Source organism: Lampetra fluviatilis, chromosome 7 (genome assembly GCF_964198595.1).
Source record: "Lampetra fluviatilis chromosome 7, kcLamFluv1.1, whole genome shotgun sequence".
Taxonomy (NCBI): Eukaryota; Metazoa; Chordata; class Hyperoartia; order Petromyzontiformes; family Petromyzontidae; genus Lampetra; species Lampetra fluviatilis.
The window spans coordinates 3274464-3376686 of NC_136281.1; the positions used below are offsets into that span (position 1 = coordinate 3274464).

Sequence of the window (102223 nt, forward strand, 5' to 3'; positions counted from 1 at the left end):
TCTCCATAATCTGTTCAACTTCTACGAATTCGCCCCCAGCTAGTCCACCAGTTGGTGATGACGTTCAATAGTGTAATGTACAGTATAGCATTATTTAATGATAACATTTTAAGACTAACAGAAAAGGAGCAATGCTAAAACACTATATACACATTGCATTATATTACTTGTTGATAAACAGTTGTGTTTTTATTGTTTTCATCACTCCAGTGTATCTTGTAGTACGTACCAGACTTGGGTTTATTTGAGTTGTTACCGACAATCCCGATCAGCCAAGTTGCCCGACTATTTTACAAGGGAGGTCCCGTGGTGCTGGAGCACAACAAACACAAAGACGGCATCGAAATTGCAGACGAGCACAGGATCTTTAATGGCTAACGTCTTGCACAATTAACAAAACTGAGATTGGAACAACAGTCGTAAACCAAGGTAAATACAAGCCCGCTGATACGTGCTTAAAATCAGATAAATGCCCTCTACAGCTGATAGGAGCGAACTTTAACAAGTTTCTATCTGATCTCTTTTACCAGTGGCAAAATATGATAGTAGGTTTTTACCCTTTTAACTGGTACAAAACTGACACCTTTATTCAAGGCATCATGTTTGCAATGACCACAACACAAGTAGTCAAAAAAGCAAACAAAAAGAAGCAACTGATAAGGATGATAATATGCACTGTGTGGGCCAATCAACTTCAAGGACAGTGCATATTATCATCCTTATCAGAGTTGCTTCTTTTTTTTGACTACTTGTGTTGTGGTCATTGCAAACATGATGCCTTGAATAAAGGTGTCAGTTTTGTACCAGTTAAAAGGGTAAAAACCTACTATCAAGTTTCTATCTGGGAATTCACGTGGCAGCGGTCACAATGGGAAGGGGGTTGGGGCATCGGAGTGAGATGCCCTCCGCAATGACGCAAGGCTACTCGGTTGCCCGGGAACGACCGTGTCAACAAGAGTCGGATATATATATATTTTTTAGTTATATACATTCGACGCTCACGGTTGTGTTTTATTGTTGTTCGTTGTTGCTATTGTTGAGTGGACAACACGGGATTGTTGGCTGTCGAGGCTTCGTGGGATGCGAGAGAGATAGGCAGAGATGTTTCGCCCGCAAATGTGAGCGAACGGATTAAAGGGATTGCAGTCGGAGCGAGTTTGGTTGGGATCGAGGCAGCGTGATGGAGCAGGTGAAGAAGGTGAGTAACAGCCCCAACTTTTGTTGCTTCCTGGAAGGGTCATTCACCCGAAACGTCGCCTCTTATATACTCGTTCTTTCTAAAATGCAGAGTTATTTACAAACGTGTCGGAGTTGTTATTGGTGCAGGATCTGGTCCGGTGACCTTTTTTTACATCTATTATGAAAGCCCAGCGTTTCGTTTGTCACCTAAATTATGAGATCCTTTCAGGAGGCCTGAATGAAAAGGTTATAGAAAGTGCTCTCCCCAGTTGTGGTATGTAAAAAGTTGATTCAACAGGCTTCCAAAAATTGCTGACCTCCCAAAAAACAAATGTCTTTTGAAGGCATATGCCTACATACAATAGAGTCAGTAGATACTACACACCCTACATACAATAGTCAGTAGTATCTACTACACACCCTACATACAATAGAGTCAGTAGTATCTAGTACACACCCTACATACAATAGAGTCAGTAGTATCTACTACACACCCTACATACAATAGTCAGTAGTATCTACTACACACCCTACATACAATAGAGTCAGTAGTATCTACTACACACCCTACATACAATAGTCAGTAGTATCTACTACACACCCTACACACAGTAGAGTCAGTAGTATCTACTACACACCCTACATACAATAGTCAGTAGTATCTACTACACACCCTACATACAATAGAGTCAGTAGTATCTACTACACACCCTACATACAATAGAGTCAGTAGTATCTACTACACACCCTACATACAATAGTCAGTAGTATCTACTACACACCCTACATACAATAGAGTCAGTAGTATCTACTACACACCCTACACACAATAGAGTCAGTAGTATCTACTACACACCCTACATACAATAGTCAGTAGTATCTACTACACACCCTACACACAGTAGAGTCAGTAGTATCTACTACACACCCTACATACAATAGAGTCAGTAGTATCTACTACACACCCTACATACAATAGTCAGTAGTATCTACTACACACCCTACATACAATAGAGTCAGTAGTATCTACTACACACCCTACATACAATAGAGTCAGTAGTATCTACTACACACCCTACACACAATAGAGTCAGTAGTATCTACTACACACCCTACATACAATAGTCAGTAGTATCTACTACACACCCTACATACAATAGAGTCAGTAGTATCTAGTACACACCCTACATACAATAGAGTCAGTAGTATCTACTACACACCCTACACACAATAGAGTTAGTAGTGTAATGGGTTCGAATTAGGTGCACACACACGCAGCTTGGAGGCAACACTATTTATTAAACGGTAAGTAATATAACACACCCTACATACAATAGTCAGTAGTATCTTCTACACACACCTACATACAAGAGTCAGTAGTATCTACTACACACCCTACACACAATATAGTTAGTAGTATCTACTACACACCCCACACACAATATAGTTAGTAGTATCTACTACACACCCTACACACAATAGAGTCAGTAGTATCTACTACACACCCCACACACAATATAGTTAGTAGTATCTACTACACACCCCACACACAATATAGTTAGTAGTATCTACTACACACCCTACATACAATAGAGTCAGTAGTATCTACTACACACCCTACATACAATAGTCAGTAGTATCTACTACACACCCTACATACTATAGAGTCAGTAGTATCTACTACACACCCTACACACAATAGAGTAAGTAGTATCTACTACACACCCTACACACAATAAAGTCAGTAGTATCTACTACACACCCTACACACAATAGAGTCAGTAGTATCTACTACACACCCTACACACAATAGAGTCAGTAGTATCTACTACACACCCTACATACAATAGAGTCAGTAGTATCTACTACACACCCTACACACAATAGAGTCGGTAGTATCTACTACACACCCTACATACACTAGAGTCAGTAGTATCTACTACACACCCTACATACACTAGAGTCAGTAGTATCTACTACACACCCTACATACACTAGAGTCAGTAGTATCTACTACACACCCTACATACACTAGAGTCAGTAGTATCTACTACACACCCTACATACAATAGAGTCAGTAGTATCTACTACACACCCTACATACACTAGAGTCAGTAGTATCTACTACACACCCTACAAACAATAGAGTCAGTTGTATCTACTACACACCCTACATACACTAGAGTCAGTAGTATCTACTACACACCCTACATACAATAGAGTCAGTAGTGTCTACTACACACCCTACACACAATAGAGTCAGTAGTGTCTACTACACACCCTACATACACTAGAGTCAGTAGTGTCTACTACACACCCTACATACTATAGAGTCAGTAGTGTCTACTACACACCCTACATACTATAGAGTCAGTAGTGTCTATTACACACCCTACATACTATAGAGTCAGTAGTGTCTATTACACACCCTACACACAATAGAGTCAGTAGTGTCTACTACACACCCTACACACAATAGAGTCAGTAGTGTCTACTACACACCCTACACACAATAGAGTCAGTAGTGTCTACTACACACCTTACACACAATAGTCATTAGTATCTACTACACACCCTACACACAATAGAGTCAGTAGTATCTACTACACACCCTACACACAATAGAGTCAGTAGTGTCTACTACACACCCTACACACAATAGAGTCAGTAGTATCTACTACACACCCTACACACAATAGAGTCAGTAGTGTCTACTACACACCCTACATACTATAGAGTCAGTAGTGTCTACTACACACCCTACATACTATAGAGTCAGTAGTGTCTACTACACACCCTACATACTATAGAGTCAGTAGTGTCTACTACACACCCTACACACAATAGAGTCAGTAGTGTCTACTACACACCCTACACACAATAGAGTCAGTAGTATCTACTACACACCCTACACACAATAGAGTCAGTAGTATCTACTACACACCCTACACACAATAGAGTCAGTAGTATCTACTACACACCCTACACACAATAGAGTCAGTAGTATCTACTACACACCCTACACACAATAGAGTCAGTAGTATCTACTACACACCCTACATACAATAGTCAGTAGTATCTACCAGAGGTGTGGACTCGAGTCATGTGACTTGGACTCGAGTCAGACTCGAGTCATGAATTTGATGACTTGCGACTCGACTTGGACTTGCATAACAATGACTTTGTCCCACCTATGAGATGTGGACTCGAGTCATGTGACTTGGACTCGAGTCAGACTCGAGTCATGAATTTGATGACTTGCGACTCGACTTGGACTTGCATAACAATGACTTTGTCCCACCTCTGGTATCTACTACACACCCTACACACAATAGAGTCAGTAGTGTCTACTACACACCAGTGGCGGCTCCTGCAAAATCTCTCAGGGGGGGGCAAATGTCTGGATGATTGATAAGGATAAGGTCCACCCATGCAATGAATAAATTAACAGCTTAAGCATGTAAAGGCAACTTCACTTCTTTAATATTAATGAAAAATAAAGTGACTCTAACAATACATCTTGTTTGTTTCTATACTCACTATTAAAACAAACCACTCACGTTTATTTTATTAAAGATTCCACTAGGTGGCGATAAATTATATTGTTGGATGAAACGTGCTTACGTATGATGACGTTAACACGTATGATGACGTAAGCACGTTAGGGCGAGCCCTCCCGGAAGCCATAGAGAATGCATTGCAGCGCCCCCGTTCGAAAAAAAACATCTTTGAATGTAAGTCTATGGGGCCACTCGGGGCGATTCTCAGCCGTAGTGAAATCGCCCAAAAAGAGGCGGTACTCCACAGAACGTGACATGACGCTGATTTGACTATATCCAGAGGCTGACAGTGACGGCTAGCGTGACTCTGTGGTTGAATGACATTGGTGGTGCGTCGCCCAATCGCCCTAATGAAGAAACCGCCCCTGCTACACACCCTACACACAATAGAGTCAGTAGTGTCTACTACACACCCTACACACAATAGAGTCAGTAGTATCTACTACACATGGGGGGTTGGGGAAGAGGACATTAGTGGGGGCGACTGTAGAGGTGCGAAAGCGCTGAGAAGCCCTCTGCACGAGCTAGAACAAGGTGGCCATAGGCCACCGAAATTCTAGTTTTTTTTAAACTGTTGCTGAGCACAGGCCCAAAACATTCAGCAGTGGATTGACAACGAGATGGTACACGTACATTCCATGTGTGGCCCAATAGTGTGAGTGTAGATGTGTAAATGTGTTGATTCATGGATTTATTGGACTGTGTTTCCAGCCCCCAATGTGTGCTCCTGGACGCTGGTGCTGGAGGGATGAGACAAAGTCTCTGGAGTTCGTGAGGTATCTGGCAGCGTGGTCTTACCTGTAATCGTGTCTTCTCTGTACCCTGTGTCACTTATGGCCAACTTCTCTTCACTTTAAATGTTTATAAGGACCAATACCTCAGCCCTGGCTGATCATTGTTTTAATGCTGTGGGCACACACGAAATTGATTTTTCCAAGACGAAGATACTTTGTAAACCCACTGGCTATCAAAGATTCGTTCATGAAGCTATCCAGATATCTAAACACAGGCACGTTTTCAACCGAGAAGATGGGTACAAACTGAACAATCATTGGAAGGACGTTATTATTTAACCAGTTTAAGTCATAACTGGCTGTGATGTTCCAGCCTACCACCTTCCAATGTTAGTTGTTATTTTCGGCCCTCTGATTTTTTACATTAACAGATTAAAGTTCTCACTAACACAGCTACCTCGCGCGCCATCCTCGAGGCGGCTGCTTCACGATCCCGCATGCTATTCTCTTACATTAATATAGTCACTTTGGCACGCTCGCTATGGAGGATGCTCGGCGATCTCCCATTAACATGCTAATCTCTCACATTAACATAGGCACCTTGGTGCACTCACCGTGTAGAAGGCTCGGCGATCTTGCATTGACATGCTAATTTTTGCCTGGCAGCCCTCTGATTGGTGGAAAGCCCACCACCGCCGCGGATGCTGCCCACCACTTTCATTGGCATTGGCTGCTGGCATTTGGGCTATGTCCATTTCAAACCATTATAAGCAGTTGTCTTTAGAAGATAATCCCCCTTTTCCTGAAGACGACCGCTTGTGTTGCGATCGAAACATCGATATATTTTTTAATTTTTTTCTGTCTACGTGGCTTTACCGAAAGACCCAAGAATATGAATTCCTGCAGTCACGAAAGCTTTAAGTCAAGTTTGAGATGTTCCCATTGCTTACTTGAGGTTTGTGCTGGCAGTGCTTTCGCATCACCAGACGGGAAAGAGAGGAAAAAGAGGCACAAGGGGCTTCTGCTGCGAGAGGTTGGGGTGAGGCACAGCGACAGGTGAGAAGGGTCACTTCTTATTATTTGGTTTATGTCTTCTATAGCTCTAAAGAATAGTAATTCCTGCAGTCACGAAAGCTTTAAGTCAAGATTTAAGGGTCACTTCTGTCCATGTTAGAGACGCATATCCATAGAGAGGATTAAAGCAGCTGCCTAGTGTTTAGTGCATTGAACTATTAATATCATGGGGAGGCCCTCATCCAGCAGTGGAATTATATCAGGATGTATGTTTTAATTGTTTTAATTTAAATCCATAGAAGATGCTCAGGGTCAAGGGGCAGATCTGTAGCAGAGCTCTCAAGAGAAGAAGTTTATGTCTTCTATAGAAGAATACTGAGAAGTTCACATCCGCACCTCCGATTAGCACGGTTGGCTATGTACGGTGCGAAAGAAGTTAAACATACATCTTCATTGGCAATGGCGGAGCCAGGATTTTCAGGTAGGGGGGGCATCCCCTCCAGCAATGAAAAATTATAGGAGTTGTTAGTAAGTAAGGACTTGTCCCTTGCTTTTTATTCGACGTGTGTGCGGCGATGGCGCAGCCATCGATCGAGGGTCGAATTCGAACCGCGTTGTGTGATCGGCATCGCGCTCGCTGAAGGTGTTTGCCTTCAGGGAAGTCGTGTACTGTATACGCAACTACACACAATTCTGGGAGTCACTTATAACTGCTTTTCCGTTACTTATTGCCAATTATGAACTCAGACTATTGTCCTATCATCTCATAGAGTCCCTGGCACATAATAATATGCTACACAGTGGCAGTGGGGGTCGCAAAATGCCGATTTATTACTAATAAACCCCAATGATCCGATCGAAATTAGGGATTTCGATCGGATCATTGGGGGGAGGGGCACGTCCCTCCCCCCCCACTGGCTCCGCCAGTGTCCATTGGCAACCCTGAGCTGATGATGTTAATTCAACATTCCTCTGGCAAGCACCAGTCTTTGTATAGGACAACCTATTTTCATAATGCTATTTTTTTTAAAGTTATAAACGATTGTGGGTGGATTAACTTATAAAGATTCTTGGTGAAACATGATGTCACTGTCATGTTGTCATGTCTCCACAGAGCATCGACGGATGAAGGAAGTGTGAGCAGCTCGACTGGGTGGCACCCTGGTGGTGGCTCCCTGCAGCCTGCGTCCCAGCAGGAGTCTGACACTGTTACAGTGCACCATGTGAAATGTGGGGATTACACGCCAGCTTAGATTATTTGATTTGTTGCACCATGGTTCTTGACGATGTGCACCGCGATACTCTACATTACTTTTGAGGGATTTGTAAATTATCTATAAATCAATTCTCTGCTCCTAGATGTTGCACTCAGCACTTTGGAAGAAACTATTGAAGCCCAGTTGTCACCTTCGTTTGTGGATATGATAATGTAAGTATGAATACCATTGTAAGTGTTAAAAGTATTATTTTATACATTTGTAATGACGACTTGACACACTTATCTTGAGATGGCACTTTATTGAAGACACGTTCACTTGACATCAGGCGGAGACCCCCACTGCAATAGCCGGAAGTCTCCCGCGCATCTCCCTTTTAAATCAACACGAGGCCACGCCCCCCTTCTCGATCATTCTCGCTGACTCTGGATGCTCGCTCCACCGGCAGACTCGACCGTCCTTGTCTCGGCCTCGCTGTGCACTGTGTTGCACCGCTAGCTGAGTAGTTAACCTCGCATCCAATAAACCCTCGGAGCCAGGGTGAACATCCAACTCCAAACGTCATTTATTGATTTTAACGAGGTAAAACTGGTAAGAAAACAGCACAGATACAGCATCTGTTAATACCCGGAAACACCAACAATGAATGAACACCACAGCAATATAACATTGTCTTAGATAACATGTTTCTAAACAATAGATCCTGGATGGACCAGGCCCCTACATTACCACTGAATAACTATACAAGAGCATTAGCTGCTGTTACATAAAGGCACATCGTGTATTCATCACACTGCACCCCAAATGTACAGTATTACACATAACACTAAATTGTGGATGAGATATTTCGTGATCCTTGCTCTCAGGATCGCAATATAGTTACTTGGGTACAAGTTTGACTCGACTTATTACATTACAAGTAGCATTCACAATAAGGAAAGTAGCAGGCTTCGTTATTAACTAGGCCTCGTATTTTTCATAACAATTTAACAGCATTATAAAGGCATTTGCATCATTATAACGGTCATTCTAACATTATAACAGCATTGCCAATAAAAAAACATCAACGAACTTACAGACAATGTTTCTTAAAGTCCCACAATGGACAATTGTGGCTGGCTTCATTGGGACTCGATGTGTGCCGCCATCTTGAATTATGTGTGTAATGGCCGACGCCCGCGTGGTTGAAGGGGAATCTTAAATCGCAACTTCCTGGTCACGTGACCAAAATTAGCATCAAAAACAGGAAATTCCTGTGTACATACGCCCCCCCCATCTGCCGTGAGGCAAAACCCCTGCCGTGAGGCAGAACAGTCCTCTTCCGTCACGTGACCACGCTCCCTTCTCGAACATTCCCATAGCCACCAGTCCCTTCGAATTCCCAACTGACTCCCCTGTCATTACCTCCTGTGGCCACTAGTGCAATCGTACTGTAAGCTGTCATTACCTCCCGTGGCCACTAATCCCTCACACCGCATGCAGGCTCTATAGTCATTACATATTTATGAAAAACTAGATAACTTTAAAATTTTTATATTCAATAAATTATACAGCACAGTTTTTTTAAATATATAATTTGTTGATTTTTTGTTGTTGTTGTTGCAGGACCCAGCAGTTTGATGATTTTTTGAAATCTCTTCTAAGCTACATGTCATGTTTCTTTGTCAAAATTGCACTTGAAAAACGACCAAAACCCCTGATGGCGTACGTAGCTCATTACATTACACTGAATCTCGATAAACACTCAGATAAATTACATTTCATTCGTTGAGTGGCATATAATGTGTATTAGCATGCATAAGTCACGTATAATTCAAACATAACGAATTTCAGGAATGCTAACTGCATGAGACAGAACATGTACATTGGGCTGTCCGCTCGTATTTATTCCAGACCCATTCAATAAACTGCTCAGTGTATTTGCAATGTCATCAATGGTGCCGTAAATATAATGTACTATCAACCCACATACGTACATTAGATATCTGACTAATGATTTTCACTTTCACAATACATAATTATATATGTGTAAATCTGCATTGTTGTGTGCGTGTGTGTGTACACTATGTCTGAACTCCACGTGTAAATGACATTTCACTGTGTCTGGTGTCTTTGTTTACGCTGTTGGTGTGTGCCACAGAGAGCCAAGTGCGTCGGAGCAGCGAGAGCTGGCGGAGGTGCTGGAGGCTGTGGCGTGTGCTCACCAACACGTGGCGTGCACCTACTGCGTGCTGCTGCTGGGCATCGGCCTCCAGCGGCACCACCACATGGCCTGTGGCTCGTGAGCCTCGCACCAAGCCTGTGGTTGTATCTATGTAGAAGCTTGATATTCTGAATGAGTCCGCTTAATTATAAAACAAGACTTATTTTTCATAATTGACTCAAATTGTAAAAAAAATAAGACATTGTGCTCTGCTCCTTGTGAAAGAAAATCATCGGGGCATTCTAAAAAATATGTTCTTCTTATCAGTGCCATTGAGCAGTGATTCAAGTATGGGGGAATTAGTTCCCCTATGACCCTTCATGGTACAAAGGGGGAATGCTGGGGAAATGTTTCTGCCATAAGCATGACTGCCCTTCCGCGCCCTGCCATCTTGGCGCCCGCTTTCTATCTGCTTTTAACCAATGATATTGAATCTTGATTTGAAGCTTTCGTGACTGCAGGAATCCATACCCTTTGGTTCTTTCAGGAAAAGTCACGTAGAAAAATAATAATAGATCACGACGTTTCGATGGCCACACAAGCGATCCAACCTGAGGATGAGACATGATATAGAGTTATATATTGATTTCAAAGGGAAGGATAAAACATCATTTGGATCTATTTGTATGAGCTTCACATGCACTTTTTAAACTACCTCATAGGATGCGTGCCACATTCATACTGTAAATTTAATCATTGAATATAGCACTTAAGCAATATTACTTTTGATATTACCCTAAGATAATAAACCTGAAGAGTTGCCAGCTGAAAATTATGGAGTGGCAAAATTAAATCAGACTGAATGTAAATGTTCGAGATATACAATAGTTGAAGCAATCGTTGCATGAATGTATATATATCAAAAAAACTTCCTTTGTCTATTAAATATTTTGCAGGAAAAAGACTTCTTCAACACATAGTGACAGAAACATGTATGAGGTCAGGATTACCATTTTTTTATTACACTGCCAGTGGCACGTTGCTGTAACTTCAAAATAACTACCTGTGAAGTTAGCATGTAATGTAAAACAAGTAGCAATGTAAAGAAATATCTACAGAAGTTGCCTATAAGCACTGCACACTTATGATAAGCACTGAACATTTATGAATTATTTTTATTTGCTGGGTTTAGGCTTGTCTAACATATACATTATATGTCAGGCAGCTAAAAAAAACTGTGTTTATAATGACAATATTTAAAGCTGGATTTCCTAAAATGTGTGCATGCTTGTGACCACCACACAGTACCTGTACGAGTTGTGCATCTTGGCATCCTGGGTGACCTTTCGACGGCAAGACCTAGAACTCATTGAGCAGGAGCTGAGCCGGCTGCTTCGCTCAGATGCCTTCAACTTAGCCCCGAGGGCACGTGAGGATGACCTGGAGGAGGAAGAGGAAGTTTGCAATGCAGGGCCTGAGGGCAGGAGAAGAATTACACAGGCAGAATTCAGGTGCACATCTTCTGGCTTCCAACCAATCAGCTTTGATGTAATAATATGGGTAGCTATTATATATGAAAAGTGGTCCCCTGATTGTTCAAGAAAAGACAGTTTACATTATTTATAATCTGTACGTATATTTTAAGTTGTCTTAATTGATTCCTGTTTTAAGATTAAGTATTATGCATACAGTATATGATATCACAGTAACCACAGAATATTACAGGTGAATATTTTTTACTTTGTATACAGTACGTGCAGCATTAGAATGAATGTATTAAAAATAGGTTAAGCATATGCGAACATAATTGACCTTTTACCATTGTTCGTCTTGTTCTTTCAGAAAAATGTACCCAAAACGTCCGGCCATAATGAGCGTTGTAACCCAGCGATCTCCCGCATTGGTTTCTCTCCTACCGACACCCAAAGAGGAGTCCCTCTACCTATTCAAGCCACTCCGCTTGCCTGTCCATACCTCTACATTCCCTGCAACAGCTCCAGGGATCAGCACAATACCCACTGCAGAGGAATGCCCAGAAATTAAGTATGTTATTATTTCACAATGCTTATATCATAGTTCATAGTATTATAGTTGGACCATTTCCTATATTTACATCCCTCATAATGAGTCTCAACTGCATGGATGTCAGTAAGCTCTAGTGCTAAACCTTTTAAGCGATAAACCCTATGCATGAGTCTTCTCTGGTTAAGTGTGATGACATTCTTTTTCATTATCTTTTTCCCAAATTTATTCCAAGTGGCATAAATTATGCAGTTGGAGCTCTTGCAGAGCAGTGCACACCCCATGTGTTAAGAGAATTGCCCGCAAAAGAAGAGTTAATCAAACTACAGTACTTTTGAGATCCTTTTAAATTACATTTTTATTGTCACGCGAGCAGCACACTTTCTCACATGCCCTACTAGAGAGTATGGTTTATATGTTTATATGTATATATAATCTCAGAGTAGGAGTTTTGTAAGATTAAGTGAATAAGCACCTCTATTGTGAATGTATTTTTTTATGTAGAGCTATTAGTGACACTTGAGATCCTGCTTTTATCACAGGTGAAGTGCCAGCTCAGGACTCAGACTTGAGTCACTCATTATCATTTTTTAGGGTAAACACAAATAGACTCGTGTAATGCACGGTTTCTCTGTCATGTTTATTCAGCTACTTATCCATGATGCAATATTTTGGTTCCTTTCATCTTCTGTGCCTGCAGGGTGGGCATCATTGGGGAACCACTAAGCCTGTTTGTTGTGAGCACGCTGATGCCACTGGAGCCAGAGCAGGAGTGGGGAAAGGAGGAGGAGCTGGAGATGGTGCCTAAGGAAACTGCAGGACCCAGTGGAGGGGATTCAGATCTAGCCTGAACTGTCAGCATCATAATTCAGGCATTTGGGCATCATCCTTGTCACAAACATATTTCGTATAAAGTTGGACAATTTGACTCCTACACCACCAAGTGATGCCTGTGGGTTTAAGAAGGCACAATGACAGGCTGAAAACTTTGCATTAAAATGACCTGTGATTTAATTATTTACAAATGTATTTTAGGCAATAGGTTATATAACAAATTCCAGATTTTTTCTAATTATTGCCCAGAGGTTGTTATTGCATAATACATGTTCTCAAAGGTCACTCCCCTAATACTCTTATATAAGCGCACAACTTTATCTGTGATGAACGCTGCACTTTCCGTCGTTTTCATGCAGGGGGCGCTGCAAACCTACGCGCCCCCTGCATGAACGACGGAGGCGCAGGGACAGACGTTTGATTATGTTGGAATCGATCTGCAGACGGCGGTCTTCTCGCACAGCCAGCTCTGTGTCGCCTTATCTCGATCCCGCAATCCCAAACAGGTGAAAGTTCGCATCGAACCGAACCCCCAGCAAGGCCATCTACTTAAACACGAAAGAAAATCCACACGAAATGTCCTTTTCAATGAAGTCTTCCAGATGTAAAATGATATAAGCTTTTAATTAAGAAATACAATTATAGAATTCAAAACATAATACAATTCTTAGATGTTTCATTTGAAAACATCAAAACGGAGCATCGGGTACTTGCATGAATGCGTCGTTCGTGTGAATTTTTTTTGTGACTTTCCTGGCCGAAGGCCGTAAATGTTTGTGAGGGGTGCCAATCAATTGGTTATTTTGGATAAAAACAACAGCACTTCCCCCTGTGTATCTCAAACAGTAAGCATTCTAATTATGAAGCTAAACATGTAACTGTTGGCTTCCCCACAAAGCGGAAGTCATTTATCATCAGAGATATGATGTGTTAATGTAACACTCAACCAGGATTTGAACTCACAGTCTTGTGGTTAGTAAGCTTGTGTTAGTAAGCTTGTGTTAGTAAGCTTGTTAATCTACCGCTGAGCCACCAGGCCAGATTACCAGTGTACATTGCGCATTAATAATGCTACATAATTTTACTCATTACAGTAATTGGCATAGCTTACACATCTTTTTAATGCCATTGTGTTATATACCAAATAATAATCGTACGATATGGTATTCTTCCACCATTCTCGTATTTCGATGTGATGTTGCACCTTGGTAAAATTGCGAAATACATTTTATGGTGTTAAATTATGAAAGTGCACCGCATCCTGTATGCAACTTCTCATAAGCCTGCCCCATCTCTAAGGCTACACTCCAGATACGAAGTGTCACCTCTTTCTAATGGATTGATGAATTAGTTAAAGGGTGCCATTCACTGGGATTAGGCCGAATGAAAACCAATTTCTGTCATGGAGAAAAAAATTGAAAATGTCAAAGAATAAATTACCAATAACGGTAATATGCATACAAATCACATTTTATTAGTTTTTTAATGGGCAGGTGTATTGGGGATGTTTCACACACTGCAGGGAGAAATCTCCAAATCACCACGACTATACTCGATCTCCAATATTGGAAGCTTAGGGTTGAACGAGGTAAGTACTTGAATGGAAGACTGTCTGGAAATACCAGACGGTGTCGAATCTTAACCCAAAAAAAAACCCATGTACTGTATTATGAATATTGGTCGCGAAAGCCTACGTGTTAAAGGACATCAATGTTATGAATATCACGAGTGTTTCCACTAGGGGGCAGTGCAGGCCCCTTATAACACTTCGGGGCGCCGGATATCCCTGCATTTCACACTCGGAGCACTGGGGTGCAGTAGCAGCTCTCGTTTCAAGAGGAAATGGTGGAAGAGCAAGAGACGAGGCGAAATAAATCCCCGTACCGTTTGTTGAGCGGAGGACATTCGGTCCTCTTTTTAAGTACTGTACCTGCGGAAACACCCTCAAGACACTCTCCCTGTGTCACTAACCCTTCCAGCAGGTAAGCGCCCTGCAGAAGTGGCAGGGGTGGTGTGATGTGGGGATTCTGACGACGCTGGCTGTAGACGTTTTGTTTGTGTTGTCATCCCGAGCCCGGCCTCAACTAGGCCACGAAACCATCTCTCCCTTGGTTTGACCATAAGCGTGCAACGAGACGTCACTACAGAAGTTCTGACTGACCACTTTTATTTGTCACAATAATTACCACCACCGTCATCATCATCACAGTTAATTCACGGTGAACCAGAGCCATGCCCCCCTCCCCAACGACTGCGAAGAGGCAGTTTAACCGTGGGCAGCTTTGGGCCACGACGTGGCACCCATCCCCGTGGCTTGTTTTGCCTCGACGAATGTTGTGGTGGCCACCACGTGTGGCCACCTACTCCGCCCATTGTGGCCCCCACGGTGGGCACCCACTCGGGCCCGTTGTGGCCACCACGGTGGCCACCCACTCGGGCCCGTTGTGGCCACCACGGTGGCCACCCACTCGGGCCCTTTGTGGCCACCACGGTCGGTACCCACTCCGCCCGTTGTGGCTCCCACGGTGGGCACCCACTCGGGCCCGTTGTGGCCACCACGGTGGCCACCCACTCGGGCCCGTTGTGGCCACCACGGTGGCCACCCACTCGGGCCCGTTGTGGCCACCACGGTCGGCACCCACTCCGGCCCGTTGTGGCCAACACGGTGGGCACCCATTCCGCCCGTTGTGGCCATGTGTGGCCACCCACTCCGCCCGTTGTGGCCACCACGGTGGCCACCCACTCGGGCCCGTTGTGGCCACCACGGTCGGCACCCACTCCGGCCCGTTGTGGCCAACACGGTGGGCACCCACTCTGCCCGTTGTGGCCCCCACGGTGGCCACCCACTCCACCCGTTGTGGCCACGTGTGGCCTGAAATAGCCTCCTCAGCTGCCCGTGCGTGCCCAGTTGTTGTGCCCACCGGGCGGAGGGGAGGCGTGGACAAGCGACAGCTGTGCCAGACCCCAGAGCCACGTTAGAAGACACCTATTGCTGGTGCAGCTGTTGGGATATTTTAGGGGGCATTATTGTGATAATGCATCATCATTGATGCCTGTGCTCTGCCCCCCCTCCCCCCAACGCTTTTCCCACTTGTGCCACTCTTGCTAATGTGACGGGGTTTCTTCTGTCTATATACCACGGGTCGGCTGGTACAAGAGAACGAGTGGCGTGTGTGTTTCGTGACCTCGAGTGATTGTTGGCTTGGCTCTGGGGTGATGGCTGTCACTTCCAAAGGTTGCTACCCGGGTTGCTCAATCAAAGTTGGGGGGGCGAATGTTGGTTTTGTTGAGCGGTCAGCAGCTTGAGCCCTCTTCCAGGGTGGAGGGCATGTGAAATCCGCTGTTTGGACATTAAAGATATTCCAACAGCACACCCTTTGAAATAGCAGACAGCGTGCGTGTTAATCATGCATATGAACGAAATTACATTCGGAAACCCGCTGGGAGCCCTGCAGAATGCGATTGTTTTGGCATTTCCACATTTTTAAACACAGCACGGTACCTATACATTACATGTGTGGTACATATTTCATGCTATGTCTGGTTGTGGACCGGTGACCTGCCAAATCCGCAGATGGCCACTGTGGTTCAAGTGTGATTCAATATCTGCGTGGGGAGGCCTTCATCCAGCAGTGGATTGACAAGCGGCTGCAAATTGTTACTGCACGGTAGTTAGAATTGCATTGTGTAGTGCTGTACTCGATTCAGCATTGTGAAAATAAACGAAAACATTGTTTGGGTGATGGTGCTGCGAGTGACAGTGGTGCACACGCACACAATATCCAATAAAACATCAACACATTCGTAAATAACACAGCCGTAAACGGTAACATATATAACAGACGACATTTTGGGCAATTGCTATGAAGAAGGGGCATTGCCTGAAACGTTGACTGGTTATATTTTCATTGAAGGCGGTGCTATTTACGAAATGCTTCGAGTTTTTAGTGAAACTTAAATACGGTGTTTGCATCCTTCACAGCTTCGCTTGGTAAATACATTGCAACGACCACGTGCCACCCTTTTCCTAAGGCATGCCTCGCTGAGTTCAACAAACATCAACAACTCACACACACACAAGGTAGCTTCTCACGTGGGTTTTTCTTTTGCCAGAGTTTTTAAATGGCTTTTAATCCCTTTAAAAACAAGCTCGTACAAACACTCTTTTGAAGCCACCGTGGTTGGTCCCTGGCTTAAAGCCATGTACCAAAGTCACCCAAACTTGTAGTGTTAATAATTTAGGAAAACACTCTTAACTTTCAACAGAGCAATTGCTTGTTTATGTGATGATTTCACGCCAAGCCTGTTGAGGATTAATATGCAGCATTTACAGCACTTGGCTTCATACTGCCTAATCCTGTTAAATTATGCTGATGAGGATACATGTGCCTGGATTATGATATTAACTCCAGCACACTACTGCAGCGGCAACACGCATAACGATGCTGCCTAGAGGCAACGTGATTTTTGTGCCTTTCTACATTGCAGAAATGCGGTACAGCACAGCACTCTTGATGCTCTAAGTATAGACATTAATATGTGACGACTGTATTTGCACAGTTGAATGGGATTTTTCCTATGGAGACCTCGGTAAACATGGAACGTTGGGGTCAAGGGTTCCAACAATATGCCAGCGTTGGCTTAGCGTTGCATGTTTATTGGGGACACGGATCCAATTGAAATATCAACATGTCGTGAAGTTGGTTACTACATACAGTACTGTATTGCAAACCTGTATCTAGAGCAATGAGGCATCGTTTGTCACTTTGGGTTCTTATGAATACAAATTCAAACGAGAACTTGATCTCCACTTTCAAGCCCGTTGCAGCTTAAGTTCACAAATTCTTCAAGCACACCTCCCGTGTGATAAAATTGCATATTATTTAAACATCAAAGGGTGATGTTGCATACAAAAATTATATTTCATAGGATGTTCAAAGGAAACCCCAACAAAACAATCTCAATTTGTACGTGCACATGAATTTACTTAATTTTTTTTTCCATTTAGTGACAATTACCTGCCCAAGAGAGAGGGCAGCTCCTGCAGATTGAGAATGTTTTCCATAAGAGGTCTTTTGGGTTGGATCGCGTAAATATAAATGTGTCGTTAAACCTGTCACCACCCGACACAGCCAATTAGCATACATGTCAACCCCTTATCAGTGCCTAGCTTATTACATACCAATTAAGACCTTATTGGTCACCCTGTGCCCTTATAAAGCTCAACGTTCATCCTACAACGTCCCATCACAAAGGAGAAACACAAACAAATCGGCAAAAATTAGTTTTTTGCCCGTATTGAAACGGCTGTGCACCGTATGGACCTGAAAACTAAAATTCCCGGTACAAGAATACGGGTAACAGGTATTAATTAGTAAGGTTTGTCACGTGAACCAAACATGCCAATTCGTTACTAGTACAGCACACCGGTGTGTTGGAGAGTAAACTCACAACATTTACAATTCGACGATGTTTCGCCAGTAATTACAACTCGCATCATCAGGCTAGCAAAGAATTGGCTGCGTCAGGTTTAATGATACATTCATATTTACGTGATCTAACCCAAAAAACCCTTATGGTGAATATTGGTTGCGAAAGCCTACGTGTTAAACTGAGAATGCTTTCTAGATTTGAAGCTTTAGTGACTGCAAGGGTTCATACTCTTTGGTTTTTTCGGTAAGTCACGTGGGTAAAAAAATAAAGGACGTGATTTAATTTAGTTGTTTTCATTAATTTTATTTTTTACCTACGTGACTTTACCGCAAATAGAGTATGAGAATGCTTTGCCGGTTATAGTATTTCTTTGCTGTGAAGTCAACAACAAGGGTTGTGTTAACCAAAGCAGGCTGCCTTAGATCGAGGGAGTAAATTTGGTGGGCATCCACGCATCCATCCACGTGTCCACGTCACACACAGAATTGGCTGGTTGGGTCCTGAAATAGACAGCAGGTATCGGTTGAACCCAAGGTGATTTTACCTTGATGAATGGAACGAGGCGAGCACTGCTGTTACACCTGAAACTACTACGTCACAACAAAACAATGACGTGTGCATTTACGGGGTGATGCTTCCCACATTTGTGTTTCCTTATGGAGAGTGCAACACAGTTCACATGCAGCTTGAACCCAATGCTAGTTCATCCTGCTGCTGCTGCACTGAAATCCATAACTCTCAGCCTTATAAGCAGCACATTCATTATCCCCATAGCAATGGACAAGTACTTTTTTAATGGAGTAATAATTTAACGCTGTCTAGTTTGTTTTTCTATAACTGCCCACTGAATCTACACCGTTTGCTCCGAGAGAGATTCTGATGCCGGAGACCTTGAAATGTAGAACTGTATCTCATCTCTCGTACAGTCAGTTTTAATTACAAACTCCATTTACCCCTTTGCATTTGGTAGTGGATAGCAATCTACGTATACGTACCATGGAGATGCAATCATAACGTGGTGTTAAACTACAAAGTACATTACTATACTGCACTACGATATGCAAAGATGGCACTGCATATGAAGAAAAATATCTAAAAAAATATCTAAATGCAACATGCAGCATTCAATTAAACCTTAGCCCCCAAAAGTATAGCCCATAATAACCACGCTTACTCAAACCACCATCACTGGAACTGCTGCATCGGTATGGCACATTACATTTGGTTTGTGCTATTGTAAAGGATTGCATACTCTACTCCTGTAAATTATACTCGTGCAAATTATTTGTCTATATATGCTATGTGTTGTTGCTTAGACCAAAACACAGTAAAATGCTTCTTTCTCAAGCAGATATGAGCTGCATTACGACACTTTGGGAGTCCAGTTCACACAATTGCAGTCTCTTGTTTCAGATTTCTATGACCTTGAAAGTTCTTAGTTTTCGTAACAATCTGAATGGCCTAAACAGTGAACATCTCACCATTTGCGTAATGCTATGTTGGTAATGAAATAAAAAATTCTGCATCCGGTTTGCCCTATATCTTTGTACGACTACCCACTTTGCACGTGTATCTCTACACGAAAAGCTTGTGCCATTAAAACAAAAAAAACTGGACCTTGTGACCTTAATCACGTAATGCAGTCTCAGATTGACCTCCAGTGAACTGCCTGATTTTTTTTAACGTGAAATGCATGGGCGAGTGGTGGGGACACTACCCTGGTTCCCCCTGTCATGCACCTCGGCAGTTCTTGCCCTTTATCTGAGAAAAGGGTAACTTTGATTGGAGGAGAGTACACAACTATATGAATGAATGAATCCCTAATGCTGCAGAAATAGTGGAAATAATTGTTTAGTACTGTCACTACAGTATTAAACATACTATGCTACTCTATTAATACATAAGCCCAATACCTCTAGTTGTACTGCTAAGTATCACTTTTACTGGTAGTAACCTCCTGGTTACACCAGCCCACAAGGGATTATTGTGTCCGTCCGTCGTGCATCCAAAAATGGGAGGGGTGGGGCTGGGTGGAGAGGGGAGGGTTGGGAGGGTTGGGAGGGGCTGGGAGGGAGGGGAGGGTGGGGAGGGGCTGGGTGGGGCTGGGTGGTGGGTGGGGCTGGGTGGGGAGGGGCTGGTCACCCCGTGGTGCCCTTATAAAACTCAACGTTTAACCTACTCACGCCGGCTTGTGCCCGCCCTTACAGTTGGCCATATTTGCGGATTACGCCACGCCGCCGTTGACCCTTGCTGTTGACCCTGGCCATTGACCCAGGCCGTTAACCTTGGCCGTGGACCCTGGCCATTGACCGAGCAACCCAACGTTCCTACCAGCTCCCTCCGCAGGAATGTGTTTCTCCTTTGTTTGATTGGGTGATGAGATATTATTTCTCGTTGCCTGAGAGGGAAGCACAGTTGTACTTCTTCGGCTTCCAGTGTCGGTGTGTGTGCCTCTGGAGCATTCCGTCAAGCGTACTGAGAGAGAACACGCTCACGGTGCAGTTTGTGAGCTCAATATGTAGGGGGCTCTAGGTGCAAGAATTGGACAACCTTCAGAATGTGTAGGTATGACAGCCCAGAGCCCACACGTCACTTTTTTCCCCGTCTAGAAGATGCCTTTTGGAGTCACGTGGACACCAATGAGGTGGAATTCTGGCAAGTCACTTTCGGGGAGGTAATTGCTAATCTTGAGATTCCATCCTGTGCCCGCCCTGCACGATCTTGTGTTGGTGAGCAATAACACTTAGCTGCACTGATGAAATGGCTCGCTCCTTCTTTTCATTGGAATGATGCGGATTATTTGATTTCATTGCATTTTTGGAAGTGGGTTAAGCGTGGATGGCGTTGGTAAGCCACTACCAATTTGATACGATACTTAATACCAGTGGTTCTTTACCTGGGGTGCACACATCCCCTGGGGGTGCGAGACATGCCACATTTTTTTAGAAGCTAAATCAACGAAACACAAATTTAGCACGGGCACGTAAATACAACTTAATTGTTTCATAAAACCTACATATCTATTAACATCATACTTGTTTAACGATTGATAACCAAAGGGGATGCAAGGCTGCAGTAAAGGTTAAGAACAACTGCTTCATCCGGTTTAGTATTATCATGGATACATCATTCAATCCAGTCACGCTTATCAACGGTGACTGCTGCAGAGAGTTGGTGTAATTGAGCATCACGAGTCTTTGAGAATGACCTGGCCACATGGTGGCTGGCACTGGGTCAAAGCTCCCCTGTAAACATTTTGTACAACACTTGTTTACCATGACTACACATCCACGATTGCAGTACCGTATCACATTAAACAATTAACGTGTCGATTCATGTGTGGTAGCAGCACTGGAAAAAACAATTGCCTTCGCTAATTTAATGTCTGTTTGATGTACTGATGATGAAAGAGATAATCATAATGTGTTTTTTTTCAATTGAATCTTTCAGCGCCATTTGCATTCCTTTATATGTTAGCAATCAAGATTAAGAAATATAAATCAATAAATGAAATGCAGCCAATGGTGCCCCTGGTGCCAATTTAATTACTTGCTGGTTATTACAGCATTGTGTTAAAATACAGCACTATAGAGTGCTGTATTGTACCTCAGGTGTGCTTTTACACCAGCATATCTTGGGGGAAAACTACAAAGTAAAATTGCAGTGTAATTGCAGTGTTCAAATCCTTATAATTTCCTGCTTTCAAAGCATTGATTTTCTAAATTGTAATTTCGTGATGTGGTAATGTACAACTGTAAATCTGTATAATTCGGGATTGCTCTTCTGAACATGCATTTGCTCATTCCGAAAGGATTCATGGTGTGATGAATACAGCACATAATCCATTGCAGATTTTGATTATTACAATTCTATAAATGGACGTACCGTGTACATTTACAAGAAAATAATTACACAGCTAATAGTTTATAGTGCGCATGACATTAAACCATTTCAAAGGGCAGAACTTCAGCTGTCCAGGACACTGAACTCATGTGATGTGGCAGTAATTTTAGAGCTCGCTCCAAGTTCCAGAAATTCAATTAAATATAAAACTCAACTCTAATGAGCAACAGGTCGTTCTTATCCACGTCACCTTTTTTTGGCTCTGTAAATGTGCGTGCTTTCTTAGGAAGCAGGGTAACCCAACAATTTCACAGCCGCATGCAAGAAATAAAGCTTCAGTATTTCAGCACAATGTGGATTGATGTGTTTATGGACTGTTGTGTGTTTTCTTCTGTTTGACGGCGACCTGCTGTGAGAATGTGATGAATAATTCACATTGGAGAAAATGCTGCACTGCAGGCTTTGCCTTGGCCTCTTTCCAATTAAAGCAATGAACGGTAGTACTTCAACAGCTGCCTGCAAACTCTTACAGAAGGGTGGGAGAATATGCAGAGGCTTGGAATAAAAACCATGGACGTGTTTCTATGAAGAATACGCTATCTAGATTTTGTAACCAAATACTGCATAGCAAACAACAGGGTTTTATGATTTTGCGTTATGTTATATTTTTTTCTAGGCTGGCATTCAGAATCGGTACGTATATTGTGTGTTGATCTTAGCCTTCAAGAATTGCAGCAAACCACAGGACTGTACCCTATGCTTATTAACGTCTGGGTTCCTTTGCACCGTGTTTTAATTGTCCAAGCCAGCTGACTGTTTTCGACTCACTAGGTTTCGACTAAGGGGCACTCATGATGTATATTTACTTTTAAAGATAAACTGCTTTTTGTCTGCTTTGATCACAAAAACATTTAGACCTAAATTCCAAATTTCATATTACACAGGGAGCCAGAAATAGACCAGTTCGCATTTTGTTGAAGTCATTATTGTGGCTTTGCTCCAAAATAACTAATTTCAGACGTCTGGAATTATATTTCAGATTGGTGAAATGTAATGTTGTTATTGATGCATTTATCAATCCGTGGTGGAGTAGTGGTGCAGTGGTTACTATGCTTTTATGAAACTGTCTTTGATTCCAGGCTATCAATAACGTCAGTGGCAGATGATATTTGAACCGTATCCTGGAACCCTCATTCACCCATCGGTACTGACCACCGTTGTAAAGTATGGCCAAAAACACCCCCCATGAACGACACAGCATGGGGAGGCCTTCATCCAGCCGTAGACTGACAAAGGTCTGTAAATGATTAGTATTTATACTGAAGCATTCATTGTTCTTGCTCATGACATCTTTCTAAGAAACGGCTTCTCTTCACAGTCATTTGCGCACTCTAAATATGAAACAATAGTCAAGGCTCTATCTATTTGTTAGATTACCGCGATTTGATTTAGGGGTTTTCTGTTGTCTCGTTCTCAAAGTGTTGTGACTACTTCCCATTGTGCCATCTTTTGTCGCGCGCAAAAGTGTTGATGGATATCTAGTAGAATTGGGATGTGCCTTGGTTGGAGACCTCTTTTTGTTTGCTACCACCCACTGCAAAATCATCGCCATCCTCCCAACTGGCACAGCGCTCCTGTGTCACAGTGAAACGAAGAACCACGGGGGGCCAGCCGCTGATGGGCTGGCCAAAGCCAAGTTTAGTTGTGCCAAGATTTAAATGCAGGTTGTGATTGCAAGGGCAATTACTGATGGCTCCTTATCCTGCCTGCATGCCCTCTTGCTTTAAGAAATATATCATTAAGGTAAATCACGATCATAATTACCAATTCTTAATATATATTGTATGATATGTCTTCATTGCAGTGGAGGCATTATCATGGACTCAATCAATTCATATTATTGTAAAGTACATACATAGTTTATGTACTTTCCAGTGTTTGTTTATAATCACGGATTGAGAATTCTATCTCGCAAAGAAAATTACTTTGAATTATTTAATATTTGCATTCATTTACACATTTTTAGTGCGTGGTGTGTGGTGTCAAATCATTTGTAGGCCACTATTTGATAAGAACAACTGAGGAAAGGAATGAATGGAAAAAAATGTGATAGTCCTTAGCCCAACAGTGGAAGTTAGAGGCTGACAACAGCAACATTAGAGTTGTAGTAAAACGCTGTGTGAAGAATACAGTTACATTATATTTCGATTTAAAGCTTTCGTGACTGCAGGGATTCATCTTCTTGGTTCTTTCGGTAAAGTCACGTAGAAGGGAAGTAATAAAATAATAAAAATAAAACATAATAAAATAAAATAATTCTCACGACGTTTCGGCTACAACGCAAGCAGCCGGCTGCTTGCGTTGTAGCCGAAACGTTACATTATGTTTCATAATGCAGAGCTGCAAGCAATTTGGAGATGAAGTGATAAGATTGGCTCAGCTCATCACAGGACCATGAGGAATGGTGATGACATGAGGAGCAATGGCTAGAACATGGCTGATGTTGATGGCGATGGATGAAGGTTTATCCAGAAGTACAACCACTTCTCACAAAGTGGTATTAATGTATATTCTTGGTTCTTTCGGTAAAGTCACGTAGAAGGGAAATAATAAAATAATTAAAATATAAAACAATCAAATTCTCACGACGTTTCGACTGCAACACAAGCAATCATCACCAGGTGTGAAATCCACAGCAAGAAAATTTTAAAAATATATATTAATGTATTTACACAGCAGGGATGATGGGCTGAGTTAACCCCAGATCGACATTTTTACTTCAGACCTTTTTATTCTGGACCATGTCTGCTGCTGCAGTATGACCTGGCTGTACTCTTGTATAACAAGGACATGTGATAATTGGTTCTTTACCCTTCTATCTGGCAACAAAACTGACACCTTTTTACAAGGAGTCATGTTTGCATAGACCGCAATACCTGCAGTCATAATACAAACAAAAGAACATAACTCTGATAATGTGCACTGTCCTTAAAGTTGATTGATCCACACCCGAGACAGCTTTCCTTAGAGCCTAGTCTCATATGGGTTGGACCAGATGACGCCAAAAGGCGCACAACTCAAAGACAATGCACCATCAGAGTATGAGAGCTCGGGGCAAGCATCTACACTATGGGAACCTCATTTGCCAGTAAAAATATGATAATTGGTTCTTTACCCTTCTATCTGGCAACAAAACTGACACCTTTTTACAAGGAGTCATGTTTGCATAGACCGCAATACCTGCAGTCATAATACAAACAAAAGAACATAACTCTGATAATGTGCACTGTCCTTAAAGTTGATTGATCCACACCCGAGACAGCTTTCCTTAGAGCCTAGTCTCATATGGGTTGGACCAGATGACGCCAAAAGGCGCACAACTCAAAGACAATAGAATGGTAAAGAACCAATTATCATATTTTTACTGGCAAATGAGGTTCCCATAGTGTAGATGCTTGCCCCGAGCTCTCATACTCTGATGGTGCATTGTCTTTGAGTTGTGCGCCTTTCGGCGTCATCTGGTCCAACCCATATGAGACTAGGCTCTAAGGAAAGCTGTCTCGGGTGTGGATCAATCAACTTTAAGGACAGTGCACATTATCAGAGTTATGTTCTTTTGTTTGTATTATGACTGCAGGTATTGCGGTCTATGCAAACATGACTCCTTGTAAAAAGGTGTCAGTTTTGTTGCCAGATAGAAGGGTAAAGAACCAATTATCATATTTTTACTGGCAAATGAGGTTCCCATAGTAAGGACATGTGAGTTGCACATTGCCTCCCTAAAGAACACTACAAAATATTCCAATGTTCTTCACACATTTCTGTTTCAAACGCTATTTCTAACCCTATTTCTAAAACTGAACTAAACTTTTAATTTTACCAAGTAAGGCCCACTGAGCTATTTAGCTCTTTTTCTCAGAAGCAACCTGGCCATAAATGATATCTCAACGAAGTGGCTTATAATGTGGACATTTATGGCAGCCAAATGCTCAAAACGCATGTTGATTTTAAATTTTGAGGGATAAACCGAAGGACCCGGAGAAAAATCCACGCAGCCACTCAGAGAATGTACAAACTCCAAATATACAGGCGTCATGTTTGGGATCGAACCCACAATCTCCTGTATACCAGGCGAGGTAGTTAACATTTTGCCACCGTAGCGAGATGTTCAAGTGCCTCAGTTTAACGCAGAACCAGAGGCGTTTGTGCTTAATCCTAAGAGACCTTCGAATGTGTTTTCATGTTGTGCTGTTTAGAGAATCCTATGAGCTATAAAGCTGTTTTTCACAGATGCCCAGTAGGGGCATGTCAGAACGTTACAACAAACAATACAAAAACCATGATATGAATGATAAGTATTAGAAAGATAAACAAATCACTGAAAATATATATACTCATAAAAAAACATTCTTACCAGGTAAGGTCCACTGAGCCATTAGCTTATTTTTCAGAAGCGACCTGACCACAAATGATAGCTCAACGAAGTGGCTTATCACGTGGAAATCCACAGCAGCAAATAGTATGTGTATGTGCTCAAGAAGGTTTCTATACATACTCTGCCTGGGTATGCTATGTATGTATGCGATGGCATTCGAGGTGCTGCATTTGCTTCAAATTTGGTTAAATGTCCACCAGACCACGAAGCCTCAATTACTGATGCCTTTGAGCTTACATTCCACCGGAATGTTTTCTCAACTGAAATGACCTAGACAAAAGAGAAAGGCGTTAATGGAATATATTGCATTTTGAACTGCATCTGCAATTCCACAAGGGGTAGGAAAAAATGTCAGGATTAATTATTGAAGGCTCTAGGCAAGCCATTACATTAAGTGTTGTGCTTTTGTCTATTAAAAATACACCACAAACATCAGGCATGTGACATGCATGGCATGAAATTGATTCTTAGGCTCACCTATGCGTGCATCAAATGCTGTATTGCACATACACATTGATTACCTACAATATATGCAAATTGCTAATACAAATTAAGTAACATTTATATATTATTTATTTGAGTAAAACTGTACAAACGAAATCAATAAGAGAAACTGCAAATCGGACAGTAAAAACAAGACGGAAAAACACGAATGATTAAATTGAATAGTAAATCTGAATTTTGAAAATTCATCGGATCACTCTGGAGGTGAATTGTCACATGCACATTGAACAGCAGATTAATGATCCAATCGAAATGTATATCACCTTGGGAGGTAATGCCATGTTGGGAGGTAAATATGGTGATGTAAACTGGAACTGTGTCGGTTTGCTCTTAGGCAGTAAAAAAAAGAGAATGATTTTTTAACAAATGCGAGCCACTTTTGGCATGTGCCAAGCCAATTTTCTATGAGTTAACCACAATGAGCTTATCCCCCTATTTAGATGCAAGTTGCAGTACTATAATTAAGTGTTGTTTGAACATGAATTATACTCTATGTGTACCATATTTAAAACGGAATTAGTACCGTAACTTCCTTGTATTAATTAAAGTGCACACAAAACAAACAGCACCGTACTTGGAGTGTTGAATTGAATAACTGCTCTTATAATATATACAGCACTGTACTGTATATAAGTGTTATTCAAATGATAAATGTAAGTCTTGAGTGCATGCACTTTTAGGTTTGGAATTTTATTGTAACTTTTTTTTACAGGTCACTAAATGTAATTGTCATCCGTCACCTATTTTAGGAAATTCGACGTGACATTGAGATATTTTATTCTGAAGATTCTGTAATTTGTTTCTTTGCACCAACGCTAACCTGATCAATGTGATGGATTGCCAACGCCTGTTCCTTTTTTAGTTCACGTGAGGCTTCGGTAGGGGTGAAATTGACAGAGGACAGAGAAGGGATTTTTAAAACATTCAATTACCACGTGATTTTGTGCACGATATATTCTGCCACATCAATTAACTATGTCAATTTTAACACGTGTATTGTGATTATATATGTGTGAATTGTTAGTTAAGATTTTATTTTTACGTTTCAGTTTGCCAATTTCTGTTCAAACTTGCATGCCGTTATTGCCGAGTGCTTTCCCAGGCAAAACACGCATTCCTGTGACTTTCCCTCCTGGGATAAACACTGATTGAGAATGGCAGGTCTTGTAATGAGCACCGATGCATACGTTATGCATTCTAGAATATTAATTGTGTTATTTCGGCGATCAAGGTTGGTAATGAAATCAGAAAATATTACATGCTGACAATTAATTGCATCATCATGTACTGTATAAAATGTTAACATTTTATTTAAAAGTCATGAGATATGAAAATCATGGGCAAAAAATTTAGATATATGCAAATTTAAAAACATGATGCTGTAATTTGTGAGAGGTTCATTTGTCCAAACCCAGAAAGGTCAATTGTATTTGCTTTGATGTCGCCTCGTGTGTCACATTTACAATGTGCTGTTTGTGCTATGGCAATTGATTGCAGACACATTGCGATAAAACGCGGATATGAGTGCTGCAGGTGCCCGGAAAAATCGGCGTGGCCCAGAAAATATTGCCGAAAACTTCTGTAGTGTTTATGAATTTCCTCGCAATGGCCTCTGATGATAAATGACCTATTTCCTTCTCCTCTTTCTGCTGTGATTGGGGTTGTATAGAAAAGGCTGAGCAAGAAAACCACCCACCTTTGTGGGTGCTCGTGTGTGCGCGCACCACTCACTCTCTAACTGTGGCTGCAATTGCACGGGTGGCCTCATCCTCGCCCGTTCAGCCCAACTGCACGGCCACCCTGCAAGGCACCGAGGTTGCTCTTCAAGCCTCAACTTACAATTCACGTGATGGTGGGGGCGGCAGGTCCTGCTGGGATAGAATTCCCACACAATTTTAGATAAACGACCCTCTGTTTTTTGCGCTTTAGTCAAAACCTGCAAGCCGAGCGCTTTTCTTAATGGGGGGAAAAAAAGATCTAACTTTCTTGTAAGTGCGGTCGCATTAATCACACAGCACGAGGCAGTGTGCGCCTATAGGAACTGCCCCCGCCGAGTGTGGCAAACCCAAGAAGAAGATCCGCACTGGAGAATTAAATGTAATTAACGTTGCGTTTGGGGAATTACAGGAATGCTTGTGCTGTTAAATGAGTGAACATAAGTGGCCTGATTTATATCGCTTGTAGTAAATTAAGTTTGTGATGTATTGTAAAGGTGACACACAGTACTGTCGTATTTTTTTATTTCTTAATAAAAATACTAACAGCGCATGTCACACCCAGCTTATATATCATGTCGTCATTGGAGCAGCACCGTGTACAGTTATGTCACTGGCAGGGTAGTCTATCAAATCTGCGGTGATCGAGGTGAACTGTTTGGCAGACCAGTTACATAGCAGCATGCAGCCCTGGCAGAATATGACATCTAACATCGTCGCTACCACAACGTTGGTTGTCACAGCTGTGTGCAGTGGAAATTACCATGGGTCTCGAGCAGGCTTACAGGTGTACACTAAATAGAATTTTTAAACAGCAACAATGTTGTTTTTTATCATCCTGTCCTTACAGACCACCTTCATCTCTTCGAGAATCACATTGGCCCAGCTCTCTTTAAATATTTACCAGAAGCTGTGGTTTACAGAAAGTAATTTGTGTACAGTATTTTTGTTGGTAGACTTTTTTTGGACTGTGAATTTCTGCCCAGATAATGCAGATCACGACTCGTGGATGTGCTCACAAAGTCTAGAATGTATTATTATTATTGTTCTACCCACCTGTATAAAGGTATTTTGGTGTGTGTCCGTAGCATATTAAGAGTCGAGTGAAAATAATAGGACTATAATAGACCAACCATGAAAGAAAAAACTAAATGCTGTATAGTTATATACAGTGTCATTCCAGTATTCAAATACTCTGCAGCAATGTAGTTTGATTTACAGTTATTAACTGTAACAGTACGTGATCTAAGCTATAATGAAAACTAAAGAAATAGCTTACTTGTGTCCTCTGGATGATAATTTTTATATCTAAAATAATATAACAAACTATGGTTATTCCGAAGATGTGTGATACAAAAATAAGTCTTTATATCCCTTCAGTGAGAGATGGAGAAGATAACTGTATTCTCTTTGTCAAATGGTAATCAATCAGTGTGTGTGTGTCTCTCGGAGTGGAGTGATTATCGTGCTGCATGACGAACCCTGCGGCCCCCGCTCATGGCCAACACAGTGACGATTATTACCTGAACCAGTCCTGGGCCTCCCCTTTGTCGACTCGGCCTCAAATGAGTACCTGGTGTGCAAACATCGCTACTGGGGAGACAAAGGCGGTCAGCAGTGGTGCTCACCACCCCAACCCCCCTGTGTAACGTTCTGGCCTTCACAGGTGCTCGCTAACAGCACTTGCCCCAAATGTCTGTTAAGGTTACACGGGCGATCTTTGTCTCTAGGAGGAGGGCTCTACACCAGGATGGACGGTTTATAAACGCATTCCTGCGGAGGGAGCTGGTAGGAACGTTGGGTTGCTCGGTCAATGGCCAGGGTCAACGGCGGCGTGGTGTATTCCGCAAATATGCCCGACTGTGAGAGCGGGCACAAGCCATCGTGAGTAGGTTAAACGTTGAGTGTTCGTAAGGGCACCACGGGGTGACCAGCCCCTCCCCACCCAGCCCCACCCCTCCCACCCTCCACCCAGCCCCACCCTCCCCACCCAGCACCCAGCCCCTCCCCACCCAGCCCCTCCCCACCCAGCCTCTCCCCACCCTCCCCACCCAGCCTCTCCCCACCCTCCCCACCCAGCCCCTCCCCACCCTCCCCTCTCCACCCAGCCCCACCCCTCCCACCCCCAACCCAGCCCCACTCTCCTCACCCAGCCCTTCCCCACCCAGCCCCTCCCCAGACTCCCTACCCAGCCCCTCCCCACCCTCCCCTCCCCACCCAGCCCCACCCTCCCCACCCAGCCCCTCCCTGCATGACGGACGGACACAATAATCCCCTATGGGCTGGTGTAATCAGGAGGTTCCTACCAGTATAAGACTTCTTGCCAGATCTCCGTCCCTGTCTTTTAACAGTTTGCGTAATACCTGTGTAGGCCACTGCATGCCAAGCATGAACATCAGGCGTAAAAAGAGTGGCAGCTTTTCCCCCTCAGCGTGAGCTCCCCTTTGAACAGTGATTCATTGACAGATGAGTCCTGTACACGGGCAACGTTGTCTATTTTATTTCTTCAACAGACAATTTAAATTGAAATATTTTAATGACAGCTGCGGCCCCGCTTTGTGATGGCACGTGATGTCGCGTAAAGTTACCGATTTAAGTCTGGGCTGTTTATTTTTTTATTATTATTTTATTTAGGAGGCGGGCTCAAAGTTTTGCACTATTGATATATATTGTGGAGGCTGTGTTGATATAGTAAGAACAAAATCTCAAATACAATTTCAGCAGTCTTGATAAAACGTAAAATATTGATTGTATTCCTTGAATAAAGAAAGTTAGATATAATACAGTACATTACGAATATTTTAACAAAATTTACACCGATGAATTTGTGGCATATAACAATATTCACAGCTCTAAGTAGACCATTCTAACAAAGAATAACTTGAGATTGGAAGAGCACGTGTCATTGCTCTTGACAATCTCCTGCAACAACTTTTTTTCCAATGATGCAGCAACGATTTCACGAGGAGCTACTTCATAAACAAATGTTAGGTACCACAATGTGGGCAAATAAACACAAATGGTAATTTTGTAGCATTATTACATGGGCAGAATTGCTGTTTATTTAGGTATAGCAAAGCTAATCTCTCTGGAGCCCTGATTTAGGTTTCCCTTTCTGTGCCACGGGTCCACGTTCCTCCCGAGTGCCCAACCCACGCTCGCATTGCTTATTCCGGGCACGCGCCAGAGTTCTCAGCAAGCGTGCAATTACTGCTGTAATGTAATCGCATTTTTCCGCAGCTTTAGTTCCAATCAGTGGGCGCTGCACAAGATGATGCTGCTGATGCGGCTCGAGCGTTGCTGGATACCCCCGCTAATTTGTAAGCGGTACCTGTGCAGAGTAGCAATTTTATTATAAGGAGATGAGCAGTCTGCCTCCTTATATGACCTCAAATAGCAATTTTATCAAGTGTATGCGAAATGTAAATAACTTAATAGCCGACTAGAAGTCGAAAGCTTTTTTTTTCGTCTATTGGCAGTGCATTTTAAACCAGGTTAGAACTGTTAGTTTTAATTGGTGCAGCAGGAGAGAACAGCACAGCTTGCATCCTAGGGTTCACCGAGCTAATTAATGCAGCTTGGATGCACGCCGTCACCCACAGCCAGACCCAGGGCTGGAGCATCGACCGTGCCGCTTCATCCTCACACACACCGCAGGAGGGGCTTTCAAGCTGGCATGCCACATGTACTGTACACCACTTTGTAGCCGAACACAGAACAGAAGCCATTTGTTTAGCCTCTAAAGGGCCCGCCAGGCAATGAGGTGCACCTGACTTAAAAACAAGCGTAGCATGTGCAGGTCTTCCACGGCACAGAGCGCTGCACTAGAGAAGCACAACGTACCCACTCTCAAATCGCTCGTGGCAGACTCATGCAAATACTCATTCTGCCTAGATTGACTTTTTCGTATTCCGTGTCTTCTCGTGCTCAAATATGCACGGATGAAGTCAGCAGCATATTACATGTGAAGGAAAATTCGTGTAGTGCCGTTTTCGTGTTACGTGGCTGTTAGAGAAGTTCTAACAGCGATGTTGTGAGCCGAGAAATGAATCGCTGTTGGCAAAGTAATCACAGGCGAACGTTGAAACAGTCAGCGCAGAGGGCAGAGATAACGTCCATAATCTGGGGTTTAGAGGAGTAATAAGTGAGTGTTAGTTGAGGCAGTCTACTTCATGTGAAAATCAAACTATGGCAGGTGACATTTCGCTCTACCCACGGGCGGTCGTGCGCTTGCACGAGCACAGCTGTCCCGGTTTGAGTAGAGATTTAGCAGTTCGTAAAAACCCCGACGGCACGATGCTTCCCGCATAACGCTACATCTGCCAGTGCCGCAGCACCACACCAATCCTGCTGGGCTCTTCAACCTTCAGCCATTAGGATGCAAAATACTGGGTGCGCATTTCACAAGCAGTTGTTATAGGATTATAATTTTCAAAACTAGTCACAATTTAAGAGTAAAGCTGTCTGCGACGTTTGATAGAACTTTAATATTCGAGCAAAAACTAAAATTGCGTAGTTGAAATAGGTAATACAATACTGTATTGATGAAGCTTGCTTTTCCTTAAAATATATTCGTTTTAGAAGCAACATTTTCTGAAATTATTTAGGGGTGTAGCGTTAGTGTGGCGTTAAGCGCACTGCACTTTGAAAAAAAATTCCCGAGTTCGATTCCTGGCCATAGCAGATGTCAATGGCGAGTGACCTCCGACCCAGTCCTTGACTCTCCTAAACCTAATCATTCAATAACCTGCATTGACCAGCACGGTGAAGTATGATCAACCCCCCCCCCCCCACAACTGACATGGCACTAGGGAGGCCGTTATTCAGCCATGGAATAACAACGGTAAATTATTCTTGAAGTTATTAACATATTTTACTTGAAGGCAAATCTGTTTTATATTCATGTCGTAGTCATAGCATAGCGCGAAACCCCTAGCATTGTCTTCTGTGGCATTGCTGTGGCCCCAAATTGAATTCTGGTTTGAAGGATCAATGATTGCAACACATTACTACTTCTGTATGTGGCTGTTGGCTTTTTACGATTGTTCTGCAGATGGGACAGGAAATTTATTACATTCTCACGTTATTAAATTTGTTGATTTTCCTCATGGTATTGTAGAGGGATTAAATGTTTAAATAAATGAATCTATTGGGAATGAACTACATTTCATTAAATTTCTCTTTCATCGCTATCATGACATCCCTCAATATTTCAAAAGATAATTGCAATATCATATTGCGGATGCATACTAGGCCCCACAGTGCTTAAATTGGCTGTGAAAAAGACTACCATGTACATCTTAATGTGTACATATTCCGATGATGCAAAAGAAAATGTATTACCTTTTTCTGGAGCATTGAACATATATACAATAATGGACTGCCAACCCTTGCTGACCAGTGTAGTGAAATAACCCACAGGACTGACGTTTCTGGGGAGGCCTTAAGCAGTGCTTTGATAAAGCACTATAAGTTATTGATAATTTTTCATTAAAATGCTGTCCTGTATTTTTTGTTGCAGTGCATTGGACGATGGTTTGAAGAGAGTTCTGATCAGACAGAATATATTATGATGGATGTATCCTATTGCTAGTGTATGTGGTCTTATTGGTCATTGTGTTTTTTTATCCGGTTGAAAGAGAATTATATAAATGGGGTTCAGATTCTTGAGTTTAAAGCAGATAGAAAATCAACCTCTGAGACACACATGTGATGGTGTTAGGCTAAAGCTCAGTTCGCTTTTTTCAGATTATAAAAAAAACCCAAGCCAAGCAGCCCTTTGTGTTTCGGGAGCCATGTGTATAGAACGTAATATTGTAGATGTGCTTTTTTTGCGCATGCCTGCCTGGAGGCTCTCCTGGGGTTCAAAGAGTTCCAAAACAATGTGCTTGATGAAGCACATTGTGCTGTCAGCACCTTACCACACTCAGGGGTCATGTCGGTCATGTGGACAAAACGCTGGGTGACATGTCTTTGCAAATATCATCAGCAGCCATGATCGATTCACTGCTGGATGAAAGCCTTCCCAAGCCATTACCCTATCTCACTGCTGCGTGATGTAACAATTTACCAGCACACGAGCTGATTTCAGCGCTCCATCTCCACGGTGGATGTTCTCTCGGACGCTTTACATTCATTGGCTGTGACTATTCTTGACCAGTGGCTAACATCCCTTCTCGTGACCTGTCCTGCCCAAGCCACTTAATTTTCTAAAGAGTTTGAATTGTACCTTTGAGTTATGTCTCGGAAAATATCCTGTGCCAATCCAGATACATGTGCCGTTACATGTAATAACAAAATACCTGACGCGTTGAAAGCTGGCCAGAGCAAACATCCCTTTTCTTGTCGGTGCATAACACTCTGTAAGAGGTAAGGAAAACTTATAATGTCACCATGAATAGTATGGATGAGAGTGTATCTTATTTCCTGACTCCTTTTTGGATTTGCAAACTTAAAAATTATTAAGTGCTTTTGGAGTACCGCCTTGAATTTGATCATGAGCAACATACCTATAGGCCTCAAAAAAAGTTTTCAACCAGGGCATATTGTTATAGCAGCACATAATGGATCGGATATATGGACACAAATAAAATTTAACAAAAGCTGACAAGTACAAAAATAAGTGCGTTGAGGTGCATGCTGGGAATTACACCAAGGGACCGAAATATTAACACATAGATTCGAGAAAAATGCAAATTAGAGACATGCTGTAATATTGACTGCAAAGAAAAATTATTTTGCTGGGGAAGGATGGCTGATGTACTTAACTGGTCACAGAATGGCAGCCAAATGAGGAAATGGCCAAGAGGATGACCACCAGTCACATATTCACCTTAAGATGTTTTTTGTTCATGTTTTTGTTTGTTGCGGTTGCACCTGATTCAAGAGCCGAATGGCTCACAGGGCTATACCTAATAAATGAACTTGAACCATGGAGATTGGGCAATGAGTTTACGTAGCTTATGTGCAACGGCGAGATAGATTATGGCATCCACGACCACGAGAGATGGTGACGATATGGACCTTCATCGAGGTGTGGCTAGATCATATCTATTTATGATGATGATGTGGATTAGGACTGGGGTAGACATCTGAGACCTACCCACAAGACTGTCTTCCAATAAAGTACAAAGATCTTATGCATCAATCGCTGTAATAGTCATTCGGACCCATTAGCGTGCTGCACATATCAAACAGCTGATGAGTTAAATAAGGATTTAACTACAATTACTGTGGCTGCACTGATGTTAGTTTCGTTAAAAAAATTGTGTCCTTAGAATAAAAAATCTTGATAATTTTCACTTATAAGGGAAAATTCCAGCTTGAATAACAAACGGCATCATTCTGTGGGTTTAATTTGCAACTTTAACAAATTACTGTAATTTAAAAAATGCTCTATCAAGCATTGTATAGAAATTTAAATACACACTGCATTGTAATAACACAAGTTATTGTATTGTCATGAAAGAGGAAATTATTACACTTAAGTGATAAAAATAAAATGCCACTTGTAATTGCTGCTGCTGGATTTCCAGGGAGGCTCGTTTCTATAAAAAAAAAGTCAGCCTATTGTGTTTTAGCGTGCACGAGTGCGTTGGGTAACAGTATCTATTGAAATTCCGCGGTTGTTTTGAAATTTGTTAGGGATTAATAATGGAAGCGGCCAGTGAGTTTGCGGCTTTAACAAAATCCTTGCTTGGCACACGACACCCGTGTCCCGGCTCGACGAGAAAGCTGTGCGCTGTGCTGAGTGCGGGCGGGCGGGCGAGCGGGCGGGCGAGCGAGCGGGCGAGCGCCTGCTGGCCCAAAGTTCCACCACGGCGGTCGTGACGGCGAGAGCCCCGCGCCGGTCCCTGCTGCGTACCCCCTGTCAGCCCTGACAGATGCCTCTCGGCCACCAGGGAGGGGATGCTGTCACAGCGCTGCCAGATCCCTTTTGTCCAATGTCTCTACCCTCACCTTCTGCAATCTGTTTCCAATTTCTACTTTTAATATTTAAATGAAGCACAGGCTGCACTTGCTGATTAGATTCTCCGTCTATTAACAGCAGCGTGAATTAATGAGAAGTGATGGCAATGTGGTGTTTTAATTAGTCAAAGTGAAATTATGCATATTTGTGCTTGTTTCTTTCAAATAATGCAAATGTTATCGACGCGTTCTTTTGCTAGCTTATTAACGATGTATTGACTTTTTTTTTCTTTAAAAACCCGGCACCATTAAAATTATGTTCGCTTAGAAGGTATCCTGCAGACTGCTGCCCTTTGGCTTGTGACAGGCTAGGGTTTAATTGAAGCACACAGCTGTGATCTGGTCACAACGGTGACATTTAAAGATTTAATAGGAAGCCTTCCGTGTGCCTCTTGCAAACGATATCTCTGGCGGTGGTGGACTGACTGATGTCTTGTTGCTGCAAGTGCTTCACTGACAACAGCGTGCAGCACAGTTGATGATAATTAATTGATCTTGAAGCAGTTTATACATCTGTGTCGTCTGTCTTAGGATGAAAATCAATCAGTGTAGCATGGCTGTGGCTATGCAGGACGAACTGCTGTTGGCAAATGGCCTTGCTCAGCTGCTTTTCTGTGAGAGACATTTCAAGCTCGGTGTGAAGATCGTGCACACACGCCAGTGGAATAACTCTTTTTGTACGGTGGGAAATTTGCACATGCCGTGTCTGATACTACAACTCAAGTATTCGTATTCCACACATAGAGAGCTTGGCAATACTGTGTGCCGTTCTCATTCATGTCCGATTCAGCTTGTCACTTGAATAATTATTTTGAAATCTATAAATTACCCATGTGCCTCAGTGATGCATGCTTAAGAATTGTGTGTTTAGTCATGGACTGTATTTATGAAGTAATAACTGACTTGGTACATTGGTAATGTTGGGCTGTCATTTTTGAAAAGCTGAAGTCAAGGTGTCTTCATTCTAAAATCAGTAATGGGCGGTGCTCAACGCTATTGGTGGGCAGCCTTTCCATAGCACAGACGCTGTTGATTTCCCACACACAGTAGCCTTGATATTATCGAGCCAGGAAGGATTACAGGCTGAGTCAACCAACGATTTGGATTTGACCTTGGGACCTTCTGATTATGAGTGGAGCACACTACCACAGTGCTGCCTGGTAGAACATGCTTTTGGAAAAGGTCAACAAAAGCAAACTGAGGTCAGACATAGTGCAATGCAACACATTTAGAGTGACAGCAAAGATGAATAATGAGAGCAGAAAAATTAGGAATCATATCACGTATCAATACCAAAAACAAGTTTGGTTCCCTAAGGAGTTAACGCCACATAATTTTCTCTTGAGCCATACTTTTTATCCTTAGAATTAAAACTTTAAGAACATCTATTTTGTGAGTTTTAAAATGTCACCAAATTAAAAATTGCAGCAACACAATTACGTATCTGCGGGCTATTAGAGTAATTGCTTTCCATGGATAAAATGCTACATCATTAAGCATGGGGGGGGGGGTTCATTGAAAGGTTGTGTGAATTTTTATGAAGTTCAACCGCATGAATGCAAAATTACATTTTCGGAAATGCAGTCATGAGCCTACCGAGTTGTGAAACCAGGTGGGCCTTGTGAGTGTTTTGTTGTTACTGCTGCTGTTTTCCAGAGAGGAGAAAATCGAAAGTTTGAGAAAGCAAATTTCGTAAAATGAAGAAGAGTAATGTAATGCAACACAGAGGGTCGGTTAACACACATTTAACGCATAGCCTGGTTGATTAACGTTCTTCCAAAGATTGCTAAATTAGAAGTTAAGTGTGGAACAGACAAGGAGAAATTTAGGGAGACAAGTAGGGAGTTTGACAACAAATTTTGTCAAATTAGAGAGTGTAATGTAATGAAACGCAGAGAGTCGGCTAACACACAGTGTGTGAATGTTTCTAACAGCCTGAATGTTTCTAACCGGCGTAGATGTTCCATTAGGGGAGTCCACGTTTCGCAAGCATAGAGAAGGGAGAGGGTATGACCGTGGCCGAGAAGACTCGAAGTTTCGTGTGGAGTGACATACCAAAAGCTTCCACGCAGCGTTATGCACCCGATGAAAATACACTGCTGAGTCGACCTAGGGGAGGCCCAGGACCCATTGGTCATGAGTGGGAATCGAACTCAGGTAGCCGGGTTGGTAGGGCAGTGCGCTAAACATTGTATGACCCCTCCCCGCACACACACACACAGGGGCAGACGCGCACATATGCACACAACAACAACAACCACTATTCGCCACTAAGTGGCGCTTGTGCCAGGCTATGTGCTGCACCTTGAGGCCACGTGAAGTCTCGAACGTCCGCTGGCAGGAGGTCACGGGGCAGACCCAGGTGCCACGGGTCGATTGACAGAGATGACTGGCTGATGTACCACCTGTGCCCCCTACTGTGCCAACTTGCTGTGCTTTAGCCACCCGGCGCTCCACTCGTTGTTGTGAGCGTCGCTCCTCCGCCCTCCGTTGTTGTCGGAGGTGTGACTGCCTCCAACTGCCCAGTAGCGTCCTTCACGAGCCTCCTCCACAGAGGCCGATCTTGACACCGCTGGTTCCAGTCATCGGCAAGTCCACTCAGCTCCACATCCTCCTGTACCACATCACTCCATCTCTTCTCTAGCCCGTGCCACGCCCGTTTAGCCCCCTCGATCCGGCCGAACAAAAGCTGTTTAGGCATGTGGTGACTAGGCATGCGGGCTACATGGCCCAGCCAACGCAGCCTTGCCTGCTGGAGGAGCTCACCGATGGGACTTTGTCCAGATCTTTCAAGGATTTGTGAGCTCACACAATCCAGCCTGGTTAAACCCAGGATGGATCGTAGGCAGGCCAGCCTAAATGTTTTTAACCGGCGAAGATATTCCATTAGGGGGGTCCACGTTTCGCAAGCGTAGAGAAGGGAGGGAATGACTGTGGCCGAGAAGACCTGAAGCTTCGTGCGGAGCGACAGACCAGGTAGCTGCCACACAGCGTTACGCAACCGATGAAAAGATAATGCCACTCGACTGATTCGGAGTGACACCTCCGCTGTTAAGCCGGAGCCTGTCATATGCACACTGCCCAGATATAGGAAACTGTCCACTCTCTCCACAACCGCCCCGTCACCAATTGGGAGTTGTGGGGGTGGAGTGTCCGATGGTACAAAATACCCAGGCAGGTGCTTCGTTTTGGTGGGGCTGATGGTACGGCCCCACCTCTTAGTGGCACGCTCCAAGTTCAGCAGCAGCGTCTCCAACTCATCCTCTGAATGAGCAGCGATTACCAGATCATCGGCATACATAACATGGTTGAGCAATAGGGAGCCATCCCTTGATCGCACCCGGGCATCGATCAGCCTCCCATTGTATCTGTACCAGATGCAAATTCCTCCGGTACAGCTATTGAAGGTCTCACGAACTACGTGGTCAAAATAGATGTTAAATAATGTGGGAGCTAGAGGACATCCCTGTCGCACCCCAAGGTGGACAGCGAATAGCTCCGACTCCCGGCCACGTAGTTTTACCCGGGCCCGCTCACCATCATGAAGGTCCTTAATGATCGTGAGCAGAGGGTCAGGGACTCCGAAAGCACAAAGAACAATCCAGAGCCCAGGCCTACTGATAGTATCATAGGCCTTGACCAGGTCAATAAAGCAGAGATGTAGGTCTTGTTGGAATTCTCTACACGTCTGCTGTAGCAGATGGACATAAAATATGGCATCCATGCAGCCCGCCCTTTCCTGAAACCGCATTGGGGCTCCGTAAGCCTCTCCTCAGCGTGCCTAGCAAGGCGATGTTGAATAATCCTTGCCAGGACCTTTCCCGGCACACTGAGGAGTGAGATGCCTCTGTAGTTGTTACAGTCTGTGCGGTCCCCCTTCTTAGAGAGGGGGACCACTAGGACATCCTTCCAGTCCTGCGGAACCCGTCCAGTGGTCTAGACTGTTGTTATGTCATGTAGGGCAGTCTGTGCACAAACGCCACCCTCCCTCAGAATTTTGCTTGGGAGATCATCTTTGCCCGGTGCCTTTCCTGGTCTCAGACTCTGGATCGCCTTCAATACTTCCTCAACAGATGGCACCTCAGCCAGCCACTCACAGGGGGTGACTTCTTCCAATATTTGAGGCACCGCAGCCTCGGCAGGGTCGTCCCCACTCTGTCCCACGTTGTGTTATCCAGGCTGAGGGATGTCCCCTCCCCCAGGACCTCACAGAAATGCTCAGCAAATCTGCAAACCTGTTCCTGGGGGTCGGAGATTGGATCACCGTTCCTTCCCCTAATGATGGTAATAGGTGTGGCGCTGCAGGTTACTTTTTTGATGGAATTAAAGAGCAATTTGTGATCGCGGGCCACTGAGGCAGACTCCATCTCCCCAGCAACCCGCGACCACCACCCATCCCTGCAGCGCCTCACGGCTCTCCGAATCTCCGAGCGAAGGCTGCGGTAAGCCTCCTCATTCTCCGACGTGGGATGCTGTAGCCAATGAGAGTGGGCCTGTCGCTTTTTCTCAATCAGCTTGAACGCCTCCTCTGATAGCCAGGGTCTCTGGGGAGGTCTGGACGTTGTACCCAAAGCAGCCATTGCATGAGCCATAGTCCTAAACCTCGCCCATTTCCCTCGACATCAGGAGGAGTGGGGGACGATGCCAACCCCAGCCGCAAGCGATGATGAAATTCTCGCTTGAAACTTTTCAACAGCTAGCTGAGACCATGCCACTAAGGGTTTGAATGGGGTCCTGGGTGTACACCCACCACCGGAGTGGAAGAATGGCAGGCGCATCTTACAGATGACAAGTCGATGGTCAGTGGGCAGATCAGCTCCACAGTAGGTCCTGGTGTCAAGGACATGGGCACGCATCCGCTTTTCCGTCATGATGTAATCCAGCAGATGTTCTTGCTTGGACCCGGCATGCATCCATGATGTTGTTTGGATGCGCCGATGCCGGAACAGTGTGTTGGTAATTGCAAGCCCATGGGCTGCACAAAAATCTAGCAGCCTCCTGCCGTTGTTATTGAGCTGATTTGGCCCATGCCTTCCAATCACTCCAGACCAGGTGCCAGCATCATGACAGGAGGTCATAGAAGGCATCTGACTCATCGGCCTTGCCTGCATCCCTCCACGGATGTTCGTCTTCAGTGGGGGCATAAGTAACCACGGCCACCACTTTTCACCTCTGGTTGATAGGAAGGCGAGCCCAAAGTAGCCTGGGGCTTACAGCTTTCCACACCTCACCGCCACGCTCCCACACCCCCTTCATTCTTCTGTTAAGAAGAAGAGCCACTCCCTGTTGTTTGGCAGTCTCCTGCCCCGAGAAGAGGACTGTCCACCCCTCATGGTCGCAGGAGCCAGAGCCGGTCCACCGGACCTCCTGAATACCACAGAGATCCAGGCGGTACCGGTCCAGCTCCCGACAAAGGAGTGGCAGCCTCTCCTCTGCAGTGAGCATTCGAACATTCCACGTGGCCACACGTAGTGGTTTTTTGTTGATTATGGAGGAGCCCCGAGGATAAGGATTCAGTTTCCTGGCTCCACCAAATGGGGTTTGGCCAGGAGACGTCATAGACGCCTGTCCCCCCGGGGCCTCCGGCACAAGCTTATTAATTAAATGTAGTCGCACCCGTCCAGAGCCCCCATTCATCAGCGGGAATCGAACTCCGGGTTCGTAGCGCAGTGCACTAACCACCACGCTACTGCTCCCCACTCACTTGCACGCATGCACAAACACTCACTGCCAGCGCAAGGCCGATTCGTTACATCTTGCAGATGATTACTCTGCTGAACAAATAGTTCTGCGGTTCAGGTTGCAAGTGCGAGTTCGCGTTTTAATTCAATGTACGTAGTTTTTTTTATATTTCATGGAAGCTGGTTCATAAGTCAAGAGTTCGTAAGTCGAGGACTGTCGGTATTGCTATTTGCTCAAGTATGTTTCCAACCATAGCATTGCCGTACATTTTGATACAGGTTTCTTTTAAAAAAAATGTATATTCATTCCTTACATGGTTATACATAGTCAATTAAAGATGATTATGATAATTGATGAGTCGTTATTGTTCTAGTTGGTGAAAGCAACTGGCTAACAATGCCTCAACAGTGATTTTGAACGCGTGTAGTAATGGTTTTTTTGGAATTGCCTCCAGCCATCTGTGTGCATCCAGCACTTTCCCCTTCCGTAGTGCGAGTTTTAAACAACCAGCTGCGGCACATCATCATTAAACGAAGGACAGCAGCCCGGTGGACGTGGCTAGAGACCAGCTTTAGCCACATGCAGTCCACTTCACAAAATGACCGTCTTTAAAGCCCCCAAAGAATGAGTAGGAAGACCACAGGAGGGACCTGCTGAGTGCTCTGAGAGCCCTGTGCCCAATTGCAAGACAATGGCCTGGCATCTGGTGGCTTGGACGAGCCCCCTGTGGGCCCCCACATCACGTCCCCCTTGCCTCCTCTCCCCAGGCATGGGGCCCTTTCTCTGCATGCCCCCCTCCCAACCCAATTTCGCGTGCTGTAATACTCGCAGCACTCCCTCCTTTACGCAAACAGACAGCACAGTGGCAACGAACACACTTTTAAATACCTTGCAATCGGTAATGGGGCATTGATTATTCTCGTTTCAGGAGACAGTGCTGTCTGCCACGTGTTTTATTTTCATCCACACCAGGGGGTGCTGGGTTGAGGTGATGGCCACGTGAATGTAAATCGCCTCCTTCCGTCTAGACTCAATGAGACACACCTGACCTGGATGATGAGACAACTCTGCCTCCTCCAATGGGATGCCCTCAACGTGTCTCCACGTTCCTAGTTTTAAATGTTTCCTTAGTTTATCACCTAAAATAAACGTATCTGTGCTGTTCAGGGACGGGGGGGGGGTAAAGCAGCTGTCTGCCCATGGCCGGGTGTTCTCGGTTGACTGATATGCCCAGCAGGAATGTACACAGTAGGTGGCAGTTTATTTAAAAAATGGGATTCCTGAGAATTATTGCATCGTGCTTTTATTCACAGCTGCAACGAACTGTATGTTTTCTTTGTTTTACAGTACACACATTCTAAATATCATAGGCCAACAGCTAAACTGTAATAGCAGCTAAATACAGCATTATTTAAGCATCCAGTCTTCCTGAACCTATACCAAAGCAAATTTTAAAAAATCACACTTCATTTTGAGTTCAATCCCAGTCTGAATCAATTATATTCAGGTATGTGGAATGATTTATTTAAATATTCTACCACGTTGAGCGCCACATGACCAGGGTTTGTGATGCTTGCTGGAATTCATTTGAGGCATTGTGGGAGCGGCGACTCGCGACATCACTCAGAGCCACACACACGCCGAGACATAAAACGGAGTGGATTGCGCGCAGGATTCCCAATTCGGCAATCGGCCCTGCCTGCAGTGACCACCCAGCCAATTAATCAAGCAAACACCTGCTCATCTGTCAGCATACTCGGCCTCCAGAATCTAATTTTGTTCTGGAAGTCACTATTGGGGGGGCGGAGAGGATGAATGAGATGAAATCCACTGTAGATTTTTGTTCTGTATTTATTGCTTTTAATTATGTAAGTACAGGACTGTATTTTAAATTGCTGATTGTTTGTAGAATTTGCCTCTGACTTACATTATGTTTAGCTGCTACTATATGGAAAGGAGATTGGGAGCTTGCGTTTTGTAGGAGATTGCACTTTTTTGCTCCGTATTTCACAGTGTGATATGGTTAGCAGCTGCCACAGTTGCTTAATTTATGGCTGTTGGTCGTGGGTTATGTCATTAGCGTGTGGCGGTGTGTGGCTCACATTAAAGAAATATACTCATCACATCGGCTCCGTTAAGTTGGTCTTCCTGTGTGAAATGGTCATTGCGATAAGACTACTACAGTTTAATTCTCAAAACATTTTACACAGGCACATCACACTAATTGTCAAATGTAATATGCTAAGTGCAGTGGTGTGGGTTAATAATAATTCAGCTTTGATATTTTCGTGTAATTTTAGTAATGACACCCCAAGTGTTATTGTCCAGAGCTCTTTATTCAGTGCTTGGCCTAGCTTCTCGCAGGCTTCCCAAGGAACTGTTACGTAACCTCACCTCGTATTAAACTCTCTAAACATCCTGAGCTCATGCACCTTGGCAGTTGATGACACTGCCTCATCAACCAATCTTCTTTGCAGCCAATCACGCACAAACTCAAATGGACCGTTGAGTCATTTTCAAATGGCTCTGGGATAATGGCCACCAATGTTAGGGATCTCCAGGGTCCATTTTGCTGCAGCACTGTTCCCTTTAAACTTACCTAACCAAGCCTCGGTACATTTCGGCTTATCTGAAAACCCAAACCCTCAATCATGTACAGCATTAGCTATTTGCAGGTTCATACCAGATTTCCACTCGTAGCACAGCTGGCTTTTAGATTGACCAACTCTTCGGGGTATTTTTAGATTGTGTACCCTGGGAAGACGAGCATTAACTATTGAGTATGCCTCCGATGTGCAACGTTTGTTAGGTGTGGCCCTAAGAAGCACTGCAGAGGTGTAACTCAATCAGTTACTGGGGCTGCAACACCACAAGCCAGGATCTCCTTTGCTCCCGACATATTCCAGCCTTACATTTGAAAACATCCAATTCTCCATCTTGTGCGGAGCACATATTGGTTTGTCCATTGCTAACATAATGGGTTTTCCCCTCCCGGTAGACTGCCGTTTGCAGCCCGCTGGAGTACGATCTGGCAGAACCCCCTTCCTCCGTGCTGAAGACGCATGTGGTGGTGTTTTCGACATTGCTGACGGGTGAATCTCTGCACCATGTCCTTTCCGTCTCACTGCCTCCTCGTTTTCTAACTCTTTGGTGTTTCTCTCAATCCCCAGGATCAGCATACGGCCAGCAAGATTTTTTTAGCCAGTGTAATTTTGCGTGAAATTTTAAACGTTTTAAAACGTTACTCTTTGTACTTTTTGATAGTTTATTAACTTTTCGTTAACAAAGACATTTGTACTGAGTTCTTAATTATAGTGATTGCGTTACAGAGTTAGTTTTAAAATGTGTTCTTCATTTTTAAGTGTAAATACGTGCACTTAAATAAATCCAAAGAAAATAATTCCCAGCTCTCTTGAGCTTATACAGTGCCCATTACTTTCATTGCTGCTGGGATAAAATGATGTCCCTATTACAGCAACCTGCCACATGAAACTGCGCTACATTACACCACTGTAGCCACTAATAAATTACATTCCGTGCCATAGAAAATGGGCAAGCAGACCTCTGAAAAGTAAGAATAGGTTGCAAATAAAAAGTGGAGAAAAAAATGACTTCATTTTGTAGGTGTGACCATGCGTAAGGGAAACCCAATTATCTAAGACTTTTACCACTAGGGTTTGGGACCCTTCAATAAAGGGCGCCTGTGTTGTTGGCCATTGTGGACCTGGCCTTGTGAACGCCCCACTGCGCAAGACAAGCTCCACTGCTGGGCTGTGAAAGAGGGCTCCATCTGCCACAGCTTGACTGTCTCAGCTGCTTATACGCCTGCCCTGCCGTTGGACATCTCAGGGTCCCAAGCTTACACAGTGTGCATTGTCACAGCTGAGTATGGCCGCTATAAATAGAGCCCTTGTAACACTTAGCCTGATCAGGGAACAGCATCTTTGTGGAGTAGGCAGAGGGTGGAATTGTAATCGGTATGTAGGTGTAATCCAAATGAGAAGGTGAAATGTACTTCACTTGAATAGGGATTTGTTGCTTCTCTACTTAGCACTCATACCACTCGTTTGTTGTGCGAGTGTCACTGCCTTTACTGGAGCACACAAGTGCATCCAAACCAAATCCCCTTTGCCATTGCTGTACTTGGCAAAGGCTCACTTCCACATTAAAGGTCAAGTATGTGTACAGATCTATCGTGTGAATACACGTGCATGTACAGCATACACATAATATACTTTCGTACATATAAAGTATGATTGTCACACGTTACCAAAAGGCCACTTTCATCATTAAGCGTTCACTTTTATTCATTTTCAATGTTTAAACGTTTTTAATTTCCACCCCTTTGTCAACGCACTGCTGGATTAAGGCTTCCCCACACTGTCAGTCATTGGGATTGTTTGCACCGTACTCTACCACGCTGGTTAGCCTGGGTTGGCGAGACCGAGACTGGTTCAGTTACCACTCACCTCTGTTGCTATTCATGCGCAACCACTGCTCCACCGTTCCATCTCCTCCATTAACAAAAATATACTGTACATTTAAAAATCCATGTTGCCCTCTTCTGCTCATTCGACATTATTATACCAGCAGTCTACATTACAGTTTTATAACAGTGTGCCAATGTGAATGTGGCTTTTGATATACAGTTCTCATTACCTTCACAAAATGCTTTTATTATTAAGCAAATGACCAATGTAAACAATACACAAATTGTACCTATAGAGGCACTTTGTGAGCCACATAAAAGGGCGTTTGTGCAGCTGGAAGTAGCTTGGCTACTTATTATCCTGCATGGTAATAGCATGTGGTGGGCGGTCCGGTATAATTCCTTCCATATATTCTCGTCAGGGGTGGCAAAGTGACCCAGTGGTTTATCGCACTGTGTGATGAATCCAGTGAATTTGATTCCTGGCCACGTCCTCCAGAACCGTTGCGCCACCTTCACAGACCCACTCTGAGCAGTGTGGTGACATGTGCTCACACAGTCCATGTCTGCAATTATATGTATTCTCTTCAGCTAATCCACACCATTTCAATACAATCACACATTTGGCAACTAAAGTGATGAGGTCGTTTTACTGCAGAAAAGGACGCGATGTTTGATCAATAATAAGAGCAATGATATTGCCTTTGACCGTTAAATGGGAGCCCTCCTCAAGGCCGCAAGGAGGCTTTTGTCTTCACTGTTACAGGGTGACCTTCATTTGCCACGAGACACGTTTTGGAAGCAAGAGGGAAAAAAAGGAGAGCACAGTTCAATAATTGCTCACGAAGTGTCAAATCTGTTAACATTTTCTTTATAGCTCAGTGCAATCCAGCAGTATTTGAGTGTCTGACAAACGTTGTTCTATACTGACCAGGATGGAAATGAAAGTTTCCCGTGGTTGTCTTCAGAGGTTATAAAGGGTTAGTAATGTTAAAGTAGAAGCTGAGCGAATATATAATTTAAGCTTACCTGGCATCTGTTTTAAATTTAAATTTTCCCTGTAGGGAGTATCTGCTAAGTTGGGATCATGATCGGAGTTCATATTTTAAGTTTGCAGTTTGATTTCTTCTCACAGTATCCAGTGTTGCCTAATTACCCAGGGCTGTATTAATTGCAGTCCACTATTAAACTTTAATTTTGGGTTAACCACACAGGAACCTTAGGAAGAGTCAGCTTATTAGCATTTCCCTTCATTTCACTTTCAGAATGGACCCTTTTATAGCAACAATGTACAGTTTTGTAAGATGTAGCTGTGTGATTTCACTCAGCAAGGTAACTGCAGTGCTCTGTGCGGATAGTTGAAATCTTAATACTTGTTTTCCTCATTTCCGATCGCAGATCTGTAACAGCATCACTGGTTCCCATCCGCTCCAGTCTATGAAATCCCTATCGAGGTAGTCCACGTTGATCTCTGACTACGTTCAAAACTATAACATCGAGGGCCCCGTGGAACTCGATTATCTTTTGTTCCCGGCAGGGTAGCACTGAGCCCACCTGGACTTAGGAGACACACTACTTTATCGGAGATGCCAAGGGTTGCTTGAAGCGGCTCTTCTCGGCACACTCACGGTGGCAGGCGCATTATACACGTGCCCCATAAATCAATCGTGCCTCCCCGGTTTCCTCCAGTGGGCCCAGGTTGTCTGCCAAGCTTTCATCCTAAGGTCACGTCTTACACTGAGAACTCTAAAGGGGCTCTGCGGTTGTTCTTTTCACATCAAATTGTGTCTCCGAACAAAGGAGAGAAAACATTTTTTACGTGATGTTGCAAGTGCCAAACGTGTCGCAGCTCTTGAGACATTCTGGTTTTATGCGTTGCGAGTTGTCTTGAATACGTTTTTGGTCAAATTCCACAGGAGTAAAAAAACTAAATAAAGTTTTTAAAATAAAATGCAGTAGCGTCATCTCAAATCCACTTTGTCTGTAATAGACACTAATTATCTTTATTATTGGCATCTCATTCTGTCCATGAAGACATTTGATGAAACTGTAAGATAATGGTCCTAAGGAACACATTCCTGCAGAGGGAGCTGGTAGGAACGTTGGGTTGCTCGGTCAATGGCCAGGGTCAACGGCGGCGTGGTGTATTCCGCAAATATGGCCGACTGTGAGGGCGGGCACAGGCCGTCGTGAGTAGGTTAAACATTGAGTTTTATAAGGGCACCACGGGGTGACAAGCCCCTCCCCACCCAGCCCCAGCCCCACCCGCCCCACCCAGCCCCTCCCCACCCAGCCCCTCCACACCCAGCCCTCCCCACCCAGCCCCTCCCCACCCTCCCCTCCCCACCCAGGCCCTCCCCACCCAGCCCCTCCCCACCCTCCCTTCTCCACCCAGCCCCACCCCTCTCATTTTTGTATGCACGACGGACGGACACAATAATCCCCTGTGGGCTGGTGGAACCAGGTGGTTCCTACCAGTAAAATATACCCGTTAATAATAGCACGTGCACCATGGCACTCGTACATAGTGAGAGCTGCACACCCTAGTTTGCAGGCGCACACGAGTGTAGCGTAACAACAATGCTACGCCAGGTTAGAGGGCTGCAGTGAAAATACACCTGTGGTACTCAAAAGGTTTTCTCTGGCCTGTGTGGGGGGAGAATATGCAATTATGTCAATGTTGCTGCATCGTGGAGATTCAGCAGGTGCCTTTTCTGAAAATCTTAAAGTTGTTGGCTTGTGTGTGCAAGATATTTAAAGACACGCACAGATGCAGATGCTTCTCCATTTCATTTGATTTGTAATTTGTGACGACACTCACAAATATGATATGGACTCAGACAATACTCAGACAAGAGTCTGAGTCCATAATTGTCAATAAGTAACGGCAAAGCAGTTATAAGTGACTCAGAATTGTGCGCAGTTATTTATACAGCACACGACTTCCCTGAAGGCAAACACCTTCAGCGAGCGCGATGCCGATCACACAACGCGATTCGAATTCGACCCTCGATCGATGGCTGCGCTATCGCCGCACACGCGTCGAATAAAATGCAAGGGACAAGTCCTTACTTACTACTAACAACTCCGATAATTTTTCATTGCTGGAGGGATGGCCCCCCTACCTGAAAATCCTGGCTCCGCCATTGTCAGTCCAGTACTCGCTGAGCTGCATTGGATTCCGATTGTTGAATGAATACATTATACGGCCGCATCCATTACACACAAAGTGCTTGCCACAAACAAACCACAATACCTTGCTAACCTCATTAAGGAACATAAACCATCTTGCGAACTCGTCATCCTCGCAGCGGATTTTGGCTTGCCATCGAACAAAGATGGTCGCTGCTTCGCGTGCTTTCAGATGCGCTTCTGTGGCCGTCTGGAATGATCTTCCGATATTATGTATTTTTAAATCTAGATTGAAAACTCATTTCTTTAGATCTGGTTTTTGTGTTGTTTGTTGTCCTTCCCCCGCGGGCACCTCCGATTAGTGCGGTTGGCTACGTACAATGTGAAAGAAGTTCAACATACAATAAAAAATCAATATTGGATTGAGGATTTCATAGTTTTATTTTTATTATTTTATTATTTCCCTTCTACGTGAACCAAGCATATGAATCCCTGCAGTCACGAAAGCTTTAAATAGAAATTTAAATCGAAAAATATTGGATGGCTTTACAGAAACAAATGCTGTATTCCACCTCGACTCTGAATATTGTATAGTTAAAGCCACCATCATGCCCATATTTGATTATTGTGACACCATCTACGACCTAGATTCTGAATCTTCCTGAAAACGTCTCATTCCATGATACCTGTGTCTGCTCTCCGGTTTGCACTTGACACCACCGCACATAACTCATCATTGCAACCTGGATATTCACTCGAATCTCTCCTCCCTGTATATCCGGAGAAACAACGACGGGGCTGTCTTCATTCTGTAGGACCTCTTAAACAAATCCACCAATTAACAAAAGGACGATTTGGTTCCTCTAACTCCCTCCCAGAGCCTCCTAAGTGTTTCCTTACTCCAATAAAAAAAAGTACATTTGCTCAAACTTTTCTAGTAAAAAAAAAAGTCTTTCATGCTTCTGGTATACCCTTGCCACTCATCTACAGCTTGGTTCCATCCTTCCACTCCCCCTCTTTATTTCCCTATTGAACCACAACACGGAGCATACTTGAACAGGTACCTAACTCTTTATGATGCCTCTTGCTCCCACATTGTTTGCACTCTCTTTTTCTATGTGTGTGTTTGTCACTGATACACGAAAATATAGAGCTTACTTGCACATGTACCTAACTTAAAAAATTACATTGTCATTGTTTTGGATTTGCGTGTCTTTCGTTTACGACCGCTAAATACATCGTTTGTTAGTTTGCCAATATTCCTTGCGGACCATCTACTCTTTCTCTGTAACCTTGATATTTTCGTCTTTGTTTCGCTGTTGTTGTGCTCATTCACCGCAGATCTCCCCTGTAAAATAGCCGGGAAACTGAATAAATTGGGTCATCCTGGCAAAAAAATTTAATTAACTTTAAATGTAGAATGCATAAAGTCATGTTTTAATATGTACAGATATGTTTGTGTACTATAATTTAAATATTTATATAATTTTATTATAAATTCAGTATAGTATGCTTATGTCCTGAAAACACAGTCGGCAAATTATATGGTTATAAACTCATTAGCCTCCGATGACGTGTATACACGTTTTTTTAAAGTAAGATCATTATAAACAGAGTAATTGACAATTTAGAGGCTAACTAACAACGTAAGCAAGCTGGATGTAGAAAAAATGTTTTATCATCTACCAAATGCAACCTGTACGATAAAAGCAGATTATTGAAAAGACGAATGAATATCAAATGTTTTGGAGACTCTGAAAAGGCAATTGAATCCGTAAAAATGTATGCAATCATCCAAGTTGTCACAATCCGAGGCCTAAATTAACCATTTATCAATGATGAAAACCCTTTACATGGATACTGAGATTGCATGAATAAAGGAACAATAATCTGTACACATCAAAAGGGACAAGTTATGTACAGCTACATTCAAATATTTTTTTTCAAAATTGGATCAGTATTAGCCAATTATTCTCAGGTGATGAATATATATTTTTAAAATGGCATGGTTTGGCAAGCTTTTACAAAATGATGGAAAAAGAAAGGCTGTCGACATGGTTCCTTCTGAGCGCACCCACAACAGTGTAATCTCACATCTCCGATTCGGTGAAACATAATCTAGGAACAAAGCAAACCTCTTGCTGCATAAGGACTTCAATGAAGCTAAAAATGTCAGGCTATTATCACGTGGTAAAGCCTGAAAGGGCATTGTCTGCCTCGCATTCTGACGCACTTGAAAAGGAAAACATGGAAAGAGAGCTAACGTGCTTTACAAACATCTTGAAAAAGAACATGCTTTCAAAGAGAGTAATTACAAATCGGAGTTTATGGAAGAAAAACAAGTGTGCAGTCAAAACACATGGGCATGCGTGCATTGTGCGGCTGCTGAATCATGTCTCTGCATTTCATCGAAAACATTCTTGAGTGAATGGCCAGTCTCTCACTATTTTGCAAAACAACTACATTTCAGGTGAGAACCTGCAGTGGTTTGCCTTGTCAAAGGAAGTGTTGCTTTCTAACCAGCTCCAAAGTGCCCTGAAACATTATCTTTCGCCAAGTTGACTTGCAACATCTTGGTGACATGAATCGTATGTAAACCCGCACTTCCAGCCTTAGTCGTGGCGGCGTGGTTTTAAAACGTGCACAGTAATCTGCTATCTTCTGGTTGCGCGTGGAAATAGTCCCAACAATGGTACTCGCGTGCGAAATGCTAAGGAACAAGGCAGATGAAACAAAAGTAAATTTAGATTTAAAGCTTTCGTGACTGCAGGGATTCATATTCTTGGTTCTATCGGTAAAGTCCCTTCTACGTGACTTTACCGAAAGAACAAAGAATATGAAACAAACGTAGATTGGGAACGTATTTCAATATACAGTCGAGTACTCGATTGTGTTTCGCTGGAGTATATTATAGACCAGGGCTACCCGGCCTGTGTTGTGCTGTGGGAAGTGGTCCATGGAACTTTTGCAAATACAGTTTTTCATAAAACACCTTTTTTTGGTTCTAGATTTGAAGCTTTCGTGACTGCAAGGAATCATCTTCTTAGGTTTTTTCGGTAAAGTCACGTAGGTAAAACATCAAAATGAATGAAAATAAAATAAAATAAAAAATCACGACGTTTCGGAGGCAACACAAGTCTCCGTCATCAGGTGGGACGGAGACTTGTGTTGCCTCCGAAACGTCGTGATTTTTGATTTTATTTTATTTTATTTTCATTCATTTTGATGTTTTACCTACGTGACTTTACCGAAAAAACCTTTTTTTGGACGTAATTTTGGCCTTACAAAGATGTTTTTTGAGGGTTGTTCGAGAGTCTTGGGTCCAGATAGGTTGTACGGAGTACGGTACGTATACATTTGTAGTGCTAGGATTTGTTTAGCTTTCGACAGAAAGGATTTACCTGAGTGCCACGTGATTACGTGGTTCATCTTGTCTGGCGTGAGTGCACAAAATAGGCACATGAGCACGTCAGTGGCTCTCGACAGCGCTCCATTAGCCACAATCAACAAGCAGTGGTGGTGGCCTTGCTCCTGTGCAAAGTTTCCATAGATACTCAAATCAGACTGTGAAGATCTGAGCTCAGACAAGTAAGTGCCCATCTGGCTTGGCCGTCACTGCTTGGATCCTTTGTCCATTATGAATGTTATCTGTCTACAACACATTACTGCAGCAGCCTGCATGTTCCCTGCAGATAGTGAACTCTGCGCTTGCGCTGAAAAGATCCTTGTGCTAGTTTACTAATTTATACGCAAAGCAACAGCTTTCCAATGATAAATGTGCAGCAACTACACCGAGTCACAAGCCGAACATCATGTAAGCATATACAGTGCTGTATTAACTAAATTTTTCCCTGCAGAGTAAATGGATTCTATATTGCAAGCGAATGTTACGGACGTGCCTCGTTATTGTTGTTAATAACACTCCTTACTACTCTATCAGAAAATTTATTTGGAGTTTGTAGAGAACGAATGGGAAAATACTAAATTACATTGCTCACTAACGTTCAAGATTATTTTACTGTGCTCACGATAGATTATGCAATCTCACTTAGTTTGCAAATAAATGGGGGGTTTTTTAGATTAGAAAACATGGGTTTTTGTAATACATTAGAGAACTTAGATGCATTGTGAATGAATTTTGATCTTGGCTGTCGCATAGCATATAGCATTTAAGGGACCAACATTTAGTACCCGAATAGCAAATTTGGATATAATCTGCTTGTCCACATTGTACATCTTTCACAAAAAATTGTATATCCGAGAAAAAGGGATACATTATCTCTAGATCACAAATTTATATAAATCGAGCCACAAAAGTAGCCATACAAAAGTCTACATAATTGCAACATACATTTTTACACATTACAATAATTAATGATTGATGGTTTGTGGCACAGTGGTTAAGCACACTGCACTATAAACCTGGCTACATGAGTTTTGAGTCCCAGCCACATGTATAATAAGACATTTGCAAGTGATATCTGGACAGGTCCTGGGTCCTCTCTTCCCGAGCTTGTGATGACTAACGTCGTGAATTATGATTAAACAACCACGCATAACTGTAAGGTGTGGGGAGGCTTTCATCCAGTAGTCCAGTATGCAGTGCTGTTTTAAGAAATGGCTGTAAAAAATATATAACATCGCGCTTTTTTATATTGACCGAGAAAGTTTGTGCACGTGTGTCCTTACATGTTGAATAGCCATTGCATGGACATTGTCCAATTGGTGGAGGTTTGCGTGTGCATAATTTGGCCACTTTCGTCTAAAGTGGTGGGCAGCATACTGCTGCTCTCCCTTGGAGATGAATATCTTGCCCAATGCGAGGACAGGTAGAGACCAAAGCTAGGACGCAGCAGTGCACGAATCAAACAATAACCAAAATCACAACAAAGCATTCGGCCTTAATGACCTTGCCTCAGTCTCATGCGCAGACATTTAAGCACTGTTTGCACAAATACTACTGTCACAGAGCACTACCCAACAGAAAGGTTGCAGAGTTTTTAATTACTGTAAATCTCGAGAAGATATACAAACGATCCCATCAAACAAATATGATAAACATGCACACAGACAGCACACCAATTTAATTTTTTGTATAATTGTTTTTGTTTGTTTGCATAATGCATTATCTTTGAACATGTTAAAGTAATGAGATGGGAATGCACACACTATTAAGGTGCAAATCATCACTTGTCAGTTGGTAAATTTATTAAATTGCGCACCCTGTGTGCACGTGGGGCAATATCAGCAAAGTGAGGAATGCAAATGTGGGGGGGGGGGGTTACTGTTGGCACTCTTTGGTTGCAATCGGCCCTGCAAGGCCACAACATCTTCCAAGCTCACGCAGAGCCCCGCTGGGCCTTCAGAATGAATGCTGTGGTGCAAGCAGCAATAAAACAAAGACTACGCGCGCGGGCGGGCACGCATGCAAGGACAGCAAGCTGCCTTCAGATAACTCTAATCTCGGAGGAAAGCCTGGCCCTTCCTGCCTGGCCCTCACTATTGTTAAAAGCCGCACAACGGTGCCGTCACAACCTACACTCGTGGAACAGAACCAGAAAGAATCAGAAATGGCAGTCGTGATAATGACGCGGCGATTGTTCAATGCACAATTATAAGCACTTTCCATAACGCGTGTCTTTTTATGTCGAGGGGGCCTTCATCAAAACTCAATTTTGGAAATGACGCCACTTGAAAGGACCCGCGTTGTGTATAGAGTGTACTGTTGGTGATTGGTGCAATTAGTTCTGCAGAATGGCTTAAGACTATCTTACTCACCAAATGGTATGCCTATGCTGCACCATAATTCAGATGCTTAACAGATTTACATTTTTATACGTGTACAGCGTATATTAAGTTCTGTGCAGTATCTAAGCTCCTGAGAGTGACAATGATTGTAGCATGTCATCTCCAGAGACATGCTAGTCTGAGCTCCCTGCAGACCTCAACAAAGTCGATATGAACAAAAAAGTGTACAAGCAGAAGAAGTGCTGACAGGATTGGATTAAAATTGCGCTGGGCTCTATGCCAAGACTTTTAGGCCCCCTACGTTTGCTGGTTGAGCTCCCCCCCCCAACGCCCCCTGCCTGTCCGTAGGTAACTGTCAAGTTTCTCCGATGTGTTTTTCTAGGTTGTACCGCATGGTGTTGGGAATTCTGTCCGATTTTATATACTTGAAGCTTCTTTGAGATATTTAATGTCCAGCTCCACGTGCTCGGAAATTTTTTCAGGAACCCCATAGCCACCATGTGGAGCTAAACGACGGACACGAGGCAAACCCCGAAAAAAAACAACACATCAGCTAGACTTGATTCAGCTTGGCCCAGTCTTGGTGTGATCATGAGTTCACAACAATTATGGAGATAAGTCTGAAGTCATGGGTCACTCTCGAGGGCAAATCTAGCTATTGTGGTTTTGCCTGGGTCCGGGTTACAACCCATTCCAAATGTAATACTTTCGTATGCCATGATGGCAGTTTATCAGTGTCCGTTTATGAAAAATAACCCAAACAGGGCAAAATGCGATCATTTTCAACAAGAGCTCGATAATAATGCACAGCCGTTTGTCAATCTTTTGCTGGATGAAGACCACCTTGCGTGCTGTTTTTCATAGGGATTTTTAATATCATACTTTACCATGATGCGACGACACGGGAGTACAACAAGATCATGAAAAACTTCACCCTGCCGCTCCATCAAGATCTAAAGGAACCCCCACGACCAAGGCGAAAATCAGCATTCACGATCCGACGGTGGAAGTACCAGGATTCTCTCTTCCACGACTATGGACCACGCTGTGAACCGCCCTCAAACACAACACGGCAGATGCGCGTACATGTTTCGTGAATGGAAGATCAAAGAATTGCCCAACTACGACTGTGGAGAAGTCCAAACCATCAAGCACATCGCCGATGAATGCTCCATCCATGCACATCCTGGCGATATCGCTGAAATCCACACTGCATCTACCACATCATTGGACTGGATGAGGAACCTGTGCATTCATTTATGACGACCATTGATAAAAAATACAATGCCATACGAAAGAAGAAGAAAACCACGCTGGCTTGTGTGGGTTGGTGAATTTTGAGTGTGCCAGGACCACTTCAGATATCACTCGCCACTGATTATAGGTAGCTCTCGTCGGGAATTAAACTCAGGTTTTTAATGGGTTCTTCGCGTAGTGCGCTGACCACTGCGCGCCACTGCTCTCGCCGTATGTATTGAGTAAAATAGAAATGTCCATGCTCTAGGTGGTGGTCCTGTGTTGCACCTGCTCTCACTTGCTGCTACTACTGCTGTGTGGCAGAGACACTGGATCTCACGCACACCTCAGGCCTTTTCTATTGACATGTGAGTAGTTTTTTTTTAATGCCACGTAGGTTTTATAATTGCTTTTGTTAGGTGCTTAAATTATATTTGAAAAAAATAGATCGCTACAAAAAATGTAGACATAACGTGCATTCTTATCTTCCAATGCACTTAATGGGGCAAATTAATATTATCAGCAATGGTTCTCAACAGTACGTGCAATTCATAAGTGAACATGTGATGCATTTGCTGAAGGAAATTACAGCACTGCTGTATATGCATACACATACACACATCTAACATTTCTGCATGAAGTGTGTAAAATGCATGACTAAACGTGTATTTCCACTTGTTGTGAAATAAATAGCTTACAGAAGCGTATTAAGCAATGCTAATCATGAGCTAACATACTTCATGTAATTGACTACTTACTGCATATTGCTTAAATATACCCACTGGATACATCAGTGTTTATCTTCAGAAATGTCCATATGTGCTGATTGGCACGAGTCAATAGATAAAGCAGCCACTGCCTAGGCATTGGGACTAGCTTTAGAGTGCTTTAGGGCTTGCGTTTCTGGACATCTTCAATCACCTCTTGCTCGTGCGGCTTGCCCTTCTCGTATTCCGGCGTAAACGTATTGTATTGCACGCTCGAGTCTGTGTTTACCCTGCATTGGTCGATGTGCTTGTTTGTTGCAATATGTGAAATTTGGATCAGAGGCAGAATAGAGATTGATGGGGCATGACGTTAATTCACCTTCTCATATTGGCCTTCTCCGGCACGTGGAATGAACAGATGGGATTACAGCCTGCGATGAAATCTTGTGATCATGCTGTGATGGTCGAATGCACAAAGCATCACAGCTTTTGCTGAGCTCAGATGCTTGCAACCAACAAATAATCAACTGTGTAGTCTGTTGACGCAATGCAGTAAATAGAGGCATTTGCTTCTGCTGGTTCATTTTGCTTGTGTTTCCTAGTTGCTATACTTGTTGCAGATTTATATTTCTGCATACTACTTAAATGCAAACATGCATTCTTGCACGTGTTCCAAGGTTTTGGCATCGATGTCCTGATCAAATAATATAACCATAAGAATTTAGAGCTCAGACAATACCTACAGTGGTCGCTTCATTTCATATTATACATTGCTGGAATATAGCTAAGGGAAACAACATGAGATGGAACACAATCCATACTTCAAGAAACACATGGACTTGGAGAGCGTATTGAGTAATGATGATATGTATGATAACTGAATGTCCAAATTGGTGACATCATCCTCCCCATAATTATCTTGTTTCCCTTGGGGGGCCCAGTGGCAGATGAGATACACAAAGGACCGCACCAATTAACAGGATTTTCGTTTAACAACTTTTAGAGTATGGTTCACTGAAGCATCATAGGGGTGATTGAATACAGTACTGTGTTTTGAAAATAAAAGAAAAAAACACATCACAACGACCTAATACTGTAGACGTATTATGTAAATCCACGTTTAATTCATGCAAATAAGTGCATGGAACGCATTAGGCACGTCTATATGAACACTGAGGGTCTGCGAGTTGTCCTCTTCACCTTGCAAGAGGGGTCATTTGCAAGGGTCTCTATGCTGGTTCTCAGACTCGGTGCTGGTATCGGCATTACTTGTGTGACTTTTAAATATGCAACTCATTTGATACATATCCCTTGCCTTGTAGATATCCACGTCAAGTGTGTGTCGCGCAGAGCCCGACATGGGGTTGAAGCTACATTACGGGGAAGGACCAAACAACCATATAAAATCAAGACCTGTGGTGTACCAATTTAGCCATTTAATGAAGCCACTGCAGTGCCGTTGAATTAGAGTAAAATATAATAACCAGAACACTGAACTGTCAGTGTCTTTATGTATCTTTGGTCAATGCAGTACTATACTATAGTATTTGTAGTGGCCCTTGTGTACACTCGTAACTACAACACGCATGTTGAGGCTGTCACGAGACGTGCTGGTGTTATTATTCGCTGGCGAACAGAATGGATGAAAAACCGTGGACGTTCAGACTGAACACCTCATTCGAGACCCAACATCGCCACTCCCCCATTGGCTTTGACATTCCTCCTCCTGGAAGACACCGGTGGAACCATCGACCGCATGAGAACATCAACAGGCCGATGCGCAACACCTCCTCCATGAATAGACAATTGAAGACAATCGACAAGTTTGATTGTGGCCGTGCAAGCCAAACTACGGACTACGTTAAACCACAGTAGTCTGCGTCGATGGAAGAAGGAATAGCAACACCACCCCAACTCTCCACTTCTAAAGCCATCTCTCTCTGGTCTTGGCGAGCAGATTTCGAAGTTGGCATTTAGAATAAACTAGAATTGAACCTCATGGCGGGACCCCAGGATCCCATAAGCCCCCGGCTCTCGCATAAACTGCGTTGCGACGTCGTTTTATGTCTGTTGAAAGTGAACGATACGGTCATCTATTCCTCTCGACGAGCTCTACATGATGCGCTCATCAAAGTTTCAAAGTTTTGGTTCTTCTGCACATTCGTCCTCGCTGCTGCGCTTGGACATGACACGACAACATAATGATTCGCACCAAGGCGGGTCGCGGCGTTCATGTGCCCGGTGGGACGGAGTCGCCAAAAAGACATTAATCAATTACGATTTTGACTTTCGTTTATTCGCCATGAGGTTAATTTGTTGGTGCGTCTGGAATTGTGGATCCTCCTGCCGCATGGCATCCGTACCGCGGGGGGGGGGGGGGGCTTGTTCTGGTGGAGGGGCGGGGGTTGTTTTGGGTGGGGGGGGCGTGGTTTTGTGTGGGGGTGGAGTGCAAGGTTTTGTGGGGGTGGGGGGGGGTTGTGTGTGGGGGATGGGGGGCGGAGTTTTTGGGGGAGTGTGCGGGGCGGGGTTTTGCGTGGGGGGGGGGGTTGCTTGGGGGGGGGGGTCACGTGAGGGGTGATTTGTTTCGAGTCCCAGTGTCCTTGGATTAACAACAACAATTGAACTCATTGTGTCGGTAACAATGGACTTAAATGGAGAGACCAAGTATGTAGAGACTAAATATTTATAATAGGCGACAGAGTCGCCAAAAATACATCAATCAATTACGATTTTGCCCATCTTCATAGCACCCACAGAGTGTGTGGCCAGAGAGATAGAATGAATATATGAATTTAAAACAGCTAGCATCATCAGGCGGACAGACAGATTTGCTAGTTGTAATTACTGGCGAAACGTCGTACTCAGATTGTAAATGTTGTGGCTTGGCTCTCCAACACACCGGTTAGTGCTGTACTAGTGACGAATTGGCATGTTCTGTTTACGTGACAACCCTTACTAGTTGGCTGTGTCGGGTGGTGGCGGGTTTAACGACACATTTGTATATTTATGCGATCTAACCCCAAAAAAACCCCTATATTATGGATGACTTTAGTCGCGAAGGCCTACGTGTTAAACTACTTATTTATGTTAAGCAATTGAAAGGAACTGCTGTTGACAAAGGTGTTGAGTGTTTGCACCACTGTTGAGTAGTGGGGGGGGGGCCTTGGGGAGGGGGGGGGCCTTGGGGAGGGGGGGGGCCTTGGGGAGGGGGGGGGGCCTTGGGGAGGGGGGGGGCCTTGGGGAGGGGGGTGCTCCCCATGGAGTCGAACTCCACCCTCCTCCACCCAGCTGATTACTCGCGATTTCAATTCAAGATTACCTTCTATGTGTTTATTATCACAGTATTATTCCGCTTTTTTATTCCAGCAAAGCATCACCGAGTCTCAAGACTTTTTTTCAGGAGGGTCCTGCCAAGTTTTTTTTTGCAGCAGGGCGGCGACGGTTCCTGCCTGTGTGTAATCCAAATTTATTCATTTAAGGATGGGTTTTTTTGGTATGATTTTTGCCAAATTTAGACCATGAAGCCGGCAACATAGGGCTCTTACTCTGTGCAATGTATATTTAAATACAATCCACGCGCAGTATTAATAAGGGGGAGAGCCGCGGGAATCGAACCGAGAGAGGGAACCTTGCCATCTGGCATTGATTCATGTAAGCCTGACTGCTGATGAAGACACTGATTGTCGAAACCGGTCCAGACGTTGCTCGCATTGAATCACTGCTGCTGAAATTACGCATTCCCGGAAGGACGTTGGGGCTGATGTGTTGTGTGAATAACATTTTTGTTAAAAAACAAAACAACAACAACTTTATTGTAGAGAGACATATGGAGGACAGGTCGTCACGGTGGATAGGAGACGTTAACTACCTCGCCTGGTACGCAGGAGGTCGTGGGTTCGATCCCGAATCTGACGCCTGCTGTATATTTGAACTTTGCATGTTCTCCCCGTGGTTGTGTGGATTTTCCTCCGGGTTCCTCCGGCGTTTCCCTCTACATTTAGAAACGTGCGTTTACAGTATTGGGCTGCTATACATTTCTACATGATAAGCCACTTCGTTGAACTATCATTTGTGGCCAGGTCACTTCTGAGAAAGAGCTATATAGCTCCAGTGGCCTCACTCTGTAAAACAAAACATAGTTTAGTTTTTTTTGTTTATGTTACTTATCTACAATATTTTTTTTTATATTCACAACTACGCTAATGATTATATAGAATTTTAAAGTGGGGGGGGGGGGCAGCGAGGCTTTGTCGCACAGTAGGCAGGGATTATCCCGCGATGGGCGGGACTTGAGCCGTTTGTGGGCGGGGCTTGTCCCGTTATGGGCGGGGCTTGTCCCGTTATGGGCGGGGCTTGTCCCGTTATGGGTGGGGCTTAGGCGATTGTGGGCGGTGACTCGGTCAGTTGTGGGCGGAGTTGATCCAATTGTGGGCAGGACTAGGTTTTATTGTGGGCGGGGCCTCGCGCCGTGGGCCCGCCTCCCTGTGGAGCGGCTCCGTTCGAGCCCGCGGTACCGAGCCGAGCGGGGAGAGAGAGCAGTGAGCGCGAGAGCCGCACGCACACGCAGGTAGAGCAGGGCAGGCAGGCAGGCAGGCGGGAGGGGGGGTGATGGAGAGCGCAGCCGCCTCGTCGCCCCTGTCAGCTAACGAGTGCGCGAGCGAATGATTGAGTTAAGCGCAGTCGCCCGTCCGACGCCGACGCTGCAACATCAGCAGCAGCCCACGTGCCCGAGCGCCGCGCCGCGGGGAGGAGCCGGTGGGGCCCTCATGCCCGGCCGAATGAATGGGGAGAGCATGAAGTGCCTCACGTTCTTCCTCTTGCTTCCAGAGGCGCTCAAGAAATCCAAAAAGGTCACCGGCAAGGCCAAGAAGCTGCCGCCCGTGTGCTATGAGTTCGTGTCCCTGAGCCTGAAGAAGAGGATGGCAGCAGAGCTGTACGGCTCATCTACCAAGGACATGGGCGTGCAGGGCTTGGGGCAGCAGCAGCAGCAGCAGAGCAACCTCAACGTAAACAACAACCACGTGCAGAGCTCCAACTGGCAGGGCCTCTACGCCACCATCAGGGAACGGTACGGCTAGACGCGGGCGTCGTCTCGGCCAGACGTGTGGGGACAGCAGTGACTGACCTCTGTGCCAATGCTGCACCTGGATTCTGCATTGGTTAATGGGTTTATTACTTGGCGTCCTCATGTCCTGGTGGCCCGATGTCCTGATGATCTGGTGTCCTGATGCCCTGTTGGCCCTTGCGTTTTGGTGTCCCATGGTTTTAATGTGTGCTGATGTGATATTCTTTGACGGATTGCTTAAATTGATATTTTCCAATAGTTTCCTATTTAGATCGGTGTAGGCTAAGGGTCACTTGGGCGTTCTGTGCAATCAGCCACTGGTGGCCTGGTGAACTGCTGGCTTGATATTCTCATGTTTTGATGTCCTGGTCTTTTGATGTCATGCTATTGTGATGTCCTGCCAGTTTGTGACCGAGGTTGCTTTGATAATCATGGGGGTGGGTGGGATGCTGCTTGTGGCTATGGGAACAGCATGTGTGATCAAAACTGGAAGCACCAGTGTTGATATTCTGAAAATGTTTTAATTTATCTGTGTGATTGACGAGCTGAATGTATTTAGTACAGTACTGTATTTTTCAGGTTAGTATAATTGTTGGAGACTTATGTTCATTAATAGCAAATGTTACATTATGATTTTACTGTATCCCACATCCATAAAACTTGATAAACTATTTTTAAAAACATGTATGCATTTGCATTATTTTTCTTGCTTTATTACTTTATGCATATTTAAATGTTTCATTTTTTCCAAACAACGACTTCAAGTTAACAGAAAGCAACATGCAGGCCTTCCTGTACACATTAATGTTGATTGTGTGCCACGTGTGTGTCTGGTATTGCAGAAATGCTGTCATGTTTAACAATGAGCTGATGGCTGATGTGCACTTTGTGGTGGGTTCTCAAGAGGAGACCCGCAGAGTACCTGGACACAAGGTAAACATTTGACAAGAACGCCCAATCGTGAAGAACGTTTGCTCTGAGACATTGTGTAACATTTCTATACAGTCTAGCACTTTTACTTCGCCGTGAAAGGAACTGCTGACAGAAGATTGCGTCGATAAATACCAGTCGTAAAGTAAAATAAATTTTTTGACAATTTGTTTTTCACCCAGCCTCTTAGTAAAAATGTCATGCAGGGATTGATGCGTCACCTCCTGAGGGATGCATTGAGCAAAACAAGTCTGTAGAAAATCTGAAATAAACACAAAGCGTCTGCTTATTGCTTTCTCTTAAGAACCTGGCTTTCCTGTGTATTTTCAACAGTATGTGCTGGCTGTTGGCAGCTCAGTCTTTCATGCAATGTTCTTTGGAGAGCTGGCTGAAAATACAGAAGAAATACATATCCCAGATGTGGATCCTGCAGCATTCTTGACAATGATGAGGTACGTCAAACAATTTGTAATTTACATTATTTCGCAACTTTGTACACTGGCGAGATTCACATTTATTGAATGTTTAATACATACTATGTCCTATGTACACGGTTTACTTTTTTTTGCGATTTAACTTTTACATGCTGCCTGTGCATAGGTACATCTACTGTGACGAGATTGAACTGGAAGCGGATACGGTGCTGGCGACCCTTTACGCAGCAAAGAAGTATATGGTCCCTCACCTGGCGCGCGCGTGCGTCAACTTCTTGGAGACGAGTCTAAGCGCCAAGAATGCCTGCGTGCTGCTGTCACAAAGCAGACTCTTTGAGGAGCCGGACCTGATGCAGCGCTGCTGGGAGGTCATAGACGCTCAGGCTGAGCTTGCGCTCAAGTCGGATGGCTTCTGTGACATTGACTTCAACACGCTGGAGACCATCTTGAAGAGGGAGACTCTGAAGGTGAGGGAGTCCAGCGTGTTCGAGGCTGCCCTCAGCTGGGCCGAGGCAGAGTGCCAGCGCGGGGGAATAGTGTCCACGCTGGAAAACAGGCGGCGCGTGCTGGACAAAGCTCTCTACCTCATCCGTATCCCAGCCATGCCCGTGGAAGAGTTTGCTAATGGTGCTGCCCAATCAGGCATCCTGACGCTGGAGGAAACCAATGGCATATTCCTGTGGTACACAGCCAGCAACAAGCCCATGCTTGAGTTCCCCACGATACCCAGGAAGGGCTTGGTCCCCCAGCGGTGCCATCGCTTCCAGTCGTCGGCGTACCGCAGCAACCAGTGGCGCTACCGTGGCCGCTGCGACTCCATTCAGTTTGCCGTGGACAAGCGCGTGTTCATCGCAGGCTTCGGCCTGTACGGCTCCAGCTGCGGCTCAGCCGAGTATGCCGTCAAGATTGAGCTGAAGCGGCAGGGCGTGATCCTGGGACAGAACCTGACCAAGTTCGTGTCAGATGGCTCCAGTAACACATTCCCCGTGTGGTTCGAGCACCCTGTGCAAGTGGAGCCGGACACGTTCTACACGGCAAGCGCCGTGCTGGACGGGAACGAACTGAGCTACTTTGGGCAAGAGGGCATGACGGAGGTGCAGTGCGGCAAGGTCACCTTCCTCTTCCAGTGCTCGTCGGACAGCACCAACGGCACTGGCGTGCAGGGAGGCCAGATCCCAGAACTGATCTTTTTCGCCTGATGCGGCGGGTGACCATCTTCGGCAGTTACATCTCTAAGCACTTGGTGGTTAGGGCTTTAGTCTATCAAGCTTCTGTATAAAGTCATTGATGTATTTGGAGTATACTCATCAGAGAGCTATACAGTATATATATCCATACCCTGTTTGTAGAACGCTTAATGATTGTATATTATTGTATTGTAGGTGCATTTTGTGTAATACAAATGGTTTACATGTACTGAATGTGTGAACTGGTTGTTTGCAAGAGTGGTAAATCTGGAGATATCTGCCCACATGGCTGGCTTTAAGTACTGTATTTGGCAGTGTTAGAACAAGTATGTAAAATAACTTGCGTGCACACGTGAGTATTTGCAGTTGTTGACTCCCCCCTTCGGAAAGCGGCTGTCTACCCATATTGTGCAGTTGTGTAACGTGCACCATTCGTTTCCGTTGTATCTCGCCGAGTGGTAGCCTTGTAGCGTGTGCACCATCGCTCTGTTTGCCACGCATTGACTAAATAAATAAAACACATGTCACCTTTGATGGGTGTGTTTATTGTACATTTGAGTTTTTTAAACATCGATTACATGTAACAAACCAATACCATTATATTCGGTCTTCTCAAGAGCTACTATTAACTGGTTTTAAAACGTCAACGAATTTTTGGGAAAAATGTTGAGGCAATTAAGAAATGTTTGGGTAGAACGGCGGCCACAGCTAACACTAATGATTTTGATATGGTCTTGGGCACCTCCTACAGCCCACACTAACCAGTGTGGTTAAGTATGGTCGGACAAAATGGCAAATAAAATAAGCGTCTTTCTAAGACATCGAGCAATTTTACAGAGCATGGAAATAACCAGCCTTGAAAATGATTATGAATCAATGAGAGCCTCTTGGCCACCACAGCCCACCTCTCCTAGTCAACCAATCTTTGCCATCTGTTTGAAAGTTTAAGAATGCGGGAGATGCATCTGTTGGTTGGATGATGTGCAGAGGGAATGTTCAGAGCCCTGGAGGCCTCAAGTTGCCCATTCCTGCTTGAGTGGAATGCTGGGCAGCAGGGGACAGGTGCGTGGCCCTCCACACATGGCTGCATTTCACAAATTCTGTAGATAAATATAAATATAGAACGCCTCCAACAGGTGCCTATTTTCTGTATCTTTGTGCATGGCTCGCGCACGGAACAAGCTAGTTCAGTCGTTAACTAGGTTAGCCCATTTGTGCCTTGCTTTTGAGAGGCGATGGGTGGCACAATCAGAGATGCCGAGGCTGTAATGCACTGGTTTCTAAAGGACACCTGCGACGCACCAATATATTTCATATGCAAACGTGTACTCAATCTAAAAAAATCTTTGCCACCATAACGATTCTGTGTTCATTGAGTTAAATATTACTTCCAAGTGCTGTCCTTTGTACGGTTGAATATTGACATGTGCAGGATTCTGATAATGGCAGGGCCAAAACAAGTCCGAAGGAGCAGGCGAGTCCTTTATTTGAAATGTAATTCTGTTTCATTACTGCAAAGCGTAAATCCAAAATGAACAACTTTGTTAATGCAGTTGATGGCAGGTACTGTGCAAGGGTTTACTGACTGTTGCAAACGATTTGCTAAATGCCATCAGCCTTTTAAATCCCTTGTACAATGGTAATGCTTTCGTGCCTAACGCAGCATTAAGCGGTTGAAGATGAGAACCGGTCATCACGCCTGCTGTTCCGCAATGAAGCTCAATGCCACTTATAGTTTAATGGCAGCTCTGTAATGTAAATTGGTGTAGAGCACTCCATTGCACACAAATATAATATGCAGACTTCGTGAGGAAGGAGAGATATAAGTGCCACAGTGGATTTCGCATGCGCGGACTGGAGATCTGCTGTTTATAGATTGTGTGAGTTTGCGAATGCTTAGCAACGTGTTAATAAAACATTTTAGAGACATGCTTTACATACATAATTAAAAATAAATTAATTCTATTTTGTTGTTTGCTATTGTTTGCATCATCAACAACTCGGAGACTATTCTTGGTTTTTTCGGTAAAGTCACGTAGAAGGGAAAATAATGCAATAATTTAAAAAATCTTATGTTTTATTTTTATTACTTTATTATTTCCCTTCTACGTGACTTTACCGAAAGAACCAATATGAATCCCTGCAGTCACGAAAGCTTTAAGTCGAAATTTAACTCTTGAGAGTGTCTACTGTAAGGAGGCAAGGTGGTATTAATCGGTGATGCCAAACTGTGCTACTTGTAACACCACAAATTTCTATATTTTCGTCTACTCATCATATTTGTTATTTTGGTGCACGTGAAACCAGCATTTGTAATTTCTAGCATCATCATAACCTTGTTAGTGTCATGATATGCCCCATACAAATGTAGGGCATGTTATTTAATACCATAGCCAACTGAAGTACTTGCAGAAATGTGACTATTAAAACCTTGTAAAAACTGCAGAGTACAATGGAAATATCCGATATAAAAATGTATATAAAGGATAAGATTAATTTATGTGTCCATTAAAATTGCATCTTGCGTTGAAAATACATGTATTCTAGGCTGATGAAAGGGACTACAGTGCAGAAAACATACCATGCAAGTGCACAACACAAACGAGATGAAAGGAGCCCTTGAAACGTGACACCGAATGGTGAAAATTTATCGAATAATAGAGGGGTTGAATCGTCCCGTGTCTAATGGGGGCGATCCGGGTTAAAACATGAAGACGGGAGAGTGCATGAAGTGGGTTTCAAGGCTTTGGAGAGAAGATAAATCGTGGTCTATAAAGGACACTGCATATTTATGATACATGAAGTGGCATATTGGAGACATTCAAATGATAATATCACTGTTACACATTGCATTGTGTCATTCCAGCTTGAAGAAATGGTTTCTAAATATGTAAAGAAAATAGTCTTAACGAGACAGAGTAGAGTAGAGGCTCATTTGGTTGCGTGTTGTGCTGCTGCGTAAGATGGAAGTTTGTGGATGGATTTTGCAGTCAGTCTGGGTCTGTCCCGTGACCTGTCAGCGAGCCTTCGACAGTTCACATGGCCTCAATGTGTACCTAGTCTGGCACAAGCAACCGTGGTGACGTCACCCGCCACTTAGTGGTGAATGACGGTTGAATGGATTTTCAGGCTGTGGAAGTGAAGTATTTATACAGGAGCATGTTTTTTTTAGTGTTCACAATTGAATGTTGAGATTTTACTTGGTATTTTTTATTTATTTAAAAACCACTTATTCATCTTAACAAATCTCTTCCAAATCAGGCTATTTTACGAATGGTAGTTCGCCCTTTGTTTTTTAAATATAAACACAATGCACTTCCAAACCTCATACTGTCATTGGCTCTGTTGTGGATTAATTATTTTGACGCAAAGCAATGGAACATCACTGCTGTCTAGTTTAATGAATATATGCTGTCTGCAAATGTAATTTTCAGACTTAATTAGTGCACATTTTCAGTTGCATCCTTACTCTTAGGCTGATGCTTTCGGCCATTTGAAGCGTTCAATAATTAGCATCCCACAAATAATTATGCAAATGCATGACCAAATAACACCCATTAAAATAAATGCAATCAGATGTAAATTGGCAATTTTAAACATCGTAGATTTTATTAGAATTTATAACTCTTCAAAAACTTTTAATACTTTCTCACTACACTCACCAACAGCATCACTTTCCAAACTGATTCTCAAGAACATTGATTTACAGCTGTTAGCATTGATTAGAAGAGGTCATGAATTAAATATTCCGAGACATCTGGGGCTATAAACAAAACAAGCCACGGTCCCATTGTGCACGGAAGGATAATGCCAGTGCAGCAATTGTGCTCATAGCCGTAAACGGTGTCACCACGTGTCGATGACTTGTATAATCCTTTTTAAGGATTAATACATTTTCCGCCCTGATAAGAACGCATTAATACCGGAGACCGGGCAGTAAATAATTGCACCTGCTTCATGCAGAAGCGGCAGCAGTATAATTACCCTTATCTTCCGATCAAACGTGCAGTCATTAATCTCTGTGCCGTGTTTAATTATGGTGGCATCAACGGACACTTCCAATGTCGCTTGTCAATGGGAACTATCATGAAACGAGCCGTATGTTTTCCAACTTAGTGTGATAGGTGCAGTCCCTTATTCAAGGAATGCAAATAATGTTCGAATATCGTACATACACCGTGCCAGCCAAAGTGCAGCACGTGCCTAACATTCAATAAATATTACGCCAGCGTGTGCACTGTTGATTTAAATTTATAATTTGTTGTGCTAAACCATTTTGTACATCCGTTATGTTAACACCACACAACACTTCATACTGTCACATGAAATCTGTGAGGAATATGCTCATTAGTCAGCCAACAGCCATGCTGTTCAGCCATACTACTTTGCTCAATTAGGAGAGGTTTTTTTTATCTGCATTTTTATACTTACAAAAATGTACGTAGTGCAATTTAATTGGCCTTGTGTTTCCCAAATATATATATGTATACTGCGTCTACTTTTCAAACTATTGCACTTTATTTTTCACAGTATAATAAAGTCAATTCCCTTTTGGCTGGTGCACTTGGGGTTGGTTACGGCTCACTAATTACCTAAGTCAACGCTGCCACAACGATTTTGCAGTTGCTTATATAACCATCGGGCCCTTTGTTGAATATGGTAAGGCCAGTCGGTCGTGTGAGTGATTTTTGTACACCGCGTGTAATGTGAAGTTAGTATTCTGATGGCAGTACTCTACAGCCAACGAAGCACAGAAACCTGTTTCCATGGCCCGACCCATCCTCCGGATGGGAGATGGTGGTCTTTCCCGTGGCCTACCTGTTACGTGTTGCCATGTTCTCTTAAATACAAACGAACACAGTACCTTCATCTCGGCGAAATAGATATCGTTATTCCTCCGTTATAAGGGCACGTTGAAGGCTATAAACTCAAAGCATGCAATATAGACATTCAAACCTGGGGGCTCGCTGCACTGGACAGGCTCACGTGGAGAGAGACCTGTGCCATCACGCTGTGTCCACTTTTGAGGAGTGGCGTGTGAGGCCTCTGACGGAGAAGACTGCAGATCTTAAAGGCTGGTTGCTTTAACCCCCACCCCCCCAACAATAACAACATTTGCAAGATCTCTAACCGCATTTGTAAGTCCAGGATCGGACTCATCTACCATGTGAAAAGCTGTAAGAAAAAATTCAAGCCAGCCCATATTTTAATATTCATCTCTCAAAACGACAATGGAATGCAGAGAGTGTACATTTGGTGGCGTCTGTGTGACAGTATTACAATACTCTTGGGTTCTTTCGGTAAAGTCACGTAAATGAAAAAAAATGAAAATAACTAAATTATAACACGACGTTTCGGAGGCAACACAAGCTTCCGTCATCAGGTGGAACAGCCACAAGCTTCCGTCATCAGGTGGAACATCTGTGACTGTTCCACCTGATGACAGAAGCTTGTGTTGCCTCCGAAACGTCATGATTGAATTTACTTATTTTAATTTTATTATTTTTATTCTTACTTTCATTTTTCATCTACGTGACTTTACCGAAAGAACCAAAGAGTATGGACCCTTGCAGTCACGAAAACTTTGAATCTAGAAGTATTACAATGCTTCAGGGCTACGACACACCCCAACCGAATGTTTCAGCTGGTCTCTTCATGGGCACTTTGACTGGCCTGCGATTGTGAGAATGCAAGAAACATTTCCCATTTCATATTAGAAGCACTGAAATAAATGTGCACGTTTCATCCCACTGCACAGGAGCACCTTGGCGAGGGTCAGATGCATTCTGCGTGGTGCCCCCTTGACTTCTTACGAGCGACGGGGATTAATTGCCGTCCCTCCCCCAGTAATTGTGTCCCTTAATATGCAGGGATGTTTTCAACCAGCCTATTACGGCGATATTTCCATGATGCTTGGAAACGGTGGTGTCTTGTTTCCATGAGAACAGCAGCAAGAAAAACAGAACGGACGGAGATACTGTGCGCTGCCTCGCGAGCCAAGGAGCTGTGCGTTCACTTTCCTCCGGCCTGCTGCATGTGGCTGGAGGATTTAGGCACGAAGTTATATTGAAAAAGCTACTGATACGAGTGTATTAAAGACATGTGTTAGATTAGACGACTTTAAGCTAAAATATGTTTTTTTAATCTAGTATTTATACGTTCTCCGGGTGTGTTTAAAAATAGTATTTCCAGCGGTTTATATGTTGACTTAATATCTAAGAAATGGTGTGTAATGAAAGATCTTGCCAATATGATGTTGACTGAGCAGTTAACCCAAGAAAACGAACGTGTGCACTGGCAGAAATTAGGTTTAATGTTTGGCTGCCGAAACGTCCCGAGACGGAATTACTACGGTTGGACAAACATCATCTTTGGTAAACTATTTCCTTACCCATAATTGTTTAGATATCAACATCGTATTTTGTTTAACACAGGCGTGGCTGCAAGCGAGATGCAAAGGGAGCGACATCACATAGCACGTGCGTCTCGCTTTCACCTTGACCCTGTGACCTCAAGACTGCTTCTTGCATCCGCCGAGCGCTACACGCCAGACGCGGTTTGAGAAGTGTGCCCAAGGGCTGGAATCTGGAAATTCGATGGAATAAGTTCAGCGGGGCCGGACTCTCCGTGGGAATGCAAAACTCTTAGGTCTAACCCAGTGCCAACAATCGTGGCATCAGAGAAGCACTGAAAGTATAGAAGACACGATCAGTTGTGTACCTCCTCCGCAGGCCCCCCCCCCCCCCCAAATAAACTTTAGACGGCCCGTATAAGTCATAGACCATTGTGCCTCAGAAGTAATATTGTCATGATTAACACGTAATTATTCACGTATATTTTATTTTAGATTCATTTCATAATCATATTTAAAAAAAAACACTGAATTATGTGCAATCAATTTAGTCTCCCGCAAAGTGTCTTCCTATTGCAATTTGCTCCCACCGAAAGTTTTAGCCGGGTTTCAGAGAGGCATTATTTCAACTCGGAGATTTCACCCACGGTAATGGATATTTGCAGCAGTCATTGGCAGCGTTTGCTTGTAAAAATCCATACTAATAATCATAAAGAAAGAGTGCTCCGGGTGAGCTAGGTTGCGACGAGAGAGATTGCTGTGCAAGTTTGAAGGCTTTGGGAGGCGGCGGATGGCCGCTACGTGAGCCAAGATCATCCCAGCGCACGCCCGCCCGCACCGAGGCTCTGCAGGGGCTCCAACGGCCTCTTTGCACCTCCATGTGCCGAGGCATTTGGGATGAGCTGCGCTAATATATTCATGTGAAGCAGCATTGCGTACGCTACCATTTTGCATGCGCCTATGTCCGCTGAGGATATACAGCGCATAAAATGCAATGATTGTGTTAAAACGTTTACAAGAGCTATCCGGGGAGAGACTTGCAGTGTGTGCCTGTAAAGTTTGTAGATTATTTTGTTCACGTTAAATGCTAATTCATGCACAAATGATGATGTAACAATAATTTTAATTAAGCGAAAATAAACTTTAACACACGGCGAATGGTCTAGCTTACGGTACTGGGCAATCATTTGTACACTAGAGAATAATACATTTGGTATTTGCATTTATAAATGTTATTGTTCTCGCAGGAAACTACACATGCATTCAGTTTCAGCTTGCTGGGGCCTTGTTCGCCTCTGTTATAACATGGAGCTTTCCCAGAGCATAACCACTCACATTGGACTGAGTTGATTGGGCTTTCTGATTTTGAAGAAGGCACGATGGGATTCCATCTTCACTCATGGGGAACTGGGCAAAATTATACATTACGAGTTGGAATGTGATGCGGCGACTGTTATAATGTTTTGGTTGTCAAGGATGGAGAGATCTTGGGCTGTTGTGAGCCAATGTGTAGTGGAGGCTAATAAAATTGGAAAACCGTACGGTGTTCTCTGGGTTATAATATGCTCCGTAAGGTAATACGCAGCCAAAACATGTCTCGTGTCAATGAAGTAATACGCGTCTGGCCTTCCACAAAGACAAAGAGCTCCCGTGTAGCCTTAACAAATTATAGGAGCCAGTATGTATGTATTTATGTTGAACTTATCTCGCACCGTACGTAGCGAAACATGCCAATCGGAGGTGCTGTTAGCGAGCACCTGTGAAGGGTGGGTGGGTGGCCAGCACCAACGTTTGCTTTAAAATACAGGGGATGAAGTGCATCTTACAGTCTGTGTTGTTGTCATGGCCTTTAAAATGTTTGATCATTGTATAGGGGGAATGTTGTTTGTTTAGATATAGGCATACTGGACTGAATCTTTTTTCTCATGGAAGAAATATCATGCCGTTTCAGTGCATCTAAATACAACTGCTACTCCACGTGTCTTACTGAGCAATGTACTTTCTTGTGAACTTGTAACCATCAAGGAAGTAAATCGTTATTTATAAATTCGGTGGACTGTGCAATTCCTTAAACAAAGATTACATTCATATTGATGGGTGTTCATGTGAGGCTTATTGAACAATGCATCCTTGGAGAACCAACTGCGTTTGCAGAGATTTCACTGGAAGGTTTAAAGAGGTCACGTGTGCTGGCAGATTTCACATCGTATTGATGTAAAGGGGCCGTCCATAAATAACGTCACGCACCTACGGGGGGGGGGGGGGGCAGAGCTTTGTGACGTCATATTTGAGGGGGGGGTCTGACTTTTTGTGACGCCGTGTGACGACGGGCGGGGGGGGGTCAAAAATCGTCCAAAATCGCGTGACGTCATTTATGGACGGCCCCAAATGTCTCGTGAGGTCAAGTAATGGCTCGAACTTGAAGCAAAAAGGTTGCAGGTTTCTCACCCTCGGAGTCTGTTGGGCTCTCAGTTTACAGCAAAACCAGTCAAGCTAAGGGACTCAGTTCTGCTGAAGTCATTACAGCTTTTTAAAATGAAGTAATAAATACAATCTACAAGATTCGATCAGTATTTCTCAAGTCTTAAACCTTGTACATCCATCAAATATGCGTACCAGCTACCGCCCAAAAAACAACGTGGAGAAGACAAAACCTAATGAATCAAACAGGCCATCGTTGTCATCTTCCTCCTCCTCCGACCCTAATTCCTGACCAGGTATGTGTACCTGGCCACATCTCTCCCCCAGCCCGACACTGTGCTCCTACATCGGCTCAACTGTCCGGCCACCAGACCTCTGCCCATTACCACCCTCCATCTATCCTCATCTATGCCCATTTCACCACTTGACGCATGTGCCCCACTGCCTCTCATCCACGTTGCACCCATCAGACACCCTCACTCACCATCACATTCCACCTTATTCTGCCTTACCTACCCCAGCAACATCAGCTCCATTCCCATCCCCTGTCCCTCCATCCATTCCATCACCTTCCTCACTGAACGCCGTCGGATTGCATCTTAGAGCGCCCTGGAAAGGACGCTATATAAATCCTAAATAGAGTAGAATTGCCCCCCCCCCCTTCTCGCAATATTTGTAAACGAAGCACGAGACACAGTTGATGTAGACACGCATTAACGTTTTAAAAGGTGGGCTGGTATATTATGCCTTCGTGTGTGGGAAGCCTGCCCCAGAGGCTGCCAAAGAAGCCACAGCAAGCGACGTTGCCGGTGATGGAGGAGGCGGACGAATTGTGTCCTCGCGGTACAGGCACCACCCAACAGGGCTTTGATGGATTGCAAACCCAGCGTGCGGATGTACGTGTATATGTGGGTTTGTACACATTGTGTGCACGAAGCGTGTGTATTCATTGAGTGCGTGTGTGGGGAGCGGTAGTGTTGGTAGCGGTTAGCGCGCTGCGCTACGATCCCGGCGACCCAGGTTCGATTTCTGCTCACGGTCAACACCAGTGACGATTATCTGAACCGGCCCTGGGCCTCCCCTAGGTCGACTCAGCCTCAAATGAGTCCCTGGTGCGGTGTGTAAACATCGCCACTGGGGAGACAAATGCGGCCGGGCGTTGTGCTGGCCACCCACCCCCTCGCGTGTCGTGGCAGCCTTCATAGGTGCTCGCTAACAGCACTTGCCCCTACAGTCTTTGAAGGCTACACTGCTGTATCTTTGTCTTTGTTCGATATTAACCAACGCTAGTTCCCTGCTCCATTCTCAAGGCGACATAGTGAGGCTTGCTGTCCTGTGAATGCTTTCAATGTTACCGTTGTGCTTTATGTATTCATTCTTCTGATTTACCTTTTACAAACGTAGGTTTGTTTGTTTGAGCACATCATTTTCCAAAGCAATTCCATCCCCACTTGCGGATACTATATTTCTGGACGTGGGTGGCGGGGGGGGAGAGGTCTCCATCCGATTCGTATCCGGGCTCCGTCACCGTTTCATTCTCGGCATGCGATGTGGCCGGGCGGGGGAAGAGTTCCAAGAATTGGCAAGTGCCATGCGGGCGATGCCATCATTTGTTTAATCAACACTCTGCACAGCCTCGGCGTCTCATCGCTCCTCCAGTGCTTAATAGGCTGCATGGCCAGTGCCAGATGTTATTTATTTTAGGATGCATCTCCTGGCAAACTCTCCTTGTCAGTACGAGTTACGTTTTGGTTGATTTGGTAATGCGTGCTAATTTTCCATAACTGAAAAATTCAGTAGAATCTAGTCGTGGAATGTGCTTATTGTAGAACATGTTCCATAAATTATGGACGCAAGTAGTTTGGCGTTGTATTTTTAAGTGGATCCTGTACGTTGACTATCTTAAGTGGAAAATGTAATGGGGTGTAATTTCTTTGTACCAATTATTATGGCTATATGAGGATCATTGAATGCATGTGTGTGAAGTTTATGCTTTATTATATCTCCAAGTTCTGCTTTGCTTCAGAGCTGATAATTTATCCAATTGCCATGTTTTCACAGCCATTTTTACAGAGTAAGACAATATAGTCATGTAGGGTGCGTAATTAGCACCTAATAAATATATACGTGAACAAAAAATTATTGCTTCTTGCACAAGAGAACACATCTCAGAACTGTACTGAATGCACAGCGAACACATTTTATCACTTTGGAAAGTTTCCGAAAATTACTTTTGTTGCAGTTACATATTCTGAGTGCATCGAATACCATTGAGGGCCCTGCATGTGTGGAAGGGGGCACCTAACGGAAGTGCACCTCTTACGCCACCAATGATCTAGCAGCTATTGCCAGTGTCATTTTGTTCAACCCCTTTGTGGCTTTAGAGAGCTCGCCAAATGGCTCTTGCCTGAAATAAGGCGTCTGGCGAACGCTTGTGAACAAGGCACGGAAAGTGATAATGAGGCTGCTCTTGCTGCATGATAAAGGAGCAATTACAAGGTGTCAGTCACATTCCGGAGGGATCGGCAGCGGTGGCACTGCTTCGGGGGATTGCAAGCGAACAACAAACCGTGCAGTGCTGCGAGCACTGTACAGCCACTCGCTCGCCAGAGAGCCTCCGTCTCGTGTTTGTTTATGGATCCAGCCTCCCTCACGTTTGTCATCGTTAATGGTTGCTGAGAAAAAAACACCGTGGCTTTTGTACCCACCTACCCGTACGCTAGGCGGGCATTGAAAAGAGACCTTTCCGGCCATTTAAAACAGAATTGCTATTGGTTATGGGAGAGCAGAGTTAACAGACTTCAGTTTGTGTAGAAACACATTGTGTTATCTTGAAAGGGAGCTCTTGTGTTTAGACGGTCGTCATCGAGAGTCGAACGTGGCTTGGTACAGAGTCGCGTGTTAAGCCGAGGACTCACTTAATGACCGGGTGATTTTCCCAAAGCCAGAGTAGATTTCTAAACACTCCTCTGCTTCACATGTATTATGAAAACAGGCAATTGATCTCGAGGACTTTGATGAGCTGTAACAAAATGCTCGATGAGAGCCAACTTGTGAGGATGTGTTTTGCATTTTCAGCAAATACCAAATTAATCGATAACGAACCACTGATGGCATTGCCTTCTGCTCTGGGTTTGTAAATCAACACAGCCTCCACTCCATGCGTCCCCAACAGACGCATCTTTGCTGTGTGCTTTGAGTTGATGCCAAATTATCTTCGTGTTAAGTTTTTTCATTTGAATAGAACTACTTCAGGCCTGAGATGTGTGCTTTGATCCTATGAGATTGGCCCAGCGGCTTTCAAAACCTAAACACTTGTTCCTCCTGGATAGTGCTGACATTGAGAGGCTCTTCAGACCTAGCAGGCGATTTCAGCGCTGTTCCTGTGCATCACCAATCAGTCCTCCAATCAAGTAGCCAAGGAGTTATAAATAACTGCAAAGAAATGTTGAAACCTATGTTGAGACCGTGTTCTTTTTCTTGTTCATATTTCACACGGGGCATGAATTCCGTGGAAAGGTTCACCATTAACACTACGTATGTCCTGGTTCCATGACGAGTATGCCCATATTACTCTTTGTGTTATCGAGGATTGGATGAAATGTGTACTGGGTTTCCTTTCGCTCTCTCTATCTCTAATGAAGAGATACGATTCCTCTGGGCATTGTGGTGTAAAAGAGTACTGATTGGGGTTAAAACTATTCTGACCTTTTCTGAAGCAACCGTCATTAAAAGCAAGGGAGGGCTCAGACGAAGAAGCGCGTCACCCGTTATTAAGGTCCGTGCTTCATGGATTACCTAAGCTGTGTTGTTAACGCTCTGGATGCTGTTTTCGTGATTCTGCCGTCACTGCCTAATAACGACGATGCTTAGTGGGTTGACGTCAGCTGGCTTGCTTCTTAGGACACCGGGGGTGTGTGCTTAACCAACAACAAAAAATCAATAGGGCTTCGGTCTCAGCAGCCGATACAATTGCACACTGCACCCACACATAACATCTCGACTCCGATTCCCAGTGTTCCTGTTAGACTCGCCAAAATACCGCCAGAACGTCAAATAATGACATGTCATGTGTTATTGTGAAATAGTAATCTGGACGTTAGTAAAATTGTATGTTGCGGTTTGTGTTGTGTGATGGGTAACAAAGTTAACCGTCACTCTCGTGCGCGATATATGAAAAAGGAATAAAGGTCAATGATGATATACGATTCCATCACGCTTTACCGGGCTATTGATACGCTACAGCCACGTTTTGTATGAGCTTCTTTGATCACGATGGTGCCGTGGCTGTGACTGAAAACCCACACGAGAACGATCACTTTAATCACGGGCCAACGCGAACATTTGTTCACATTCACTACGCTTGTCGCCTGAACACAGATGTTATTTTCCGGTGTCTTTCCCGCATGTAAGTCATGCACCGTAAATGTATCATCGAAGTGCAGTAAAGAATACTGGATATGTTACAATTGGAGAATTCATCATGAGATCTTCTTTGCTAGTACCAAAATATGAGAATAGGTTTTCCCCCTTTTTTCCGGCAACAAAACAGGTGATAGGATGTTAAAACACCAAACTTAAACCTTTTGCAAGGAATCATGTCTGCATTAACCACAATGATTGTGGTCAAAATGCAAAAAAAAACATACTTTGATAAGATGTGCATTGTCCTTGGAAACTGATTGGTCCACACCAAAGCCAGCTTTCTTTTGAGCCTCGTCTCAAACGGTGTTTCATTGTGGTTAATGCAGACATGATTCCTTGTCAAATATTTAAGTTTGGTGTTTAAACATCTTAACACCTGTTTTGTTTCCGGAAAAAAACCTATTATCATGGAAGAACTCGTAAAAGTAACATGCAAGCCTCACCAGACACAACCAATACCATTTTTGCCTGCATGTCAACATTAACATTAATATTAATTTAAACATTAAACATGTTTATTGACAAGGGGATTGTGCCACCTGGACAAACAGAACATCTGGGGGTTGGATCACCGTGCGTGGATCCACCATATTTGACTAAGGTGGCAATACGGTCTACTACCCGCTCTCCGTCTTCTATAATGGCTTCCCGGAGGTATTTACCACACCACATTTCTCCTGCCCTGCTATTTTCACCAGATCCTCTTCTTCTGTACATGCCTGATCCTTTATGCCACATCACAGGCTTTGACGTCCAATCTCATGCTTTTATTTTGAATGTTGCCTTTAGTGTAACTCTCTTCATTCCGCACACAAGTGTATAGGGCCCAACAGAGTCGCAGACGTACTTCTTAGAGGCAACACATTTATTACACCAACACGAATGCACAAAGGGGTAGTTGCCCCTTTACCAGATAACAGCCTAGGGTGTTGGACCACGCGGATAACTACACTAACACACTGGGAGATAGCTACAACGGACCGGACCCCGGCTCGGGTCCTGAACCACGTGTTGGAGGCTTCTTCTTGACATCAAGGCCGTAAATATTCATATAGGCTCAAAATGTCCCCCCCAATATTTTGGGATAAAACAATTTATTGCTATGCTATGTAAATAAAAACAACAATTTGCTAAACCTTGGCCACAATATCTGGACTTGCCTTCATATAAATCAATGCATAGATTTCTGTTTATATGATTAATCCATAATCTCTGCTATTGCCTACAATGAAACAAAAAATGGTGAAAAAAGTAAAAACAGATTAATGTAATACAATGTACTATTCGACATTATTGTAAATAAATAAAAAGTCCATCCAATGTGTTAGTGAATTTTTTAATATTTTAGGCAGGAAATTATTTTACAAATTTAGATTTTTTTTTCAGGGTTGGAACCCTCAGACACCCTGGAAGATTTGGTCTCCCCCAATGTTGACTCCATGGCTACGGCCTTGCTTGACGTAAAACGTAGATCTTCAGATGACGGTAGCAACGACGACCGGGGTCCCTGCGTGGACCCGGCTTTTATGCTCCCGCGTCAGGGCCGGCTCCGCCCTTGGCCCCGCCCACTTTTTCCCCGGACACGTGACCACCCCAAAGCCCCGATCTGGGGGCCCCCCTGTAGACTTTACCGATCACGTGCCGTCGGGGTCAACCAGAGTGCCATGGGCCAGGGTAACCCTGTCCCTGGGCTGACACTCTCCCTCTGGTAGGAGTCGGCACTGCACGCCACGCGTGGTGCCACTGAGCGCTATCCCAGCGCTCACCAAGCCCTCACTAGGGCTGGTACTACACCCACCTACAGGGTGTCCGCGATGACGGTGCCATCGCACGCCGTGCCTTGCTAGAGCCGGCATTATTACTCGGTGACATGCACAATGCTGCCACATAGGTGATGTCCGCGATGTGAGTACATCGCACGCCTTGCCTCTGTGTACAGTATGCGGCGTATGTCTGTGCATGTGTGCGCTGCTGAAACATTTTGAAAGCTAAAATATAATTGGTTGTATGCAAGCCTTGTTAAATTTCTCATATTTTGCAGAGATGGGTTTCATGCTGAAAATTATTTTATTGCAGAATTGAAATCTAATGTAAAAACGAGGCTTACATCTCATTAGCAGGCTTTGAAGTGCTTGACATTAAGTGACGAGACAGATTGCCTTGGCAGCTGAATTCGTTTTCTTCGGTCTTGCCTGTGAAGGGAAATTTAATTTTGCGAGCCGAGGTGCAGGCGGTGGTGCCTCGTCCCCACAGCTGCCACGGCACCCAATCACGTGCTGCAAACTCCTGCCGGCCACCACTGCCCGACGCCTTCCATTATTCATGACGCACAAATGAAAACAGACAAAAAAAAAGCACATTTAAATTCCACTTTGGAATTCCAGCAGAAATTGCTGTCAGCTCCTTCCGCGAGTTCCACAGTTCACTTTTGTGATTTCAAACAGCAAACATAATGATGCCCCATTTGGAGATGAGTTGGGCGTACTGCCACTAACGAATGGCACTCCGATTCAAAGATTTGCCAAGAGCATAACACCACCAAACATATTTTTCTCCACTATTTCAGATTGTTTCTCAATGTTTCAGGTCAGTGCATGACGGTACTTTAGAGTGGGGGTTTATTGCAACACGTCACCATATCCTTACCCGACAAAAGTCAAGCAAACAGTGCAGCACCATAAAACTTGAATGAGGTGAAAGCAATCAAATTGATCAGTGACCCTGAAAGCATTGGGTCTATATCCGAAGCAGGTGTTTATACTTGACCTTTAGGACTTGCAGAATTGTCATGGGATTTTTTTTTGGCTTGGAGGGTGACTGAAGGCTGGATGGTGTGTCAACCCAGAGAGGTGTGTGCTCACTTGCTGCTTAGAACTTGCTGAGGTCCCATCCCTCATCTGCAGCCCCTGCTGTTGGGTGATGTCAATCACATCTGTAATAGAGCGCTCAAGCTGTGCAGACATCATTCACCTCTCCAGTCGAGTTTGGTCCACAACTGTTTCCTATAATAAAAAAGTTATATTTAGAAACACTTTAAAAAAACACGCTTTTATGAAATGTACTAGTAATGGCAGAACTCCAGGAAGTGACCCCGAAGCTTGCCATAACGTTGGGGACCGTGGGCAATTACAGCCAACGTCAGTTGACCGTGGACAATTAGACCCAAGCCGAAACATAGCATATAAAAAATTATGTTTAAAACAATATGTGTTTTTATTTTTTATGATATAATATAGTATTGTCATCAGTATGACATAAGTATACCAAGTTTACAGTCGATACCACATTGGGAAGTGGGTTAAAATTGAGATACAAGATTTGAGGATACAACAACGACAACAACAGACAGAGTGAGTTAAAAAAGCGTATAAAATAATAAAAACAACAACGTAGCGTGCCAACATCTCACGAAGTAAGCCTCGTGAACGCGTTTCCGCCTCTGCAGTTGCAAAGTAAACAAATGCTTTCGGTGCAGAAACGTGGCATAATGCGCTTTCAAAATGGATTAGTGATTTGGCTTTTGAAAAAGTTGTCATTGAAATTAATAACCATTGAATCTACATCATTCACATTTAGAAACAAAACAACATGTTTAAAAGATGTAACAACAACGTAGTTGATGTTTAGGCTTAGCCTCAAGGAGTCCTTTGACTTGACAATTGGGCGTGACAACTGAGAATTAGCAGCCAGAAGGACTTATTTAATTGTTCAGGGGAGCCAGGCTGGAGACTTGCAATGTGTTATGGGAAGCACTTCTGGCAGATAAGCTTGAACAGCATCATAGGATTATTGGCTGAGGTTTGACCGGAGGATTAATGTCATTCAATAGTGCAGAGGACACAGACGTAATGACACATACACAGTCGTCACCTTGGGGTTCTTATTTTCACAGACTAACGTCCCCGTCCCAGGTTATTTGTGTGTGAAGCGAGGTATGTCCTGGATGCTAGTTATAATGGTTTTTAGAATCGTACAAAAAAACAAATTTCTACATTTTATTGTGAAACGCTTTGCTTGCATGTATGTCTTCTTTCGCACCGTACGTAGCCAACCGTGCTAACCAGGAGGTGCGGGAAAGGACAACTGGATAAACACACGAATCAGTTCTAAAGAAGCGCATCTGAAACCGCACGATGCAGCGAACCATCATTCGATGGCTAGCAAAAGCCGCTGCGAGGATGACCGGATGGTTGATGTTCCTTGACGAGATTAACACATTCCTGCGAAAGGAAGCTGGTAGGAACGTTGGGTTGCTCGGTCAATGGCCAGGGTCAACGGCGGCGTGGTGTATTCCGCAAATATGCCCGACTGTGAGGGTGGGCACAAGCCGGCGTGAGTAGGTTAAACTTTGAGTTTTATAAGGGCAACACGGGGTGACCAGCCCCTCCCCTCCCCACCCTTCCCCACCCCTCTCCACCCAGCCCCACCCCTCCCATTTTTGGATGCACGACGGACGGACGGACACAATAATCCCCTGTGGGCTGGTGTAACCAGGAGGTTCCTACCAGTAGCAAGGTGACTGTGCTTCGTTTGTAGCAACGAGTGCGACCTCACAACGTGTTCGTTTGGCAACCGGAAGCCAACGCAGCTCAGCGAGCACTGGACGCACATGGGTCGGATCTTGCAATACCCGTCACGACACGTGCCAGAGAGTGTTGTTGTACACGCTGCAGCTTGGTAATGGGTTTTTTTGCCAGACGTTCCGTAGAGTAGTGAGTTGCAATACTCGAGCCTTGTCGATACTATGCTATATGCCACCGTGTTGACTATGTCACGACTCAAAAGTGGTCGAATGTGTCCGATTTTTATTACATGCTTTTTATTAACTCACTCTGTTAGTTGTCGTCGTCGTATCCTCAAATATTGTAACTCAATTTTAATCCACTTCCCAATGTGGCATCGACTGTAAACTTGGTATACTTATGTCATACTGATGACAATACTATATTCTATCATAAAAATATATATTTTTAAACATAATTTTTTATATATTATGTTTCTGCTTGGGTCTAATTGTCCACGGTAAACTGACGTTGGCTGTAATTGACCACGGTCCTTTATGTTATGGAAAGCTTCGGGCCATTTCCTGGAGTCGTGGAGTTCTGCAATTATTAGTAAATTTCATAAAAGCGTGTTTAAATTTTTTTTATATTACTTATTTTAAGCAGCAATATGAATTAAAGAATACCGATGAGGCATTTTATTAACCTATTATTAATTAAGGGCTGTTTCAACGTTGCTGCAAAGGGCAAATGTGAGATGGAAAGAGACATGAAGCAGAGATAATGGCCTTAATGCCCTGGCTGAGCTTTGTCTTGTTTAGCAGCGTTTCTTTTCCCCTCACTAAACCACCACAACGGGAGACTTCAGTGCACACATCGCTAAGCGAAGCAGAGATGTGAGGATGCTTGGTCAAGTTTGGCAATAGAAAGAGGAGCAAGGCAGGAGAGCGACCATGAGCGTTTAGAGCGAGCAAGCACATGAACTTAAATGGACAAAAATATAATGAACAAAAACAAAGGAACGTGGACAGACATTTGTTATAAATACAAAATATACAGTATATGCAGAGTTATAACATATGGAATTTACATACATATACAATTGTACATGAAACAGCATATCCTTTGATCACGTTTTTGAATGCAGAGGACCAATAAAGGGTTTGAATGATCCATTGTCTAAACAAAGGTTCCATCTATTTATGGGAGAGTTGTTTTTTGCACGCGTTTAGTGTACCTTGATGATGTGTGATTCATGCCGGTGCTATGTGTGAACGGTTTCCTCAAGGTTTTGTCGTGCGTGCAAACATCACAGACCACATCAAAGTGCCCTAATCCACCTGGTCATCTTGAGGCGCTTTTAACGACGGAGCAATGCGCAGTGCAGTGACATCTACAGGAGCGATGCAAAAAGACAACATTGATCATAAGCCAGGCTTTCTGCTGTGTTGTGCCACGAGTCGTTGAGATGATGTCTATAGTTTCGGTCCACGTGCTAGGAACTTCCTCGGGAAATTAATTTTAGTTCCTGAAGAAGTCTGAAAAAGCTCCTAGCACGGAGAGGAAAACGTCGGACATCATGCCGAACCGCATGCCATATAAATATCTTTGTTGTTTTTCCACGTGACATTGAATGGTTCAAGGTAGTTATATATATATTTGATTGAACAGTGCCTGGCTTGCAGAAGATTTTGGAAGGGAAATGCATAGCAGTCCTTGAGCCTCCATTGTTCATCAGCTTGTGGAGGCCGCATGTCATTTCCAAAAGTGGTTGTGGCCTTATAGAATAAGGAAAGAAAAAAATACGTATTCAGCACAACTCTAAAGGACACTAAAGTCTTGCTCCTGAGGTTTCCATTCTGGAAACTTCAGCAAGTTTTTGTTTCTTTAAGTGAAAGAGTAGAGCGTCTCACCTTCATTAAATGGGAATGCTTTTGCAGAAAGTGGTTCAGAAAAAAATGTCGATTTTATACGATAAATGTGAAGATGTTCAACAGGCGCGTGTCGTGAGGGTAGTCGGAACAGGCAGTGCGTAATTGCTTCTCGATGCCCTGCCAGGGCCAGGTCTTGCGGCAATGAGCAAGTGGCTATGATTGGTGAATTTTCACCTCCTCAGTGCTCCACATTTCCATATTTCCACAGTCTCTCTATTTGAAGCCAGACTGATTACTGTATCTCTTCTCCGCTGCAGCGCTGGGGTCGCTGGCATGCAGAGGTTGTCGCCACTTAAGCAATCTGCAATGATCGTGCACGGGATGCACATCCAACGTATCATTGTCAGGTTTAGCCTAGCAACCTTGAAACTGTCTGAAACTGTCTTACTCTTGCACCGCCAGGAAATTGTCTTTGACTAAACCGGAAATTTTAATGAAATTTGTTCTGATTTGCTAAATATTTACAATGTTGTGACCAGCCGTCCCATAGAACATTTTTCACTTAATTAACATGTATCATTTAGAGGTAGGCAGTGACAAGGCTAGAATTGTTTGAGGACTGAAACCTAATCCCTCATATACTTCTTATAGTAACTGCAAATATAATATATTCCTTGAAATGTCCATCAATGAATTGCTTCTCATCAAGCCTGAGGAGGTCACACTTCTCCTGATATTTTATAATCTTAAAATCTAACTATGTAGAGTAAAAACCTCAGCCTTTATAAAATAATAAAATCCCCCACTGTAAATTATTAATGCCGTAAAGGCAGCTGGCCGAGTTTGAGGCCATGGGCCCATTAAAGTTAGCAAATGGGTCACACAGGGGACATTCCTCAATGTGGGGGCACCACCAAAAGGTAAAAGCATCGGTACTGCTCGGCTCATGCACTCACCGCTGCTGCAGCAGAATCAATATACAGGTACGTGCAGATCGCGCCAAGATGCCCCATATTCCTGATACCACCGTCAGAGACCTCTGCTTCCTACCGTGTTCCACTCAACCTGCCATGCTTCACAATTGACTCTGCACAGCATCACCCATTTTTCGATTTAAAGTTTTCGTGACTGCAGAGATTCATCTTCTTGGTTCTTTCGGTAAAGTCACGTAGAAAGGAAATAATGACGTTTCGGCCACAATGCAAACAGCCGTCCTCAGGTGAAGAACAGGTGAAGAACAGGTCTGTCGGCAGTGACAAGGCTGTTCTTCACCTGAGGACGGCTGCTTGCGTTGTGGCCGAAACGTCATTATTTCCCTTCTACGTGACTTTACCGAAAGAACTAAGAAGGAGAGCATCACCCATATTCACCCACATCCAAGCTTGTATAGAATGCAGGCAAGGCAGATATATGTTTAGGGTATTTCAGCCCGTTGGACATGTAGTAGAGGATTGTAGATACAATGCTGTTGAAGCCGATATCCTCATATTTGAATTTTGAGATTTTTTTTTTACTTTATCTTGTATTTTGAGTCTCCAGCATAAAAGTGGGTGCTATTTCTAAAAGCTGAAACCATTTATTAATACTAGACATGTTCATCCCAGCATGATATATTTTGCTCGAAACTATGTGTTATAACCACCAATGCTATCACACTAAAATAAATGTATTGCCTTACATTGGCACATCTTGCAAGGAAATGAAACAGCCCATAACGATGTCATTTGGCGGGAACAGGTTGTGGTGCTCGGTAATAAATCCACGTGGAGAGGATGTGTTGAGTCAGGCCGACTGGTGAGCCAGGTGGTCCATCCCGAAGCGTGGGTTGAAGAGGGTTCGTCCCTCCATGGCAGATTGCTCTGCAGCAGTGCGCGACCCCAGTGCCTCTATTGCGTAGCTGTGCAGCAGCCGGAATTATACATCAGCTGGGGCCCCTGCCTGACCTCTAGACTCCCATTTCAGATGGTCACTGGAACCTCGCCTCAGTTGCATTAATAATTCATGCGTGAGCCTGACACGTGCCTTTTCCACAATATTTATTTAACGACCACTTAAATTGTGGAAACCTTTTTGAAACGCGCTACAATTATAATTCTGTCAATATTTAACTTTTGCTTTTATTGCAGCTTAAAAACAAACCGCAGTGATTTTGGAGCTGTGCTTCAGCCACGTGAATGACATGTGATGGTGACTTTACAGACCCCCTTCATTATCCCTAACCTACCGATATAGTTACCCAACTAAGGTTTCAAGGCCTGTGGATAGATACTGCAAAAGAAATCAAGTGGTAATGAGCAGGCCATGCCATGATAACAACTGATGAGATATGGACAACAGTGACTACAAAGTGGATACCAATAGAGGGGAAAAAAATCAGAGAAAGCCAGAGAAAAATATGGTGAGATGAGATCAAAGATTTTGGAGGCTGCTACTGGACAGAAGCAACTAAAAGAAGGAATGTAAGTAAATGGGGAGGCCTGGACCCGAAGTGGGAAGTTCCACGCTGAAACCAACAACAAGGATCTATTTGGTGGGTACAACACTGAAAACGTATCTCACTCACCTCATGTCAGGCCCCTATTTTACATTTGTCACCAATTATATCCCAATTATGTTGTCAGTCAAGTCACTTAGAAAAGTAATTACCTCCTGACAGAGGAACATCTGCTCAAAGGTTTCCCAGTGAAAGACCCCACAGAACCACAAAAGCACATCTTGAACCACATCCTGATCAATTGTAGAATGAGCCAACATCTTGATTTCACTACCTGGTATCAAATTCAGTCATGAATAATCTTTATCCACCAGCTAGGAGCTCTATTGGCACATACATTTTTTTCTTTGTGAATGTGGCAATTTGGTCGGGTCGTGGAGACTTTAATGACAATAATTTAGACGTAAAATTAACCACGTGGCATAATCCAAAAACAAATCTTGCTTACTTTATATAACCCAATTTCAAAACGTTTGGCGATATACAGGACTTTGTACACTGCAGTAAATGTAATGACTACAAATACTGTGTAACATAACACATGGATAACCATGTGCAGTACAGCCTATTTGTGCAAGCAAGTAGTTAGGTTAACTGGACCATACTTCACCACGCTGGTTGGTGCATGTTTGTGAAGGTGTGAGAAGTTCAGAGCAAGAATGGATTTTTGCTGGACTGCCCTTTACAGCACACAGTGGCAGCTACACGTGTTGTCGATGCTTGGTCATCACCCATCCAAGCATCACACAGACTCAAACCAGATTAGACCCCGAGCTCTGACGGATTCTGGCACATTCCTATGAGAGGTGGAGGTGACAACATTGTTTCTTCTTCTTGGTTCTTTCGGTAAAGTCACGTAGAAGGGAAGTAATAAAATAATAAAAATAAAACATAATAAAACAATTCTCACGACGTTTCGGCCACAACGCAAGTAGCCGTCCTCAGGCGAAGAATGAAACACCACCAAGCTTGGAGCGTATATTTAAGCTGGGTTAGAGCTTGGTGGTGTTTCATTCTTCGCCTGAGGACGGCTACTTGCGTTGTGGCCGAAACGTCGTGAGAATTGTTTTATTATGTTTTATTTTTATTATTTTATTACTTCCCTTCTACGTGACTTTACCGAAAGAACCAAGAAGATGAATCCCTGCAGTCACGAAAGCTTTAAATCGAAACATTGTTTCTAACATTGTACTGTTTAACAAAAAATACCACCGATTGCCCCAACAAATCATCGGGTGTTATTTCTTTTAACCTTTTTGTCACTCGACCTCGCAACCATTCTGGGTGATGTGGACATTCATTGGCAACGTCCCTGCCAGAATGCCGCTGTGCATGAACGTTCACCTGACCCTTGGTGGCGAGCCAACGGTGAGCCATTCTTTTTTATTATTCCCCCCCCCCCGCCCCCCAACAGCAACGGTGCAAATGACACCCAGAGCTACTGACCGGAGGAGCTCCAAAGAAAGTAACAGCTCCATCCAATAAGCCGCCAGTTGCCAATGCTGGATGCGGCTTTGCATTTTGTTTACACTCTGCATGGCTGCGACAGCGGTAATTACTCTTTGCTTTTCTGGCAACGCCGATGATAGGCGACGGCGAAACGGTCGACTTCCCCTCTCTGTCTGCTGAGCTTTGTGGGTTTTTTTTGTTGCCTGATTAGTGGGCGAAGAGCCAGAGAGAGAGAAGCGTCCAAACAACCAACAGCTCGTGTTATGAGACCCCGCAGAGAGAACATATCACCACACCGTCCCCAAAATCACGTTGTGTGGAAATTGGCAGGCATCCTCGTCGACATATTATCAGAGGGAGATGTATTTATATATCCCTGCTTTGCTAATGCTGTGCGCATGAGTGAGTGTTAAACAGCACTTGCCCCAACAATCTGTTGAGGCTAAACGCAGATCTTTTCCTTTGTTGTATGGATGAGTATCCCATGCGTTGTGCTGTGTTCTCAACATCGCCACCACTAGGGATACAAAGGCGGCCGCCTCGTGTGCCGTGCTGACCTTCGTATGTGCTCGTTAACAGATAGCACTTGCCCCCAACAGCCTGTATAGGCTACAAGGAGGGTCTTTGTCGTCTGGCTGAGTGTATGAGATGGTGTTGTGTAGTAGGTAGTATTTCTGTACACTGAAAATGTAAACTACCGTAGATAACACTCAACACATGCGTTCATAATATTGGACTTAAAATAAACACGCATAATAAGCGACATTTCGGGAAAACACCACGCCTTCATTGCAGAAAGAAAGACGCTTTTCCAAAACGTCATTCTCCAGAGAGGAGGCCAACAGAGGACATTGCTCTGGAACGTCGCCTAGTCACGAATACGTAAAGTTGTTGATAGTTATCGACCACTGGCAATAAACGCCAAGCCGCGGTATAGTATTTTAGTTCTGTATGTTACTAGCGAGCCGTTGCTGTGGTTCGATTCACGAGTGGTAGTGCCTTGAATTAGTCAAATATCCCAGAGAGGGAGATGCAAACCTACTGATTTCATAATCCTTTGATCTCCACAATAGCGGGACCAGAATTTTAAAATGTTCAATGTCAACATGAATCGCATTAACAGAACCCCTGCGAGAAACAAAGAAATTAATTTGTGTGGCGAACAAAAAGCAGTGTTGTGAAGGTCACTGCAAACCGCCACTGGGACTTGTCCGCTCTTATTACCAAGTCGTGGTGCATTAACTTCTTCCTGGCAGGCAAAGAGAAAAGAGGATACTGCTGCAAAGTGCTTAATTCATGGCAGTGCTTCACCATTCGCATCCAGCCGTGCAAATATGCAAGCTCGGCAAAAAAACAGCCACTAACAAGGACACTGCCAGTGCACTCAGATGCATTATATATACTGTAGACTCAACGCTTTGCGAGCATTCTATCCAAAATGGTAATCGCACGAGTGAGGAAATCTGTATGGGTTTGAGAGTAATTTAACACGTAGGCTTTCGCGATCAATATCATTCATAATCAACGTTTTTGGGTTAGATCGCGTTATTTATAAATGTGTCGTAACCCTCCACCAGCATTTCGCTGAATGCAATTACCAGCGAAACGTCGTACTCAAAAATTGTAAATGTTGTGGTTTCACGCTTCAAAGCAGTGAACTATTTGTCTTTTGTCAACGTGACACTTTTTTGCTGATTGGCCGTGTCGGGTGGTGGAGGGTTACGACACATTTATAAATAACGCGATCTAACCCAAAAACGTTGATTATAAATTGAGAGTAATTGTCAGGGTTTCCAGAGTTCTCACCTTGATTAGTGTGGAGTTATGGCTGCACGATTGGGCTGCAATTCCTCCTCGTCACCTTTGCTCAGTCTCATCATCACCATTGGCGGAGTGCGAATGCAGCCCTCCCCCCACCCCCCCCCACAGGCATTGTTGTCTGTGCTTATGTGCATTATCGTCCAAGCCATGCGTGACTAATTGAGTTAAATGAAGCCACAATGCAGCCTCGGTTCTTACCGAAGTGACACACGTGAAATGAAACTCGGCGGCACAAAAGGTTGCACGTCCAGGAAGACCTGACGATGCAGCCAGTGATGAGAAGGAATCGGGGCACTATTTGGACACATATTTAGTGGGATGGACAACAAACGGGAACGTTAAAAGTGTGTTGTTCAGAAAAAATTTGAAGGAACCCGAAAAGAGAGGAAGACTTAATAGAGGTTGGCTTGACCACGACATCAGAAGGATGTGGCACTGGTCGAGAATATTGGCACAAGACAAGAGGAATGTGGACACAAATGACGAAATGTGCAGTGGGCTATCGTGATGGTGATCACATTAACAACCTATTCTTCTTCACAGGCTGCCTATAACAAAGGGTGTGATATTGCACACAGGTACGTGCTGTGTGTCATGTATAGGTGTGCAAGGAGACACGTGGCTCCTCCGTAAATACACGACCGCATCGGAAACAGGCGCAAACCACCCAGTTGAGGGCGCTCACAACACAGGGGCCGTCCATAAATTACGTCACGCGATTTTGGACGATTTTTGACCCCCCCCCCCTCGTCACACATCGTCACAAATGTCTGACCCCCCCCGCCCCTAGGTGCGTGACGTCATTTATGGACGACCCCACAGGTGAAACATCGGTTTGACTCCAGGCCACGGTGAATGTTTCCTAAGCAATTGGGGAGTCTCCCATATTCTGTTGGACTCCGTGTTTCAGCGTCCCGAGGGCACGTCAGCCTCCAATCCCACACAGCTGGGTGGAAGGTGGGCGGGGGGTGGACGCGAGGGGCCTCTGGGCCCACCTGGGCCCACCTGGGCAACCCAGGACCATCCACCTGGAGATGGGGAGCCTGCACCTGGAGATGGGCACTCTGAGGTGAGCATGGCGTGATAAGCACTACTACCCATTATACACAGTGTAACACAAAACGAATTGTTCCTGGGTAGTAAGTGTTATTTTATAATTGCCTATGCCTCAAAGGTACATAAAATGGCTATTATTCCCCACAAACTTTGCTTTTGTGAGCAGGACAGTGATATTTTGAAATTTACCTATTTGCAATGAGAAAACGTGTGCATTTGTGTCATTCCTTCACATAAAGTCCTGGTCACAAAAGCAAAGTTTGTGGGGATTAATAGCCATTTTCTGTACTTTTGAGGCATAAGCAATTAGAAAATAACACTACCCAGGAACAAAAATCACGTTACATAGTGTGATCAGTGCACCAAGTAATTTCACCCCGGGGAGTGTGACGTAATATAGTTATATAGACACTGTATATATGAAGCAATTTCTGTGAAATGTCTACCTGCTGTATTTCACCGCGGTGCCTAAGTGTTGATTCTTGCGCTGTGTCTGGAATTCAACTCCTCTGCCCTGGTCCCGAAAGCCTTAGTGTCTCGTGGATCACTAGAGGGCGACCTCAACGACAGGGTGGACTTATTCACAGAGCGCCGAAGTGGGCAGCTGTGTACCTTGGGAGCAAGGGAAAGAAAAGGCTGTGGTTCTCAATTTTTGCTTTTTTTATTGAGAGAGGGCTAGGAGGATATCTACCCGCGTGAGGAAGGCGCGCCGCTATAATTCACAGTGTCAAAAGAGAGAGAAAGGGGAGAGATTGGAGCCTAAGGGGAGATATTGGAGCCTGAGGGGAAAGATTGGAGCCTGAGGGGAGAGATTGGAGCCAGAGGATAGAGATTGGAGCCAGACAGGGGGATGTCTCTCCACCAGCACGCAGAGCCGAGGGGCGTTGTGTTGATTCGTTCGTTTCTTAGTCCGCTCGTCCTGGTGAGGGTCACGGTGGCAGCATTTTAAGTAGGACGGTCCAGGACTCCCTTTAGGTGGCGACAGACTCCTGCAGCACCTTCCCAGATGTTCCCAGGTCAGCTGAGTGACATAGTTTCTCCAGCGTGTCCTGGGCCGGTCCCGGGGTCTTCGCCTAGTGGGATTTACCCGGTACAGTTCCAGGGGGGGCATCCTTACCAGGTGCCCAAACCACCTCAACTGGCTCCTCTCAATCCGGAGGAGCAGCGGCTCGACTCTGAGACTCTCCTGGATTACCAAGCTCCTCACCCGATCACAGAGAGTGAGCCCAGCAACGCTGCAGAGAAACCTAATTTCGGCTCCGTGTAACCATGATCTCATCCTTTCGGTCATTACTCAAAGCTCATGACCATAGGTAAGGGTGGGAACGTAGATCGACCTGTAAACCGAGAGCTTTGTTCGAGAACTCAACTCCTGCTCCACTACCACGGAACGGTACAGTGCCCGCAACACTGCAGACGCCGCACCGATCCGCCGGCCGATCTCCTGCTCCCATTTACCATCACTCGCGAAAGAGACCCCGAGGTACTTTAAACTCCTCCACTAAGGGCAGCTGTTACCCCCTCACCTGGAGAGAGCAATCCACCGTCTCCCGGGTGTGAACCATGACCTCAGATGTTGAGGTGCTGATCCTCATCGCAGCCGCTTCACACTCGGCATCAAACCGTCCAAGTGCTGCAGATCACAGACTGATGAGGCAAGGAGGACGTCATCTGAAAAAAGCAGCGACGCCACCTCCATGCCCCCGTACTCGATACTCTCCATACCTCGGCTGCACCTTGATATATTGTCCATGAAAATCACAAACGGACAAGACGCACCCTTGGCAGAGTCCAAAACCCACAGTAAACGACTTTGATTTAACACCAAGAATACGGACACAGCTCTCACTCCGGGAATAGAGGGACCGGATAGTGCACAAAAGCGGCACCGGTACATCGTATTTCCACAGCACCTCCGACAAGACATTGCGGGGAACACGGTCATATGCTTTCTTAAAGTCTACAAAGCAGGGGTAGACTGGAGAAGCATACTCCCATGACCCCTCAAATATCTGTGAGAGGGAAAAAGAGCTGGTCCATTGTTCCACGACGGAATCCGCGTTGTACCTCGTGAATCTGAGGATCGACCACTGGGCGGAGCCTCATCTCCAGCACTCTGGCATCAGCTTCACCTGGGACACTGAGGAGTTTGATTCCTTTGTAGTTGGAGCACACCTTCTGGTCCCCCTTTTTTAAAAATGGGAACCACGACCCAAGTTTGCCAATCCAGAGGTACTGTTCCCACCTTCCCACACTGTCCAGCGCTTTCAACAACTCTGACTGAATCTCGTCAACCCAAGCAGCTTTGTCTCTACAAAGGCCCTCGACCGCCGCAGCAACTTCAGCAGCCGTGATGGATCTGACCCCCCAGCTGTTTCCAGGGCTGCCTCCTGAAAGGAGGGTATGTCCACCGGGTTGAGGAGCTCCTCAAAGTGTTCCTTACACCTCTTGACTATCTCCTTTAGTCGAGGTCAATGTTACGCCACCCTTATTGAAAACAGCCTGGGCCACGTCCCGTCGACCCCTCCTAAGGCATTGGATGGTTTGCCAGAACATCTTTGAAGCTGCCCGGTAGACCCTCTCCATGGCCTCTCCTAAATCCTCCCATCCCCGGGCCTTCGCTTCAGCCACTGCTGCAGCTGCCGCCCTCTTGGCAAGCCGGTACCTCTCAATCGAGTCGGGAGACCTTTTTCCAAGCATAGCTTGGGAGGCCTCTTTCTTCAACTTGACATGGTTTGTTCAAGGTGTTTATATGCAATGCTATTCTATTAGCTGTTTTCCCATGCTCAAATGTTCCCCATTTGTATAAGTACATTGAAATGAAATAAGGTAACGTTTAGTAATGTTTTGCAAGTTAATGTTAATTGTGTTTTCCTAATTTAACGCTTTTTTTCAGGCTCTGTGGGTCCAGTTTGCGTGATTGTGGTGTATTTTTTAAGCTGTTATGAAATGTGTTTCAGCAAACAGCTTTCAAAAGTTGGTGCCATCTTCTGGTGTCCTGCTCCAGAAAATTAAGCACGTTTCAGCTCTTCAGTACAGATGTTTAAGCACTATTTTAAAATATGACAACCCTGGCTGAAGGTTCATCTTATGCCTCCCGTTAGGGCGAACCCTTGTAACTCATGTCGAGCCTCGGGTAACCCGGTGACCCGAGTTCAAACCCTGCCTCCATCAACGCGGCCCCTCTTGTGAGCAGTTTACGTCTGAGCTTTGATCAGAATGGATTTGTGAGCAAGTGGTGACCCTCGTGGGGCAAATAAGCCATGGGTCTTGCGGCAGAACAAACCATTGAGAAGACCCTCAATGCATGCAGACAAACTATTCCCAGCAGGCCTGGGAATCCCCATGAGGAGCAGAAGTGAGGATTGGCCATGGGAGACCTGGGAAGCGAGCACTTTCATGGGAGCCCAATTGCAGCCTTGACATCCCAGCAACAGATAAAAAAAATAATCTGTTGTAATTATAGGAGTGTCGCTATAATATCACCGTAACTTTGTAAATGTTTCACGTTTATCGTAATTTTTCTTTGCTGTCAATTATTAATATATTATTGACTTAAAGCTTTCGTGATTGCAGGAATTCATATTCTTTGGGTATTTCGGTAAAGCCGCGTAGATAGATCAAATAATAAAAAAAAAACAATATCACGACGTTTCGATCACAACACAAGCAATCATCATCGGGTGAGAAATATCGCGGGAAAGCTGCTGAGAATAAATAGTGGGAGCGCTGCTAAGGTAAGGAGTTATAAAGGTTTGGGATGGGTGTAGTCCAAGGGTCAGTGGGAGGGGCTAGAGATGAAATTTGCATGTAAATGTAAGATCCGGTAAATCTTAACAAACGAAGTTGTGGGGGTGGCCATTGTATTGTGAGGGATTAGCATGTCAATGTAAGAGATTTGCATGTAAATGTAAGCTCGGAGAGAGCTCGGCAAAAACATCGCCACATGGAGGTGGAAAATGAAGCCATCCAGATATATAAACACGGACACAATTTCAACCGAGATGGGTACAAACTGAACAATCATTGGAAGGACGTTATTAACCAGTTTAGGTCATAACTGGCTGTGATGTTCCCTCCCTACCTACCTATGTTAGCAGTTATTTTCAAATCTCTGAGTTACATTCACTAACACAGCCACCGTTAGCTGTGTTAGTGAATGGCGGCTTGCCATCCTCTTCCAACTCCATGTGGCGATCTCCAGAGGTGGGACAAAGTCATTGTTATGCAAGTCCAAGTCGAGTCGCAAGTCATCAAATTCATGACTCGAGTCTGACTCGAGTCCAAGTCACATGACTCGAGTCCACATCTCATAGGTGGGACAAAGTCATTGTTATGCAAGTCCAAGTCGAGTCGCAAGTCATCAAATTCATGACTCTAGTCTGACTCGAGTCCAAGTCACATGACTCGAGTCCACACCTCTGGCGATCTCTCTCCGAGCTTACATTTACAAGCAAATTTCTTACATTGACATGCTAATCTCTCACAATACAATGGCAACCCCACAGCTTCGTTTGTCAAGATTTACCGGATCTTACATTTACATGCAAATTTCATCTCTAGCCCCTCCCACTGACCCTTGGGCTACACCCATCCCAAACCTTTATAACTCCTTACCTGAGCAGCGCTCCGCGATATTTCTCACCTGATGACGATTGATTGTGTTCCGATCGAAACGTCGTGATATTGTTATTATAGTTGTATTATTTGATCTATCTACGTGGCTTTACCGAAAGACCCAAAGAATATTCATATATTATTTTAAGGTAAACTGCAGTACAATCAATATGAGCCTGCCATAAGTCATATAATCATTTCAAGTTTACAATCAATTATACTTTTGTAACGTCCATGCGGTCAGTTACACAATTAAAACTATGAACATGACATATAATTACCATACAGTTGATTACTAAAAATGTTCTTTAAATAACTGGTCTAATTTAATGTGTTTATTTGCTACAAATCCTGCACATTTTTATTGAGAATGCTCAACGTGGATTTAGTCATGGCAATATTATGGTCCACCCTTGCCAAAAATTCCATGTAGCAGGCGCAGACATGACCTTGTGTTATCATTCAAAGTACAATACTGTATTAGCCTATATTCATAATCCTTCTGCAACATCAGTCTTTGAACCCACAGCTTTAAAATAAAGTTCAGTAACACACGTGTATGCTGAAGCTGCAAAGTCTACATTACCCTTTCAAGCCCCTTTGAGGGTTGCGGTACGAATTTAAAAAAAATCCTAGCTCACCGTTTCCCAGACATCCACCTAAAACATAATTCACCTTGGCCAAAGATTACACGTAAAATGTGCTGTCTGCGAATGATGTATTACAAAGCAATTTCTGCATCCAATATGCTTAGAATTACACCATTTTTGGAAAAACAACATTTTATCGTGCAACATTGATGCAGGGTTTAAGTTGTCTAATGCTATAACAGAAAAAAACCTCAAATTCATATCGATATTTTAGCAATATTACGTTATCAATTACATAAGCAAATTATCTTTTTTTGTCAAACGTCATCGTACACGAGCACATTTGAATATCTTGGAATCAATGGGTGTACTTGGGTCTTGTTAAGGATATGTGGTATCAAAGGTTCCCAATTACCACAAGCGTGGCATCTTCTATTAAAAATCTTGGAAGAGAAGCAGCAGCACAAAGGGATGGGTTGAATGCAAAATGCTTGAAGGGTGGAAAGGTCATTTCTAGCAATGTGCGCAAGGAACCTTTTATGTCAAATACCGTGTTAACAGGCTCATATATCAACTGCATTGCATTTATTTTTAAATATTTAACTTTGAATTGTATTTATACATTTTGGTGGCTTGTGCTTGTAATGCATTTAATCATTTAATGTTGCAGTGAATAAACTAACGTTTCCCAAAAAAGTGTGTTATACATCTAATGTATTTGAATTCGAGCTTAGGAACAATGCACTTTCACTGTAAAATCAGGCAAAACTTTAACATAATTTTTTTAAAGGAGAAATTATTAATTCAAATTGTGGAAATCTCAGCTCTATCATGAGCAGAGCCTTTTCTGTTGCTTTATGCGTGTTGGCTGGACTGCGCTCGTAAAGTCGATGGGATCTTGACCCTAACAACGCTAACTTCTCTGATCTGTCACAACCACTCCCGTAACTTTAATTGTATCTTTTTTCCATTACCTTTGTAATGGGAAAATACTTTTCTTTTTAAAAGTGCAATAAATTTAGTGTTAAAAACTTTTACAAAATCCAACCCGTAGTTTTAGTGTGGCAACAGAAAGTGTAATCAGAACATTAATTTTTTTTAACTTTTGGTTAAATAAATATTTATACAAATATGCTTTTAAATACACAATTGAATTCGCCATTATTCTGGAATGTTACACAAAGCGTCGCACCTATTAAATAACATAGTTTAATACTCCCACCATTCACACTTTACTCATCGGCGATGTCTTTCTTTAGTTCTGTATCTCTAACACTTTTACTCAACAATATATTTAGCAACATTCATTGCTGTTAACTAGTTTTAACTTTTGCCTCCTTACAAGATGAAATGCGACTGCAAGATGTTGATATGACTTCTCATTCTTTCTCAGCAGGATGCAAGGCAGACCAGGCAATTATCTGCCAGACCTCGTGCACACAGCAGGCTCCAACTCAGCGCAGCCCAAACTGCCAGTCCAATTGTACACACGCTACACATGCCATTGTAAAATGACCATATTTAAAATGTATTTGTTGTGTGCTTATAAAGTGGATTTTTTTTTACTTTTCAGGAATTATATCCAAAGCATTACTTTTACACTTCAGAAATCCTTTTTGAGATTAAACATATTTTTCATAATCAATACTGTAGTTGTAATCCACCCATGTGTTTACGTGCAAAACCTTGAGCGTACAAGATGCCTGTGCAGAATGTCGTAATTTTATTTGGAACATGTTGCCACCTAGTGAAAGCCAAAAGATATATTCATGTTGTGTTTTTCATTGACACGCAGTCTCCAATTTATAATATTTACAATTTAATGTGATAAAAAAAGCTTCGTTTGTGAAACCCTACATCAAATAGTGCAATCGTGAACAAGCCATCACAATTCAAGCTTCCGAAATGAGCTAAATAATTCCATGTCATAAACTGGTACAGAAATTATTTAATATGCATCAATGTGTACACCACGGCATTGAATAATAGTAAAACAAAACATTTATGCGATTCAAGTATTCCAACATTCATGTTTAAATCTGCAACAGGACCTTCCACATTTCAATAAATGCATCGTTAAGTATTTATGATAGATAATTTAACAATCACTCAGCACAATATCATAAATACCACTGGCATAACGTGCACTAATACAGTGCAGTGCATAGACGGTTACGAGATGAGGATTGATCTTATCATGACAATGTGATGGACGTTCATGTATGTGGAGATGAGCGCAAATCAGGGAAGATAGGAAAAGTAGCCAGCACCAAGATCTTGCTCCCTGTTCCACTCAGGATCTCACAGCTTTTGTGTGCCTCCGTTATTCCCACTTGCAGGAGTCTCGTGCCGTTCCAGACTCAAGATTACCTGTACACATGCATGAATATTACCAACCCTGGCAAGCAGGAATCGATATGTACCCCAGAACAACTCTGTGTTCATTCCGTCAGTGCATTTTATGTTGTACATTAGAAATGTAGTCCTATCTGTAACCTATATTGTAGTGTATGCTCATGAAGAACGAATTGTACATCAGTTATTAGAATACAAACATATCTACTCTTGTGACGATTCTGACCTGACCTTTGAGTCTACACTACCCGACACATATATGGCCTTCATCCTACATCCAAATTAGTGCGTAATCGCTGCCTTTAGCATGACACAAACATACCGGCAGACTTTTATCTCTACACAGCCATCCAATTGCTCAGAAGTGGGATCATACAACCTTATATCTATACTCTTTGGTTCTTTCGTTAAAGTCACGTAGGTAGAAAAATAAAAGATCACGACGTTTCGATCGCAACACAAGCAATCGTCGTCAGGTGGGACAACCACAGCAAGAAAAAAACTGCTGAAGTAGGCGAAACGTCGTGATCTATTATTTTTCTACCCACGTGACTTTACCAGTCACGAAAGCTTCAAATCAACCGTATACCTACTGCCACCTGGTGGTTAATAACATTACACGTCGTTCGGTTACACAATCATATTTTAGTTCAGCGCAGCAAAATATGTATTTGTTCTTAGAATTCAACAATATCAAGCTTAGTAAATTAAAACATGTCTTCTCTATCGGCTGTACCTTGTAATTGAGAAGTACTGCGAAAGACACGTGTATGGGTGACCATGGTTTTATTGACTTGCCAAATTATTTATCCAGGAAGTCGGACTCATTTTCAGGAGGATCCTGGATTTTTTATTTAAATGTTTTCAGCCAATTAATGAGTGTTTATACAAGTGGAAAAAAAAAATCCAGAGCACCCAGAAAAAGCCTACGTGCATGAGGGGGTAACACTCAATCCCCGTAGAGATGGAAACAGATGGCAATGCGTCAACTTGCTGTTATCTTCTCCTCGTGAGCCTGGGTATGGCACCTCGACGCCCACGGGAATGGAGCTGCACAACATTTTTTCTGATCCACCAACTCTCGCCTCCACAGTGGTGGGATTACAGGCATGCGGCACCACTGCTCGGCACCTAAAATATTACGAGCTGTAAATATTAGACGTTTAAATGTAACAATCACATTAGAGCAAAATGTCCCCTTTACTTATTGCCCAATAACTACTGTCCAGTATATCTACGGAATGTCATTACAGATACTTTATTGTTCCACAAATTAACGGTACAAAATAAAGGAACCAAATTCCTGGAGATCCATTCGTGTCACCTCGTTAGTTGGGAGGTGCAGGCCTAGTCTCGTGAGGCAAGGACGGATTTCGTGCTGCTCTTTGCAATTTTCTGCAGGGCGTAGAGTGTGCCATGCAACCCCGCAAAGGCAACTCCTGCTGCCAGGAGCCAGTTTCGCCTCAGCCAGGATGTATTCAGGGCCATTGTAGAAAATTCCAGGATCTGCTGTCAAAACACACGGAAAACATTCCCCGAGTCTTTCCTCGGCAATTGTCACCTAATCTCTGTATTACGTACTGTAGTGGCAAAAGAGATGTGTGCATTTACACCGAAGTGTTTATCGCATGGCCACAATTACTGCGTGCATTGCACTGTAATAAAAACACAATACTGTGGCGCTTTGCAAGGTGGGTAAATGAGTGTTTCGTAACCAACGAATATCCGTCTAAACGTCCAGGGTTTTTGTGTGTGTTATATCGTAGAAATAGCTATTGAAATGTACATTTACACTGAAACCAAGTTACAGTTTGCATGTGCGCGTGTTGATGAAACACATTTCAGTTACGGGTGTGAACAATTGTAGAGATGGGGATGAACAATGGGAGGACGTGTTAAAAATTGCCGTGATTTATTCTAAACGTTCCAAATTTTATTCACTTTGGTCCAGATGTCCATTAAAAGCCAGAGCCATGAGCGAGCCACTGCAGTACACACCGCACATATTCCAGTAACCATCATATACAACAATCACGGGCAACATTAACCACACGCTACAGGCAGAACTACTGTACAGAAAGGAACACATCCAGACTAGGGCTCATACTATACACTCAACACACAAGTCACACGTGACACACACACGTGTGATACACACACAATGAAAGCAATACAACACGATACAGGCAACATGAGCGTACACACGACAGTACACTATAGTATGAAGGCCAGCACACCACAGAACACCACATCACAGCCACTTCTAATACACACACAGTGGCCATTCGGTGCGGCCGGGTCTGTCGAAACTCACCCGTACCGTGCACACAAACACACAACACAGTCGTCACAACTTTCCACACGTAACCACCACTCGCCAGACACGGGGCTCACGTCGCCTGTAGGTCCGGCACAGCAACAGCAACACACGCGAGGGCGGCGGTGGCCTTGAGACTCACCACAATTGAGGCCCTCCAGCCACTGCGGGTTGATGACAGAGGTCAAAGGTGACCCGTGTGGATGGGCCGATTAGCGCCGCCTAACGGACGAGAATGAGAATCTTTATAAAAAATATATTAGAAGTTTTCGTGACTGCAGTGATCCATACTATTTGATTCTTTCGGAAAAGTCAGTCGGTATAAAATAAAATAATCTTTAAAAAACACTATACTCCTTGGTTCTTTCGGTAAAGTCACGTAGGTAGAAAAATAATCGATCACGATGTTTCGATCGCAACAGAAGCAATCGTCATCAGGTGGGACAACCACAGCCGGGAAAAAACGGCAGCTTGCTGAGGTTGTCCCACGATTGCTTCTGTTGCGATCTAAACATCGTGATCGATTATTTGTCTACAAAAATAATCGATCACGATGTTTAGATCGCAACAGAAGCAATCGTCATCAGGTGGGACAACCACAGCCGGGAAAAAACGGCAGCTTGCTGAGGTTGTCCCACGATTGCTTCTGTTGCGATCTAAACATCGTGATCGATTATTTGTCTACAAAAATAATCGATCACGATGTTTAGATCGCAACAGAAGCAATCGTCATCAGGTGGGACAACCACAGCCGGGAAAAAACGGCAGCTTGCTGAGATTGTCCCACGATTGCTTGTGT

General features: G+C 43.9%; 2 protein-coding genes across 4 annotated transcripts; both read left to right on the top strand.

Moving 5' to 3' along the window:
• Window positions 1-949: 949 nt before the first annotated feature.
• Window positions 950-13924, top strand: PPP1R36 (protein phosphatase 1 regulatory subunit 36). The gene is made up of 11 exons (XM_078857909.1): window positions 950-1198; window positions 5451-5515; window positions 6443-6529; window positions 7602-7717; window positions 7847-7916; window positions 9310-9408; window positions 9845-9985; window positions 10804-10846; window positions 11153-11358; window positions 11690-11890; window positions 12570-13924. The coding sequence occupies exons 1-11, from the start codon at window positions 1181-1183 to the stop codon at window positions 12718-12720; spliced, it is 1197 nt and encodes a 398-aa protein (XP_078714035.1). The 5' UTR covers window positions 950-1180; the 3' UTR covers window positions 12721-13924.
• Window positions 13925-14496: 572 nt separating this feature from the next.
• On the top strand, window positions 14497-65683 carry LOC144933438 (BTB/POZ domain-containing protein 3-like). 3 transcript variants are annotated; one of them, XM_078858183.1, is made up of 5 exons: window positions 14547-14685; window positions 62363-62603; window positions 63443-63533; window positions 63864-63982; window positions 64131-65683. In XM_078858183.1, the coding sequence occupies exons 2-5, from the start codon at window positions 62455-62457 to the stop codon at window positions 65161-65163; spliced, it is 1392 nt and encodes a 463-aa protein (XP_078714309.1). In that variant the 5' UTR covers window positions 14547-14685; window positions 62363-62454; the 3' UTR covers window positions 65164-65683. The 3 variants fall into 3 exon arrangements, with proteins under 3 accessions (XP_078714311.1, XP_078714309.1, XP_078714308.1); XM_078858185.1 differs by lacking the exon at window positions 62363-62603 and having other exon boundaries at window positions 14497-14685; XM_078858182.1 differs by lacking the exon at window positions 14547-14685 and having other exon boundaries at window positions 61902-62603.
• The last annotated feature ends 36540 nt before the right edge of the window (window positions 65684-102223 follow it).

Bases quoted from the DNA above. Each gene is read 5' to 3' on its own strand.
- PPP1R36 (XM_078857909.1), top strand. The intron at 5,516-6,442 runs GTATCTGGCAGC...TTGTGCTGGCAG, and splicing joins AAGTCTCTGGAGTTCGTGAG to TGCTTTCGCATCACCAGACG. The intron at 7,718-7,846 runs GTGGGGATTACA...CTCTGCTCCTAG, and splicing joins TACAGTGCACCATGTGAAAT to ATGTTGCACTCAGCACTTTG.
- LOC144933438 (XM_078858182.1), top strand. From the start codon at position 62,197: ATGATTGAGTTAAGCGCAGTCGCCCGTCCGACGCCGACGCTGCAACAT. The intron at 63,534-63,863 runs GTAAACATTTGA...TATTTTCAACAG, and splicing joins GCAGAGTACCTGGACACAAG to TATGTGCTGGCTGTTGGCAG. The intron at 63,983-64,130 runs GTACGTCAAACA...GCCTGTGCATAG, and splicing joins GCATTCTTGACAATGATGAG to GTACATCTACTGTGACGAGA.